The sequence below is a fragment of the Microcebus murinus genome, chromosome X, assembly GCF_040939455.1.
Source record: "Microcebus murinus isolate Inina chromosome X, M.murinus_Inina_mat1.0, whole genome shotgun sequence".
NCBI classification, from domain to species: Eukaryota; Metazoa; Chordata; class Mammalia; order Primates; family Cheirogaleidae; genus Microcebus; species Microcebus murinus.
The window spans coordinates 7,316,069-7,460,247 of record NC_134136.1 but is presented as its reverse complement, the minus strand read 5'-3'; the positions used below and the strand labels follow the sequence as shown (position 1 = coordinate 7,460,247).

The following is a 144,179-nucleotide window of genomic DNA, read 5'->3' as shown; positions in this document are numbered from 1 at the left end:
AAGCTTTCTATCAGTTTGTAAATAACCTGAGTGAAGAAGATTATAGGCTTATGAGAGATAACAATTTGCTAGGCACCCCAGGTATGCTACATGTAATTTAAAGATTTATATATGTAAATTGCTGGGGTTTTTAATTTAAAAAAAAGTTAACCTGTTTTAAAAATCTGCTTCTTTAGTCATTATGAATATGGTTTATTTGATATAAGGGATATAGAATGATATTTACTGCTATACTTACTACCTGATTCTATTCATTTATATTTGGAATTATATCAGATTTTTAAAGTTATATTATGAATTTTTAGTGAACTGAATTGAAAAGAATGGAGTTGGACAACCTTTTTGTTCTTAGTTAACTTTATTTAACTTACTAGATAGGGAGCCAAGTGTAGAATAGCTAATGGGAACTTTGTTCCTAGGACAGACTTATTCAACTCTGATTTTCTGAGTATGTCCCAGTTGTAATCTTCCAGAGCTAGCCTTAGGTAAAATAGCAATTAGAACTTTGTGCTTAGTTATTCTCTTTTACCCCACTAAGTTCTGTTTGATCCTAGTTAAAATTCAGTATCTGTTGTCTTCTTCATTTTTGTTTAATTCTGCCAACCTTTGGGTGATTGCTTAAATTTTAAAAGGTAAGTTTTTAACATGACTTTTAAGAAAGGGAGTAGCTTGAGAGCGAACAGTGCCAGACTTGAATCAGAATGCCTTAGTTGGAGTTTTGGCCCTCCTGTTAATCAGTGTGGTTTCTGGTAAGTCAGTCTCTTACTCAGTCTGTTTTCTCTAAAACGCAGATAACAATATCTACCTCCCAGAGTTGCAGTTTTTAAAAATTAGATATTATATACAAAAGTACTTTGTAAACTGGAAAGACCCTTGTAAAAATATAAGTTGTAATATTTATGTTCCCAAAGTGAATTTTTCTCACGTTCCTACTCCTTGGTTTTCATCTCAGAGGGTTAAGTGTTACTGGTTTTCTTTTTCTTTTTTTAATTTTAGTTTAAAAAATTTCGTCTCTTAACTATTCTAAAAATATAATTTCTGGTCATTTTGTATCAGATCAGATAAAGTATTTGGTTGTCATATCCTTTAATCTCATCTTTGCCCTGTGGTGCGTGCTTGTCACTGATTTTCCTTTGTAATTTGGCAAACATTTTTAAACTTTCAGGGTTATGTTCACTTCATAAAATGTGTTGGGGAGAATTCTATCCTTCTCGATGTTGTGGAATAATTTCTGCAGGATAGGCACCAGTTCTTCTTTGTAGGTGTGGTAAAATTCGGGTGTGAAACCATCTGGTCCAGGACTTTTCTTTTTAGGAAGGTTTTTTTATTGCTGTTTCAATTTAAACTTTCAGGTGAAAGTACTGAGGAAGAGTTGCTGCGAAGACTACAACAAATTAAAGAGGGCCCACCACCACAAAACTCAGATGAAAGTAGAGGTACATTTTGCTTTGGGGGTGGGGGTCGGTAGAGAATGGAATGGTAAGAACTTTGTAATACTAAATGTCAGCCAAAGATTATCCAGAAATGGCACAAATTAATTTGGTGCTAAGTAACTGCTCATACAAAGAGCACTGGCATTTTCTTGATATTTGGTAAGAATGTCAACATGTTTTTTTCTGCCTCACCTTTGGGTTGTTTGTGTTAATTGGGACACAGTGAGAGGTGGCCTATGTTAAATGTGATTTTTTTTTCTTGGTTTTTCATCTCCATTGAAATTTCCTCCTACTTAAGTCCTTCTTTATAAACATGTGACTTCTTCAGAAGCAAAAAGAAATGCTGCATTCTGTAACCCAGTGGTTCCTAATGGAGTGTGATTTTACACCCCCTCCCAGGGACATTGGCAATGTGTGAGACATTTTTGGTTGACACAACTGGGGGTTTGCTACTGGCATCTGGTGTGTAGAGGATAGGGATGCTGTTAAACATCCCATAATGCACAGCACAACCTCTACGCCAAAGAATTAACTTTCAAAATGTCAGTAGTGCCACTGTTGAGAATTCCTGCTCTAACCTCAAGTCTGGTGTTTCTCTCCCAGTGTGAAGTATGAATTATGGCTGTGTAACCTAAGGTTAGAATAATAGTTTGGCTTGTGAACTGGCCATTACATGTGCTATGCAAGGTTGAGGCTATTTATTTAATCTGATCTTCAATTTCATGCCAATTTAAAATCTTGGTGACATTAAGATATATTTAAATACTTTCAAACTTATAAACTTTGTTTATGTTTTTGTTATGGCTACACAGTCCTGTATTTTAAAACAACCTCATGTGTTATCAAAGGCGCATAATAGCCTAAAGTAATGTTGTAAACAAACGAACATTTGAACAGAAATACTAGTACTATACCTTAACTAGTGTTTGTTTACCTGGTTTGATTACATTAGTGTTTTGGCGGTGGGCCAAAACGTACCGTCTTCTGATAGTTCCACAGTGGTATGTTAGGCTCTGTATATGATGAAATATCAAAAATAGACATCTTCTAGATCCCCTTTAAAAATAAAATAATTCTCCAAATTTCTCTAGGATTGGCTTGCTCTTTTCAAATGAAATTACAATTTTCTTACCTTTACTTAAAAATCTGTGCTGGGTAGTTTGCAAAAATCGGTAAATGTGAAATATGTTCAGAATTTTAAAGTTCTTTAATGCAAAGCTTCAGAACACTATTATATGATTGTCCTAATTTTAGTAGTTCCTTTTTCTCCCTCATCCCCTCCTTTGTTTTAAACAGGTGGAGACTCCTCAGATGATGTGTCTAATGGTGACTCTATAATAGACTGGCTTAACTCTGTCAGACAAACTGGAAATACAACAAGAAGTGGACAAAGAGGAAACCAATCTTGGAGAGCAGTGAGCCGGACTAATCCAAACAGTGGTGATTTCAGATTCAGTTTAGAGATAAATGTTAACCGTAATAATGGGAGCCAAAACCCAGAGAATGAAAATGAGCCATCTGCAAGACGTTCTAGTGGAGAAAATGTAGAAAACAATAGCCAAAGGCAAGTGGAAAATCCACGATCTGAATCTACATCTACAAGGCCATCTAGATTGGAACGAAGTTCAACTGAAGCATTAACCGGAGAAGTCCCACCTACCAGAGGTCAGAGGAGGGCAAGAAGCAGGAGTCCGGACTATCGGAGAACCAGAGCGAGAGCTGAAAGAAGTAGGTCGCCTCTGCATCCAGCAACGAGTGAAGTTCCACGAAGATCTCATCAGAGTACCTCATCTCAGACTATTGAGCATTCTTTGTTAAATGAGACTGAGGGAAGTTCTAGAACCCGGCACCACGTGACATTGAGACAGCAAATATCTGGGCCTGAGTTGCTAAGCAGAGGTCTTTTTGCAGCTTCTGGAACAAGAAATGCCTCTCCAGGAGCAGGTTCTTCAGACACAGCTGGGAATGGTGAATCCACAGGATCAGGCCAGAGACCTCCAACCATAGTCCTTGATCTTCAAGTAAGAAGAGTTCGTCCTGGAGAATATCGGCAGAGAGATAGCATAGCTAGCAGAACTCGGTCTAGGTCTCAGACACCAAACAACACTGTCACTTACGAAAGTGAACGAGGAGGTTTTAGACGTACGTTTTCACGTTCTGAACGGGCAGGTGTGAGAACCTATGTCAGTACCATCAGAATTCCCATTCGTAGAATCTTAAATACTGGTTTAAGTGAGACCACATCTGTTGCAATTCAGACCATGTTAAGGCAGATAATGACAGGTTTTGGTGAGTTAAGCTACTTTATGTATAGTGATAGCGACTCGGAGCCTAGCGGCTCGGTCCCGAGTCGAAATACAGAAAGGGCAGAATCACGGAATGGAAGAGGAGGTACTGGTGGTGGTAGTAGCTCTAGTTCAAGTTCGAGTTCCAGTTCCAGTTCCAGTTCCAGTCCTAGTTCCAGTTCCAGTGGTGAAAGTTCAGAATCTGGCTCAGAGGTGTTTGAAGGTAGTAATGAAGGAAGTTCATCAGCGGGCTCACCAGGTGCCAGGCGAGAGGGTCGACATAGGGCTCCGGTCACGTTTGATGAAAGTGGTTCTTTGCCCTTCCTTAGTCTGGCTCAGTTTTTCCTCTTAAATGAGGATGATGATGACCAACCTAGAGGACTCACCAAAGAACAGATTGACAACTTGGCAATGAGAAGTTTTGGTGAAAACGATGCATTAAAAACCTGTAGTGTTTGCATTACAGAATATACAGAAGGCAACAAACTTCGTAAACTACCTTGTTCCCATGAGTACCATGTTCATTGCATCGATCGCTGGTTATCTGAGAATTCTACCTGTCCTATTTGTCGCAGAGCAGTCTTAGCTTCTGGTAACAGAGAAAGTGTTGTGTAATTAAGATCTGAACTCTCAGCTATGTAGCTGGTATAGTGATGGGCAAACAGGAATCACTTGCTTTTATGTCCGCTTTTTGAGTGGTGCCTAAATGTAAAGTAACAACCTGAATTGAGTCATTGCTTTCTGAAAGAATCATTATCCTTTCTCCAGTTTCTGTTCCAGAATAAAAGGAAATATTCAAAAAGCAACATTTTAGGATCTAAAACTCTGATGTCAGTACCAGGTGAATTGGTAGCAGCTCTGTTACTGATAATTTATCATATACCTTGTCAGTTTCTCCTTTGTTATCTTAAAAGATCTGCCTTAGCAATGGCTCCTGTCTGTTTCATGTTGATCTTTAAAGTTTCCCACGCCATAGGAGAGAGGGGCGGAGGAAATTCCCAGTTTAGACTAAGTTACAGTCTGTGTTTCTTAAGTGATTACTTAAAGCTGTATCATTCCCAGTTATTAGTTGACACAAATTCAGCCACATTCTGAATATTGTTTGTTCACCTTTCAGACTAGGTGATACTGGACATGTCAGTGTAAATAACACTAAGGTTAGGATCTTCTAAGTGTATAATTGTCTCCTAAGCCCATCACTGTGGCACACTGTAGAGTGAGCTTATAGTTTAATTGAGATATTTATCTTGTGGAAATATTAAAAAAGCCTATGCTTGTGTAAGTGAAAAAAAATCACATTCATTTGTTTAAAAATGTAAAGCTATTTTGTAGAGGCTCAGTACTTTTCCAATGCACTGTTGTATTAATGCATTAAAAACTGTAAAGTACCATGCTTAGAAATGAGAAAACTGCTTTTTGTGAGCCAACATAGTAAAAAAACACACCAAACAAAGTACAAAGCTGCTTTTGTAAGTGTGTAGATGTCAAGAGCAGAACATATCTATAATATTTAATGTATGTGAACAGCTACTGTGACATGCAAAAGAAAGGACAGTGCAGAATCAAACTGCATTAAAAAAAACCAATGAAAATTGTGTATTGTAACTTGGATTTAGGCAGGAAGTGAAAGATAGGATGTAAAGAAAACTGCTCTGAAGAATTTAAAGTTTTCATGAAGATAGTGATAATGCAGACATGAACTGGTTTCATATGGTGAGAGCAGCAGCAGCAGCTTGAACTGCTATTCTACCTGAGTAGATGAAGCAGATTGGCAAATTTGGCAGAGCTTTGGTTTAAGAAAAACAAACCACTACCACCTGGCACAAGTTAAATTGATGTTTTTATAAGTCTGCTCCTCAAAAAAAACAAAAAGGTGGAGGAAAGAGACTATAAACCACTTTTAGCATACGAATTGCAGTTGGTACAGATGTGTGTGCTAATAGGAAAGTCTCGAATTTGTATTGTTTTCGAGATTTATCATTTAAGGTACCAGTGCACACTTGTTAATATTTCATTACTATCTAACACCCAACATCTCACGTTTAAAGATCAGTGGAAGATTAAGGCATTTTTATCCTTTGTTTAAAATGAATCATGTTGGGTTATTGGAAATTCAAATTTTAATTGTGCTGCCCATATTTGAAGATGAGACTGCTGACTCACTATGGACATGCACTTTATGTTGTTTTCTTAGTAGTAAGAATAGCTTCGTGATAACTCTAGTACTCTTGCCTAATTTCTCTTTTGAGGCTGGTTGGGGTTAGGATTAGTCTGATTGTGGAGCAGATATTTGTTTTTCTGGGAAAAGCTAACAGGCCAGAAGAGGGATTGAACACGTCCTTGGCCTTTAACAAAGCAAGCTAACTACCCAGACGTGGTGGTCAGATACTCTACAAAAGAAACAAGTCTGCTTTAGGAATTACCTGGCTACCTTCACTGTTACCAACTTAGCTGTAAAGATTATTTCAAAGCTCGTTCTATCATGTTTTCTTCTGGCTTTCGAATCCTACCTAAGTATCAAGGAAATTGTAAATATGGTAGTTGTTTACTAAGGATATGTACTGCTCTTGCGAGGAAATAATGTCCAAACAAAGCTTCACTTATTTTTTTTAATATAAGCAGATTTCACTGTTTATGGCGCTTATGTAATACATTTTATCTTTTTAAAAAATTGTCCATGTAAAAGTCAGGATTCCTTTATATTTGTGAGCCTCCTTGTCTCCTTTCCTAAGGGTGTAATCTATGTTTTTCAGATCTGCAAGGTAGTCCTGATTGGCTAGAAACAAATCCATTTTCTTGACATAAAATGTTCTATTATTATAGGGTGTTCATTTTAAATAGTTTAAAAACTGCAGCACATTCTAAGCATAAAAGTTATTGACAACAGGTACCTCCCTAACCTCCCAAAATGTATTACTCATTTGTGAAGTATTAAAGTTAAGAGGTAACTCAAGCAGAATGCTGGTTATGAATGTAGATACTAAAGCTGTTCATAAACACTGGAAGTAGAATTTTAAGCTTTTAGCCTTCAGTAGAATGCACATATTGGACATGTGCATGTGGACACCTTTTTCAATAGCACTCGTTAATTTCCATTGGATGGTGTAAAATGAATACAAGTATTTCAGTGGAATTTGCTACTTAATTTTTTATTTTGTGAGGTCCATGACTGATATATACTTACTATTGTTGTGGACATTGAAGACAAGGTCATTTATAGGTGTCAGATGTACAATGGAGAACAAAAATCTTTTTTCCTCACCAGCATCCAAACACCTATTCTTGAGGGAGCATTTTCTTGCAAAAGACTTTACATTTCATTTTGTATCTTTGCACTTTTTCTTTATTACAGAAAGGTTCTGTCCTTAAGACCTAGTTTGAACTTCATGCAGTAATAGGAACAACAAAAAACAATGTTGGGAGTTTACATTATTCAAAGCATAGGGAAAAGTACTAAAACCTGAATTTTCTTGACTATTTCAGATGTTACTAGTCTTAAAATGTTTGAAGTGATTTGCTGTTTAACTCCAAGCAGCTGCAGACAAGATTGAGATTTGTTAGTACCACTGGAAACAAAATTGAACAAGTTAGGTTAAAAGTTTGCAGACTTTATCTGTGGCAGCACTAGAAGATGAGCCGTGTTGTTAATTTGGAATATTTGCTCTAAAAAGAACACATTAGTTATACCTCAGTGGTAGTGGAGGTGGGGATCGAGAAGAGTGTCCACATTAGTGTTGGAATGTAGGTAATAATTGTACAGATCATAGGAAAACCTTTAGCACCAGGAGATATATGTGTGTGTGTGTATGTATATATACATACACACACACACACACACACACACACACACACACACGGTCTTTAAGAACATGGTTATTGAAGTTCATGCAGACTTTAAGATTAGGAAACTGGTTAGCTGTGTTACCTCAAGTAATGTTCCACTCCGGCCCCCACCCCTGGGAAAACATTGCTTCCGTGCCAAGTATTCTCTCCTATTGTCAGTGTCTCAGATTATATTTATGAGGGGTTATCACTTAATATGCTTTGTATTTAACCACCTACTTCCCAAGTGTCCACCACATGAAACGGGCCAAGCATCAGCCATGACTTTGAGTTAATTCCCAAAATACCCTTGTGACAGGGAGATAAATGTTGCAACATGCCTCTTAAAAGGCCATTTTTACAGCTTGCTAGGATACAGTGGCACCTTGTGGTTGTTAATATTTTTCTTTTAAAGATGGAGGGTATTTTTATTCTCCCTTTTCTCCTTTGTTCTTTTGTGAACGAAAAGAATTCGTAATCTGCCTTATATTTGATTTTTTAAAGTTGTAACTTACTGGCTTCCCTGTGAAATGTTTTACCAATATTAAGTACATAGAAGCCATGTTTGCAGGGCACTTTTGTTTTTTCCTAGTCTTATAAGACTATGCTAATTGCTACTTTCTGAAGTATTCTGTACCTTAGTAATGTAAGAGATTGATAAGGCACATGTTAAAGTGTCAGGTGTGTTTTTTTTTCCCTTAAGTATATAATTCTTCAGTATGTTTAATATTCAATAACAGTGTTGTAATTCATTGAGTTAACTGGTAAATTGTGTGCTTTTGAAAAATTTGAAAATGGAAATGAACATAAATGCTTCATTTGGAAAGTTAAAAGTGCAAGGTCCAAGGAACTAGTATTTCACTTATTTTTAAATCAGATTTTTAATAAGCAACTAAAAACAGCTGTGAGTTCAGTACCTGCCCTTTAAAATTTTAACTTTCTGAAATTAAGGATTTTTCTTAACTGAAACAGTTCTAAAATATTATCTAGTATCCCACCAAGTGAGTGATCTCATTTAAGTCACCCTTACAGCATCCAGTAGAGCTGTTATTGGGGTGTTAAAATTCTCAAGTGATAATTACAGAAACAATTTGTATCAGTTTTATGATTCTTTTCATGTCTTGGTTTAGATCTGAAGGAAATAGGCACACCCTCCACTCTAAAAATTACAGTGAGATAATTGTTTTTGATTAAGATTTGTTTACTAAAGTTCCACAAGCTGCTTTATAGTGGATTAGCAGTTATCTTAAAGACATGCAGTGCAAGTGAACCCTATCCTACCACCGTGCCTCTTTTTTTCAAGGCTTCCATCAGTCCCTCATCTTGCAGATTTATTCCAATACCAAGGTATGGTTGAACCAGCTGCCCAGCCTTAACTCTATTTAGTGCCCCATTACTAACATTCTTTTAACTGATTTGTATGTGTTTTAACTGTCCAATGTTTGGATTTTACCTCTTGATAGCTCCATTTGTCCCTGGTACGCAGTTGGCCTGGTTATGTATCTGTGCCTGTTTTATCTTCTCCCAGGAAGAGCTGCTTTGGTATAGATGTTTACTTGGATTCATACAAAGAACCAGGCAGCAATCTTGGAAAGCTTTCTGAAACCTATAAGAACTCGAAGGTTTGGAGGGGGAACGGTAACAAAGGCTGCCTTTATGTCTTTGAACACGAAGCACATAAATGTATGTTCTGTAAAGACTTAAGTGATTGTTATACCAGGGCTTCCTGACCTCCGGGAGAGACTCAAAAAGCAGAGAGGAGCACAAAGTGAAGTGAATTTGGTTGGCTTGCTTTATCTGGTTTCTCATTTTCTTTCAATTTAAACCTGAACATAACAACCTTCTCCAATATCTATCCAGCAGACTCCTGGTTGGGAAGCCCTGTATTAAACTTTGAGAATGTACCCAGTTTTCTTTTTTTTGTACAGTGCTTAAACTTGCTGAAAATAACTTGTTTAATGCAAAACAAGACCTTGAGAGGTCAGTCATATTAAAGCTGGTTTGATTATTAATAGTTATCTTTTAGGAAGAAGCTTTTTCCCTATGTAAGATGTCATACTGCAGATTTAAAATATAGACTATCAATAAAATGCATGAAGTGATCATTTGTGCTTGATCATCTCTCCTTGGGTTTTTCTTTAAAAGGGGGAATCTTCTAAAGGTTCTGTTGCTTCAAACCAATGTCAATAGACTTGATTTTTAGAATCAAGCGGAATTACAGTGCAATCTTGATTTAGATTCCCCTCACTGCTGAGTGGGTGTGGGCAGGTACTGGTTTATGTGATATAACTTCGGTTTTATCTGTGTTCTGTAGTTAAATGGCTTAATCTTTGGTAAAATAAAAGATTAAAGTATATTCCGATACAAGAATCCTGGAAAGATTTATGTAAGTGACATTTTAAGTAGGTGCATCTTTGCTATTCTCACCATTGCCCTGCCACCCCCTTGCCTGACCTCTATATATACACAAAAACTTTTGTAGATGTACGTGCATGGGGCTCATGCAGCTCTGTCTTCCATCCCTACCTCCAACCTCGTTTTTAAACATGTTGTTTAAGCCATTAAGATATCCTTGTTTCAAGCAGATCATCACATTCTGCCACCTGGATGAGACTTCCCCTTGGTATTAATTCCACTGGTGGTGAATTTTATCATAACTTCATTTCCTCTGGCTAGCTCTCATTGGCATTGTAACTTAGTTCTTGAGGATAGTTTTGGTGTGGTCAGCTCTTCACCTCATGGTCTTCCCAGGGTTTTCATTTTAGTATCATTCATGATTCTGTTATTTGCAACTCAACACCACCACTGAAAAACTTTGTGCTCTAGAAAATAAATGGAAGCCAATATACCAGGACCCAGATACCTGGAACAAAGGATTTAGTAAATCTGGGTGGATTATAAACTGCACTCTTTTGGTTTTGTTTGCTTTTGTTTTGTTTTTAAAGACGGAATCATTCTGTCACCCGGGCTGGAGTACAGTGGCATCACCACACCTCGATGTACCCTCAAGCTCCTGGGCTCAAGCGATCCTCCTGCCACAGCCTCCTGAGTAGCTGGGACTACAGGTGCACGCCACCACGCCTGGCTACATAAACTGCATTCTTAATGGTCATTTTTAAAAATGTGAAAGCTAGAGTTCGGTTTCTTTGAGGTCTTTGAATTTAGACGATTTAAATTGAAGACCTTGCAAATGGATTATATTAATAATAGCTATATTCAAAATAGCTACACTTTCCTGGTTGCTGCCAGGCCTTGTATTAAGTATTCCATATAATTTCTTTAATCCTCACAGTGACTGAGATGCAAGTATTACCACCCGTTTTAAAGGTGATGCAGCTGAGATACAGACATTTGGTAATTTGCCCAGGGTCATAGTAAATTGTAGCATATCTCCACTCAGATCTTTAATTCCAGAGTTTATCTTCCCTGTGTTCCTAATCCTGCTGCTATATGACCTCTAATTTGTTTTTAAATATTTATCCCAAACCCTAAACTAGGTACTTATGAGGTATGATTTCTTAAACACTAGTTTTGGCTAGTTTGCCAAGAAAAAGAGCAAATCATTCCTTCTGAGGAAGATTAATGGTCATATATTGTAAATTCAGAAAATCACTTGGGCATTACCAAGTAACACCTGAGCGCTATGAGTAAGGCGAGCCTTCATTTTAGCAGGTTAAGTGTAATCGGCACTAGGTCAAAAGGTATCAAGATGTTTCATTTTCGAAAGTCTGCATGTAGGCCGGAATAATAATAATTTGGGAAATCTTAGTGTTTAATAGTCATCTGGGCCCCTTATTACCAATAAGGTGCTCTTGGCCCCAATTATGACTTGATTTGAAATATGAAATGACTAGAAAGAATTGCAGCTGGCTTTTTAAAAAGTATTCCAGCCAGCTTATTGGCACCCAAGTAAATACCTTTTAACGTTAGTTGCCTTGGGCAGCCATAGGCATTCTAAGAATGTTATCATTGCTCAGAAGATACCTGGAATTTGTTTAAATAGCTTTTAGAAACAACTTTATGAGCCACTGAGAGAAGCAGCCCTATTCTGTTTGTTCACTGTATTTGCCACCCTTGAAATGAATCTTTGCTGTTTCCAAGGATTATCTTTTTCGTGCTGGAGATTTGCCGCTCTTTAAGCAGGTTTAGGAATGCACTCGGAATGCAATCACAAACAAGTCATTTTCAAATAATAGGTGCAGTAGTATTTAGAATAAGTAAATGGCTGCCGAGGCGAGTACTTCGAAAAGACTGCCACATTGTCAACATTTGGAGCACAGGGAGAAAGAGACAATCCCCACCCTTAAGGAGCCAGTATTTCCTTGAGAACGTGTAAGCAGATAATAAAATACTACTGAAACCTTAAGAGATGTGCATACTATGATTATCCATCTCCACATATGTCATAACTACCGTGTTTCCCCGAAAATAAGACAGGGTCTTAGATTTATTTTTCCTCAAGAAGACACCCTAGGGCTTATTTTCAGGGGATGTGTCATTTTTTTTTTTAATTGCGGTACAACAATCTACATTTATTCAAATACAGTTAAGTCGTCTTCTTCTGGAACATCATCATGACTCTCCAAACCCCAAATTCCATCCTGAATTTCTTGCGACTCTATTTCCTTTAGAACCATGGGCCCCGATCTCTCATGCCGAGCACTAGAGCTCTCCTGGGGCAGATGAGAAGGGCTGCTCGTCGTCTTTCCCACTCTGCGACAAAATGCACGGGCTGTGCAGATGCGCTGCGTAGCCTCGCCCGTCACTAGGGCTGATTTTCGGGGTGGGGCTTCTATTGCACAAATGCTTAGAAATCCTGCTAGGGCTGATTTTATGGGTAGGTCTTATTTTCGGGGAAACACGGTACTAGAGTTAGTATGACATTTGAAGGGAGCAGTAAGTGGTAGTGGGGGGAACAAGAAGGGCTCCTCGGAATTTCAAGTTTGTTTCCTCAATTAATAGGAGATAAATGTGTATTATGCTCCTACTATATATGTCCTAGGCATTGTGCTGGTCTGAGGTTTCTCTTCCCTTTGTTTTTGGTAGGATGGGGACTTTGAAGCCTCTGAAATATTGCTGAGTTTCTCAATGGCCAGTGTTGGTAACTGTGGTGTAGCTACTTTAAAAAAAATTCACAACTGGTCCTCTATATTCTTCAAAGGTTCTAAAATAGTGCTGTGCAGTAGAAATATAATGCAAGTCACCATATGTAATTGTAAGTTTTCCAGCAGCCACATTACAAAAAGTAACGTGTAAAATAAATTTTGGCTGCATGGGCCGGACGTGGTGGCTCACGCCTGTAATCCTAACACTCTGGGAGGCCGAGGCAGGCGGATTGCTCGAGGTCAGGAGTTCGTAACCAGCCTGAGCAAGAGCGAGACCCCGTCTCTACTATAAACAAAGAAATTAATTGGCCAACTAATATATATAGAAAAAATTAGCCGGGCATGGTGGCGCATGCCTGTAGTCCCAGCTACTCAGGAGGCTGAGGCAGGAGGATGGCTTGAGCCCAGGAGTTTGAGGTTGCTGTGAGCTAGACTGACGCCACGGCACTCACTCTAGCCTGGGCAACAAAGTGAGACTCTGTCTCAAAAAAAAAAAAATTTTTTTTTGGCTGTGTGTGTTGTTTCACACCTGTTTTCCCAGAACTTTGGGAGGCTGAGGCAGGAGGATCGCTTGAGGCCAAGAGTTTGAGAACAGCTTGGGCAACATAGCCAGACCCTGTGTCAAAAAAGTTTTTTATTTTTATTTATTTATTTTTTTTTATTTTGGGCATATTATGGGGGTATAGATTTTAAGGTTTCAATAAATGCCCATTTCCCCCCCTCCCCCCAAAAGTCTGAGTCTCCATCATGACCATCCCCCAGATGGTGCACATCTCACTCATTATGTATGTATATACCCGCCCCCCTCCCCCCTCCCACCTGCCCAATACCCTATTACTGTAGTACCTATGTGACCACTTAGGTGCTACTCAGTTAATACCAGTGTGCTGGAGAATATATCTGGTGCTTGTTTTTCCATTCTTGGGATACTTCACTTAAGTTTTTTATTTTTTGATGATTTTATTTAACCTAGTAAATATTTCAATATGTAGTCAATATAAAAACTATTACATATTTACTTTGTTTTTTTCATACTGAGTTTTCAAAATTGGTATTGTATACTTACAGTACATATCAATTTAGACAAGGCACATTCTAAACCAATAACCACAGGTGGCTAGCGGCTACCATATAGGACAGTGCAGCTCTAAAACAATACAGAGGGGGGATTAAAGGTGGCATAATGTAAATGGGAATGAGGTTTTTTTGTTTTGTTTTGTTTTGTTTGAGACAGAGTCTCGCTTTGTTGCCCAGGCTAGAGTGAGTGCCATGGCGTCAGCCTAGCTCACAGCAACCTCAAACTCCTGGGCTCAAGCGATCCTCCTGCCTCAGCCTCCCGAGTAGCTGGGACTACAGGCATGCGCCACCATGCCCGGCTAATTTTGTATATATATGTATATTAGTTGGCCAATTAATTTCTGTCTATTTTTATAGTAGAGACGGGGCCTCGCTCAGGCTGGTTTTGAACTCCTGACCTTGAGCAATCTGCCCGCCTCGGCCTCCCAGAGTGCTAGGATTACAGGCGTGAGCTACCGCGCCCGGCCTGGTGATGAGTTTTAAAAGTTCATCTATGGCTATAGTTAAGTACATCTTACCTCCAATACACCAGAGATAAATGAGCCTCATTTTTTAAAATTGTGCATCAAAGCTGTGGCTTAGAGCAGGGGTCGCCAACCTTTTTGGCACCAGGGACTGGTTTCATGGAAGACAGTTTTTGCACGGATGGGGGCAGTGTGTGTGTGTGGCCCAGGTGATATTTGAGTGATGGGGAGCAGCTGTAAATACAGATGAAGCTTCGCGCTCTCCCGCTGTCTTGCTGCTGTGCAATGCACAGCTAAGTTTCGTGGAAGACAATTATTCCATGGATGGTGGGAGTGGGGGTCGGGGGGTCGGGGGGTGGCAGAGCTCAGCCAGTGATGCGGGGCCAGGTTCCTAATAGTCCACTCTCTGCTACTGGACCACAGCCGGGGGGTTGGGGACCACAGGCTTAATGTGTCCAGGCTTACAAAACTACCATCTTTCTCTTCCCCTTCTTCTGAGGTTAAAAGAACATGCTCCCTACCAAAGCTTGAAATCTATTAAGAATTAACAAAAGACCTTAGCTGGCTGAGGATCCTGTGATCAAAAGCTTGGGACGCCCATCCCAACTGCAGTGTTGTGTAGCAGCCAATAAATAATGGTGGTTATTTTTATTTATTGCAGGAATGAACACCCAGATTTTACATGGAGCTTCTCTTAATTCAGGTTTCCACTTTGTAGTTAGATAGTAAGTGATAATATAAATGTTTAAGTGAGTTTCCTGGTGTGGAAGGGGAAAAGTTGACAACAAGAGCATAAAGTCTACCAGATCAGACTTTAGCCCCAATGAAAGCAAGTATTTCCCAACACCAAGTCTCTCTGATACCATTGCTGAAAGTTTGTTTTGTTTTGTTTGGCAACATAGAGTGAAATATTAACAGTTCTGGGACGAAAGAGCCCTTGGAGTTGAAGTTTTGGAGAAAACGGATTCATTTTGCTTGGCTTGTATTTTCTGTGTGAATATAACAACATTTTCTGTGGCCTTTTTAATTTAAGAATCTGAAAACCAATTTAGTAGTAGAGGATGGATGTTGATTTCTAGCCTGGTTAACTCTAACCTATCTCCAGCACATGAATCCGACCACTTATTTGTAATATGCCAGAGGAGCACGTCACCCAGCTTAAAAAAAAAATTTTTTTTTAAAGAATCTTGGTGGTAAACCTCTAGATTAAAGGTACAGATTCAGGAAAAACTCATTCTCTTTTGCCTTGGCCCTACTACCCTTTCCTGGGAGAAGGTGAGCTCTTCCTCTGTCCTTTTTTTTCTTTTCTTTTCTTTTTAAAGACCAAGATCAAAACCATCTGGAAAAAAAATCAGTTCATCCTATTGGTATGTTTGATTGTGAATACCTTAAAAGTTAACTGTCCAATATATGTTAACTAGGCCTGGCCTAGGCTTTATAACCTGTTTGAAAATGCCAGTTTATAAACCACAGCCTAGAAACTCAAGTGGGTGTTTGATGCTCATAACAATTGGGGTCAATTGGATATTGCATTTTATAAGGGAAATAGAATCAGAAATTAAATGACATGTTCTAGGTCCCCACTGCCACCATCGACCATTCAGAAAATATTTCTTAGCCGGGCGCGGTGGCTCACGCCTGTAATCCTAGCACTCTGGGAGGCCAAGGCAGGAGGATCGCTCAAGGTCAGGAGTTCGAAACCAGCCTGAGCAAGAGCGAGACCCCGTCTCTACCATAAATAGAAATAAATTAATTGCCCAACTAAAAATATATAGAAAAAATTAGTCGGGCATGGTGGCGCACGCCTGTAGTCCCAGCTACTCGGGAGGCTGAGGCAGGAGGATTGCTTGAGCCCAGGAGTTTGAGGTTGCTGTGAGTTAGGCTGATGCCACGGCACTCTAGCCTGGGCAACAGAGTGAGACTCTGTCTCAAAAATAAAAAAAATTCTTGGAATCTATGTCTGAAGCACTGTTCCACATTGCAGGGGATAGATACCGTGGTCAACAAGACAAAGATCTCTGCCTTCATGGAGTTTCCATTGTTTTTTGTTGTTGGTTTTAAGAGATAGGGTCTTGCTCACCCAGGCTGGAGTGCAGTAGCATGATCATAGCTCACTGAGGCCTCCAACTCCTGGGCTCAAGCGACCCTCCTGCCTCACCCTCCTGAGTAGTTGGGACCATAGGCATGCGCCACCAAGCCCTGCCGGAGGTTGCGTTCTACTAGACAGAGTCAGATATTATACCTGTAAATACAAATTCCGATAGTGATTAAATGCTAGGAAGAAATGATAATGCGACAATGTGATTGACTGAGACAGGGTAGGGTGGTTTGAGAAGACCTGAGGAGGTGATACAAGCTGAGAGCTGAATGAATAAAAGGAGGTAGAACCTTCCAACCCCAGGGAATGAGTTCAGCTCATTATTTGGAAGCAGGAAAGGGGACAGTATTGAAGGGGGAGAGCAATAAGAGAGAAAGCAGGGGCCAATTCATGAAGGTTGTGTAGCCCAAGGGGAGACAGGATTTTATTCTAAGATGCGAAGATGTTGAGGAATCTTAATCATGGGAAGGAAGTGCTGACTTCAATAACTCCTAAGTAACAAAATCAGGGCTAAAAGATAGATATGACTAGGGTCACCGCATCATGCCACAGCAGAAGGACACTCCCTTACCTGCCCTTTTCCCAAGTGGAAGTGTAGGGTTGCTGGGTCCACAGTTCCCTGGAGCTGGCTCTGCAGTGCACCAGGGTTTTGACTTCCCTTTCCAAGTTTCCTTGCCTTCATAAGAAACTTGGTTTGTGGGATTCATATAAACAGTGATACCGGCTCTTTGTTATTTTAGTCTATAATCTGGTTCGAATGACCTTTTTCTGTCATCACTGAGAAAATTCTCAGATAATAGGACCCAATACTACAAATGAAACAAGCTTCTCACTGACGACCAGGCCAGCATTGCTCTGGTTTTTTCTTCGCTAATACCTATAGGGGGCAGGGTTGCTCAGATAATGAACTAAAGCTACCGCTGAGTTTTTAATTTTCTAAAGAAAGAGCTAGTTGATTACACAAATCCTTTTAATTGGATGCCTCTTGGTGACTTCTTTACTTGATAGTGATTTTGCTGATGGGTAACCTAAATTCAACAAGTAAATTTCACATACATTTATAGATTAGCTAATATGCCCTGGCATTGTAGGACTGACAATCACCCAATCCAGCTGCTTGCATCCAGGCAGGTGAGAGAACTGGTAGCAGAAAAATGGGAGACTCAGTTATTAAGGGGATATGGGGCCCTAACCTAGCCATGAGGATAGGGGCCCCAGCCTTGGTGTCCAGGGTCTTAGTTCCTCTTCTGGGTTTCAGATACAGGTGCAAAAGTACAGGGGCAGCTATGGGGCTAAAAGAAAGGCAGTTGCAGGCTACAGCATAGAGTTATGGCCAAGCTACATGGAAATTGGCTCCTTTTCTGTTTAAGACATACATTGCTTCTCTAGTCTAGATAAGTAGGTACATCTTGCAGTCCTAGCTCATCTCTCTGCCATGCCACTGCTAACTGTTGGGGTGGATCTCATGGTGATTTCATAGCCACATTTCCTCTGGATTGCAGCAAAGTCCAGGGATTTTTCAGGACTGCAGGTGCATGCCTGTGGAGCCTCACTTATCAACAGAGGTGTCTTCCCAGGCTAAATTATAAGTTTTGGGAAGAGGCCCTAGTTCAGTGGGTATGGAAAGGGCTACTGGTTCTAACCTTGCTTCCTGGGTTGCTGTGACAAAGAGATCTGTACAGCATATTTGATACGGAGCTTAGCCCTGCGTAAGACACTCGACCAGGAAAGTTAACTTCTAGGGGGTTCCTCCCCCCCTACCACTACCAAACTTAACTTCTATCTTTGCTCCTTCAAAAAAATCTATTCAACTAGAGATCCAACTGAATGAATCCATAATTCATTAGAATTATGTCTAGACAAGGACACATGGCCCCAGGAACTTTGTTTAAGAGGCAATATAGGGGCCCAGGGCCCAGTAAGGAGCAACAATGATTCTATTGAGCAAATGGTTCATGGAGAGGTGAAATGAGGACCTAAAAGTGTAGTGAAAAGAAAAAGGTTTATGAGCCAGTCAGACCTACATTCATATTCCTTTTTATAAGCTGTATGGTTTTAGATAAGACACTTATCCTTTCTGAGTCTTGATTTTCCTTACTGCAAGGTGGGGATAGTGATGCCTACTTTGTTGGGAGGTGTTGAGACCACATATGTAAATTTCCTAGCCCTTTAATAGTTGAGACATTTTATTGAGCTATTATTAATGAAGTAGGAAATCAGTACTGCCTGGCATGGGAGGAGGTCTGGGCCAAGCTCCAATGGCTGTGAAGTCTGTGCATCTGATTTTGAGGCATTTAAAAATTCTGAATGTGTGGTCTGGGATATCAGCTTCAGTAAAGATGAATACATCTGGCCAATATTCTTTGGATTCCCAAGGAAGTCTACTAGGCTTTTGTGAAGATCACAGTCAGGGAGACAGACACAGTTGCTCTAGTCTAGAATAATACCTGTCTGTTGTGAGACAGTAGGAAAAAAATGTAAAATTCCCATGTAACAGTATGCTAGGTATACTAGGATTACCCCTAATTGCCTGCGAAGCAACAAATCAATGGCTGGACATTTGTTGCTATGGCAACCATTTTTGCTCAGCATCTAGCCATTATTTAGAGATTACAACAGGAACTGGATGGGCGAATAACTAGATGTACTAGGTGCAAAACAAAACAAAAAACAGAAAACTCATAAATAACCAAAATTCTGCTGGCGAAATGGGATAATTGGCAAAAGCATCTTATAACAGTTCTTTTAAAACTTGCATGTGTCTCAACAAAGATTCCATACACATCGAATGATGCTAAAAAAGAATTCTTTGACACAGCTGGAAAAGATTAAGAAGGGAAAAAAAATGTGAAAAGTATAGATCTTAGGCCCAAGGAAATCTCTTGTTGGAAACCAGGGCCACCCAGAATCTTACCTAGAATTTTTCCTCTTTCCTCTCCTAAAATTTAGAGGTCCTCTTTGCTAGGAATAGCAGCCCCTAGTTATTCTTTATCAACCTTTTAGACACAATCTAGGAACCTTTTATTTGTAATCAGCATCCCCAGGTCTGAGTTGAACTAAGATTTTCCTTTGTTCTTCTAAAAGGAGTAAAGCTACTACTCCTAGGTCAGAGACAGCCTGCAAAAACTGCTGGTGTAATTCATTCAGAGTGACCCTCTCACGTCACTTCATCCACCACACACAGCCCTGGTAACTTGCCTTAACATGCCCAGATTGTTCAAGGCTTCACCCATCAGAGATCGTAGCTGAGAAAAAAGAAAAGCACTATTAGACCCTTCATTATTCTCTTTCTAGTTAACACTGTTCCACTTTACCTGCCCCCGTAATGTTGTTCTTTTATGTAGAATTGTTTATCTTTTGATTACAGAAGAAATTTCCCCATGGTTTTTACTATTCCCATACCCCAGTAACTCATAAATCTATAACTCTGGATTTGACCCCTTCCTGGAGATTTAGATGCTTTTTTTTTTTTTTACCTGGTTGTTTGCTGAACATCTCAACCTGAATATTCTGCAGACACTTTGTTTTTTTTTTTATTTTTTTACTTCACCATCTGCTTACTTGTGAGACTTTATTCTTTTAGAGCTATCATTTTTTTTCTTCTACAACAAAAGAAACTTTATTTAAAAACACTTTTTACAGACATGGGTACCTGAAAAAGCTCTTTAGTTAACTGTGCAGACACTTTAGATTCATGGAATATTCTCCTCCTATCTCAATAGGTGGTACTATATAGTGTTCAGCAGTAGACTTGACCTGCTAGGCCTAGATAAAAAGCAAGCTGTTTCTCAACAGAGAAGATCATGAAGTAGGTAAGAAGCTTCTATGAAATCTTGAACATGACTGAGCCAGAACTTAAAGCTTACTGTAAAGAGTTAGGAGCTGATGCTAGAAAATCTACCCTAGTAATATATATTTAAGTGTATAGCTACTGAAAAAAGGGTAAGCCATCTAGAGGGGCAAAATTTAGTAGGGAGGAGAGACTCTCGGGGAAAATCTGACAAGCAAGAAGAACTAGAAGAACTGTGGTATAAGGGAATGTGATGGAAGTGTGGGCAAAAATGACACTGGAAAATACACTGGTGAAAGTTAGAGTTTTGAGAGCCCCAGAGGAGTTTAGATCTTAGACTTAGGACATTGATGAAGATTACAAGGTCTCAGTGCTACCCTAACAGTTGTGTAACATTGGCTCAGTCACCTACCCTTTTGCCATCTCAGTATCCCTAATCTGTGAAATAAGAGATTTGGATTAATTTTTTCCAGCTAATTCAATCTTTAATTTTTTTGTGGTAATTATAAATTCACAGGAAATTAGAAAGCCATTAATAGTAAAGAGAGTCGCTCAGTTTCCCTCAATAGGCACATCTTATGTAACTCTAGTACAATATCATAACTAGGAAATTGATATTGGCACAAAATGTGTGTGTAGTTCTATGCCATTTTATCACATGTGTAGATTTATATAGTCACCACAGCTATCAAGATACAGAACTATCCAAAGATAGTTCTGTTCTATTCTATCACCCCCAAAGATCTCCCTAATGCTACCCATTTATATTCACACTCATACCTGCTTACTCTACCACCACCCACCAACCAAACCCTAGTAATCACTAAATCTTTTCTCTATCTCTATCATTTTCTCATTCTGAGAATGTCATATAAATGGAATCACACACTATGTGATTTTTGAGATTGGCTTTTGTCATTTGGTATGATGCTCTTGAGATCCATCCAAGTTGTTGCATGTATGAGTAGTTTGTTCCTTTTTAATTGCCAAGTAGTATTCCATTGTATGGTTGTACCAATATGTTTAACCATTCGCCTATTGCAGGACATTTTGGTTGCTTCCAGATTTGGGGTATTACAAATAATTGCACAATCATGTAAAGGTTTTATATGAATATAGGTTGTTTTTTGTTTGCTTATTGGTTTGTTTTTGAGTCAGAGTCTTACTCTGTTGCCTGGGCTAGAGTGCTGTGGCATCAGCCTAGCTCACAGCAACCTCAAACTCCTGGGCTCAAGCAATCCTCCTGCCTCAGCCTCCCGAGTAGCTGGGACTACAGGCATGTGCCACCATGCCCAGCTAATTTTTTCTATATATATTAGTTGGCCAATTAATTTCTTTCTATTTATAGTAGAGACGGAGTCTCGCTCTTGCTCAGGTTGGTCTCGAACTCCTAACCTGGAGCAATCCGCCTGCCTCGGCCTCCCAGAGTGCTAGGATTACAGGCGTGAGCCACCGCGCCCGGCCAGTTTGTTAATTTTTTCAATCTATTTTTTTTCCTCTTGTTCAGATTAGATAATTCCTACTGCTCTATCATCAAGTCCCCTGATTCTTCTATCCTCTTCATTCTGCTGTGGGGTCTATCTATTGATGCTTTCTTTTTTTGGTTATTGCATTTTTTAGTTCTAAACTTTCCATTTGGTCTTCTATTTATTTACTAAAACTTTCCAATTTTCCAATTATTTCGAGCATGTTCATAAATATTCATTGAAGCATTTTTATGATGGCAGCTTTAAGTTCCTTGTCAGGAAATTCTAACATCTTTGTCATCTCATGTATTGGCATCAGTCGTATTCTTTCAGTCGAGAACCAATATCTGGTTCTGGCACGGTGTCTTGGTATGATGATTTTTTGATTGAACCTTGGACATTTTGAGTAGTAAGTAATAAAACTATGGATCTTATTTAAATCTTTTGTTTTAGCAGGCCTTCTCTGACAGCATGCCGGTGGGGGAAGGGGTGCACTGCCTCATTACTGCCAAGTCAAGGTGAAAGCCAAGGCTCCCCACCGGGCCTCTGTTGACGCAGAGGTCGTGAGGGGTTCTCCATGACTGCTCTGTGAGGGTGAGAGTTCAGGCACCCCACTAATAAGCCTTCGCTGATAACACCTAGGCTGCTGAGAGAAACAGAGATGCCTAGTTACTGGCTGGAATAGAAAGTCTAGGCTCCCTATATGGCCTTCTGTGATGCCAGCCTGGTTATAGGAAGGAGGGGTCCTTTGTTACAGGAAGAGGAAAGTGGAAATCTAGGCTCTCTATTGTACCTCTGCTGAGTGGGCTGGGAGTGGAACCCCAGTTTTTTTCCTTGGTGTTTGACTGGAGTAGAGTGGTTATTGTGTAAAAGTTTTGTTTTGTTTCGTTGAGACGGAGTCTCGCTTTGTAGCTCAGGGTACAGTGAGTGCCGTGGCGTCAGCCTAGCTCACAGCAACCTCAAACTCCTGGGCTCAAGCGATCCTCCTGCCTCAGCCTCCCGAGTAGCTGGGACTACAGGCATGCGCCACCATGCCCGGCTAATTTTTTCTATATATATTAGTTGGCCAATTAATTTCTTTCTATTTATAGTAGAGACGGGGTCTGGCTCTTGCTCAGGCTGGTCTCGAACTCCTGACCTCGAGCAATCCGCCCGCCTCAGCCTCCCAGAGTGCTAGGATTACAGGTGTGAGCCACCGTGCCGGGCCTGTGTAAAAGTGTTTTGTCTTGCTAGGCTGCCCCTTTTCTGGTTCTTTGGCTAGAGAAAGCAAGATTTTATTGGGCTTTTTATGTCTGTGCCCATTGGTGTCTCTGAGTTGCTGGCTTCTCCAGCACCAAGTCTGAGATATATGAGGGGGAAAAAGCCCTGGGGCACTTACCTCAGGTGAGTCACTTCTCAAGTTCTGAGATCCCTACCTTTCTTCTCTCCACCTTTCAGAATCTTCTTAGGTTTGTTTTATATATAATATTCAGCATTTTTAGCTGTTCTTCATGGGAGGAATAAGGGAAAATACATATAATTAGTCTTTCCAGAAGCTTAAGTCTTTTGTTTTTTTGAGACAAAGCCTCACTTTGTTGCCTAGTCTAGAGTGAGTGCCGTGGTGTCAGCCTAGCTCACAGCAACCTCCAACTCCTGGGCTCAAGCGATCCTCCTGCCTCAGCCTCCCAAGTAGCTGGGACTACAGACATGCGCCACCATGCCCGGCTAATTTTTTCTCTATATATTTTTAGTTGGTCGATTAATTTCTTTCTATTTATAGTAGAGACGGGTCTCGCTCTTGCTCAGGCTGGTTTCGAACTCCTGACCTCAAGGGATCCGCCCGACTCGGCCTCCCACAGTGCTGGGATTACAGGCGTGAGCCACCCTGCCCGGCCTGGAAGCATAAGTCTTGATTTGAAATAACTATTGAAAAAATTGTTTTAAAATTTAAAGAGAAGGATCTCTCTTTTTTTTTTTTCAATGTTAAAAGCAGTATTCTGATTGAAGGGAAGGGAGAGAGGCCCAGCACTTCACAATCTGCCGTCTTCCCTGGTATTCAGTGAACCTTAAGGTACTTCTGTGAATCCTCCAGATTCAGAGAGAACAGTTCGAAAATTACTAGACCTGAAGCTCTCCACCATGTCAACTGTGACCTTCTTTGGGTTTTGATTTCCCCCTGGTAGGATAGTGTTAAGTCCTTCACCAAGGACCGTGAAGAAGTGAGTTGGACAGACAGAGATGATTACGTTTGTTTGAGGCCACTGTGCCTTGTCAACGAAATGCTAAAGTGCTTCTGGAGTTCGCTAGTCACAAGTATTTACGGAACTACTGAACTGGGCTTAGCTTTGCATGGAACTTGAGTTTCCCTGAAACTTGGCTCTCCCTGCTTTCCAGGCCCGGCCATTGTGGTTGGCAGGTGACTCTTGACCTTGGGGGTACTGGGTGGGACCTTGGAGGGACCTTGGAGGGCTCGGGCGCTTGAAGCTATTCGCGCTGAAGGAAAGGCTTAGGCTAGGACTTATTTTGGGATCTAGGAATTTAAAGCCCACTAAAAACGTGATTTGAGACAGACTCTCACTTTGTTGCCCAGGCTAGAGTGAGTGCCGTGGCGTCAGCCTAGCTCACAGCAACCTCAAACTCCTGGTCTCAAGTGATCCTTCTGCCTCAGCCTCCCGAGTAGCTGGCACTACAGGCATGCGCCACCATGCCCGGCTAATTTTTTCTATATATATTAGTTGGCCAATTAATTTCTTTCTATTTATAGTAGAGACAGGATCTCGCTCTTGCTCAGGCTGGTTTCGAACTCCTGACCTCAAGCAAACCACCTGCTCCAGCCTCCTAGAGTGCTAGGATTACAGGCGTGAGCCACCGCGCCCAGCTAAAAATGTGATTTTGAGGGGTGAGGGCAGCTAGACAACACCAAACTCCCCTGTGGTTATAAAGAATCTCTCAGGCCGGGCGCGGTGGCTCACGCCTGTAATCCTAGCACTCTGGGAGCCCGAGGCAGGCGGATAACTCAAGGTCAGGAGTTCGAAACCAGCCTGAGCAAGAGCAAGACCCCGTCTCTACTATAAATAGAAAGAAATTAATTGGTCAACTAATACATATAGAAAAAACCAGCCGGGCATGGTGGCGCATGCCTGTAGTCCCAGCTACTCAGGAGGCTGAGGCAGGAGGATCGCTTGAGCCCAGGAGTCTGAGGTTGCTGTGAGCTAGGCTGACGCCACGGCACTCACTCTAGCCTAGGCAAGAAAGTGAGACTCTGTCTCAAAAAAAAAAAAAAAAGAATCTCTGAGCTAGGGCCAGGAAAGTTGGGAAGAAAGATAATGGACACGGTTGTTGGGAAGGCGTGTATAGGACAAGTGCGTCTCACTGAGGTATGTGGGCAGGGGTTTAGGCATGTTCTCTCCTTTTCCCTTCCCCACCTGCCACCTTGGGAGCTCCCTTATGCTTCATTGCATGATATTTGCTGTTCTTACCGCCCCTCTCTGGAGCTTGGTACAGTGCTGGAGGTCTAGGGGAAAAGGGAGCCCCTGAGATAGCTGTGTGGCCTGTTCGATTCCCATCCTTTCCCATGAACGCAGGGAAATAATCAGGCCAGAAAAGGCATACTTTCGAGATCTATGGACATGAAGCAAGGCCCTGAAAATTCTCGCTCAGCAATGATAATTTTGTTGAATAATGAGAGAAGGACTGCGGGAGCAAGGCGGCGCAGGAAAGCTCATTTTGGAGTTTTACGTCCATTTGGAGGGACAGGGGAATCCAGAAGACAATGACCTGTGCTCTCAGACAAAGGCAGATCCGAGACGGCTGCGTCCTCCTCCCCACTCCCTCCATGGGGCGGCTGGGGCTGCACAAGGACTCTGCTGCCCTCCATGCCTCCATCTTGGGGCCAGGGTGCCACTTCGGAGCCAGAACCTTCACGAAGGGACGGCGTGACATGAGCAGAGCAGTTGTTGACTCCAGGAGCGGCAAGCAGGCTTTCTGAAAGTCCAGGGAAAAGAGAGTTTGCTCACTTCCCTGCTTCCAGGAAAGGGGCTTTGAGAAGGGGTTCAAACTGGGCATTCAGGCCGGGCGTGGTGGCTCACGCCTGTCATCCTAGCACTCTGGGAGGCTGAGGCAGGAGGATTGCTTGAGGCCAGGAGTTCGAGACCAGCAGGAGCAAGAATGAGACCCCATCTCTACTAAAAATAGAAAAATTAGCCTGGTGTGGTGGCACATGCCTGTAGTCCCAGCCTAAGGCAAGAGGATTGCTTGAGGCCAGGAGTTCGAGACCAGCCTGAGCAAGAGCAAGACCCCATCTCTACTAAAACTAGAAAAGTAGAAAAATTACCTGGTGTGGTGCATGCGTTGTAGTCCCAGCTACTCGGGAGGCTGAGGCAGGAGAATTGCTTGTGCCAGGGAGTCTGGGGCTGTAGTGAGCTATGAAGATGTCACTTCACTGTAGCCCAGACAACAGAGTGAGACCCTGTCTCAAAAGTGCACATATAGTCATGTGACATTCATCGGGTGTCTGGTAGGTGGGAGGTGGGGAGGGGACGGGTACACTCCCACCTAATGGGTGCGGTGCTCCCCGTCTGGGGGTGGACACGCTTGAAGCTCTGACTGGGGTGGGGAAAAGGCAATATATGTCACCTACACATTTGTACCTGCAATATGCTGAAATAAAAAGAACAATAAAGGCAGAAACAGAAACACCAAAACTGGGCGTTCCGTTCCCCTGTCGGGCTTCCATCCCCACCGGTGTAACCGGCAGAAGGGCCGCGCCCTCCAGGGCCGGAGGAGGCCGAGCAGGCTGAGGGGACGGAAGCGCCCGTGGGCTGTCACCTGCCCACCCACAGGGTTTTGGAGGGGGTTCTGAAGGGCTTTGAGGGGGCCTCTGTGTCCAGACATGCTGGGGCAGGGATGGAGGGGTGTGGGTGCGTGTGTCCGGGGCTGGGGGAGGCGGCAGATGAGGGGACAGGCGGCAGGAGGAGCCCGGACTGACAGGAGGGAACTCGGGCCTCCGTGCGGCCTTCAGCAGGAAGATCCGCAAGGCTGTCCCCACCCCGACCCCGTCCCCGAGCCCGACCCCCCTGCACCCGGGAGGAGGGAGGATGGAGGGATGTGGTGGGGGGAGTGCAGGTGGTTGCCCGCCCCCCCCAGGCCCGCGCTGAGGGCGGCAGGGGGGCGGGGAGGAGGGCGCAGGTGGGCTGGGAGGAGGGCGGCAGGGGGGCGGGGAGGAGGGCGCAGGTGGGCTGGGAGGAGGGCGGCAGGGGGGCGGGGAGGAGGGCGCAGGTGGGCTGGGAGGAGGGCGGCAGGGGGGCGGGGAGGAGGGCGCAGGGGGGCTGGGAGGAGGGCGGCAGGGGGGCGGGGAGGAGGGCGCAGGGGGGCGGGGAGGAGGGCGGCAGGGGGGCGGGGAGGAGGGCGCAGGTGGGCTGGGAGGAGGGCGGCAGGGGGCGGGGAGGAGGGCGCAGGTGGGCTGGGAGGAGGGCGGCAGGGGGACGGGGAGGGGGGCGCAGGGGGGCGGGGAGAGGGAGGGGAGCCGCCGAGGGGGCAGCTCTGGGGTCAGCCTGGTGCTCCCAGCCCTCCCGCGGCTCCGTCGGGTCTGGAGGGCTCCCACGCCTCGCGAGTCCCGGAGTCCCGCTCGTTGGCCGGGTGGCCCGGGGCGGCGGGCGGGCTCACGTGGGCCGCAGGCGGGACGCGGGGGGCTGCGCGTGGGGCCGGGCGTGCGGCGGGCGCTCCCGCGGGCGTGGCGGACCCCGAGTCTGCAGTGGTCTGTATGCGGGCCGGGCGGGGAGGACGCCCGTCGCTGTGCCAAGCAGCCCTGCGGGCCCACCGCGCGGGAAGGCGGCCCGCAGGGCAGGGCAGGGCAGGGCAGGGCAGGGCAGGACAGGGCAGGGCAGGGCAGGGCAGGGCAGGTCGGAGGGGGCGGAGGGGGCGGCTGTCCCGGGAGGGAGCGCTTCCCGGGGCGGTCCCTGCCCTCCGTCAGCCGCCGCCTGGTCCCCGAGCGCCCGGAGCCTGGATTCCTTTAGGTCCCCGCCAGCAGGGCCGGATCCCGCCCCTGGACGATGGCGTCGGGCTGGGGGGGGGGGGTCGGGGGAGGAGGGGAGGCGGCGCGGGTTGGGTGGCAGGGGATCCCGGCCATGGACGTTGGGGACGGGCTTGGGGGGGGGGTGTCGGGGGAGGAGGGGAGGCGGCGCCGGTTGGGTGGCAGGGGATCCAGGCCCTGGACGTTGGGGACGGGCTGCTGGGGTCGGGGGAGGAGGGGGGGCGGCGGGGGTTGGGTGGCAGGGGATCCCACCCCTGGACGTTGGGGACCGGCTGCTGGGGGGGGAGGGGAGGCGGCGCGGGTTGGGTGGCAGGGGATCCCGGCCCTGGACGTTGGGGACCGGCTGGGGGGGGGGAGGGGAGGCGGCGCGGGTTGGGTGGCAGGGGATCTCGCCCCTGGACGTTGGGGACGGGCTGCTGGCAGGGGAGGGGAGGAGGGGCGGCGGGTTGCGTGGCAGGGGATCCTGCCCCTGGACGTTGGGGACCGGCTGCTGGAGGGGGAGGGGAGGAGGGACTGCCCGGGTTGGGTGGTAGGGGATCCCGCCCCTGGAGGTTGGGGACGGGCTGCTGGGGGGGGAGGGGAGGAGGGGCGGGTTGTTGGCAGGGGATCCGGCCCCTGGACGTTGGGGACGGGCTGCTGTGGGGGGAGGAGAGGCAGCGCGGGTTGGGTGGCAGGGGATCCCGCCCGTGGACGTTAGGGACCGGCTGCTGGCAGAGGAGGGGAGGAGGGGCGGCGCGGGTTGGGTGGCAGGGGATCCTGCCCCTGGACGTTGGGGACCGGCTGCTGGCAGGGTGACGGGAGGATGGGCGGAGCGGGTTGGGTGGCAGGGGATCCGGCCCCTGGACGTTGGGGACGGGCTCCTGGGCGGGGGGGAGGAGAGGTGGCGCGGGTTGGGTGGCAGGGGATCCCGGCCCTGGACGTTGGGGACGGGCTGGGGCGGGGTGGGGGGAGGAGAGGCGGCGGGGGTTGCATGGCAGGTGTCTCCACCGACCAGCGGGGACGTCTTCTGGGCTCGCGGGGAGCAGGGACGGGCGTGGTGGCCGCTGCAGCCCCTGGCAGGGCGCAAGGGCGGCGGTGAAGAGGGGCTGAGCCTGCACCCACTGCAGCTGCTGTCCGTCGGTCTGACTGCCAGACAGCTGGCCAGGCTCAGCTCCACCCTCCCCTTCCCCCACGCTGGACACGGGCTCTGACACTTGTCACTGTGAGCAATGGGCTAATTTTATCCCGCTGGGGCTCCGCAGGAAACCAATGCTGAGGCGCGAGTAGCTCTTCCGGGCCAGTCTGGAGGAGAGGAAGGGGGTGGGATGGGGAATGCTGCCGCCTCTGTTCTGCTGGTGGCCGTGGTGGCCCTGGGTCCTGCCCCAGAGAGGACAGAGTTGGGGCACGGAGGAGGTCGGTACGCTGCGGGCACTGGAGCCCAGAGAAGAAAAAGGTAATTTGAGAAGAAGATAGTACACACAACTTCTTGCGTTGTTCTCTTTGTCTCCTCTACTTCTGTTCCTTTCATTCCTGAAGTCCCTGGGTTCTAGCACAGTGCCTTGACACACAGCAGGCCTCTAGAACATACTGCTGAAATGACTTGAAAACCAAGCATGGAGCTTTCCTTCTGGTGACCACTAGAGAGAGCTGAAAGGCAGGAATCGAAGGGCCCTTTTTACGGCCAGGCTTTCTCCACCCCTGCAGGAGTTGACTGCCTAATCCCTTCCTCTGCACCTCGGCTGTCTCTGTTTCATTTCAGTTTATTCAAATTTCCGAACTCGCTTCAAGGGCTCTTGGTCTACCTGTCACTTACCCCATCAGGCGCCAGCTGTGAGACACCCGGGATTTGTAATCTTTGTCAGCTGGCCTGCTCTGCTACTGTGGATTAAGTGGCAGGAAACTGCTGGCTGCCTTTTCAGACATGAAAAGGCCCTGGAGGAGAGAGCATGTGCTCAGAACAATTATGGGATTCCATCACTTTGAAATCTAATGATCCTGAGTGATCAAACACAGACTGAGCCTTGGGGCTGCTGAGGGAGGGACTGAGGGGGCAGCAGACCTTGGGTGGCAAAGTGAGGGCCTGGCAGCAGGACTGAGTAATTAGCCTCAGTGGGAGGAGGTGAGGAGCCTGTAGCCCCAGGATGTCTGCGCTGAGTCAGGGGAGAATGGACAATAGCCAAGAGCTGGGTGATAAACCACCCCCTCCCAAAGTAAACCAGTCCCTTCTCTTTGCCCCTGCCCTGCCCAGTATATGGTCATAAGGAGGTGGACTTTATTTGTACCTCTTGAGTTGCTGGGGCTGGAGGGGCAGCAGATGAAACTAGGCCTCCAAGGTCAAGGCCGTATGAAGGTCTGTAGACTGCCTGGGAGTTAGAGTACCAAAAGTATGTTGGTTGTGGGTGAGGGTAATGGTGAAGAGATGGGGTATGGTAAAAGTCAGACTTTGTCATTTTTGCTCAGAGCTAGTCCTGCTGACGCCATTTTGGAATGGGCTTGCTACATCATAATTGTTGAATGAAGGTGCAAGTCACTTTCCCCTGTGTGACCCTGTGGCGGTCCCTTCCTACCTCTAGGCTTCAGTTTCCCCACTTAAATTTAATGCAGAGTATGGACAAGGGGGACTCTAAGGTTACTCCCAGCTTTGTCATTCTTATAGGTCTCTTCCCTGCATCACCCTCAATTCCAGGCTTTGTCACTGCCGGTCTGTGTCACCCAACTCCACCAGTCCCTTCAGGTTCCTCGTCAATAACATAAAAGAGGTGGAAGAAGGGTTGGATCGGATTATTGCTAAGGTCTTGGCTCATTTTCAACATGGCACGTTTGTAACAAGGTGGTGGCCTTGGTGGGGCCTCCATTCCAACTCAGCCAGTAATCATGTTCTCATTTTGTAAAGCGGGTGTCCTCAAACTATGGCCCGTGGGCCACATGTGGGTGATTTGGCCCATTTGTTTTTTTACTTCAAAATAAGATGTGTGCAGTGTGCATAGGAATTTGTTCATAGTTTTTTTTAAACTATAGTCCGGCCCTCCAACGGTCTGAGGGACAGTGAACTGGCCCCTGTTTAAAAAGTTTGAGGACCCCTGTTCAAGTAACCACTTTTCCAATTCAGAGCTCCCTTCAAAATCAAGCTCAAACAGTCCACGCAACTCCAAATCTCTATATAGCTCCTTTTCTAGTCTCCACACTCAGAGAGCACAGACCCTGGCAGAGCTTTGATTTGAAAATGAGATGTCAGTTCTGAAGCCAAACTTCCTGCTGTTAACCAGGCAACATACATACCAAAACCAAATTTTTAGATCTGTTTATTTTGTTCCAAACCCCTTGAGGATTTAAATGTCCCATGTCTCAAGCTCTGACATTTTTGTTCGTTCTCCTAGATTGAATGGTGGTGCATAAGAGGCTGCATCCTACTCTAAATATTAATACTGTGCTGCTTTTGCCAACAAACGTTCTCTCCAAAAGCACACGAGCTCATGCATGCGCGTCCACATGTGTGGAAGAAGTAAATTGACACCCCACGATGTTGTGTGAGACCTGGATGGGCAGATTTGGGACCTGTGAATGTCTTCCCTTCATCTGGAGAGAAGTCAGTGGCAGCCTGATTCTTAAGAGCTACCTGGCCATGAGCAACAAATGAGGCCCTGCAGAATCGCCCTCCGCTGACTCAGTGGGGTGGGGTAGGGAGGAATGGAAGCAGGGACAGCATTGCTCCAGTTTTTTCAGTGGTCTCTCCTGGGAGTTACAGGGCTCCTGGGGCCCAGCTTCTCCTGTCCCACTGCTGTTCCAGCTGACAGGATAGTAACTCGGCCCCCCCTTTCTGCTCGCAGAGCCAAGAACCAGTGGGTTTTCCTTTGGGGAGTTGATAAGAGCTGGACTGGGACCAGCGGAGGGGGCTCAGGACTTAGGCCTTGAAAGAAACCATCAGAGGCCAACCATGCCCCAGCTGCCTGTTTGTAACGGAAAACTTATGGGTGGGGACCGTCGTCTTCTTTGGAGCCCCTCAGGGCAACCTCATCCTTCTGGCCCTGGGGTGACCCTGGGTTGGGGTGGCAAGTTACTGTTGGCTCCAAGTGACAGCCAGGAATGCCTGGCAAAGAAAGATGTTGAAAGGGTGGGTGACAGGAATATAATAGACAAAGGCCCAGAGAGTGGAAAAAGAGACACAAAGAGGCGGAGTGAGGAGAAAGGCTGAGCTGCTAATGAGGTGAGCTGTGCTAGCTGGACGCAGCCTGGCAGTGCCCTGTGCTCCGAGCCAAGGGCACTGGGAATGCTCTTCAGTAAGACTGTTGCCCAGAGCCTGGGCATAGGGAACATCTGGGACCTACTTCAGAGACGTGAAGGTGGTCCAGAGTCTACCTTTCATGGCACCTTTAATGCCCACTAAGCAGAGTGGTCTAGGATGCCCAGCATGGCGGACAGATTGAGTGGTAAAAGCTAGGATGGCTTCCCTTTCCTAAATGAAGTTGTCCAACCCTATGTGCAGCTGCTGCCTGTACCTTTTTGGGGTCCAGGTTAGGAATGGAACAGCCCTATTCTGGCCTGGCCCAGGTGAAAATATTGACCTATTATGAAAACTGAGACATGGAGGAGTTGGTCCTTTACCATGTCAATAGGCACTGCTGCTACTCCCACCATGCCAGCTCTCTGTCATCTGTCCTCCTCTGCCTGCTGAGATGAAAGGGGTTTCTTCACATTTTGACAGGTAGATATGAGGATGGGGGAGCTGGGAGGGTCTCCAGATAAATGCATTGGCCTGGGAAATCTGTAAAAATCAGCGAGTGGAACATGGAACTCTGTAGTATTTAAGGTCCCTTCCCTATTTGGTATTCTACTTTTCCAGTCTAGGATTATATCAGCTGGAGCCAAAACGTGAGATGTGGCTCAGCCTGAGATGAGTGGCATTAGGCTAGCGTTAGGGGTGGACGGGGCCAAGGTGAGGCTGATTTGCCCAAGCTCTGGGTTGGGTCCTTCCTTTCTCCCAGGACCCATGTGTTTTGACAGTCATAGAAAGAAATAGAGGGGAAGAGAAGAGAGAGAAGACAGTAGAGCGAAAAAGAAGGAAGGGAAGAGGGGAGCAGACTGTTAACCAACCATATTTTGGGGATACTGCCTGTACACAGCTCTTGGGAAGCCAGAGCCTTTGGAAACTCTAAGGCTAAACAAAGCTCCTTGTCTCATTTTGCCTTTCTGCTCCCCCCATGGGCTCCCAAAAAATGGATGGCAATGAACTCCTCAGCAAACAGAGGCTTGGGTATCCCCCACTAGGCTCTTGGGGACACAGTAGCACCTTTGGCGGTTGATTTTCGTGGGTGACTAACCAGCTGGGGCCAAGAGATCACATCCTCCTCCTCTCCCAGGGCTTAGAAACTATATGGAGAGGTTCCAAAGGCCAGAAGATGATCCCACGCCTTCCCAGATCCCTGGGAAGAGAAGGGCCCTGGCAAGTTTAAAGGCATTCATGGGGAGAATTTGGTTAATGAGTTTGGAACACCTGGAGCTTTAGCTCCAAGGGGGTTATCAGGTGGCTGAAACGCTGTGTGCACAGGTTTGGGAACAAGTGTGCTGGTGGCAAACATGTAAATGCTGAGCAGGGTGGGAAGAAGGGGAAGGGCTGGGGAGGAGCACACAATGGCAAGAAAAAGGCGTTAGATTGGTTCCTCAGGGATGGGGGAGCCTGGCAGTAGCTCCCCATTGGGGTCCGGGTCGGGGGCCAACATCTTATCCTTGCTGGAATCTCTCTGCTCTTTCTTGAACATCCTTTGATGCATCAGAGGGACGAAGAAGAGGATTATAGCCCCGATGATAGGGGGCACACCGGCAAAGTAGAAGGCCACGTGGTAGTCCCCCAAACAGTTGCGGAGGAGGCCTGAAATAGTCAAGAGAGAGAAGTCAAGCTCAGCTTTGCCCTATCGCCCAAAGGTGCTCTCTACTGCTTCTAAGGGGCTAAAACAATGCCTATCTATCCAGAGAATCTTGGTCTGTATTGCCTTGACTTAGGAGCTCCCTAAACGTCAAGGGCAGGCAGCTCATCCCTGAGGTCCTGGGGTTGCAGGCCCTTGAGGTGAATGAATGCTCATTATGAAAGGAGCTAATGAAGCTTCTCTTAAAGTATCTCCATTTGTGCCTTTCATCGAGCTACAGCTATCTAGTTGTATGGAGTTAGGAAGAAACCTAGTCTAGAAGAACTGCAGAAGATGGCCAAGCCTTGCTTGCCTTGGTTCACAGTAATACTCCCCATCCCCCTACTCCCCCCAAATTGTTCTTGTGGACCAATTCAGCTGAGTTCCTATTTGTCTTTTCTCTGAAGTGTCCTTTCTTGGAATTCCATTTGCCCTAGGAGTAATTCGTATGTGTATATCTTCCTTTCTGTTATAGATATGGATAGCCCCTCTGGGTTCCTCTGAGCTGCCATTACTATGGATATGTTTAGCATGGGATGCAAGGCCTCCCCTGTTCACCTCCAAAAGATAACGTGAGGTACCTGAGAGTATTAATACCTCAGAGCCCAGAAACAATATTCAGGAAAGGCAAGAAGGCCCTTGGGTCTGTAATTACTCAGAAGTTAAGCCAAATGGAAAGAGATGTGGGTTCTGGGGCACTCTAAGAATCAGGGGCTGGGTAGAGGTTCTGCTTCCCCAGTGGGCAGTGTGGCTGTTGCACAAAAAGCCTAAATGGAAGCTTTTGCCCCATCCCATGGTACCCTCACAATGCCTTGCATATAATTCGTTTTCAAGGAGTATTTGTTGAAATAGCCCATCTGACTAGCTTAGGAGAGACTAACCCATGAGTCAGTGTTTGCAATAAATCCTATAGAAAGGAAATGCAGGTCTCTTTTCATTCGTTTTATGTTCCCTGAGATACCCACAATCCCTTTCTGGGAGAGTGGAAGGAGAAACTAGGAGTGCTGAAAGATGGCAAGTCAACACTTTTGCCTACAACTTACTGAAGGGGAGCCTTATTGGCTTAATTCTTGGGTGTTACCTTAATCAAATCTCTTCTACAGGCTTAGTTCAGAAGCCAGCAGAGGAGGAGAAGGGTGTCTCTAGCTTTTAATAAAACCAGGGCCCACTTTCTCTTCTCTTCCTACCCAACTACCTTGCAAATAATCGCTTGCCCATGGAGAGAGAGGATATTGGATCAATAGAATGATCAAGAAGGCCAAACTCGGCTGGGTGAGGTGGCTCATGCCTGTAATCATAGCACTCTCGGAGGCCAAGGCTGGAGGATCGCTCAAGGTCAGGAGTTTGAAACCAGCCTGAGCAAGAGTGAGACCCCATCTCTACTAAAAATAGAAAGAAATTATATGGACAACTAAAAATATATAGAAAAAAATGAACCAGGCATGGTAGTGCACGCCTGTAGTCCCAGCTATTCGGGAGGCTGAGACAGGAGGATCGCTGGAGCCCAGGAGTTTGAGGTTGCTGTGAGCTAGGCTAATGCCATGACATTCCAGCCTGGGCAACAGAGCAAGACTCAAGAAAAGAAAGAAAGAAAGAAAGAAAGAAAGAAAGAAAGAAAGAAAGAAAGAAAGAAAGAAAGAAAGAAAGAAAGAAAGAAAGAAAGAAAGAAAGAAAGAAAGAAAGAAAGAAAGAAAGAAAGAAAGGAGGGAGGGAGGGAGGGAGGGAGGGAGGGAGGGAGGGAGGGAGGGAGGGAGGGAGGGAGGGAGGGAGGGAGGGAGGGAGAGAGAGAGAAGGAAGGAAGGAAGGAAAGAAGAAAGGGAGGGAGGGAGGGAGGGGGAGAGAGAGAGAGAAGGAAGGAAGGAAGGAAGGAAGGAAGGAAGGAAGGAAGGAAGGAAGGAAGGAAGGAAGGAAGGAAGGAAGGAAGGAAGGAAGAAAGGGAGGGAGGGAGGGAGGGGGAGAGAGAGAGAGAAGGAAGGAAGGAAGGAAGAAAGGGAGGGAGGGAGGGAGGGGGAGAGAGAGAGAGAAGGAAGGAAGGAAGGAAGGAAGGAAGGAAGGAAGGAAGGAAGGAAGGAAGGAAAGAAGAAAGGGAGGGAGGGAGGGAGGGAGGGGGAGAGAGAGAGAGAAGGAAGGAAGGAAGGAAGGAAGGAAGGAAGGAAGGAAGGAAGGAAGGAAGGAAGGAAGGAAGGAAGGAAGGAAGGAAGGGAGGGAGGGAGGGGAGAGAGAGAGAGAAGGAAGGAAGGAAGGAAGGAAGAAAGGGAGGGAGGGAGGGAGGGGGAGAGAGAGAGAGAGAAGGAAGGAAGGAAGGAAGGAAGGAAGGAAGGAAGGAAGGAAGGAAGGAAGGGAGGGAAAGAAAGAAAGAAAGAAAGAAAGAAAGAAAGAAAGAAAGAAAGAAAGAAAGAAAGAAAGAAAGAAAGAAAGAAAGAAAGAAAGGGAAAGGGAAAGGAAAGGAAAGGAAAGGAAAGGAAAGGAAAGGAAAGGAAAGGAAAGGAAAGGAAAGGAAAGGAAAGGAAAGGAAAGGAAAAGAAAAAAGAAAAAAGAAAAGAAAAGAAAAGAAAGCCACACTCATTTTTCTCTTCATCCTCCTGGAAGAAGCCATACTGTCTACAATAAAACCTCATAGAAACAGATATACAGCCATGGAAAATCCCTCAAAATGTATCATGCATATGTACTATGTTTAATTTCTTTCACCAACAGTGAGTGACAAGGGGTACCATGCACTCTGACAAGGCTGCTGAAACAGAGAATGAGAGGAAAGGGGGCCGCAAGCAGAGGTGCTCAGGGTATCTAATGCCCAGAGGAAACGGGACTCCCTGATTCATGCCCTCCGTAGAGTATCAGCCTCACCTGCAATGGGGGGCCCAGCAATCATCGGCAGGGCCATCATGCCCAGTAGGTAGCCAATGGCTTGTGAGGCCTGCATTGGTCCCACCAGCTCAAATGCGATGGGGGCCATGATGGTGATGAAGAAGCCATCGCAAAGGCCCAGGAAGAGGCAGACGACGATGAGGCCCGCGAAGTCTCGGCACAAAGGAATCATCATGGACATCAGGCCCAGGAGCAGGAAGGAGAGTACCTAGAGAGGAACAAGGGCCCGAGGTAGTCATGTTGTGTTGGCCAGCCAAGACCACATAGCAAATCACATGTCCTCTCTCAAGTCTTCGCTTCTACCATCTATAAAATGGGGCGGGGCGGGGGGAGGGTGTCAACAGGGAGGGCAGTTGGACTAAATAGTTACTTACGACCCTTCTAAGTCCTGTATAGAGGGATTCAAAGTCTTTAAGAGAGCCCCTGGCCGGGCGCGGTGGCTCACGCCTGTAATCCTAGCTCTCTGGGAGGCCGAGGCAGGCGGATTGCTCGAGGTCAGGAGTTCGAAACCAGCCTGAACAAGAGCGAGACCCCATCTCTACTATAAAAAGAAAGAAATTAATTGGCCAACTAATATATATAGAAAAAGTTAGCCGGGCGTGGTGGCGCATGCCTGTAGTCCCGGCTACTCGAGATGCTGAGGCAGGAGGATCGCTTGAGCCCAGGAGATTGAGGTTGCTGTGAGCTAGGTGGATGCCACGGCACTCACTCTAGCCTGGGCGACAAAGCGAGATTCCGTCTCAAAAAAAAAAAAAAAAAGAGAGCCCCTACTTAACTGTGATTCTGTCTGGATTAAAAAAAAAAGGTGGGGGGGAGGGGGGGTTGGACTTGGCCTCTGGCCTCAAGAAGTTTGTCTTTGCACTGGACCCTGAGATAAAGGGAATTGTTGTTTCTACTTTCTGAGCTTATTTGGCTGCCCCAGGGATTAGGGTCTGGGATCAGGCAGTGTTGGTGTTCTCAGATCTAAGGAAAGTATGGGAAGAGGGAAGGGAGGAAGGGAGAGTGGCTTGCATTAATGACTATGGGACTGGAATGGAAGGCACAGCTTCCTGAAATGGGGAAGGAGCTAGTTTCCATTTGGCAGGGGACTGATTTTAAAAAATACCTTGGCATGGAGACCATTGGAAAGTTCACCCAGGTTCCTTATGTTTTAGGACATGGGCCACACTACCCATCTCAGATATTTCAGACATAGTTCTGGGGGTGTCTGGGCTTTGCTGGGGTACCCCGAAAAGGCAAGAAAGGGGCCTTTCAGAGGAATTAAGCCATTAGGAGGGCGTGTAGGGAGCCTGAAGGGAGCCCAGGAGCACTGACCAACTACTGGGCTTTCTTTGGGCTGGGTAAAATAACTCCAAAGCAAAGTAACTGCCTTTCTAGAGGCTGGTTTTCCCCTGTCCACAGAGACAAGGGCCACTGTAAGCATAGCTGGTCTTTTGATTAAGATCATTTGCAACCTGTGTCAGTGAGCCACACTGAAGAGCTGAGCTGCAGGCAGAGAAAGGACCCCCTCCCCACCACTGCCAACCCCCTGCAGCCAACGGAGCCAGGTCATCTTAGAGCCAGGGCTAAAACCTGATCTGCTTACCAAGGCCATAACAAGCCCAAGGGTTTTCCAATGGTTCACACAGGCAGGCCAACTTACCTAGGAACACATGGAAGGAGTGGGGGTGAAGGCTGTTTCATGCCCTAAAGATTTTCTGTGTTGTGGCTGGTAGTGGGTTTGTTGGGTTGATTGGTTGATTTGGGTAGAGGATACTGCCATCTGAGGACAACTCTTTGTTGGAGTACCTTTGAACTTTGCCCAGGCTACTCTGAGGCAGCTAGGCAGAAGCTAGGAAAAAAACCCCAGATACTCCTGCCTCTCCTCTAGGAGAGTCAGACACAACTATGAGATAAAACAGACCCACCTATCGATCAAGCCCATTATCACAACTAAGAATAAATACTGCTGGGCGCAGTGGCTCACGCCTGTAACCCTAGCACTCTGGGAGGCCGAGGCAGGCGGATTGCTCGAGGTCAGGAGTTCGAAACCAGCCTGAGCAAGAGCGAGACCCCATCTCTACTATAAATAGAAAGAAATTAATTGGCCAGCTAATATATATAGAAAAAATTAGCCAGGCATGGTGGCACATGCCTGTAGTCCCAGCTACTTGGGAGGCTGAGGCAGGAGGATCACTTGAGCCCAGGAGTTGGAGGTTGCTGTGAGCGAGGCTGACGCCACGGCACTCACTCTAGCCTGGGCAACAGAGTGAGACTCTGTCTCAAAAAAAAAGAAAAAAGAATAAATACCATTATATAGCACATAGGACCCTATTAACTGATTTTAATAAGCTCTAATTACTACCTTTTATATCTAGATATGTCTTCACATCCTCCATGAGGCCTTGCTAAGGTTCAGAAATTAAAAACCCCTCTCAGAATTGAGACTCAGACTTCACGAATTGACCCAAAGTGAGGCTATCCCGAATATTGTCACCATTTCCTTTCCAACAGATTGTCCAGGGGCTTGATACCAGACACATAAGCCTGTCTTCACCAATAGTAGGGCCCACAGGGTCTAGAGCAGGGGTCCTCAAACTTTTTAAACAGGAGGCCAGTTCACTGTCCCTCAGACCGTTGGAGAGTGCGCACTGTGGGCCCGGGACCAGTCGGCTGCTAAGCAGGACAGGCAGCGGCGGCAAAAACACCCAGAGGGCCGGATAAATGTGCTAGGTGGCCCGCATGTGGTCCATGGGCCGTAGTTTGAGGACGCCTGCTCTAGAGGATGGCTCTTTAGAACCTGAAGCTGTGTACACTCCTTCTGCTCCCCAAGGCTTAGATTCCTGCATCTGACCCAGAGAGAAAAGGAGTCCAATTCCTGTGATGGAATATCTTGAGAAACTCAAGAGAAAGGAGAAGTTCATACATTGTCTTATGCTCTCAGTCTGAGACATGCAATTTGTACAATGAGGGAGTTAGACTACAAGTTGATAAAGATATGTTTCATCTATTATGTTCTAAGATTATTTTATATTATTCTAAGTGATAAAACTAGGCCAAATGAAAGTAAGGAAAAGGGGCAGGAGCAATGGGTGGGGGAAATGGTCAGCAGAAACTCTGGGTCCTAAACCTATCTCGGCCTTTAATTGGCTAATGCCTCCCCTCCCTGGAACTCCTGCTGCATAACAGAAAACAAAAGTTGCTTGGGCCCTACCTCTTTCCTAGGGCTGTGCTGATGATCACATTAACTATATGGCTAGGCTACTGTTTCTCCTCAAGATAAAGTCCTGGCCCAGTGTCAGATTACCCTGATTTCTAGAACCCTTTGGCACCTTGGAGCTGCTAATACTGGCTGGGAAGACCCACAGGAGTGGCATGTAGGAGAGGCTGGGAAAGCCACAATTACTCCTATGCAAAAAGTCACCCACATAAAGCACTTGCTGATATTTGCACAGCAATTCAAAATTTCATAATTGGTTTATCTCAATCACAAGATAATCCCTTGGTTTGACCTTGATCCAGTCACTTATCTCTGAGACGTGGTGCTGCCATCCGTCACTTAGGGCAAAGTGGAATATAAGAAGAGAGCTGCATAGGAGTTAATTCCTGCTGCTACTGTCTGTGTGAGTCTTTCCCTCAGTTTGTCCATCAGTGTAATGAGAGGTTGGACTGGATGGACAATAGTAGCAACCCTAGCTCCGACAAAGCAGATTCACCAGCTCTTGCAAAGTAACACAGAGTTAAACTCAACAGGGAAAGTTAATCATATTCTCATCCAAGGCATCTCAGGGTATTTAGGAAAGCACTCAGGGCTATCAGAGACATAAATCCCTACGGTGAGTGTAGTCGAGGGTCCCCTGACAGTGCTTTTAGGGTTTTCCCAGGAGATAAATGAGTCAGAGCTCAACCACCTTCCTGATGGATTCTTTGCAACTACTTCTTTTCTGGAGCTGCCTTTGCCCTTCCACAGGGTTCCACACTTGGGTGCCTCTCCATAAGCCCACTGCAGGAGCAAAAAGCATGAGCCAGGTCAGAAAGGCAATATGGCTGCCAGGTAGGCAAAGACTGACAACTTGAGCAGTAACCTGAACTCAGACCAGAGCCCGGCTCACAAAGAAAGTGGCCTCTGGAGTCTCCATGTTGGTACTGTCCACAATATGAGGACATCTGTGTCCCTGTCAGAAGGATTAAAACCTTGCATGGCCATGACATTTTCTACTTGCCAAGCCTGGTCATACCTATATTTGTTTTGATCCTCACCTGTGAGGTAAGATAGCAAAGGCAAGGATTATTCTAATGAAGAAAGTGAGGCCTAGAGAGGAAAAGTGAAGTCCGGCCTTTGCTGGCACTTTTTTGTGTCCAGGGATAGGATGACATTTGAGAACCAGTGCTTGATGCCAAGTAGCTCTGGAATGGACCTGGGCCTGGGCCTAGAGGAGAGACACTGGGCCACAGAATGCTACAGATGCTCAAGACTCTCCAAGAGTATGTTGGGTAGCAATGAGATCAGTTCTTACCGGGGGGCAACATCTAACTCCTGGCCTCAGTTTCCCCCTTTCAGATGGAGAGCCTAAGTTATTGATAAAAAGAAAAAAAACCTTCCTTTACAAGTGTTCTAATAGGTTCCATATACACGGCTCTCACTGGATCCTCATTCCATCTTGGTAAAGGAGGCAGAAGAAGGATGATGGCCTTTGTGTGCAATGCAGAGGAGACAGAGGCTCAGAGAATTTCGGTGACTTTCCCGTGTTGCACAACAAGCTTCAAGCCTATGTCAGAGCCGGGGCTCAGGGCGCTGCAGTAGCACGCCCTACCGTCCTATGCCAAAGGCCGGAGACAACTGTAGCATCTCTAGTAGGCTCTTCCTCCCCACAGTTGTCAGGTGGTCCCACTCACCTGTAAGTAGATCTTCTTAAGTCCAGGAATAGAGTCACTGATGTGGCCCGACACGAGACGTCCAAGGCCTGAGGTAGCCCCAATACACACCAAGAGCACCCAGGTCTCCTTGATTTCCAAGAACTCCTCTTCCACGTATTTCATCTGAAAAGAATAGCACCGGGGCCACCAGAACAAGATGAGGGAGAGGAGCTGACTGGTTAAGTGTTGGAATATTCAGGACCCTCTCCTACTTATTTCTCTGGACCAGGGTAAAGAACCCACTCTCCTGTAGCCCTCTCCCCTGTTGCACTAGCTCTAGCACAAGCTCTTGGGCTACTTCGAGCAGCCTAAGAGGCTGCTTAGCCCTTGGCTTTCTGGATTCTGGACTTCTGAGCAACAGCCAAGGTGGGTAGGTGTCTCTAAGCCTCTTTTAAGCTCTAGCAGGACAGAAATGGCCTTTAAAAAACCGAGAAAATCCAAGGGTTCCTCCATAATCTCATTTCCTGACCCCAAACTGATAGCCTGGGGCAACAGCAGGTTACTAGAGGAGGACGATCCACCAACTTCCAGGCAACTCTTCCAAAGCAGGTTTTCAGAAGCATGAGGTCTATGGAGGATAACAGCTGGCCTATAACCACGAGGTCTGTGGCCGTATAAGTTTGGTGGCTGCTGGGTTAAACAAAGCCAAATGGATTTCTCTCCTGCAGGAAGTTTTAGTACCTTTAACAGATTATTACACATGATGAAGCTCGAAGAGATCCAGCATATGTTATTTCCTAAATAAAGTAAGTTGACCACAATGACCAGCATTCCACAGAACACAGTTTCAGAAAACCCTGTCTTGGGCCACATGGGCCAGTCACCTCAGCAGTGCTTGTTTCCTCCTCAAAATCTCTCTAAATTGGCTGCGCAGTGGCTCATGCCTGTAATCCTAGCACTCTGGGAGGCTGAGGCGGGCGGATAACTCAAGGTCAGGAGTTCGAAACCAGCCTGAGCAAGAACAAGACCCCGTCTCTACTAAAAATAGAAAGAAATTAATCGGTCGCCTAAAAGTATATAGAAAAAATTAGCCAGGCATGGTGGCGCATGCCTGTAGTCCCAGCTACTCGGGAGGCTGAGGCAGGAGGATCGCTTGAGCCCAGGAGATTGAGGTTGCTGTGAGTTAGGCTGACCCCACGGCACTCTAGCTTCGGCAACAGAGTAAGACTCTGTCTCAAAGAAGAAAAAAAAATCTCGGCTGGGCGCCATGGCTCACGCCTGTAATCCTAGCACTCTGGGAGGCCGAGGCGGGAGGATCACTCAAGGTCAGGAGTTCGAAACCAGCCTGAACAAGAGCGAGACCCTGTCACTACTATAAATAGAAATAAATTAATTGGCCAACTAATATATATAGGAAAACATTAGCCGGGCATGGTGGCCCATGCCTGTAGTCCCAGCTACTTGGGAGGCTGAGGCAGGAGGATTGCTTGAGCCCAGGAGATTGAGGTTGCTGTGAGCTAGGCTGACGCCACGGCACTCACTCTAGCCTGGGCAACAGAGTGAGACTCTGTCTCAAAAAAAAAAAATCTCTCTAAATTTTTTCTGTGGGGGAAGCCCAGGTCCATGAGATTTCTCCCAAGGAACTCCTCCCATTTTCCACTGAGGTCTTCCCTCAACCTGTGCTTTTCCCCCTCTCTTTCCTCTGCTTGGCCTTATGAACCACTATTTTTTTTTTCTTTTTCTAAAGTTCCCAGCTCTATCCTTTCGGTGTCCTCCACCCCCACCCTCTGGACTCCAGGCGGGTTGAGGGGAGCTTCTGGGGCCAGGTGGGGTGGGCCCACCCTGGTATTCCTCACCAGGTGTACATAGGGAACGAAGTAGCCAAGGGCAGCAGCAGCGATCCCGAAGGCCCAGATGCGGTAGGTGCGTTGGCGGAACACTCGCATGTTGAAGTACTTCCGAAGCTGAGCCAGAAAGCGCTGGTGCAGGGTGCGGACACCTCTCTTGCTTGGGGTGTCCTGGGAGCTGGGCAGGAGGGGCCGGTAGGTGAGTGAAAGCAGCATAAGGACAAACATGAAGGTACTTAGCACCTGGAAGGTTTGGGCCAGCTTGATCTTATCCCCCAGCATTTTGATGAGGAAGGGGAAGGACATGGAGAAGACGCTACTCCCAGCGGACACCACGCCATTGGCCAAACCCAGGCGGCGTTGGAAGTAGTGGCCCAGGATGACGAGGGACGGCTGAAAGGCGAAGGAACAGCCACAACCAAAGAGAATCCCGTAGGTGAAGTAGCGCAGGCTTAGGGAGCTGTGGGAAAAACAGAGAGAGCTGTCCTCAGCAGCCTGACCAGCAATCTATCTGCCCTCCCCCGTCAGCCTCCCGAGACCTCCATTCCTCCTCCCTTAATGCACAGCCCCACTTGCCACTGATCCTCAGAACAAGGTCTTCTCATCCCCATGTTGTAGATGGGGAAGCAGAAACTCAGAGGTAAAGTAGTATGCCCAAGGTCACATGGCTTGGACTTAGATCCAGGTCTGTGTGACTCTAGCACGAATCATAGCACCCTATCGAAGAGGACTGTTCAAGAGAAAGCCAGAACCACCCTATGCAAAGGCTGGGTGAGGGGCTACAGGCAGTAAGTCAGTGCCTTAGAGAGAACAGTTTCACCTTTCTGCTTACCTAGACACCATGGATAGGCTGGTGGCCAAAGCTTTATCCCATGTGACAACAAACGTCTACAAGGAGCCAAGATCCTGGAAGGTTGAGACCTTCCATAGGACTCCTCAGTGGCTTTCTCCATGCTCAGGGCCCTTAATATTTCAGAGAATGGGTGATGATCTCCTGACAGACACCTTCTCCCCAGTCGCCCAAGGTCTGGATATCCCAAGGCCCTTTACCCTAGGCCATGGATAATCTCCATGAGAATCCTGGCGTAAGGAGTCCCTTTAACTTCCTGTCCCTGTTGCTGCATATGGTATGGATTTGTTCTCCAGACTAGCCTGGCTCTTTGACAGGAAGTAGACCCTCAAAGAAGTTGTGGGCCTCGCCAAGTAAGACAAATCCTGGCACAAAACTCTTAGGCCCTTCTGCGGCCATAAGCCTCGGTCACAGAAGATAAAGTGTCAGAAGGGAAAAGGCCATAGGAAGGTCAGTTTGGCCAGCCATGTGTCCCAGACAATATTGTCATGACCTAATGAAGAATTTTGTTTTCTTTTTGATGCTCCCATATATTTTGCTAACAGTTCCTATCTGGCTACTTAATTACCTAACACTCTTCTTGGTTAAGCAATTCTTCCCAAGAGATAGACTCTGTTCTCATGCTAAAGGTCTGGGCCTATGCTGCAGTGACAATGTGGTGCTAGCACCAATGGTTCCAAGAGAGCAATCACCACCGTTGGTTTCCATTTGCTTGTATTCACTAAATGTGAGCAAGGGTTTTGGTTTCAAAATAATTGTCTCTACTTGGAACACATAGTGAAGCCAACTGCTCCTCTTCTATCAGGTTTCTTGGAGCCTGCTCCCATTAGATTCTAGGTACTCTATGGGATTGTCCTTAGCTGGGGGCATTGTCTAAGGTAGAGGAGTTGGACCTTCAGGGAGAAGGCAGGTGGAAGCAAAACATGGGATTCAGCTCAGGGTGCTCTGTGGTGGATCTGTTTCTAGCTAGGGTCTCCGGGACAGGAAGCCCCTGAATTGAGCTTTCCAAAACCCCACCAGCCCTGCCTGCACTTTGCCCCATTTCACACCATCCAAAGGAACTTAGAGCCCTGATTGAGACAACAGGAAGGATGACTTAAAACTGTAGCCACAAGCAGAACCATTTTTCCTTGGATTTGAAGCCATGCAGAAAGTTTCTTGGCTCCGAAGATGTTCTTACAGAAAGAGCAAAAGGGGTGGGGGAGGAGCTCAGGGGCTGGAGAACAGAATGCCTACTCCAATGTGCATAAAGAAGCATGCCAGAAGAAAACACCACATCTGAGCTCCTTCCCCTCCTGTAACTGAGCCCATGTGGATGGGAAGGGAAATGGGATCCGTATGTTGCTAATTTGTTTACACTTTGCTCTGCTTGGCTTTATAAAATAGACCTCTGCTGTGTCATGCTGAGACTGGGGCTGCTTCTGAGGCCTAGCTGCCCCTAAGAAGGAGCCAGGCACCAGCTTGTTGGTGACAAATGAGGCCGACCACCAGACAGGTCCTGAAAAGGTTTACAGCTGCTGCACTGGGATGGCTGAGCAGGTTCTGGGCAGGACTCATTGGTTTTCCCTTTTCTGTCTCAGTTGGATCGGATAAAGCCAAGAAACCACTGCAGACCAAATCCAAGCTCTGCTGGAGGGTGTGCTGGGCAGCCAGAAATGCTAAAGTCATAAAGAAAGCTGGCTCACCCTCACGGGTCCCAGTTGAGGTGGAACACAATTGTCATTCTCCACTGAGAATGGAACCTTAGGCCTAGAGAGCCATGGCCCTTCTCTGGAGAACCACGCTCAGAAAGCAAGTCTCTGACACCTTAGTTCTCTCCTCATTCCAGACATGTTGCTGTGGCCATTTCTGTATTTCTAGTCTGGCATTATCCTACATCAGCCCAGACAGATTGGAAGTAGGAGGTACCATAACTTCCAAAGTGTCTTTAGCAGAAAGTCATTAGAGTTCTTTAGGAATTCCATATTCCTCAAGCTGTGGTATAAGGTCTTTATTCCCTCCTCTCTACACATATGCTTCTGCAGGGCTGGCAGAAAAGAAAGCAGAAAATGAACTTGTAGCTGCTCCTTGCCTGACACTACCAAATTTTGACAGCAGGACCAGTGGGACTAAGGTTTGAGTTTGGTCTAGGTCCAACTGAGGAGCTGGGTTCTGGGTCTGTACCTCAGTGAGAGATGCTGCTAAACATCCTTCTCATACCTAAGACATGAATCTATCTGTCCCAAATCATCCCATAGGTGTCAGCAGCTACAGATACCTGGAAAAGAGCCAGACATGCTAAACATCCTTTGGCTCAGCTGACCTCTCTTTCACCATAAGATTCCTTTGGGAATCCTGGCAGGCTAGGTGTTCACATGTGCTCACTCAAGAAGCTCATTCTTGAGAGGGAGGGAGAGGTCAAGAGTTGTGTGGCACATACATTGAAGGGGAATAGAATAGCAGAGCTGGAAGAGACCTAAAATGACCATCTGATCTAATCCCCTCATGTTATAAAAACAGAAAGGCCCAGAGAGGGAAATGGTACTCATCAATTGTTCCATAGCCATTCAGTCACCAAAATTGGACTTGGGCCCAGCTTTATGAACTATCAGGCTTAGGCTCCTCCCACCACTCTGGAACTCTTAGATTCTCTTTGAGGACATTCCCTTACCAATGCATTTTGGGAACCCTACCTAGATGACTTCCATTGAATTATGAACCCTGGCAGCAGAGTCTTTGAAGGCCTTATATGGCCATGGCCACAGGGATTCTACAATGAGAAGAGTATCCCTAGCTGAAGCCCAGAAAGAAGCCAACCCTCAGCTTTGGGGAAATGGCCAGCAACCCTTAGCCTTACCTGGTGAAGGAGCTGGTATGGAGACCGATGAAAGCAACAGCAGCCCCCGCAGTTGCTGTGATTCGGCAGCCTAAACGGTCAGTGAATATACTTACAATGGGAGAACAGAAGAAGATCATACCCATCGCAAGGGCTCCTACCCATGCTGTAGAGAAAAGAAGCACAAAGACACTTTAGATTAATGTCACACCTGGTGGTGTTGCTGGTATCTCAGTTCTTTCTGGCCTTTCAAAGTGGCCATTGGGTTAGTCTGTACTGCCAGCTTTCTGGTCTGTGATGGTTAGAGAGGTATTCAAGCAGAGGCTAGATATATTAGTAAAATAGGAGATTCCAGCACTGGAGTCAGATTCAGACTAGCCAACATTTCAGGACCTTCCATGGACACTAAGCCAGATGTATATAGCCTTAGGAACTTGGCCATTTGACTTCAGGAGCAAGGAGCATGGGGGATGAGGTTTAAAGAGCTGAGGTTAAGCTTGTCTCAGTCATTGGAACAACCCTGTGAAGATGCTAAGACTAAGGAACAGTGAAGGCCCCAGCCTTCTGGAAATGTACTAGGATACAGGGCAGGTTCAGGGGCCACCCAAAAATTTATAAAGACACTGTGCAAGAGGGTCATGTGGCCCTCATACTGAAATCCTTCATCAGAGCCCATGTTAGGCAAATTCCTTATTCCAAACTCAAGAAGAGTTTATTCTGTTTTCAAAGGCTCTTAAGTGTCTGTAACAATCCTCACTAGGGAGGAAGAAATTTGCCCTTTTACTTAGATTCTTCCAGCCCATTTCCCCTCGCTCAGCTCTCAGAAGAAAAGCCCAAGCTTTTTTTGTTTAAAAGCTGTTATCAAGTTTCATCTTAAGACTCTCTTTTCTAGGATAAATAATCTTGGTTCCCCTAACTTTTTCTCTTAGCATTAATTTCAACTCTCTAATTACTTTCAGAGCTTTCCTCTGAACACATTCCGACTCTTCTTCATCATCATCATCATCAAAAAGCATTCACTGAGTGTCACCTGAGCAGGGTGCTGGGCCAGCTTTTGTCTCTCTTCAATTGTGGAGCCCCAAGTGGGCCAGAGGAGTGCAGTCTCAGTGAGGTCAGGGCTAGTCTACTTCCTGTGTCCCTTAAGTGCCAAATAGGTTGCTCAGATCCACATTGATAATCTTTGCTTTGCTTGGGCCCCATCCTGAGCCCTCCTCACTTCCTGGCTCTAAAAATACTAGCCTAGGACACCAGGAGACCTGGACTTTTATCACAATTTCACCTCTTACCTTACAATTGCATCTCTTATCAGCTGTGAGACCTTGAGAAGTCGCACAGCACTTCCCTAATCTTCAATTTTCTCATCTGTAAAATGGGAATTAAAAGAAAAACTGGTACCTATCCTTTTGAAAGTATTCCATAACATTGAGAAGGAGGGAATCCTCCTTAACTCATTTTATAAAACCCTGATACCGAAGCCAGGAAAGGACACAACAACAACAACAATAACAACCAAGAAAACTGTAAACCAATATTCCTGATGAACATAGATGTAAAAATCCCCAACAAAATACTATCAAACTGAATCTAACAACACATCAAAAATATAATTTACCATGATCAAGTGGATTTCATCCTAGGGATGCAAGGATGGTTCAACATAGTCAATAAATGTGATTCACCACACAGACAGAATTAAAAATCAAAAACCATATGATCATCTCAATAGATGCAGAAAAAGTATTTGATAAAATCCAGCACCCCTTCATGATAAAAACCCTTAACAAACTAAGCATAGAAGGACCATACCTCAAAATAATAAAAGCCATGTATGACAAATTCACAGCCAACATCATACTGAATGGGGTAAAATTGAAAGCATTCCTCCTAATAACTGGAACAAGACACGTATGCCTGCTTTCACCACTTCTATTTTACATGATACTGGAAGTCCTAGCCAGAGCAATCAGGCAGGAGAATGAAATAAAGGCATCCAAATTGGAAAAGAGGAGGTCAAACTATCCCTATTTGCTGATGATATGATCTTATATCTAGAAAATCCTAAAGACTCCTCGAAGAGACTCCTAAAATAGATAAATTCAGTAAAGTCTCAGGTTATATAAAATTAATGTATAGAAATAAGTTGCATTTCTATATACTAATAACAGCCAAGCTGAAAATCAAATCAAGAACTCAATCTCATTTACAATAGCAACAAATAAAATAAAATACCTGGGAATATACTTAACCAAGGAGTAGAAAGATCTCTACAAGGAGAATTACCATGTTTCCCGGAAAATAAGACCTACTCATAAAATAAGCCCTAGCAAAAAATAAATAAATAAATAAAAAATAAGCCCTAGCAGGATTTCTAAGCATTTGTGCAATATAAGCCCTACCCCGAAAATAAGACCTAGTGATGGGCGTGGCTATGCAGCATATCTGCACAACCCATACATTTCATTGCGGAGTGGTAAAGAAGAGAAGCAGCCATTCTCATCTGCCCCATTGTGACAGCTACTATCCCAGAGGTGACCAGAAAGGTGTGGGCAGCCCCACTAACAAGATCGGCTCCCCCTGTCAGGTCCCAGCCAATGGTTTTAAAGGAAATAGAGTTGCAAGAAATTCAGGATGGAATTTGGGGTTTGGAGAATTATGATGATGTTCCAGAAGAAGACGACTTAACTATATTTGAATAAATGTAGATTGTTGTGCCATAATTTAAAAAAATGACACATCTCCTGAAAATAAGCCCTAGGGTGTCTTCTTGAGGAAAAATAAATATAAGACCCTGTCTTATTTTGGGGGAAACACGGTACAAAACACCAGTGAAAGAAATTGTTGATGACACGAATAAATGGAAAAGTATCCCGTGCTCACGGATGAGAAGAATCAATATTGTTACAATGTCCATGCTGCCCAAAGTGATTTACAGATTCAATGCAATTTCTATCAAAATACCAATATCATTTTTCACAGAATTAGGAAAAATAATCCTAAATTTCATATATAATCAAAAAGAGCACAAATAGACAAAACGATCCTAAGTAAAAAGAACAAACCTGGAGGCATCACATTACCCGATTTCAAATTATACTACAAGTCTATAGTAACGAAAACAGCATGGTATTGGTATAAAAATAGATACATAGTTCAATGGGACAGAATAGAGAACCCAGAAATAAAACTATCCACCTACAACCACCTGATCTTTGACAAAGAAGACAAAAACATACATTGGGGAAAGGACACACTACTCAACAAATGTGCTGGGAAAATTATACAGCCACATGTAGAAGAATAAAACTGGATCCCTGTCATCATACACATAAATTAATTCAAGATGGATTAAAGAGGTAAATGTGAGACCTGACACCATAAAATTTCTAGCAGAAAACTTAGTGGCTCACGCCTGTAATCCTAGCACTCTGGGAGGCGGAGGCGGATGGATTGCTCGAGGTCAAGAGTTCGAAACCAGCCTGAGCAAGAGCAAGACCCCATCTCTACTATAAATAGAAAGAAATTAATTGCCCAACTAATATATATAGAAAAAATTAGCCGAGCATGGTGGTACGTGCCTGTAGTCCCAGCTACTATGGAGGCTGAGGCAGGAGGATCGCTTGAGCCCAGGAGTTTGAGGTTGCTGTGAGTTAGGCTGCCACCACAGCACTCACTCTAGCCTGGGCAACAAAGCTAGACTCTGTCTCAAAAACAAAAAAAGTTTTCTTGACATTGGCCTAGGCAAAGGATTTATGACTAAGTCCCCCAAAGCAAATAAAACAAAAACAAAAATAAATAAGTGGGACTTAAACTAAAAAGCTTCTGCACAGGAAAAGAAATGCCTAAAAGAGCAAATAGACAACCTGGACTCTAGGGTTTTAGGTCCTAGGGAATGGAAGGAAATATTCACAAAGTATACATCCACCAAAGGACTAATATTCAGAATCTATAAGGCACTCAAACAAATCAGCAAGAAAAAATCAGTTTAATAGTGAGTACATGTGGTGTTTGTATTTCCATTCTTGCCATACTTCACTTAAATTGGAACTAACTAACTGATCAGCACTCCTGTGTATGATGGATGTAAAACTCAACGGAAATCATGCAGGTAGGAGGGGGGAGGAGGAGATGGGTGAAATCATACCTAACAGGTACAATGTACACTATCTGGGTGATGGGTACACTTATAACGTTGACTCAAGCAGTACAAAAGCAATCCATGTAACCAAAAGATTTGTACCTCTGTAATATTCAGAAATAAAAAAGAAAGAAAAGAAAAAACAGATAACCCCATTAAAAATGGGCAACAGACAAAAACACATTTTTCTTTTTTTTTTTTTTTTTTTTTTTTTTTTTTTTTTTTTTTTTTGAGACAGAGTCTCGCTTTGTTGTCCAGGCTAGAGTGAGTGCCGTGGCGTCAGCCTAGCTCACAGCAACCTCAAACTCCTGGGCTCGAGCGATCCTTCTGCCTCAGCCTCCCGAGTAGCTGGGACTACAGGCATGCGCCACCATGCCCGGCTAATTTTTTATATATATATCAGTTGGCCAATTAATTTCTTTCTATTTATAGTAGAGACGGGGTCTCGCTCTTGCTCAGGCTGGTTTTGAACTCCTGACCTCGAGCAATCCGCCCGCCTCGGCCTCCCAGAGAGCTAGGATTACAGGCGTGAGCCACCGCGCCCGGCCAAAAACACATTTTTCAAAAGAAGAGATACAAATAGCCACCAGATATATGAAAAAATGCTCAACATCACTAATCATCAGGGAAATGAAAATTAATACCACAGTAAGATACCGCCTTACACCTGTCAGAATGGCCATTAAAAAGTCAAAAAACAATAGATGTTGGTGCAGGTGTGGTGAAAAGGGAACACTTATTCGCTGTTAGTGGGAATGTAAATTAGTATAACCTCTGTGAAAAACAGTGTGGAGATTGCTCTAAGAACTGAAAGGAGACCTGTCATTCAATCTAGCAATCCCACTACTGAGTATCTAACCACAGGAAAAAAGTCATTATTTCAAAAAGACATATGCACTCATATGTTTATCATAGCACAATTTACAATTACAAAGATATGTAATCAACCTATGTGCCCACCAACTGATGAGTGGATAAAGAAAATGTGATATATATACATATATATATATATATATTACACACACACACACCATAAAATAGTACTCAGCCTTAAAAAGGAATGTAATAATATCTTTCACAGCAACTCGAATGGAACTGGAACACATAAACCTAAGTATCTCAGGAATGGAAACACTAATACTTCATGTACTCGCTTATAAATGGGAGTTGAATCATGAGTATATATGGTCACACAGAGTGTTATAAGGGACTTTGGAGACTCAGAAAAAGGGTATAGGGGAGGAGGGTGAGGGATCAAAACTACCTATTGAGCACAATGTATACTATTTGGGTGATGGGTACACTAGAAGCCCTGACTTTATCACCATACAATTCATCCATGTAACAAAAAACAACTTGTACTCCTAAATCTATTGAAATAAAAAAAAAAAAGCTCAGTTGTGTTGCCAGAAAGAAAAAATACTTAAATTCAGTAAATCATTTTACCAGCATTCTATAACTTGAACTCACCAATACTTGGCCTTTCTGAATATCTATAATACAATGAAAACTGGTGATTAGGCTTGAAAGATATGTTTTGTACAGTCAAAGAGAGTTTAAATTATATTTTATGTAGCTTTAAAAAATTAATCTATTTGGGTTTTTAAAAAAATTTTCATTTTAAAATAATTATAGATTCACAGGAGATAGTCTAGTGGGTCCCATAAATTCTTCATCCAGTTTTCCCTTATGTAATTATAATATAATATCAAAACCAAAAAATTGGGAAAGGTACAGTGTGTGCATTTAGTTCTATGCCATTGTATCATGTGTAATTTCCTGCAATCACCATGACAATGAAAATACAGAACTATTCTATTACCACAAAGATCTTTGTGTTATCACTTTATAGTAATACATGGCCACTCCCCCACCATCCCTAAATCCTAGCAATCACAAATTTGTTTTCCATCTCTATAATATTTGTATTTAAAGAAAGGTATATATAAATGGAGTCAGACAGTATGTGACCTTTTGAAATTGGCTTTTATTTAAACCCAGCATAATTCCCTAGAAACACATGTTTGAAATGAGCTTCTTATAGAGAGAATATTGTTGGGCATGATTTTTTTCTATCCCACTCTGCCAATCTCTTTTAATTCATGTTTTTAGACCATTTACATTTGATGTAATCATTGACATATTAGGGCCATTTTATTTTTGTTTCCTCGTTGTTCTGTTTTTCCTTTCTTTGTTTTCTTTTTCCTATCTTCCTGTGATTTATTTTTAAAATGTTTAGAATTCTGTTTTAATTTATTTTTAGTGCTTTTGAGTATATCCTTTTGCATACCTCTTTTAGTGGACACTAAAAAAATACTCAAAGAAATCATATTGTATGCATATAATGGTATCATATTATATGTAGGTAACATCACAGTTTACTGGTGTTGACATTTTAGTAGTTTGAGTGAAGTATAGAAACCTAACCTCCCCTGTGTCTCTTAACACTCCTCCACTTGTAATAAAATTTTCTTAAATATTTCCTCTATATACATTGGTAACTACATCAGGCATCATTATAATTTTTCTTCAACAATTGAGCATAATTTAGAAAACACAAAAGGAGGAGAAATCTATTATAGTCTAATAAATTTGTTATATTCTAATATCTATTATATTTATGCATAATTTTACTCTTTCCACTGATATGTCTTTTTTTCCTAATGTTCCAAGATTCTTCCTTTTATTGTTTCTTTTTTCTGGTTAAAGAAATTCCTTGAGCCATTCTTTTAGGGTAGGACTGTTGGTGACAAATTCTCTTAGTTTTCCTTCATCTAAGAATGCTTTGATTTTCTCCTTCATTCCTGAAGGATATTGTCACTGGATATACAATTCTGGGTTGATAGATCTGTTATTTCAGCACTTGAAAAATTTTGTACCACTTTTTCCTTTTGCCCTCCATGGTTTCTGATGAGAAATTGCTATCATTCATATTGTTTTTCCCCTAGACTTAAGGTGTCATTTCTTTCTCATTGTTTTCAAGATTGTGTGTGTGTGTGTGTATGTTTAGATTTCATAAGTTTGACCATGATGTGTCTTGACATAGATTTCTTTGAGTTCATCATCTTTGGGATTTACTCAGGTTCATGAAACTATAGATTTGTGTCTTTTGCCAGATTTGGGAAGTTTTCAGCAAATATTTCTGAGTACCTTTTCATCCCCACCTTTTCTCTTCTTCTGGGACTCCTCTGATGACAGGAATGTTAAATCTTTTGTTATAGCCTCACAGGCTCCTGAGGCTCTGTTCACTTTTTCAATATTTTCTCTCTGTTGTTCAGATTCGATAATTTTTATTGCTCTGCCGTCAATTTCACTAATTCTTTCTTCTGTCCTCTCTATTCTGCTGTCGGGCCCATCCAGTAAGGTTTATTTTATTTTGCTCATTATATTTTTCAGTTCCAAAAATTTCCATTTGTTTTGTATCTTCTATTTATTTGGTGAGACTTAGTATTTTTTCATTTGTTTCAAGTATGATTGTGATGGCTTATTGAAGCATTTTAATGATAGCTGCTTCAAAATCCTTGCCAAATAATTCTGACATTTGTGTCATCTCAGTGTTGGCATCTGTTGACGGTCTTTTCTCATTGAAGTCAAGATTTTCCTGGGCCTTGGTATGATGAGTGATTCTCTATTGTATCCTGGGCATTTTGGATATTATGTTATGAGATTCTGGATCTTATTTAAATCTTTGTTTTAGTGTCAGAGGAATCTGACATTGTGTCAGTGAGGCACCACTTCATCACTGCCAGATGTGGGCAGAAGTCCAGGCTCCCTGCTCAGTCTCCCTTGACGCTCTGGGGGAGGAAGGGTGTCTTGTTATTGCTGGGCTGGTAGGTGTTCAAGATTTTCACCAGCCTTCTTATGATATCTTCCTGGTTGGGAGAGGTAAAGGGTCCTTTGTTACTCTTTCCCATGTGACCTCAACTGACACTACAGTTGAGTGATGGTAAGAGTCCCAGTTTTCTACTTGGCCTTCAGTGATACCACCTTGGCATCTCCCCAGGGGCGGGAGGGGTGTATGGAGGTTATAGTCTGGCAAGGGTGAAAATCCAGGCTCCCTACATGGTCTCCACTGACACCATGGGGGAGGGGTAGGTCTTGTTACCACTGAGAAGGAAGGAAATTCCTGGCTTCATACTCAGGTTCGTCTGACACCATCTCAGTATGGCAGGGGGGCAGGTTGGGACACTTTGTTACAGCTGGGTGAGTGTAAAAGTCTAGGCTCCCCACTAGGCCTTTGCTAATAAAGGCTGCGTGGGGGGCATTTTTTTTTCCATGGTGTTTGGCTGGAGTAGAGGGGTTATTGTCTAAAGGCATTCTGTCTTGCTAGGCTGCCCTTTTTTCTGGTCCTTTGGCTGGACAAATCAGGCCTTTCTTGGGGCTTTTTGTGTGCTCCCATTGGCATCTGGGTTGCCAGCTTCTTTAGCTCCAGGCCCAAGATATATGAAACAAAAGGATAACTCAGGTTTTCTGCCATGTTCTTCCCTGGGTCCCAATGCCCTTGGCTTATGTGCCTTTTTCTCTCCACCTTTCAGTCTTCTCATATTCATGTTATATATAATGTCCAGCATTTTTAGCTGTACTTCATGGGAGGAATAGGGAAAAGTACTTTGATATATTTTTAATAATAAATACATATTTTAAAATGAAGTCATCCATATATGATATCAACTTATTCAACAGTTATATGACATTCTCTCTGGCCTGAATACATGGCTATCCCACACTGAGGATGCTAAGTGAGTGATATATGGTACTTGACTTCAAAGATCTCACAGTAGAGTAGGGAAAATACTTTTGTTAAATAGGGCAATAAAATTCATGGATTCCATAGTTCATGACCAGAATAAATTTTTCTATTTAAAGATTTTCAGACAGGTCAGACACTCCAAGTGAAAGAAAATGTGCCATATTAAGGGAGAGAAAGATATTCTAATAGCCAGACTAATTAGTGAAAAACAGCATGATATAAGAGAAAGGACTTAAGGGATTGTTAGCAGGATAGATTATCAAAGAAAATTTAGTAAGAAAAAAATAATAAAGCAATGACTATGTGAAAAAAGAAGTACCAATAGTGATAATAACACTGATGATAATTATAACCATATTGATAATAAATGAGTATTATTGGCTTTCCATTACCTTTCTTGCACTCAGTTTCCTGTTTTGGAAAATACAAGGAGTGGGTAGAGGTTTTCTATAACTCTAACAATACTTGGACTCAAAGCCAGGAAGTTTCTGTTGTTCTCCATAATTACTCCCATTCTCATATGAGAAAGACAAAGATATTTCAGTGAAGCAGTTGAGATGTGGCAGAGTTGGGAAGGGTAAAATGTACATTGCAACAGGAGATGTACAGAGACATCTTTCTAAACAGACTTGGAAAAATCGTAGGTGGAATCCCATAAATTTCCATCAGGCAAAAAGCATTATTTTCAACCTACAGCTACACTAGTTGCTAAGCAAGTACTTAATTCATGACTAATTTTCTGTCTAACAAAGCCCTGGACTTTGAGAATAAACTATATATAAACTAACCATCCATGCCTTTCATCCAGTGGTTAAGAGAGTCTTTTCAACATCAACTATTACTTCCAGGTGAGTGAGAGAGTTAGCTCCAAGAGGCCTGTACCTGAAGTGAAGACATGTCTGTATTCAGCATGCACCCCCTCCTTTTCTCCTTTAAGTACCCATAGCCAGCTGGGCTTCTGTTGGGCCTGGGCAGTACAAGGTCAGACCCTGGCTTTTCCAGCTCTATTCTGGACCTATTGGCTCTCAAGAGTCCTCATCCTCAAAGTCTTTTCACTCAAATACTCAATTATTGCCTTGGCTCCTTACTGAGGCACTCAGTCTTTGAAGTACAGGGAGACTGCTCAGAAAAGAACTCAAATGTGAGACCAGATTCCTCATTCCTTGGCTGCCAAAATCCAAGCTCTCTGAGCTCTCCCCCTGAGTTGAAAGGAGAGAGGGTACTCCAAGAGCCAAACTCTCCAAATAAATTACAGGCTTTCACAAATTCCTGTTATTGTGGGAAATTAACAAAAGCTCAAATGAGGGAATGATGGAACAAAGCCAAAGGGCCAAAGCTGGGTAAGATGTAGATGGGAGAGAGAGAGGTAATGGGGGGTGACATGGAGGCAGAGATGGCTCTATTCAAGAACCCCTGCTTCCTGATGAGGTACACAGTACAATGAAAGAATAGCAAATAGGATTAAGAGGTCGTGTTCTAAGGCTTAGCTATCCACCTGCTATACCTAATGTTAAGTGGAGAGAATGTCACCATGAATTAGAGTCTGTGTTGCCAAAACTATTCCCCTGCTTCTGCCCCATCTCTACACCTCTTCAGAGTTCCCATAACCTGGTAAAGAGTCTAAATCTAGTTATGTTTAGAACTCTATTCCAGACTTGTATTAAATAGCAAGTTAAAAAGTCCAAAAAGTACTTTCATATTTGTCCTGGCATTTGGTCCTCCCAATGTTTTATTTTTTTTTTTCTTCATTAGAATGTGGTGGTGTTTTTCTGAGGTGGCACAGCAATACTGGAAAACATTCTTTTCCAAGCATTCAACATCTAAACAAACCCCATTTGTAACTTTCCACACTTTGTCTCAACACATGCCAATTTTGATGAGCTACCTACTTTTGAGTTTCAAAACCTTTAAAGCCAAATAGTCACTGAAAAGATAAGTCATCTTATTACCCCCATATTAGGTCATTTGGATTCTTTCCCTCTGCTGCTATTGTTTATTTACTTCCACTTCTAGAGTCAGAAAATCTAGAGGTCCAGTTCTGAATTTTATGGATAGTTAGACTGAGACCCAGAGAGACCCACACTTATGAGTACTCATGCCGAGAATGAAAATGCAGGTGTTTTAACACTTTCCCCAGTCCTTCAGGAATAGCTGAGTTGTACTTAATAGCCTATGGCCCACTGATTGGCACCCACTGATTTTAGACAATGTTTCATTATCTGCTCTAGTAGGTGAGGCAGATTACAGGTGGTTCTTTGACCAAAACCCACTAGTGCTGGGAGAAAGTGAATTGAAAATTTCCTTATCTTTCTCTGAGGGGGCTGGCCCAGTACCTACATACTCAGATATTCACCTGATAGAGGGTATGGGAAAGAAGCATGAGGCAGTGACAGACAAGAAATAAGGAATTAGGAGAGACACATGTATCTAAAACAGAAAGATGGATCACAAGGGCCTTATTAGAACTGCAGAATATTGAAGATGAAAGGACCCTTAAGAATCATTGAGGGGCTGACCAATATGGCTTTACTGGTGAATTCCAAACATTTAAGGAAGAGTGAATACCAATTCTACACAAACTCTTCCAAAAATAGGAGAGAAAACCACTTTCCAACTCATTCTATGAAGCCAGTATTACTCTGATACCAAAACAAGACAAAGACATTACAAGAAAAGAAAACTACTAATGAAGATTCCTCATAAACCCAGTTTCAAAACCTTTAACAACATTTCAGCAAATTGAATCCAACAATACATAAAAAGAATAACATGATAACATATCATGTTATATACATAACATGATAACATAACATATCATGATAACATATCATGACCAAGTAGGATGCTCTCACATTTCTATTTTACATTCTAGTTGACATTTTTAGCTAGTGCAATAGAACAATAAGAGGAAATAGAAGACATACAGATTGGAAATGAAGAAGTAAAACTCTCTGTATTCAAAGATAACATGATCACCTACCTAGAGAATTCAAAAGAATCTACAAAAAAGCTACTAGAATTAATAAGTGAGCTAAGAAAGATCCCAGGACACAAAGTCAACATACACAACAAATTGTATTTATATATACCAGCAATGAATACTTAAAAATCGATATAAAAATACCATTTGCATCTAAAAAAATATCATTTGAAATGTCATCAAAATTTGAAATATTTATGGATAAATTAGGTTTTAAAATGTCAGACCTCTACAGTAAAAATTACAAAATGTTGCTGAAAGAAATTAAAGACTTAAATAAATGGCAAGATACACCTTGTTCATGGCTCAGATGTCAATTCTCTCCAAGTTGTTCTATAGATACAATGTAACCCTAATTAAAATCCCAGCAAGAATATTTTTTGTAGAATTTGGCAAGCTGATTTTCAAATTAATGTGTAAATGAAAAGAACATACAATTGATAAAATAATCTTGGCAAAGAACAAAGGTGGAATACTTATATTACCTGATTTCAAGACTTACTATAAAGTTACAGCAATCAAGACAATGTGGTATTAGCATAAATACAGACCTATAGATCAATGGAACAGAACAGAGAGTCCAGAAATGGGCCCACACATACACGGCTAGTTGATTTTTGACAAAAGTACCAAAGCAATTAAAAAAAAAATAGACTTTTTCAACAGCAGGTGCTGGGTCAACTGGATATCCACATGGAAAAGAGTAAAGCTGAATCTCTACTTCACATCATATTCTAAAATTAAATCAAAATGGTTCATAGACCTAAATGTAAGAGCTTAAAACTATAAAACTTCTAGAAAATAGAGGAGACAAATGCTGGTAAGGATGTGGAGAAAAGGGAACTCATACACTGTTGGTGGGAAAGTAAATTAGTGCAGCTACTAGGGAAAACAGTATGGAAGTTTCTAAAAAAATATGGTAGTTCTAAAAATGGAACTACCATGTGATCCAGCAATCCCACTACTGGGTATTTATCCAAATAGAAGGAAATCAGTATATCAAAGGAATACCTGCACTCTCGTATTTATTGCAGCACTATTCACAACAAGTGTCCATCAATAAATGAATGAATAAATAAAATGTGGTATATATACACAGTGAAATACTATTTAGCCATAAAAAATGAAATTCTGTCATTTGCAGCAGCATGGATGGAACTGGAGGTCATTATATTAAGTGAAATAAGCCAGGCACAGAAAGACAAATATTGTATATTCTTATTCATATGTGGGAGCTAAAAAATTTCATCTTATGGGAGTAGAGAATAGAATGATAGATACCTGAGGCTGAGAAAAGTGTGGAGGGAGTGAAGGGAGATTGGTTAATTGGTACAAACATACACTTAGATAGAAAGAATATGTTCCAGTGTTTATTTTTTTAATTTTTTTTATTTCAGCATATCACGGGGGTACAAATGTTTAGGTTACGTATATTGCCCTTACCTCATTCGAGTCAGAGCTTCAAGCGTGTCCATCCCCCAGACGGTGCGCACTACATCCATTAGGTGTGTATATACCCATCCCCCCTCCCCCCTCCCATCTGCCCAACACTTAATGAGTGTTACTACTATATGTGCACTTAAGTGTTGGTCAGTTAATACCAATTTGATGGTGAGTATATGTTTTTCCATTCTTGGGATACTTCACTTAATAGAATGGGCTACAGCTCTATCCAGAATAACACAAGAGGTGCTATATCACCATTGTTTTTTGTGGCTGAGTAGAACTCCATGGTATATATATATACCATATTTTATTAATCCACTCATATATTGATGGGCACTTGGGTTGTCTCTACATCTTTGCAATTGTGAATTGTGCTGCTATAAACATTCTAGTACAGATACCTTTTTTATAGAATGTCTTTTGTTCTTTTGGGTAGATGCCCAGTAATGGGATTGCTGGAGCCAATGGTAGTTCTACTTGTATCTCTTTAAGGTATCTCCATATTGCCTTCCACAGAGGTTGTACTAGTTTGCAGTCCCACCAACAGTGTAGGAGTGTTCCTATCTCTCCACAGCCACACCAACATTTATTGTTTTGGGACTTTTTGATAAAGGCCATTTTCACTGGGGATAAATAATATTTCATTGTGGTTTTAATTTGCATTTCCCTTTTGATTAGAGATTTTGAGCATTTTTTCATATGTTTGTTAGCCATTAATCTATCTTCTTTTGAAAAGTTTCTGTTCACATCCTTTGCCCACTTGTTGATAGGGTCGTTTGATATTTTTTCTTGCTGCTTTTCCTGAGTTCTATGTAGATTCTAGTTATCAGCCCTTTATCAGATGTGTAACATATGAATGTTTTCTCCCATTCTGTAGGTTGTCTATTTGCTCTCATGATAGTTCCCTTGGCTGTACAGAAGCTTTTTAATTTGATCAGGTCCCATTTATTTATTTTTGTTGCTGCTGTGATTGCCTTTGGGGTCTTCCTCATAAATTCTTTGCCTAGGCCAATCTCTATAAGAGTTTTTCCAACATTTTCTTCTAGAATTCTTATACTTTCACGCCTTAGGTTTAAGTCTGTTATCCACCATGAGTTAATTTTTGTGAGAGGTGAAAGGTGTGGATCCTGTTTCAGTCTTCTACATGTGACTATCCAGTTTCCCCAGCACCATTTATTGAATAAGGATTATTTTCCTCAGTGTATGTTTTTGTCTGCTTTGTCAAAGATTAGATGGCTATATGAGGATGGATTTATATCTGAGTTCCCAGTTCTTCTCCATTGGTCTATGTCTCTGTTCTTGTTCCAGGACCATGTTGTTTTAGTTGCCATAGCCTTGTGGTATAGCTTGAAGTCTGGTAAATCAATGCCTCCCAATTTTTTCTTTTTGCTTAAGATTGCTATACAGGGTCCTCTCTGGTTCTATATGAAACATAGAATTATTTTTTCTAGATCTGTAAAAAATGATGTTGGTATTTTAATAGGGATTGCATTGAATCTGTAGATCACTTTGGGTAGTACAGACATTTTAACAATGTTGATTCTGCCAATCCATGGGCATGGTATGGTTTTTCACCTGTTTACATCCTCTGTTGTTTCCTTCTTAAGTGTGTCATGGTTCTCCCTGAAGAGGTCTTTTACCTCCTTAGTTAAATATATTCCTAGGTTTTTTACTTCCTTTGTTGCTATTGTGAAGGGTATTGAGCCTTTGATTTAGTTCTCAGTTTGACTGTTGTTGGTGTATAACACTACTGATTTCTGTACATTGATTTCGTAACCTGAGACTTTGCTGAATTTGTATATCAATTCCAGTAGTCTCATGGCAGAATCTTTGGGGTTTTCTAGTATAAGATCAATATCATCAGCAAAGAGTGATAGCTTGACCTCCTTTGTCATGTCTCCTTTATCATTTAGTTCAGAGACTCTTTTGATTTCCATCTTGATTTCCTCCTTAACCAAATAATCATTCAGCAGAAGGTCGTTTAGTTTCAATGACTTTGTGTAGAGATGAGAGTTTCTACTGGAGTTGATTTCTAATTTTATTCCACTGTGTTCTGAGAAGATGCATGGTATAATTTCTATTTTTTAAAATGTTCTGAGACATGCTTTGTGGGCTAGGATATGGTCAATCTTAGAGAATGTCCCATGAGCTGATGAGAAAAACATATTGTCAGTGGATTTTGGGTAAATGTTCTGTAACAGTTAGTCAGGCTCATTTGTTCTAGAGCTCTGTATAAGTCAATTGTTTCTTTGTTTATTTTTTGTTTGGAGGATCTGTCCAATCAACTTTTGTTGATTTGAAGACTAAGTTGTCTGAAATCAGAACTGCCACACCAGCTTTCTTTTGGCTTCTGCTAGCTTGAAATATTGTTTTCCATCCCTTCACCTTGAGTCTGAATGCCTCCTTGTAGGTTATATGTGTTTCCTGAAGACAGCAGATACTTGGCTTGTGTATTTATCCATTCGCCCAGCCTATGTCTCTTTAGTGGGAAGTTCAAGCCATTCACATTTATTCAGAGAACTGATAAGTGGGGTTATAAGATTTCTGTTCATCCTGTTGAGTTGAACTTTGTTGCTTTGTTTCTCTCTTGAGCCATCATAGCATCTGGCTTTTGACCTACAGATTTTGGATGATTTTACATTCGTGAGTGGTTTATTGTGCTGATCTGTGTGTAATACTGTTTTGAGAACTTCCTGGAGGGCAGGTCTTGTCTTAATGAATTATCCCAGCCTTTGCTTGTCTGAGAAGGTCTTTATTTCTCCTTCATATACAAAACTTAGTTTTGTGTGGTACAAGATTCTAGGCTGGGTATTATTCTGTTTGAGAAGAGTGAGAATGGGGCCCCAGTCTTTTCTTGCTTGTAATGTCTCAGTTGAGAAATGTGCCGTTATTCAGATGGGTTTTCCTTTGTAGGTTACCTGCTTCTTTTGCCTTACAGCTTGTAGGAGTGCCTCTTTGTTTGTTATTTTGGTCAGTCTTATAACTGTATGTCATGGTGTCTTGTTTGTGATGAATCTCCCAAGAGTTCTTTGAGCTTCTTGTACCTGCGATATCTAGCTTTTTAGCAAGACCAGGGAAATTTTCCTCTATTATATCCTCAAATAGCTTATCCAACCCTTGTGTATTTTCTTCTTCACCGTCAGGGATGCCTATGATTCTCACGTTAGGCCTCTTCACATAATACCACATTTCTTGTAGGCTTTGCTCTTTTCTCTTATTTCTCTGCTCAATCTCTGTGACTGACTTATTTAATTGAAAGATGTTATCTTCAATACCTGAGATTCTTTCTTCTGTTTCATTTGCCCTGTTCTTGAGGCTTTCCACTGTGTTTTGTAACTCCTTGAATAAATTCTTCATTTTCAGAGGTTTGTTTGATTTTTTTTTTTTTTTTGAGACAGAGTCTCGCTTTCTTGCTTAGGCTAGAGTGAGTGCCGTGGCGTCAGCCTAGCTCACAGCAACCTCAAACTCCTGGGCTCAAGCAATCCTCCTGCCTCAGCCTCCCGAGTAGCTGGGACTACAGGCACAAGCCACCATGCCTGGCTGATTTTTATATATATATATATTAGTTGGCCAATTAATTTCTTTCTATTTTTATGGTAGAGACGGGGTCTTGCTCAGGCTGGTTTTGAACTCCTGACCTTGAGCAATCCGCCCGCCTCGGCCTCCCAGAGTGCTAGGATTACAGGCGTGAGCCACCGCGCCCGGCTGATTTTTCTTTAATATTTCAATTTCTTTAGTGAATTTTTCTTCCAATTCCTGGATTTTGTGTGTGTGTGGTTTCTTTGTGTTGATTATCCATTTTTTCTTTCATATCATTGAGTTTTCTTATAATCCATGTTCAAAATTCTTCTGTCATTTTAGTGTTTCAAATTTGGTTGATGTCCATTACTAGAGAGCTAGTGTTCCCCTTTTGGGGTGTGCTTTCCATTTCATTCTTCATACTTCCAGAGTTCTTTTGTTGATTCCTTCCCATCTGGATCAGCTGTTGCTTCTTACCTTTAGGTTTCATTTGAATAATGACACACCCGGTTTAGTGCCTAAGCCAGTAGGTGGTGTTTGTGGGTGATATTCTACCACACCCTGTATGATGAGTCAGTAGATGCACTTAAAGGGTGTGAAGAATGACCTCCCTGTTAGTAGGTGGTGCTTGCTGGGAGGAGCAGGCTGTAGTATTGTTTTTGGGTCCTCTAATCAGCTCTTGTTTCTCTGAAGAGGCACTCTAGTGCCTCAGGTGGTTGGTGGGGCCCTGGGACTTCCAGGAGTGTCCTTATTCTCCATCTCAGTAGGGGCAGGTGGGAGAGTGAGTCTGGGCAGAGGTGGGTTGGGTGAGCCTGCCTTCAAGCACCACAAATGGTGTTAGCAGGAGTCAAAATTCTGTTCCCCTCAGTCCATTGTAGGGCCCCAAAAGGAAAGGTCCCATTCCCTGCAAATGCCTCCGGGTGGTAGCTAAATTGTCTCTCTTGGCAGTCGAGGCTAGGGAAGAGGAAGGGGAGAATGAAGCAATATGGCGCCTGCTGATCCACTCGGGTCTGTGGGCTGGGAGGTGCCCCAAGGGAGCTGGAGGCCTGGTGCCCTGTCCGCAAGAGGCTCACTGCTCACTGGCAGCAGCCATCTCTGGCTGATGTTGGCAGGTCTCTCCAACCACTCGGGGGTCCACCAGCAGTTCAAGGTGCAAGGGGGAGGATTGGACTGCTCTACCTACCCTTGTCACTGGTCTCCAAGCCTCTTGGGGGCCTTTCTCCTTCCAGTTCTCCTCCACAACTTCTTCCCATGGAGTCTCCTGTATTTTCAGGCACCCTTCCTTCTGACCCTCATCCGATCTGTGTTTGTCTGCCTATTTATTATTTTTACTTTCTTTTAAAATCTGTCTTTCTTACAGAGACACTCTGGCTGGTGGTTTTTCCCATCCACCATCTTCAAGTTCTAGTGTTTAATAGCACAGTAGAGTAACTATAGTTAACAACAATATATTGTGTATTCAAAATAGGTGGAAATCTCACAGCCACTTTAGGTCTAAAAAAATAAAAATAAAAAAAAATAAAAAAAAAATAAAAAAAATAGGTGGAAGATATGAAATGTTCTCAACACAAAGAATGATAAATGTTCGAGGGAATGGATATCCTAAATACTCTGATTTGATCATTACACATCCTATACATTTATTAAAGTGCCAGATGTACTCCATAAATATGGACAAATATTATTTATCAAGAAAAAATAATAGGCTGGGTGTGGTGGCTCACACCTGTAATCCTAGCACTCTGGGAGGCCGAGGCAGGGAGACCAGCCTGAGCAAGAGCGAGACCCCATCTCTACTAAAAATAGAAAGAAATTAATTGTTCAACTAAAATATATATAGAAAAAAAATTAGCTGGGCGTGGTGGTGCATGCCTGTAGTCCCAGCTACTCGGGAGGCTGAGGCAGAAGGATTGCTTGAGCCCAGGAGTTTGAGGTTGCTGTGAGCTAGGCTGATGCCATGGCACTCTTGCCAGGGCAACAGAGTGAGACTGTCTCAAAAAAAAAAAAAAAAAGAAGAAGAAGAAGAAAAGAAAAGAATGATAAAGGAAGCTGTTGAAAGGGGATGGGTACTCTTTATATTTTATGCACTATTTTTCTATAAACCCAAAACTGTTCCAAAAATAAAGCCTATTTAAAGAAGCATAGGAGAATATCATGGTGACCTTGGGTTAGGCAAAGATTTCTTAAAGAGGATGCAAAGAGCATAAAATACAAAAATACCTAAAATTGACTTTATCAAAATTTTTAACTTTACTCTTCAGATATACTTTTTTTTTTTTTACAATTATCTGTAGGATAAAATCTTCAGATATACTTTTAAGAGAATTAAAACACAAGCCACAGACTGGGAGAAAATATTTGCCAATTACATATTTGATAAAGCACAAATCATATGTGTATGCATGTACACATTTGTACTCTCAAATCTCAAAAATAAGAAAATAAAGAGCCCAAGTAAAAATGGACATAAGATTTGAACTGACACTTCAACAAAGAAGATATGTATAGATGGTAAACAAATACAAGAAAATATGTTCAACATCATTAGTCATTAGTGAAATGCAAGTTAAAGTCCAATAGGATGTCGCTGCACACCTATTAGAACATCTAAAATTTTTAAAAACAAACCATACCAATCGTTGAGAGGATTTGGAGCAACTAGAACTCTCAGATTCATTTTCATGGCTGCTAGTAAGCTACTTTGTAAAACAACTTGAAAGTTCCTCAAATGGTTAAATATGGAGTTACCATGATCCAGTAACCCCCTCAAAATGAAAGCATATGTCCACATCAAGACTTGTACATAAATGTTGACAGCAACTATCACAGTCAAAAACTAGAAACAACTCAAACATCCATCAACATGTAAATAGATAAAAAATTGTGGTACACCCATACCAAGAAATACTACTCAGCAACAAAAAAGAATGAACTGTTGATACACGCAACAACTTGGATGAATCTCAAAACCATTATTGAGTGAAAGAAGCCAGACTAAAAAAAGTGCCTACTTTGCATTCGATGCAGATAAAATTCTAGAAAATACAAACTAATCTGTGACAGAAAGAAGGGTAGTGGTTTCCTGTGGATGGGGAGAGGACTTTTTTTTGAGGGAGTGATGGATATGCTCATTGTTCTGAACATTATCATGATGGCTTCACGATACATACATATATCAAAAATTGTCATATTCTGTACTTTAAAAATATGGGCCATTTATTGTATGTTAATTATATCTCAATAAAACTGCTTTTAAAAAATAGTAACATTTTCCTACTTATTAAAAGAGCTATATATTTTCGCAATTGAAAAATTAGGAAACACAGAGAAGCAAGGCAAAAAAATCCACAATTTCAATCACTTGTAGACAAATATGTTAACCTTGGTATGTATTCTTCCAGGTTCTTCTTTTCTTTTTTCCTTTCCAGATCCCCCTTAAAGGAATCTTCCAGATTTTTCTATATATATGTAGATCTTTATAGTTTTGTCAAAGACAGTATAAATGGTACACACCACTTATATTAATAATCTGCTTTTAAATTTTACCCATGTTTTAGAGACCTTTCCATGTTAATAAAACTCAACATCACCTCCCAGGAAGGAAGGAAGGAAGGAAGGAAGGAAGGAAGGAAGGAAGGAAGGAAGGAAGGAAGGAAGGAAGGAAGGAAGGAAGGAAGGAAGGAAGGAAGGAAGGAAGAAAGGAAAGTATTGATACATGCAACAACATGGATGAATATCAAAATAATCATGTTGAGTGAAAGAAGTTGGACTCTGCCAAAAAATACATGCTGCATGATTCCATATGTAAAACTGAGAAATACAGACTAATCTATAGTGACAGAAAGCACATCAGTGGTTTTCTGTGGGTGGGGAGGGGCAGGGAGTGGGGTGGGAGGGAAGAATTACAAAGAGACATGAGGAAACTTTTGGAGGTGATGTATATATATACCCATTATCTTGATTGTGGTGATGGTTTTCTGAGTGTGTACATATGTCAAAATATGTCATATACATTTCAATTATATGTGGTTTACTGGATGTGAATTGCTCTTCAATAAAGCTTTGGGGAAAAAAAAACCAAAAAAAAATCACAGATGAAGAAATTGAGGCTCAGTGATGACATGCAGCAAGTCCATTGCTGAGCCAGGACTAAAACCCCCATTTTGGGATTCCTAATCTAGTGCCCCTTCCACAGCACCATGATGGCTGACAGACCCAGTCTGGTAAGACTTCTCTCCCTATATCTCCTCTCCCATTTCCCTCATCCTTCTGAGTCTCTCTGCCCTGGGGCTCCATAGGAAAGTGTCTGAGATTCCATCTTCCCCTCCCCCAGACTTGCTTTTCTTTGTCTGCTCACTGAGCCATTTACTTTGACCTCTCTCAATCTCTTTAGACATTAATGAAATCCCAAGTTTTCTCTTAGCCAAGCTTGCTTGCCTCTGGGGTGCCCTACCAGTGCTCAGTTAGGCAATGGCTCTATGGACTTGGCACTCCTGGATCCACCTCTACAATCCTACTCCCAAGCTCTCTGCCCTATATCACCGAGAGGCATTAAACAAAGGCTGATCAATGATCCTCCTGTTGTTTTGCAGATGAAGCATCCATGCCTTTGTAGAGCCAAAACAAGACACAGATACCAAAATGATGAGCCCCTTTCTACCTTGAGACTGAAACTGGCTAAGGTCCTGCCTGCAGCTTTGAGGACACTTTTGAGCTAAGGAGGCAGCCAGTTTGGGCAACTGTTTCCAGCAGGCACCCCAAGGGAACAGGTAATCACTGGGTTTCCAGAAGCAGCTCACCCCACACTGTAGTTCAGCATTAGGAAGGAAACCTGGGATGATCTTCCTGGGGTAGATGACAAGGTAATCAATCCAGAGAAGACTGGCTGCCAGGATCAATATGGCTTTGATTCTCAGAGCTGTGTTAATAACTAATGTTGACTCCACAGTTAGGGTCCTGCTGCTACAACTTCACAAAGCATCAAAGTCCAGAGTAAATTTCAAGAGGCCACTTAGGCCATGTTCCTGTCTCTGAGCAGGAATCTGCTGAAAATCCCTAGCATCCTTGGATTCTTTGTCAGAGCAGAGGGGAAAGAGGGCAGAGGGACTGGGAAAATATGAGCAGAGCTCATTTTTTCAATCTAAAATGCTTTTTCCAGGGATAGTGCCTCTTTATGTTGTATTTTCTGAGAGAGATGAGGAAATGAAGGAAAGAGCAGAGGAGGGAAATCAAAAGTCCCTTCAAACCAGAGGATATTACAGTGGTTGGCAACCTGCTTTCCAGCTGGGAAATTTCCTTAAGCCTCAGCTTGGCCATCCTGAAACCAAGCTGGGACCTGTACCATTACAAGAAAGTTCCAGGATGGATTTCTTTTTCTATAATGTTTCTATCATGTAAAGGACACAGCCTCTGGAGTCAGACAGACATGGGTTTAAGAACAAGACCTACTTACTTGCTGTTTGACCTTGAGTGACTTACTTCATATCTCTAAGCCTCAGTTTCCCCATCTGGAAAATGGGCCTTATAAAAGTTCCAACTAAATGTTTGTTTGGTGAAGATTAAGTGAGGTAATATAAGAAACCTGGCATGTAGGAATTAAATATTGCCCTGGGGGGAGCAGATGAGGACAGCCACTCCTCTCAGGCTGCTTCTGAAGGGAACTCTTTCCCCCCACATATATACCTCTCTTTGAGCTGGCTCAGGTAGGTAGAAGGCTGTTATGCAACAGTGTGTCTTTGTGTACAGAAGTTAATGATTGTCCAGAACAGTGGGGCCTCATCCTCACAGTACAGCATGGGCTCCAACATACCCCCAAACCTGAAATGCAGCAGAAGAAAGCCTGACCACTGGAGCTAGGAGCCAGGCCCTTACTAAAGCAAATGCAAAGTGAAATCTCATTCTGGGCTGGGCACTGGCTATTTATCTGAGAGGTGCCTCTGCGGTAGGGGTGGGAGTGACAGAGTTGGCAGAAGGTTGGAAGTCAAAGATTCTATTCCTTTCCTTCAATTCGATCTGCCAAGAGGAGCAAATCATCATGATGGCAAGATAGGTGGGTGGGAGAAGGCAATGGCCACTCATTCCAACACTGAACAAACCGGAGTCCATAGACTGAAGATCCACCTCTTGGCAGTGAGGTGCCAACATGTTTGTAATTTAACATCAATCCCACCTCACCTTTGAAGAGTCTTTTTTATCTTCCAAAACCCCTTTCTAGCACTTATCTCATTAGATCCTCATAGCAACTGTCTAAGATAAATTGGCTAACAAATACTCTTTATATACATCTTCCTTTTCTTCATAGTAGCAACAGTAGTAAGTAGTAGTAGTAATAGTTAACACTTATATAGCACTTACTATGCGACAGGTAGTATGTCAAATTCTTTACCTATATTAGCTATATTATCTTTTTTATTTAAATTTTTAAATTATTTAATATTTAAAATTTCTTTTCTTTTTCTTTTTTTACTAAGGCTTTTCATTGAGACTTTGATATATTATCATATTAATATTGAATTCTCATAACCTGATAAGGTAGATATTAGTGTTTCATTTTTCTTACCTTCAAGTAAATAAACAGACCAAGAAAGATTTGGTGAGTACACTAGATCACACAGCTAGTAAGTGGTAGAGTGGGACTCCAATCCAGGTATGTCTGCCTTTAAAGTCTTTGATCCTAGCTACTATGCTGTATGTGCCCTGTTTTGCAAAGGAATATATTGAAGCCAAAGAGTTTGAGTGGCTTGCCCAAGGATATAAAGCAAGCTAGTACCAGAAGTAGGCCTAACTTTGATTCTTCGGACCCTTTGTCTAATGTTCTCTTTCTCATTCCCAACTGCATTATCAGTGGCATGCCTTCCCACCCATTGGTACTATGCTCCAGGAGCCCTGTGGTCGCCATGAGCTTGGAAAGCCAGGGATCAGGCAAGCATGCCATCTTCCAGCAAGGTTATAGTTTAATCTTTCATTATTTATGATACCTGCTCTGTAGAGGAGGTAACCAAGGTGCATAGAAAGCAAACAGCTTACCCCAGGCTCCCTGCTGTACCAGGAGCAGAGAAATTCCTCGAAGTTCTTAACTCTAAGTCTGGCCTTGTTTCGCTGGAATACCTATGTATGTGCCCACAGGGCAGCAAAGAAAGCAGTGTGGGTCAAAAGAAAATCAGACCAAGGACACCCAGTCTATTCCTTGTCTCCATTTTAACTGTCTGTGGAGGCCTCGTGGCAGGAACACAGAAGTGAGGTGGCTGAAGAACAGGTCAGGCATACGAATAGGACAAGAGAAGTTTGAACAATCATATAATTTGGATAGAGATAGAGGGAAGGTAATGTCAGAGTCTTAAAGGCTTGGAGTGCCTTCTTGGAGAGGTTCTGTGATGTCCCTGGAGGGTGTGGGGAGAGGGCAGGAGCACAGGCAGAGTTGTAAACACATTTCCACCCTGGCCCTCAGCCATGAAGCCAACACTAAGAACCTGCCAAGATTTTGGCCTAGTGCTAGGGCTGCAATGGCTATAGAGCAATGCATGCCAAAGGTCTGGCCAGTACAAGCAAGACACTAACACACATGTAAAGGAAGGTCGTTCAGTGACCCCAAATGCCAGCCTGTGGACCATGCTTGGCTGGCTGCAGCTATAACACCTGGGTAATTCAAGAGCACTGCCAGATTTGGGAAGTACTGGATTGGATCAAGTAGTATTGCCCATTGTCGGGGAATGGGGAGAGCAGAGTAGGAGGTCAGAAGGACCATTTGAGGCCGGGCGCGGTGGCTCACGCCTGTAATCCTCACACTCTGGGAGGCCAAGCCAGGCGGATCACTCAAGGTCAGGAGTTCAAAACCAGCCAGAGCAAGAGTGAAACCCCGTCTCTACTAAAAATAGAAAGAAATTAATTGGCCGACTGATATATATAGAAAAAATTAGCCGGGCATGGTGGTGCATGCCTGTAGTCCCAGCTACTCGGGAGGCTGAGGCAGGAGGATTGCTTGAGCCCAGGAGTTTGAGGTTGCTGTGAGCTAGGCTGACCCCACAGCACTCTAGCCCGGGCAACACAGTGAGACTCTGTCTCAAAAAAACAGAAGAAGCCTAGCTTCACCGTTTACTTTGTATATTCCTTCAGGCAAGTAACTTAACCTCTTCAAACTTATTTTCCTACTCCGTAAAATGGGGGAAATAGAAATATTATAGGATTATTATAAAAACTATATAAAATAATATAAATGAAGAAAAATGAATGGCACATAGGGGGAACACATAATTCATCACCTAAACCATGCCAGTTTTGAGAGGGAATTTTATTTTTTTTTTAATTTTTTTATTTTATTTTTTTGAGACAGAGTCTCGCTTTGTTGCCCACGCTAGAGTGAGTGCCGTGGTGTCAGCCTAGCTCACAGCAACCTCAAACTCCTGGGCTCAAGCAATCCTCCTGCCTCAGCCTCCCGAGTAGCTGGGACTACAGGCATGCACCACCATGCCCGGCTAATTTTTTCTATATATATCAGTTGGCCAATTAATTTCTTTCTATTTTTAGTAGAGACGGGGTCTCGCTCTTGCTCAGGCTGGTTTTGAACTCCTGACCTCGAGCAATCCGCCCGCCTCGGCCTCCCAGAGTGCTAGGATTACAGGCCTGAGCCACCACGCCCTACCGGGAATTTTAATTTTAATAATTAGTTTGGGACAATGTTCATAAACTGAAACATCTTATCATAATATTTATGAAGGACACACATTATTAAGAAAACCGGAGTTTTGAGCTGTGCAATTGAATGATGTTGGAACTATGTACAAATGTCCTCTGTTCTCTAGAATCCATTTGTCCATCTATGAAACAAAGTAAATAAAGGTGTGAGGGGGGGGTGCAGAATTTCACTGAGGTTGATAATTGTCTCTTAGAGATTAATCAGGAATTATGCATATTATTCCAGCATATAACCCTGCAATACCCACTGTTTTACATTACTAATAACGGAAAATAGCGGTTTCTAGCTTTCTGGTCCCTGGAACAAGGGTAAGGGCCCTGTGTTCTCTGATCTTCAATTCCCAGCTCTGAGAAAGAAGGGGCTGGATGCCACCGGGCCTGTGGTTTCTCCCTCATTAAAAGTCTGGAGCTTGAGTGGAGCTTGGCTTAGGGGAGAGAAGGGAGGCGAAACCCCAGGGCGCCAAAGACTGGAGACCTACCGCACCCCTGTGTTCCGTGGGCGCAGGCCCCCAGCAGGGCAAGTAGCCAAGAGGGAGCACCCTCAGATGCATGGAGAGTCGGGGCGGGAGGCGGCTCATGCTGGGGGCCAGAGGGCCCGTCCCTTCTCTTCCAAGAAAGCATGCAGCTCCTCAGTAGCTCAGGGTTTACAAGCCAGTCTGGGCAACAAGAAGGCTCAGACAATACAGAATGCACAGGACATTTTCCATGCCGTCCCCCCTTCCGCCCAGTGTCGTCCCTCGCCCCATGCCGAGGAGAGGAGCAGCAGGGATGTACGGAAGGGGCAGCCTTGCTCAGGGACCTGTATGTTAATTGTCAAGGTCCTGGAACATAAATCACTGACACAGGATTGAGGAAGGAAACAAGCTGGAGCTCTGCATCAGCAGGAGAAAGAACAAAACTTTTTTCAGATCAGCAAAACGTTTACTAATTTTTGAGGCTCCACAGCCCAGACTTTACATCCCACAGGCAGCAAGAGAGAGGGCTCCCAGTTCACACGCAACTTCTGCTTGGAAAAGCCACTGAAACCTCAACTGTGAGCTGTGGGGTCCCAACCCACTACCTCAAGACCCCTTGGGGCCGGGCGTGGTGGCTCACCCCTGTAATCCTAGCACTCTGGGAGGCCGAAGTGGGTGGATCATTTGAGCTCAGAAGTTCGAGACCAGCCTGAGCAAGAGCGAGACCCGTCTCTACTAAAAATAGAAAGAAATTAATTGGCCAACTAATATATATAGAAAAAAATGGCTGGGCATGGTGGTGCATGCCTGTAGTCCCAGCTACTAGGGAGGCTGAGGCAGGAGGATGGCTTGAGCCCAGGAGTGTGAGGTTGCTGTGAGCTAGGCTGACGCCATGGCACTCTTGCCCAGGCAACAGAGTGAGACTCTGTCTCAAAATAAATAAATAAATACCCTTGGTCTAAAAAAGTGGGGGGAGCCTCACCTCTCCTCCAAGCCCCAGAAGGTGCCCAGTTCTCACTGAGAAGAAAATGCCTGAAGGTCATCCACACCCTCCCCCTTGTCTGGCCTGAAGACAGGGGACCCATTGCTGTCCAAGCCTACCTTCTGCGACCAGCCGGAACTGACTACTCCAGAAATGAGCAAAGCCGGGACAATGCCTGCAGCACAGGATGATCCCTGACCCCTGAGATGGGCTCTTCCGGGTCCCCACAGTGCTCCGGGTCCCCACAGTCCTCCGGGTCCCCACAGTCCTCTGGCTTACTTTAGCTGGCGGGGGCGGGGCACCCCAGGTGGGCGTCTCCTCTTGAGCATCTGCCTCCCTAGCGAGGCCGCAAGCTCCCACAGGGCTGGGACCAGTCCCTCCTGTTCACTGTGGGAAACCCCGTGACTCAGTCACTGTCTGTGGCATAAGAAGCTGCCAGGAGACTCAGTGGCCCTGGGTGGGGTGGTCAAGTTAGAGCCCCAGCTCAGGCACCTGGCAGTCAGACGTGCTTGTGACCTCGTGTCTGTGGGACGTGCGTGTGTCCACTGTGTCCCCCGGGAGGACCCAGGAGCTCCCTGAGGATGGGTTTCCCAAAGTGGTTTTGGTTCACGCCCCAACTCTGCTCCTTAGGTGACAGGCTCTCCTCTTCACCATCCCCACCCCTGCCCAGGAGATGTCCCCCCAGAGGGTGACCCCAGCCGCTCCCTGGCCCAGGCTCCTCCCGGCCCAGCTCTGGTTCACCTGGGGCGAGTTCCCGTCTCCTCGTCTGCAGGATGGGAGCCGGGAGGACGGGGGCCGGGAGGACGGGGGCCGGGCGGACGGGGGCCGGGAGGACGGGGGCCGGGCGGACGGGGGCCGGGCGGACGGGGGCCGGGCGGACGGGGGCCGGGCGGACGGGGGCCGGGAGGACGGGGGCCGGGCGGACGGGGGCCGGGCGGACGGGGGCCGGGAGGACGGGGGCCGGGCGGACGGGGGCCGGGCGGACGGGGGCCGGGAGGACGGGGGCCGGGCGGACGGGGGCCGGGAGGACGGGGGCCGGGAGGACGGGGGCCGGGAGGACGGGAGCCGGGAGGACGGGGGCCGGGAGGACGGGGGCCGGGCGGACGGGGGCCGGGAGGACGGGAGCCGGGAGCCGGGAGGACGGGGGCCGGGAGGACGGGGGCCGGGAGGACGGGGGCCGGGAGGACGGGGGCCGGGCGCACGGGGGCCGGGAGGACGGGAGCCGGGAGCCGGGAGGACGGGGGCCGGGAGGACGGGGGCCGGGAGGACGGGGGCCGGGCGGGTTGAAGGGCAGGGAGCCCGTCTGCCCACGTCACTCATCTGCCTGTCGCCTGAACACTGCCGCCTCCCGGGCACCTTGGGGACCAGGGGCAGGGCCTTGGGGGGTCGAGCCGCCACTCTCCCACCGCCGTCACTAGAGTCGTGGTGGCGGAAATGCCTGTTGCCCACCCAGGCGCTTCTGGGACAGTCAGCTTCTGGAACAATCTACACAGGGGCCTGGGCCGCAGGAAACGAGGCTGGGGACAGAAGGAAACAGGCAGGAAGACTTCCCGGCCAGTAAAGATAATTCAGACCGGGAGCCGTTGACCAGGGAGTGCGCGGGGCTCCTTTTCCTGCAGATTATGGAAACCGGGACACTGATGGGCCCCGAGAGATCCTCTGGTCCAGCCCCTTCACCGACTAGATGAGGAAACTGAGACCCCCGGAGAGGAAGCGGCCCGCCCGGGTCACAGCGCCGCGGCACGTAAGAGCAGAGAGCCAGGCGGCGGCTGGCGCTCCGGCCACAGCAGCTCCCGCGACTCCAGGCTGAGCGGCCGCTTCTCTCGAGTGTTCTCCGGGTGCACGCCAGCACTGCCTGTGGCCCCCAGAGGGCAAGTGCTCTACGGGAGGGAGGGGCGAGGCCGACGCCCCTGTCCTCTGGATGCCCCGGCCCGGGCTGTTCCCTGGACACTCCCCTGCCTCCTCTTGGGGACAAGAGGTAGCACTGTCACTCTGGAGTGTGTGATGGCGGGCTCCTGCCTGGGGTCCAGCAACTCTCCCCAAAGGCTGCCTGTCCTTCCAGCGCCCTCTCTTTGCTCCACCAGAAGGCCCCTCCCTCAGGCAGAGAGTCAGCTGGCCCCGGGGGCAGTCACGGGGGAGGACAGACCTGGGCCTGAGGGCCGTCACCTGGGAGTACATACCTAGGCCCCACGGCAGTCACGTGGGAGGACAGACGTGGGTGGGAGGACATACCTGGGCCCGAGGGCAGTCACGTGGGAGGACATATCTGGGCCCGAGGGCAGTCACGCGGGAGGACACACCTGGGCCCGAGGGCAGTCACGTGGGAGGACATACCTGGGCCCCGAGGGCAGTCACGTGGGAGGACATACCTGGGCCCGAGGGCAGTCACGTGGGAGGACACACCTGGGCCCGAGGGCAGTCACGTGGGAGGACAGACCTGGGCCCCGAGGGCAGTCACGTGGGAGGACAGACCTGGGCCCGAGGGCAGTCACGTGGGAGGACATACCTGGGCCCCCCCGAGGGCAGTCACGTGGGAGGACATACCAGGGCCCGAGGGCAGTCACGTGGGAGGACATACCTGGGCCTGAGGGCAGTCACGTGGGAGGACATACCTGGGCCCCCAAGGGCAGTCACGTGGGAGGACAGACCTGAGCGTGAGGGCAGTCACGTGGGAGGACATACCTGGGCCTGAGGGCAGTCACGTGGGAGGACATACCTGGGCCCCCAAGGGCAGTCACGTGGGAGGACAGACCTGAGCGTGAGGGCAGTCACGTGGGAGGACATACCTGGGCCCGAGGGCAGTCACGTGGGAGGACAGACCTGGGCCCGAGGGCAGTCACGTGGGAGGACAGACCTGGGCCCCGAGGGCAGTCACGTGGGAGGACACACCTGGGCGGGGCAGCCGGAAGAGAGGGGATGGCGCTGTCTGGACGGATGCCGGGTGCGAGCTAGACTACCGCGGAGGTGGGAGTGGGGTGGCGGGAGCCCTCCCTGCCCTTTTCCTAAAGGCGTCCCTCACCCTTCTGGAGCAAGGCAGGTCGGGGTGTCACACTGCGGTCAGGGGGGAACACACAGTCGGGACTCCCGATATGAGTTAACAAGCTGGCCCATTCCCTCAGGAGGCGTGTGACGCTGAGCTCCTCGTTTCACTGCTTCGACTCTGTCCACTCTCAAAATCCGAGAAGCAGTAATGCCTTCTGTCGCTCAAGGCCATGGCCAAAGAGGTCTCGGGAAGAACCTGCTGGTCAGTGGTTTTGGGGACAATCCTAGTTCCTTGTAACTTCAGTACATTCGGGAGGGGACCCACAGATTAATGTGTGGGCTTCATGTAGATCCTGAACGCCATAACACGGAAAACACACAGAAACGAAACGCTCCATGACATTGAGGAGACAAGAGACATTTGAAGTTTGGACACTGGCCGGGTATTCGATGACATTACGGAATGATTGTTCATTATCTTAGGTGCCACAGTGACCCTGTAGTTACACTGTAAAGGGCTCTTCTCTTTCAGGCCGGGCACGGTGGCTCACGCCTGTAATCCCAGCACCGTGGGAGGCCGAGGCAGGAGGATTGCTCAAGGTCAGGAGTTAGAAACCAGCCTGAGCAAGAGCGAGACCCTGTCTCTACTATAAATAGAAAGAAACTAATTGGCCAACTAATAGATATAGAAAAAATTAGCCAGGCATGGTGGCGCATGCCTGTAGTCCCAGCTACTCGGGAGGCTGAGGCAGGAGGATCCGCTTGAGCCCAGGAGTCTGAGGTTGCTGTGAGCTAGGCTGACGCCACGGCACTCACTCTAGCCTGGGCAACAAAGCGAGACTCTGTCTCAAAAAAATAAATAGAAAATACAGGGGCTCTTCTCTCTCAGAGCTGCATAGTGAGGTACTTCTGCACGTTACCCTGTGCTGTCTGGTCACGAGCTGACCGTCGCAGAAGCCGGGTGACATGTACAGGAGGCTCACTACGCTTTCCCCCTGGTGTGTAGGCCTGGAATTTTCCATAACAACCAGCTTTAAATATGAAACAGAGAAGGGGGAACACGAACGTGTTTACTCAGATGTGGCGTGTCTGCCTGCCTTCGGGAGACTTGTCACACTGCGACAGCACTGGCAAGTGTGAGGACAGCCTTGTGTCTGATTTGGGAGCACCCATGGCTTTGCGGAACGGCTGGTGGCTGCAGACAGACAGCCCCGGCGCCCCCTCGGTGCAGCCCCTCCTTAGGCAGCAGCGGCGCCCCCTCGGTGCAGCCCCTCCTTAGGCAGCAGCGTCTACACTGCGCCCCTCAGCCCCGGTGCGGGACTGGCTGCCAGGCCCGAAGCCCTTTCCCGGGGAGGGAGCAGGGGCGGGGGGAGGGGAGAAAGAGCTCACAGGGGAGGCCTGTCCCTGCCTCAGAGCCTGGGCCAGGGGAGCCAGCGACGGGCCTGGGGTCGCGTGGGGTCCCTGGTTGATGCGGGTTCTCTGGGTCCCGTTTCCGTGTGTCACTCCCCGGGGGCAGCTCCACGGTCACAGCTGGAAGCCGCAGGCAGGGTGGGGGCGCAGCCACGCGCACCTCCTGAGAAGGCCAGCAGGTCTGTGATTCAGGAAGATGCCAACTAGCGCCTGCCCGCAAAGGAACAATTCCGGACAGGCCAGTGAACTCTTACCTCCTTAAAAAAAACTCTAGGAAAGCCGCTCGTCACGTGGCAACTCTGCTCTGGTGACCGGCCTGAGCTGGGGCGGCCTCAGGAGGCCAGAGGGCAGGGGCTTCTTGGTGGGGTGGGCTGGGGTGGGGTGGGCTGGGGTGGGGAAACGTGTCCTCCCCGCTGTTGGGGGAGGGGAGGCGGACGCCGTGGCGCTGCGCGGTGGCCCGGCAGTTACTCTCATGGGTGCTGAGCGTGTGGGGCGCCCACAGGGTCCGGTGATGCTTGAGCTGTCACTGAAAGGCTGGGTGGCCTGAGCCTGTCCTGACTCCCAGAATCCTCATCTCCAGGGGGCAGCTGCCCTATAAGGTCCCTCGCCCCTTCAGGCTGCCATGGGCTGGATGACAATGCACCCTTCCTCCTGCACCCGGGACAGGAATTACTCTCACCCAGGGTGAAAGGAGCCCGGCCCACCCCACTGTCACCCACCAGGCCAGCCTGGAGGAACCAACACGGCCAGGGACCCCTGCACCTCTTCACACGGGGCACTTCCTCAAGCTACCCTGTTGCTGTTGGCAGCTGCTTCCCACTGGCCTGGGAGGTGACATTCGGAAGGGCTCCGGGCAGGCAGGATGGCGTGAGGTCAGGCAGTGTCCCAGAGATCGTACTCTCGAGACCCAACCTCTGAGACAAGGTGTCTGTGTTTGAGGAGAAAGGCATGGGGGGAGGCCGCTAGTCAGTAGCTGAGCAAGAGCACGGCCCACACAGCCCCCGCTTTGTGCAGCATCTTTGTGGCTCCTGGTTGCTAGGAGCAGGTGCTTCTGTTGCTAAGCAATGGGAGCCTGGTGGATTAAAACCAATTTCCTGAGTTCACTGGAAGGGGGAGGGAGAGAAGGTGGAATGCAGATGCTCTGTGGAAGCTGATCCCCGCCTGGAAGCTTAGCTGGTACATGTGGGTGGAGGGTGAATAAGCACCAGGCACTGAGTATAAAGTCCTAGAGTAAGACTGGCAATTAAAATGCTGATTAGAGTAGTAATGAATGGTAATGCTGTTTCTTCGTGAAACCCCAAGAAAGGCCTGCAGTCTCTGCGACGTTTCTGAGCCACCTGACTGGGCCAGACAGGGACTGGGCAAAGTTTGTCCTCCAAAGACAGAGGATCAGAGCATTTTAGGGTTAATGGGGACAGTAGAAGAATGACAGCGTCCTCTTCCCTTTGCTTGGATAATAGTGCAGTGATGACAGGGAGCTCCCTCTTCCTGAGACATACCTTTCTGTACTCTACCCCTAGATAGTACTTTGTTCTGTGAAACCCAAGTCATGAGTCGTTTTAAAGGATGGGTCACTCGGGTAGTCAAATTTGCCAAGAGTGTCTGAGAACAAGTTCCTGCCCCAGATTCCAGGCTTCTCCTACTGAGCTGCTTAGGTGAGGACCTCCTGGCCCAGAGCAGGGTCTTTGGGTTACAGGGAGAGAAGAAATCTACAGGGTGGGGGAAGTTTACAAACTTAACAGAGAGGGTTCTAGTTCCAGAATAGGGTGTGAGGATCCCTGTGGACCCTAGAGAAACAACCACAAGTGGTAAAATTTATTTTTAAATTAAGCATTTAAGCTCTCTAGAAGTTGTCCTAATTGCCTACAACAACTAGAGCAACATTTATTTAAGAAATTATAGTAAATCTTGGTAAGAATAATAAGAGTTTATGGCAGTTCAGCCATAACCTGCTCCTATCCCTAATGCCCAGCTTAGTGTGATGAAAGTTGTATTATGGTTGGGTGTGGCCAATAACATGGAACTCTCTCTTCTTCCAGCTCCTAGTACAGGGCAACAGTTTGACCTCAGGAGGGGTGGGCTGCTGAAATCTCTCATCCTTTTCCCCAAGCTCCATGTAGCAGAAACCTTATTCCCCTCAGTTTGGGCCAAGAGGACTGGGGAACCCTTCCCCAACTCAGCTCCCATTGGTAGGGTACTCTCTACTTCAGGCATGATAGGCCAATAATATTGTATGTCTGATAACCTCTGCCCCAGCTCACTCATAGGGTGAAGGTTCCATGCCAGGAAAGACAAGTGGAGAAAAGCTGCTCTCCCTACCAGTGTAATAGAGCAGAGATTCTGCCCAAAAGGAGAGACAAGTTTAAGAGTGGAGAGCTCCTTAGCTCCCCCTAAGGGAACTGCCTTTATTTGTAAAAAAAAGAGTGGAGAAATTTTTGCCTAAAGGGTATTGTCAGGAACAATGACATTCTTGGTGGTATGTAATCAAGAGGGGACTGGGAACTCTATGATTCTAGTGGCAACTGCAGAATGGTAGACCTGCTAGAAATTTAACAGAAAGAAACAGGGAAGAAACTAAGAAGAACCCTTTTAGAGTCTGAGCAAGCCTCAAAGACTGGTAACACCCTGCCCCCTGCAAAGGGCCCAACTTTAATTGGATCAGATTGTGGAATAATTTATACCCCAGGGCATTGTTAAAAAACAATAGCACAATTAAGAAGCAATTAGTGGAGGTTAATAGCTGGGTGTGATATCACTAAAGATAGATCATTCAGAAGCTAAAAAGGGATCTCAGGGAAAAAGACAAAGAACCCCACTAAAACTACAGTAATCATTGCTTATAGATATTGTGTAAATGTCCAAGACTGTCACCTCTGAAGAGCAACATGGAAGCTATCTACTGCAGGGAAATAGACTTCATTGAACTAGTCCAGCTAAGTCAGTAACAGTATTTAGTCACTATAATATATTACCTGAAACGTGCAACATTGTTATGTGTAATATATTACCTGAAATGTGCAGTTTCCAACAAATTATGAGACATGCCAAGAAACATGAAAGTGTGGGCCATTAACAGGAAAAAAAGTGGGCAATAGAATTTGCCTTGAGGAGGCCAGATGTTGGACTTAGAAGACAAAGCAGCTATTATGAGTATGTTCAAAGAACTCAAGGAAATTATGCTTAAAGAACTAAAACAATGCATGATGACAATGTTTCATAAAATAGAAAATATCAACAAAGACATATAAATTATAAAAAAAAGAACCAAATGGAAATTCTGGTGTTCTGAAATAGAAAAATTGATAGAAGGGCTTAATAGTAGATTTGGAGTGGCAGAAAAAAAAATCAGCAAACTTGAAGATAGATCAATGCATACTATGCAAATGGAAGCTGACTGAGAACACTGAATGAAAAAAAAAATGAACACAGCCTCATAGAAATGTGACACACCATTAAGCACACCAATACACATGCACTGGGATTTCAGAAAGAGAGAGGAAAGGGACAGCAGAAAACATTCAAAAATAATTAAAACTACCCAAATTTGAAGAAAAACATTAAACTATACATCTAAGAAACTCTATAAATAACATGTAGAAGGAACACAAGGAGAGACACTGCACACACATCACAGTCAAAATGTTGAAAGTCGGATACTCTGGCCATGTGATGCCTTCCGCCATGTTATGATGCAGCAAGAAGACCCTCACCAGATGCAGACCCTCAATCTTGGATTTCCCAGCCCCTCCAACTTGGCAATATAAATGACCAGAGACACCAGCTACCAGAATGTCTCAGTAAGAAGAAGTTTTATTTATTTTTTTTTTATTTATTTTTTAACATTAGGCATACAAGCTAATGGAAGAAGTTTTAGATGAAAGAGAATAAACGAACAGACAGACAGACATAGATTGGGTCTGAAGGAAGGGTGCCAGAGCTCTCAGGAGACTCCAGGGAAAGAAGTTGTGCTGCAGAACAAGAAGAAGCAGGGTATTCGCAAAGATCAACCCCCGAGAGGATTAGAGTCCAGCGAGAAGGGTAGGTGGAGTGGTTTGATTCTTCCTCTCTTGCATCTCTGACAGTCAGTGGGTTCCTGAGCTGCTGGAAAGACTTCCTGCCCACATGATCCCAGAGACTGCCGCTGCCAGTGAGCTGGGAACTACTTGTGGACAAGGCACCAGCCTCCCAGCGCCCCTAGGATGCTTCCCACCCCCACAGACCCAAGCCAGGACAGCAGGCGCCATATTGCTTCTCCACCCACAGTGCACTTTTGTCCTCCCCAGAGGGCCTCAAATCCTCAGGCTTTGTCCTGCTCATTCCCACACAGACATTTCCCAACACTGGCCCAGACTGCGGGAGCCACAGGGGTCCAGCGGGTCCTGGGTGATACGTGTGACTCCGGAGCCTGGGCATTCTGGGTAGACTGCCTCTCCAGAGTGCTAGCGTTCCTCCATACAGATTCTATTCCTCCCCCCCCCAACCACAACTGCCCTGAGAGACAACTGAGCCACGACACTGAGGCTTCCACAGAGACTGGGGCTCAGGCCTTTCCTCTTGGGGTCCTTCAGTGGACTGAAGGTTGCTCAGACTGTAAGCTCCCTGCTTACTGACCCTCCCTGGTGCTGCTTGCCCAGGGGCTCCATCAGAGCAGGGCATGCCCTGAGGTGGAGGGACATTGGTCCTGCTCGGGCACCCCGTGGGTGACTCGGGACCAGCGTGCTTCTCCCTGGCATGGTCAAGAATTGATCGTCAGTCGGGCGTGGTGGCTCACGCCTGTAATCCTAGCACCCTGGGAGGCCGAGGCGGGAGGATCGCTCAAGGTCAGGAGTTCGAAACCAGCCTGAGCAAGAGCGAGACCCCGTCTCTACTAAAAAAAAAAAAATTAACTGACCAACTTAAAACAAAAATGTGTATATATATATATATATATATATATATATATACAAAAAAAAATTATCCAGGCATGGTGACATGTGCCTGTAGTCCAGCTGCTTTGGAGGCTGAGGCAGGAGGATCGCTTGAGCCCAGAAGTTTGAGGTTGCTGTGAGCTAGACTGACGCCACGGCACTCACTCTAGCCTGGACAACAAAGTGAGACTCTGTCTCAAAAAAAAAAAAATTGATCTTCTTCGTCTTGGGAGGTGAGGGAGCCCATGTGGGCAGATTTAGAGGGAGAGTGCAGTGTGGGTCCTAGCTGTGGTGTGCTTGTGGGGCACCCCCTCCCCCACAGAAAGGCCACAGTCTCAGCTCAGGCCGGGATCCAGGCCTAGCACCCCAGGTACCAAACAAGAGGCTAAATGAGAAGGAATCAGTGAAAGAAATCCAGAAACATGAAAAATCACAGCAAAAGGATACCCCCAAAAGAACACAACTCCTTCCTAAGGGATGTGAGCCAAAATGAAAAGATTGAAATGATAAAGAATTTCAAATATTGGCCGGGCGCGGTGGCTCACGCCTGTAATCCTAGCTCTCTGGGAGGCCGAGGCGGGCGGATTGCTCCAGGTCAGGAGTTCGAAACCAGCCTGAGCAAGAGCGAGACCCCGTCTCTACTATAAATACAAAGAAATTAATTGGCCAACTAATACATATAGAAAAAATTAGCCGGGCATGGTGGCACATGCCTGTAGTCCCAGCTACTCGGGAGGCTGAGGCAGCAGGATTGCTTGAGCCCAGGAGTTTGAGGTTGCTGTGAGCTAGGCAGATGCCACGACACTCACTCTAGCCTGGGCGACAAAGCAAGACTCTGTCTCAAAAAAAAAAAAAGAATTTCAAATATTGTTCAGCCAGAAAATTGAAAGTTAATAAAAAAGGAAAAAGAAACAAACAAAAAAAAGAAATAAAATATAAAAAAAAAGAAAAGAAAAGAAAAAGAATTTCAAATATGTCACGCCTGTACTCCTAGCACTCTGGGAGGCTGAGGCGGGAGGATCGATCAAGGTCAGGAGTTCAAAACCAGCCTGAGCAAGAGCGAGACCCTGTCTCTACTAAAAAAATAGAAAGCATTAGCTGAACAACTAAAAATAGAAACAAAAATAGCCGGGTGTAGTGGTGACCACCTGTAGTTCCAGCTACTTGGGAAGCTGAAGCAGGAGGATCACTTGAGCCCAGGAGTTTGAGGTTGCTGTGAGCTAGGCTGACGCCAGGGCACTGTAGCCCAGGCAACAGAGTGAGACTCTCTCAAAAAAAAAAAAAAAAAAAAGTGTTAAAGGTCAAAAACAAAGGTAAATCTTGAAAGCAGCAAGTGAAAGTTTTGACTCATCATGTACAAGAGAAATTCCAAGAAGATTAACAGATGACTTTTATCAGAAAGAATAGAAGGCATAAAGTGATGACATATTCAAAACAATGAAAGGGAAAAAACCACTCAACCAAAAATCTTTTATATGAAATGTCCAAAATAAGTAAATTCATTGAGAAAGAAAGTAGATTACTAGTCACCAGGAGCTGGGGGCTGGGAGTTTAGGAGAGAGACTGTTTATTAGGTATAAGATTTATTTTGAGAGTTATGAAAATGTTCTGGAAGTAGATAATGGTAATGGTTGCAAAACATTGGAAATATATTTAAAAGACTGAATTGTACACTTTAAAAGGATGAATTTTATGGTCTGAGAATTTTATCTCAATAAAAAATTTAAAAAGAGCTTCCTTTTGCTCTCCCTTTGCTGTGACAGTGGGTCTAGTTGTCATCTGTGGCATGTGTCATACTCGGTAACCTGTGTCTTGCTTTTGCTCTGTAATCCTGTCTTTTTTCTCAATAAACCTCATTTTCATGCTTGCCTTAAAAAAATTTAAAAGAAAGATCTCAAATCAATGACCTAACTTTCCACCTAAAGAAACTAGAAAAAGAGCAGACTAAACCTGAAGAAAGCAGAAGGAAGGCAATAATAAAGATTAGAACAGAAATAAATAAAATAGATAATAAAAACCAATAGAGAAAATCCATGAAACATCAAATATTATAGGTTTTTTGAAAAGGTCTACAAAACTGACTAACATTGAACTAGACTTACCAAGAAAAATAGAGAGAAGACTCAAATTAGTAAAATTAAGAATAAAGAGGGGACATCAATACTGACTTTGAAGAAATAAAAGGAACATAAGGAAATACTGTGAACAATTGTAAGCCTCTTAGATGAAAAAGAAAAATTTCTATAAAGCCGCAAACTACCAAAATTTATACAAGAAAAAGAAAACCTATGCCGGGCACAGTGGCTCACGCCTGTAATCCTAGCACTCTGGGAGGCCGAGGCGGGCGGGTTGCTCGAGGTCGGGAGTTCAAAACCAGCCTGAGCAAGACCCCGTCTCTACTAAAAATAGAAAGAAATGAATTGACCAACTAAAATATATATATACAAAAAATTAGCCGGGCATGGTGGTGCATGCCTGTAGTCCCAGCTACTTGGGAGGCTGAGGCAGGAGGATCGCTTGAGCCCAGGAGTTGGAGGTTGCTGTGAGCTAGGCTGATGCCACGGCACTCACTGTAGCCTGGGCAACAGAGTGAGACTCTGTCTCAAAAAAAAAAAAAAAAAAAAAAGAAAAGAAAAAAGAAAACCTGGATAGCCTTATAGCAAATAAAAAGATAGACTTAGTAATTAACACACTATGTCCCACCCCTACCCAACTGAAATGCCTTCATTGGTGAGTTTTACCAAACATTTAAAAAAGAGTTAATACCAACTCTTCACAAATTCTGCCAGAACAGGAGGGAACATTTCCCAACTCATTTCTGTGAAACCAGTATTACCCTGATACCAAAACCAGCCAAAGATATCACAGGAAAAGAAAACTACAGACCAATATCTCTTAAGAAAATTATCCTAGACAACATAACGAGACCCTGTCTCTACAAAAAAAATAAAAATAAATAAGAATTAAAATTTAAAAAACCTCAAACTCCTGGGCTTAAGTGATCCTCCTGCCTCAGCCTCTTGAGTAGCTGGAACTACAGGTGCACACCACCATGTCCAGCTAGTTTTTCCTATTTTTGGTAGAGATAGAGTCTCACTCTTGCTCAGCCTGGTGTCAAACTCCTGACCTCAAATGATCCTCCCGCCTCAGCCTCCCAGAGTGCTAGCATTACAAGCGTGAGCCACTGCACCCAACCTCCTACCAAACATTTAAGGAAGAAATTAAACCAATTCTCTACACTTTTTTCAAGAAGATGGAAGCAGAGGGAATACTTCCTAACTGATTCTATGAGGCCAGCATTACCTTAATATCAAAACCAGATAAGGATATAAGAAGAAAAAAGAACTATAGACCAATATCTCTCATGAACATACATGCAAAAGCCCTCAACAAAATATTGGGAAATTGAATCCAACATTGTATAAAAAAGAATTATATGCCATGACCAAGTGGAGTTTATCCCAGGTATATGAGGCTGGTTCAACATTCAAACATCAATTAATGTAATCCATTACATTAACAGGCTAAAGAAGAAAAAACACATGACATAATTATATCAATACATACAGAACAAGCATTTGACAAAATTCAACACCTTCTCCTGATAAAAACTCTGAGCAAACTAGGAATAGGAGGTAACTTCCTCTACTTGATGAAGAACATCTACCAAAATATCTGTAGCTAACATCATACTTAATGGTGAGAAACTAGATGCTTTTCCACTAAGATCAAGAATAAGGAAAGAATGTCCCCTCTCACCACTTTTAATATTGTTCTGGAAATCCTAACTAATACCATAGGACAAGATAATAAAATAAAAGGTATAATTGATTAAGAACAAAGACATAAAACTGTCACTTTTTTCCCCACAGATGATAGCATTATCTATGTAGAATACCTAGAAGAATAGACCACCCCAAAAAAGCCCCTCCTGGAACTAATAAGCAATTATAGCAAGGTTACAGGATACAAAGTTAATATATAAAAGTCAATCATTTTCCTATATACTGGCGATGAACAAGTGGAATTCAAAATTAAAAACATAATATCATTTACATCACACCCCCAAAACTAAAATACTTAGGTAAATATATGTAAGATTTATATGAGGAAAACTACAAACTGATTCTAAAATTTATATGGAGAGGGAAAAGACACAGAATAGACAATACAATATTGAAGGAGAAGAACAAAGTTAAAAGACTTACACTACTTGACTTTAAGACTTCCTATTAAGCTATAGTAATTAAGACAGTGTGGTATTGTTGAAAGGATAAACAAATAGATCAATGGAACAGAATAGAGAGCCCCAAATTAGACCCACATAAATATAGTCAACTGATCTTTGACAAAGAAGCAAAGGCAATACAATAGAGCAAAAATAGTCTTTTCAATAAATGATGCTGGAACAACCAGACATCCACATGCAAATAAAAAAATGAATCTAGACACAGACTTTATACCCTTCACATATATTCACTCAAAATTAATCATAGACCTCAATGTAAAATATAAAACTCAAACTCCTAGAAGATAATATAGGGGGAAATCCAGATGACCTTGGGTGATGACTTTTTATATACAACACCAAAGGCACAATCCATAAAAGAAAAAATTGGTAAACTGGACTTTATTAATATTAAGGACTTTTGCTCTGTGAAAAACACTATCAAGTGACTGAGAAAAGAAGACACAGACTGAGAGAAAATATTAGCAAATGATATATCTGATAAAGGACTGTTGACTAAAATATACAAAGAACTCTTAATACTCAACAAAAAAGAAAAGAAACAACTGGATTTTTAAAAAGGCAAAATATCTGAACAAATACTTCACCAAAGGACATACACAGATGGCAAATAAGCATATGAAAAGATGCTTAACATCATATGTCATTAGAAAATTGCAAATGAAAACAAAGAGATACTACTACACACCTGTTAGAATGGCCCAAATCCAAAACACTGGTAACACCAAATGCTGGTGGGGATATGAAGCAACAGTAACTCTCTTTTTCTTTTTCTTTTTTTAGTCAGAGAAAGACAACTGGAAACAGTAACTCTCATTCATTGCTGGTGTGAATGCAAAATAGTACAGCAACTTTGGAAGACAGTTTGACACTTTCTTACAAAACTAAACACACTATTACTATATGATCCAGCAATTATGCTTGTTGGTATTTACCCAAGTGAGTTGAAAACCTATGTCCACACAAAAACCTGCACATGATTGTTTATAGCAGCTTTATTCATAATTGCCCAAACTTGGAAAGAGCCAAAATGTCTTTCAATAGGCAAATGGATAAATAAAATATAATACATCCAGACAACGGATTATTATTCAGCACTGAAAAGAAATGATCTATCAGGCCATGAAGAGACATGGAAGAATCTTAAGTCCATATGACTAAGTGAAAGAAGCCAATCTGAAAAGGCTACATACTGTGTGATTCCAAGTATAGAACATTCTGGAAAAGGTAAAAGTATAGAGACAGTAAAAGGATAAGTGGTTGCTGGGGGATTAGGAGGAGGGAGAGATGAATAGGTAGAACACAGGGGATTTTTAGGGAAGTGAAAATGTTCTGTGTGATACTATAATGGTGGACACATGTCATTATATATTTGCCAAAACTTATACAATATACAATGCCAAGAGTGAACGCCAATGTAAACTATGGACTTTGGGTGATAATGATGTGTCAATGTAGGTTTATCAATTGTAACGAAGGTACCACTCTGGTGCAGGATGTTAACAGTGAGGCATGGCTATGAATGGGGTAGGGGGTATGTGGAAAATGTGTGTACCTTCTGCTCAACTTTGCTGTGAACCTAAAACTGCCTTAAAAAGTAGTCTTTGAAAAAAAAATTTTTGTAGAGATGGGGAGTCTTGTTATGTTGCCCAGGTTGGTCTCAAACTCCTGGCCTCAAGCAATCCTCCTGCCTCAGCCTTCCAAAGTGCTGGGATTACAGGCATGAGCCTCCATGCCTGGCCAAAAATAGTCTTTAAAAAAAAAAACAAAACAGGCCAAGGGTTTGAATAGAAATTTTTCCAAAGAAGATATATAAATGGCCAAAGAGCACATGAAAAGATGCCTAACATCTTTAATCATTAAGAAACTGTAAATCAAAACCAAAATGAGATACCACTTCACACTCCACTAGAATAGCTATTTAAAAAATACAAAAAAAATAACAAGTGTTGGTGAGGAGGTACAGAAATTGAAATCCTCATATGTTGCTGGTAGGAATATAAAATGGTTCAGCCATTTTGAAAAACATCTTGGTAGTTCCTTAAAATGTTAAACATAGAGTTACCATATAAACCAACAATTCTACTCCTAGGTATATACCCAAGACAAATAAAAATATATATCTATTAAAAAACTTGTACATGGCCGGGCGTGGTGGCTCACGCCTGTAATCCTAGCTCTCTGGGAGGCCGAGGTGGGCGGATTGCTCAAGGTCAGGAGTTCAAAACCAGCCTGAGCAAGAGCGAGACCCCGTCTCTACTATAAATAGAAAGAAATTAATTGGCCAACTGATATGTATATAAAAAATTAGCCGGGCATGGTGGCACATGCCTGTAGTCCCAGCTACTCGGGAGGCTGAGGCAGAAGGATCGCTCGAGCCCAGGAGTTTGAGGTTGCTGTGAGCTAGCCTGACGCCACGGCACTCACTCTAGCCTGGACAACAAAGCGAGACTCTGTCTCAAAAAAAAAAAAAAAAAAAAACTTGTACATGAATGTTTATAGCAGCATTATTCATAATAATCAAAAAGTGGAAACAAACCAAATGTCCATGAATTGATAAAATATGGTATGGTATATCCATATAATGGGCATTATTCAGCCATAAAAAGGGATTAATTACTAATGCATACTATCACATAAAAGAACTTTGAAAACATTTTGATAAGTGAAAGAAGCCAGTCAATAAAGATCATATATTGCATGATTCCATTTATATGAAATATCCAGAATATGCACATTTATAGAGACAGAAAGTAGATTAGCACTTGCTAAGGTCTGGAAGGGGGCAATGGAGAGATTGGGGTGGTGGTGGCTAAAGGGTATGGGTTTATTTTGGGGGGATGACAATGTTCTAAAATTAATTGTGGTGATGGCTGCACAATTCCATGAATTTACTAAAAACGATTGAATTGTACAGTTTAAATGGGTCAATTACATTGCAGATGAATTTTGTCTCAATAAGGCTGTTATTTTTTAAAAAGGAAAAAGCTTAATAGAACAGAAAGTGATCTTTGAATTGAACCCTTAAGGACAATTAAATAATCAAGAAGTAGAGAAAGGTATTCCAAGCTGATGGACCAGCATGAACAACGGTTTGGAGGCACGAAATGTGAATGATATGGTGTGAATGAAGAAAGTATGTGTGAGTGGTTTAGGTAGGGGTTGGGTGGAAGAAGGAGAACCTGGGAAAGTCACCTAGGAACTTGAACGGCATGCTTAGGAGTTTGGATCTAATCTCACTGAGTCTACAGGGATTCATGAGTGGTTTCTGGGCTGGGGACTGAGAAAATCAGATTTCCATGGAGCACGCCCAACAACAATCAGTCTGTAGACTATATGGAAGTAAGCAAGAATACCTTTTGTAAACTGGCAGACTTTTATGTAGTATGTAGTCTACAAAGGCTACCCCTGGGGCCTTTCTTAATTGTCTTCTCTGAGTTGCCTCCCTCGGGGCCTCTTCTGAGCCTTGTTCCCACAGGACCTTGCCTATACTAGGATTTTATTTTTGGAAAATTAAGTGTGCACAGCATTCAAGCTCCAAAACAATTACCTAGAGGTAGCATTTCTGTTTCTGAGACATACTTTGGATGCAAGTGCCAGGAGCAAACCAGGTAATGTTCAAATCAACTCTAGATGTAGCCACAAAGTCCAGGTTATGGGTCTTGATGTGCTTTCTGCATGTCCCTCCCCCTCCCTCCAAACACATATTAACTTAGGATATTCTCTTTGTTTTGAAAGCTCCCCTTTCACCCTTAGCCCTAGACCCCAGTTCCCAGCTCTACCACTAATCCACTGTGTGGTCTAGGTCAAGTTTTTTACTCTTCTGGGTCTTGGTTTCTCTGTCTATATCATGGGGAATTCTGAAAAGATTATCTCTAAGGTCCCTTACCACTTTCCAGCTTAGCTTTCTCTAGATGTAGCTAAGCCTTAGTGGGCAGTGGAGGAGCAGAAAGATGGAAAAAGAAAGGAATATGGAGGAGAGGAGCAGGCCCTTAAAGGACCTTATACCTCTCTCTCTGGCTGAGAGCTATCTCTGTATATGGTGACCTAGTTCAGCCTGCGAAGGGCAGGGGCTGTACCCAAGCCAAACATGCTCACCTTAACCTGCCATCTGACCCTGGGAATTTCCACATTCAAATCCAAAATGCACTTCATATTTCCCAATGTTTTCTGTGTCCCCAAATCTCAGGGAAACATATTATTTCCCAGAAGAGCATATCATTTTGAGTAAGATAGGAACCCATAGGAAGCATGTCTTTCATTAATACCATGAACAGTCTACTGGAAAATGGCAGGAAGACAAAAAGTGTGTTGGAGCTTGGGCTTGACTGAACTATAGTGAAGATCCTTGCCCTGGTCCTTTCCATCTAACTTTAAGGGGTTTTTGGGTTCCCATCCAAACTTCACCGAGGCCCTATTACTGGAGAGAAATGACCCAGAAAAGAAGGCCTACCACTTCCACAAAGGAGCCATGGCTTGAAATGTTGGTATGGCAGTGCCAAAGAAACTGGGAAGCCAGGTTTGGAGGCAGCAAGTGAGGTGGTGCTGGCCAAGGGACAAGGGATTTCCTGGGGCACCCATAGGGCTGATGGGAGAACAATGGCCATCTACGTTAGCAACTTTACTATCATGTAGTAAAGTGGGAGCGGAGGAAAGGAGAGAAGTCTTTGAGTGAATCCAAAACCCTCAAAAAAATTCTAGGTTGACCCAGGATAAGGGTCAAGGTGGTAAAAATTTACTAAATTGCAAAAGTTTCTGTTTGGCTATATTATCTTTTACTAACCAGAAGTTCTGACTGGCAGTTATGCCTTTGGCTAGTAAGGTGAGGAAATGAATTATCATGTACTCAATGTATTTTTTGATAAACAAAATCTTGCAAAATACATAGCTCAGGAGGGAAAATATTTTGAAGAGTGAAACATTTGAGAACTTCTGACGGGACCCAAACATTTAATCTTCTTAACATTTATGAGGAAACTGAGATCCAAGAAGGAGAAGTAACTTGTCTGATGTCACATGGTGAGTAGTCCCACCAGACTTTCTTTTTTCCTTTTATTCTTTTTTTTCTTTTTCTTTTTCTTTTTTTTTTTTTTTTTTTTTGAGACAGAGTCTCTCTTTGTTGTCCAGGCTAGAGTGAGTGCCGTGGCGTCAGCCTAGCTCACGGCAACCTCAAACTCCTGGGCTCGAGTGATCCTTCTGCCTCAGCCTCCCGAGTAGCTGGGACTACAGGCATGTGCCACCATGCCCGGCTAATTTTTTATATATATATCGGTTGGCCAATTAATTTCTTTCTACTTATAGTAGAGACGGGGTCTCGCTCTTGCTCAGGCTGGTTTTGAACTCCTGACCTTGAGCAATCCGCCCGCCTCGGCCTCCCAAGAGCTAGGATTACAGGCGTGAGCCACCGCGCCCGGCCTCTTTTTTCTTTTTTTAATAATAAATTCATCCAGAAGTCTCTAAACATTTGGCAATCCCACCAGACTTGAAGCCCAGGTCCCTTAACCACCAGCCAGAACCCTTTTTCCTCTACTCCATGTGACTCCAGGACTGCCTGTTCCCCCACTCTGGAAAAGTTCATTGAATTGAACAAAACTCGCTCACCAGTTTTGCCAGGAAAGTGTCTGGCTATACTGGTTCCCTAGTTATAAAGTGATCTGGGTTGGCAGAACAGAACCTGGGCTTAAATGACTAAAATCCTCCCAAGGCCATGTCACAAATTATTGAATATCGTGACAAACCCATGGGTTTCCAGACCACACAAAACCCATAGCAATCCTAACTTAGATTAGGACAACGTCATGGTCTCAACCCAAACCACAGGTTCCAGGGCTCCCAGACCCCTCTTACCAGGTACGTGTTTTATCGTGCCCCTGAGGTTACTGAAATGGTGCTCAGAGTAGCTGTGGCTGGGGTGAAGCTTGGTGAATAAATTTAGGGAAGGGCAACTTTGTTTTTACCACATACAAGAAGGTAACTGCTCTGTGGCAAGGAGAGGCACTGAGAATGAGATCCCTCAAAGAGGCATGGGTTTGCAGCCAATTCCAGACAAAATACTGTTGGTCTTCCCTATCTGTGGGTTCTGCATCTGTGGATTCAACCAACCTCAGACGAAAGTTTTGGGGAAAAAAATGGATGGTTGCATCTGTACTGAACATGTACAGATGGTTTTCTCGTCATTACACCCTAAACAATACAGTATAGCAACTATTTGCATGGCATTTACATTTATTAAGCACTATAAGTAATCTGGAGATCATTTAAAGTATATGGGAGGATGTACATAGTTTATATGGAAATATGACACCATTTTATATAAGGAATCGAGCATGTGTGGATTTCGGTATCTGCAGGGGTCGTGGAACTAATCTCCCACAGATACCGAGGGATGGCTGTATATGGCTGTAGGGAGTCAGGGAAGAGGGTGGAGAATGCTGTGATCTGATCAGATGTTTGGCTTTCAAAGCTTTTTAGAAGCTAGGTCTAGAAAAAGCTTGTAAAGACAATACCAGTAAAAAAAATTCATACCAGCCACAAGAACCAGGGCTTTGAAGCATTGGTGGGAGAGTATGGAATCTGAATCCACCGCCCATCCGGACTCCTGAAACCGTGGGGGGCCTTGGATGGAACATTCCCCCTTATTCCTAGGCTTTCCCCAAGAATGGTGCTACCTGCTGGGTTTGCAGTTCTCTTGGTTCCCTTCTCTTCTCTCCTTGGAGGTGGTATTCACCAGCCCTCTTCCACCAGATAAGGACATCTTGTTCTTCCTGATCTAGGAGAGCAAAACAGTTCACATTCCCCCGGGGCTGGGAGGGCCAGAGAGGGGAAGTTCTGATGTTTGTGAGCAGACCAGTCAGCGCCTGGGAGCCCCAGGGACTCCTGGTCCCCATATCCTCCACCACCTCCTCGCTCCGTCCCCTCCCCATCTTTATCCTGCTCCCTCACAAGGCCATTCATCGCCTAGAGACTAGCAGTAAGCAAAGAACAATGCATCCTACTTCCCTGGAATTATCCCCCCAATATGAGGGCTCGCTGGGAAAGAAAATTGCAATGTGCTTCTCACTGGGCCTCCCTCCAACCCTCTCTCCAGCCCTTTCCTGCCTTCCAGCGGGGACTGCCCATGTTCACAAATGCTGTCTCCAACCTACAAAATGGGCTGGGCACCACCCCAGCCTTGTGGCAGCCCAGAAAAGTGAAATATTGTTCAAGCCGGCCTCGAGGCCTAGGGGAAGAGTGCGAAGGGTGGGCAAGGGCAGCAAGAACATGTGGGACTGCAGCCGCTGATGGGGCCAAGGCTTTCCAAAGAGTTCTACTCTTGCCTTTCTCTGCAGTAGTTAATTCTCAAGGACATGTGCAGGGACTTCAGAGTCCAGGGCAAAGTTTTTGTGCTTGGATCCCCCATTCCAGGCTGTCCCTTTCCATACTGTGGCCAAATCTCTTCAAGCCATACTCTCCTCATGGCCTGAAGAGTCACCCTTGGTTTCTAGATAGCTCCATGGGGTCATTTTAAATTTTATTAATGAAATATAAAGTAAGAGTGAAATAAAAGTATGGCCATTTCCTTGGGGAGGCCTGGAAGGAAGACATGAGATGAATCTCATATCCTGTTCTATTATTAATAACAGTTTTACACCATGCAATTTCTCTCTGGACCCCTTTCCTAAAACAACGGCTGTTTGCTGGCCACAGGCCAGCCCAGCCCTGGAAACCAGAATCCACAGATCTGAAACTGATTATTTTAGGATAGTGTCCCTTGTCCACTCATGGACTTCTAGTCTCCACTAACTGGGTGAAGACCCTAGCCTTTGTCTAGACCAGTGGGTTTAAAAAGAAATTAATACCATCTTTAGTTGATATTATATTTATTGGTTTGTTTTAGTAAATATAGAATATTTACGAGGGCTTTTGTCTCTCTGTTTCCCCCAAGAGCACTTTTTATATATAAAGTCTTAACATTTTTCAACTGAAATTCTGAATGGCTTCAGAAACCCTTTCATGGTGCTTGGGAAGGTGCAACTGTAGGATCCGCAATGTATAATAACATCAAAGGATATGAAACATCAACAACAACAAAAACTGCCCAAAATAGCCTTGAGTACAAAAGAGAAATACAAATGCAACATTTGCCAAGTCAGTTTCTGCTGAGAACATTTTGAAAATGAAAGGCATCAGTTAAATTTTAAAAACCTTGTAAACGACTTATATATAAATGTTCAGAACAGCTTTATTTGTGACAGCCCCAAACTGTAAACAACCCAAATGTCCATCAACAGGTAAATAGGTAAAACAAACTGTGATATGGCAACACAATGGAATATTACTTAGCAATACAAAGGAATAAAATATCCATACGTGCCTTATTCTGAATCTCCAAATAATAATGCCGAGTAAAGAATTTCTAGACAAAGAGTAAATGCTATATAATTCCACTTATATAAAATTCTAAATTAATTTCAATTAATCTATAGGTACAGAGAGCAGATCAGTGGTTATCTGGGAATGGCAGTACAGGGAGGGATGAACTACAAAAGAGTAGGAATAAACTTTTGGGGGTGGTGGATATATTCATTCTCTAGATTATTGTAATGATTTCATGAGTATATATATTTGTCAAAATTTACCAAATTATATACTTTAAATATGCATAGTTTATTGTACATCAATTATACCTTAATAAGCTATAAAATATAAGATTGAGAACAAAAATATTAAGTGTAGTAGTAGATGCTGTTGAACTAACTCAATATCCATTTCTAACCCTCTTCCCTATTTCTGCCACCATTACAGAAGTTACAAAAACTAAACGCTTACTTTTCCAGATTCACTTACAGCTGGATGTTAGAAAGTTAAAACTTTTCTAATCCATGGAACCCTTTTTCCTTTCCAATTGCAATCTTACACTGAAGAGCATTGTATAAATTATACAAAAGCAGGAATGCTCTGATGTGATGTAGGTACTTGTCAGCCTATTGGAATCTCCACTGAGATTTTTTCTCATTTCTTTTCTCCCCACCCATCCTCTCCCTCTGCAGTAGTCCCTGCGGAGTTCCGAATAATGTATAGAGTTACGAAGATCTCTTCTTTCCCAGGCTAGCTACGATCTCACTATCCTAAAAGGTGGGACCTAAACGGTCCAATCCGTCATTTTATAGGTGGGTAAACTGAGTCACAAAGCGATTAAGGGGACCTGTATGTGGTCTCACAAGATACAAGCAGAAGTTGGTGGCCTAAGCGTTTTGGGTATCCCAGACCAGATTCCGTTGTTGACCTTGTGGGTCGTGCTTATTTTTTTTTTTAATTTATTTTATTTTTTTATTTTTTTGGCTCTTGGATAGCCATATTTTTTTTTATTTCGGCATATTATGGGGGTACAGATTTTAAGGTTTCAATAAATGCCCTTTCTCCCCCTCCCCCCACAAGTCTGAGTTTCCAGCATGACCATCCCTCAGATGGTGCGCATCTCACTCATTATGTGGGTCGTGCTTTTGAAAGGCTTTTATTTTGGATGGGATTTTAGCTTCAGTTTCCTAACAGATGTCTTGAGCCCCTAATGAATTCCTGCTACACTAGTCCTAAAGCACAACTACTTCCCTGTCCCCCGTTCAGTCTTGTTTCTCTTTGGTCATGGTCTTCCAGGCCTGTAAACGTTTTCCCTTCCTTCTGGAGAAGCCCATTCTCCATGAGTGTATAGCAGGCTCAGCATAGAAGTTGTGAGGTTCTGGGACAAGAACACCAAAACGGAACCAAAAACTCCGGGTAAAACACTAGCAGTCAGGAGGCTACCAAGGCAGCAAATACCTCAGACCTACTTCAAATGAAGAGAACCTCAAGCCTCTAAAGGAGCTGGGGAACGAGAAAGTACAAACAGCTTGATCCCCAGTCATTCTCTGGATGCCTGAACCCAGAGGGGCATCTCAGGACCCTCTTTAAAGACACTGGGTCAACAGAGGTGGAGTTTCCGCCACTAGAGGGAAGAGAAGGCAGGAAGAGGGAGCTGGGGGGGGGGAGGGGTAGCTATTAAAGGAGCACGCCTGGCCTGCGCTGAAAGCTTCCGGAGTCCTCACTCCACTGAAGTAGGAAAGAGTGGAGGCCATTGCAGGGGACAGGGTTAGCTTTAGGGGAGTCAGGGGTTTGGGACAAAGTATCCTGGCCTCTCCAGATGGGGCTGGAGATGGGATTAAGCCAGAATCCCTCCTAGGAGGTACAGTAAGTGATTAAGTTTCAAATCTCGGGGTGGGGGGGGTTTCAATCAACACAAAGCTCAGAGCTGGAATGCCCTTGCAAGCTTACAATTTCTTTAATTTGGTGATGATACCAGAGCCACAGATCCTCCGTTCCTCCGTATCTGTTGTTTAGTAGCAGGCCCATCCCAGACGAAGAAGCAAGGTAAAGAAGACTGTAACTCCAAAGAGCCTTCTTGCAAAAGTAGGTCACCATGTGTGTTGCCTAGCACTGCGTGTGAGGGAACCGCCAAGCAAAGCTGGAAACAAGCTACCCGAGATGTCTCACTTCCACGCTCTCTCTCCCTCTCCTTCTAGCTCTCTCTCCCACTCCCCCTCCGTCCCCCCACTTTTTATTACAAACACGCATGTGCGCACACACACACACACACACACACACTCCTTCTCTAACACATTCTTCTTTTAGAAGAACTCGAACACTACAAGTTCTGAAGAATGGAACTGAAGAAACAGAGAAAAGGTACAGTCACAGAAAATAAGAGCTGAGGCTCAGAAAGGGAAGGTCATAGAAAGTATCCGGATTTGTCTAACAGTTTGTTCTCTTTGTCAGTGGCAAACCTGGAGCTAGATTTCTCTGACTCTCAGTTCCAAAATGGAGAATAAGAGGAAACCAATGCCTCTTAGGCAATACTACAGTATCATTAGACTAAGGAAAGATCGCCTTCCAGAAGAAGGCACGTAAGACACTAAGTTGGAATATTAAAAATAAAGAAACTTATTTGTCTGAGATATTGATTTGGAGTAAAGCAGGGCAATACATTTGAATAATTCACAAAGTCTCTCCAAACCTTAGGGATACTTCTCCAATGTTTAGAAATCTGCCAAAAACAAGCACCACATATACTCACCAGCAAATTGGTATTAACTGAACAGCACCTAAGTGGTCACATAGGTACTACAGTAATAGGGTATTGGGCAGGTGGGAGGGGGGAGGGGGGAGGGGGGCGGGTATATACATATATAATGAGTGAGATGTGCACCATCTGGGGGATGGTCATGATGGAGACTCAGACTTGTCGGGGGAGGGGGGGAAATGGGCATTTATTGAAACCTTAAAATCTGTACCCCCATAATATGCCGAAATAAAAAAAAAATCTCCTTAGAAGGAAACTCAAAATTCAATAAAACAACTATTTTGACAATAAAAAAAAATCTGCCGACTATTTTCTTTTTTTAATTTTTTTTATATATTTTTTAAATTTTATTCTTTTTATTTAAAATAATTTAAATCAAGCCTGATTTTTCTCTACTGCCGACTATTTTCTAAAGGTGTTCTGAGGCTTCTCATTACACAGGATCCTGGGGACAAGTCCAGACTCCAGGCCAATACATTTGATTTCACAATGGTCAGAATTTGTGTTAGTCTGGGACCTCAAGAAAGCTGACAATAAAATGGGATTAAATGTGCAAGGATTGATTAAGGGAAATGAGAGCAGATGGTGGGGAAGTCTGGGAAGGTTAGGAGGGCTGTGAGACTGTGATGTAAATGTGACCCTGAGTGGGGGAGAAAGGGAGGAAGGTTGAATGGAAGCTTCCTAGTCTGCCCTCCACTCTAAGGAAGGCTTGGCCAGTCCATCAGGGATTCCTGAAGCCCAGGTCAGTTAGCAGTAAGAGGAGTTCCATGCTTCCCAAGAATGGGCCTATCTTAGTATCTCTGCTGTGTAGCAGGAGTGACCTTGTTGCTAACGCTGGGACAGATTTCAGAGTGCAGCAGCCAAGGCCTTTGGTCAGTTATGCTCCCTAGAGTTGGAGATCTGCAAGGTGCATTCTCATGGGTGCCACAGAACTCCACCTAGTGTACCTCTTCTTTGCCCAGCTGTTGCTGTCTTCCCCACACCCACAGGCCCAGCTGGAGCTCTGAGTCTTTAGAGAGAACAAACAGAAGAGGACAGGCATCAGCAAGCTTCTTTCTGAAATCTTGGCTCTTTCCTTTGATGGCCCTGTCATCTCAGTGCTTGCTCTGCTGTGTGCTAATGTGCTCATACCACCCACACTAGTTGCAATCAAAGCCATTCAACTCCAATAGCTCTTCCAGGTACCCTGAATGTATAGACCCTGATCTGCTCCAGACACTCCTTACCATCCTATCTTCCTAATCATCTGGGTTGGAGAACACAAAGCAAAATGGAGAATGGCCAGGACGTGGGGTAGGAATTAAAGACAGTGTTAGATGCAACTGTTTTCTTCCAACAATGGGCGTGACTGTTGGGACCAGGATACAGAAAGGTTAGGAAACTAACATTGTTTTTTACCCCCCTTCCACTTTTATATACTTAACTTGCTTTACTCCACACAACTGCACTGATACCCATATGTCCTCTTTGGAAATATGTCTATCAAGTTCCTTTGCCCAGTTTTTAATTGGGTTATTATATTACATTGGTATAGCATTCAAAACAGTATGGTACTGGCATGAAAATAGATACTTAGACCAATAGAGCTGAATAGAGAACCCAGAAATAAACCCAAGCATATATGGTCAACTAATCTTTGACAAGGGTGCCAAGAACATACAATGGGGAAAGGATGGTCTCTTCAATAAATGGTGTTGGAAAAACTGGATGTACACATGCAATAGAATGAAATTGGACCCTTATGTTACGTCATACACAAAAATTAACTTGAAATGGATTAATGGATTTTTTTTTGCTATTAAGTTGTAGGGGTTCCTTATATATTTGGAATATTAACCCTTTCCAGATAAATGGTTTGCAAATATTTTATTGCACCTGCTTCACAGATGAGAAAACTGAGAATGCATGTAAGCCACTTGCCCACAGTCACACAGCTTTAAGTGGCAGAACCCCAAAATTCACAATGACCTAGAGCCCCAGTGGTGGTGGGGACTCAAACTTTGCCTTTCAGTGAGTGTTTCCTCTTGCAAAACCCCAGGGACTGGCAAGGGTGCAGCCCTCTCTACAAGCTGTTTCCACTAGAGGCCACCACTAGTCAGCATTTCTGTCTGCAGACTTCCATGACTTCAACGCAGCTCCAGCCCCCACAGGGCCACTGCCTCTGCCTCTCCTTCCCTGGGTACCTCTCAGCCTCTCACCTTGATAGGAGGCAGGAAAAACTTCGGAACAAGACCAGGTTATACACTCTGGGAGGCCGAGGTGGGAGGATCGCTCGAGGTCAGGAGTTCGAAACCAGCCTGAGCAAGAGCGAGACCCCGTCTCTACTAAAAATAGAAACAAATTAATTGGCCAACTAAAAATATATAGAAAAAAATTAGCCAGGCATGGTGGCGCATGCCTGTAGTCCCAGCTACTCGGGAGGCTGAGGCAGGAGGATCACTTGAGCCCAGGAGTTGGAAGTTGCTGTGAGCTAGGCTGACACCACGGCACTCTAGCCCGGGCAACAGAGTGAGACTCTTGGCTCCAAAAAAAAAAAAAGACCAGGTTATACACACACCCAGTGGGTGTGGTGCGCACCATCTGAGGGATGGGCACGCTTGAAGCTCTGACTTGGGTGGGACAAGGGCAATATACGTAACCTAAACATTTGTACCCCCATAATATGCTGAAATAAAAAAGAAAAAAAAAAAAAAGACCAGTTCAGGGCTCAGTAACAGGTAGAAGCCGAAGCAGAATTTTATAACTGGCTTCAAGAGATCCAGGCAGGGCTCTGGTGAGCCAGCTGAGCTTTCTGGGCACTCCAGTCCACCCATCACGAATGGCGCTGAACACAATAAGCGATTCTCCCACAACACTGGCCCAAAGCAATTTCTTTATTGCTCTAGTTTTGATTTTACATTTAAAAAGCCCACACAACACCAGTCCGGGAGATTTAACAAGCAAATTCCTGGGCACTGAGTCATACGTGAAGGGAGGTGGAGGAAGGAGCAGAAATCTAACCAAGGGAGGGCATAAAAAGACTAAAATTGCAATAGTATCAAAAATAATAAAATACTTAATTTAACCAAGGAGGTGAGAGATCTGTACATTGAAAACTATAAGACATTGATGAAAGAAACTGAAGAAGACACAAATAAATGGAAAGATGCCCTATGTTCATGGATCAGAAGAATTAATATTGTTAAAATGGCCATATTACCCAAAGTGTTTTACAGATTCAATGAAATTCCTATCAAAATTCCAATGGTTAGGCCAGGCGCAGTGGCTCATGCCTGTAATCCTAGCTCTCTGGGAGGCCGAGGTGGGCGGATTGCTCAAGGTCAGGAGTTCAAAACCAGCCTGAGCAAGAGCGAGACCCCGTCTCTACTATAAATAGAAATAAATTAATTGGCCAACTGATATATATATATAAAAAATTAGCCGGGCATGGTGGCGCATGCCTGTAGTCCCAGCTACTCAGGAGGCTGAGGCAGAAGGATCGCTTGAGCCCAGGAGTTTGAGGTTGCTGTGAGCTAGGCTGATGCCATGGCACTCACTCTAGCCTGGATAACAGAGTGAGACTCTGTCTCAAAAAAAAAAAAAAAAAAAAAAATTCCAATGGCATTTGTCACAGAAATAGAAAAAAATCCTAAAGTTTGTATGTGACCACAAAAGACCGAATAGCCAAAGCAATATTGAGAAAGAACAAAACTGAAGACATCACATTTCCTGATTTTAAATTATATTACATTGGTATAGCATTCAAAACAGTATGGTACAGGCATGAAAATAGATACTTAGACCAATAGAGCAGAATAGAAAACCCAGTAGGACATGCTTGATGTTTTGGTAAGGCGGAGGGGGAGGGGCGTGGGGAGGAATGGCAGGGGCAATATATGTAACCCTAACAATATTTGTACCCCCATAATATGAAAAAATAAAAAATTTAAAAAATAACCAAAAAAACCCCAAGCATATATGGTCAACTAATCTTTGACAAGGGTGCCAAGAACATACAATGGGGAAAGGATGGTCTCTTCAATAAATGGTGTTGGAAAAACTGGATGTACACATGCAATAGAATGAAATTGGACCCTTACCTTACGTCATACACAAAAATTAACTTGAAATGGATTAAAGACTTAAATGTAAGACCTGAAACCATAAAACTCCTAGAAGCAAACATAGGGAAAAAAACTCCTTGACATTGGTCTTTGCAATGATATTTGGATATAACACCAAAAGCATAGGCAACAAAAGCTAAAATAAACAATTACACAAAACATGTAGTTTTAAGACTACATAAAATTGAAAAGCTTCTGCTCAGCTTGATCAACAAAATCATAATCAAGGCCAGGCGTGGTGGCTCACGCTTGTAATCCTAGCACTCTGGGAGGCCGAGGCGGGCGGATTGCTCAAGGTCAGGAGTTCAAAACCAGCCTGAGCGAGACCCTGTCTCTACTATAAAAATAGAAAGAAATTAATCGGCCAACTAATATATATATATAAAATTAGCTGGGCATGGTGGCGCGTGCCTGTAGTCCCAGCTACTCGGGAGGCTGAGGCAGAAGGATCGCTTGAGCCCAGGAGTTTGAGGTTGCTGTGAGCTAGGCTGACGCCATGGCACTCACTATAGCCTGGGCAACAAGCGAGACTCTGTCTCAAAAAAAAAAAAAAAAAAAAAAAATCATAATCAAAATTAAAAACAAAATCAAAATCAGTTTGATCAACAAAATCATAAGGCAACCAACGTATATGGAGTGGGAAAAAATATTTGCAAACCATTTATCTGGAAAGGGTTAATATTCAAAATATATAAAGAACCCCTACAACTTAATAGCAAAACAAAACAAAACAAAAAAACCCTCAAATAACCCAATTAAAAATGGGCAAAGGAACTTACTAGACATATTTCCAAAGAGGACACACAAATGGCCAACAGGTATATGAAAAGGTGTTTAACATCACTAATCATCAGGGAAATGCAAATTAAAATCACAACGAGATATCACCTCATACCTGTTAGGATGGCTATCATCAAAAAGACAAGAGATAATAAGTATTGGCAAGGTTGTGGAGAAGAGGGAACCCTTGTACACTGTTGGTGGGAATGTAAATTACTACAGCCTTTATGGAAAACAATATGGAGCTTCCTGAAACAATTAAAAATAACAAAACTATCATATGATCCAGTAATTCCACTTCTGAGTATACACCCAAAGGAATTAAAATTTGTATCTCAAAGATATATCTGCACTTCCCATGTTCATTGAACCATGATTCATAATAGCCATGATATGACCTCATTAGTATAGTGGTGAGAAAAAAAAAAACAGACAATAGCCATGATATGGAAACAACCTAAGTGTCTGTTGGATGAATGGATAAAGAAATGTTGGCCGGGCGCTGTGGCTCACGCCTGTAATCCTAGCTCTTGGGAGGCCGAGGCGGGCGGATTGCTCAAGGTCAGGAGTTCAAAACCAGCCTGAGCAAGAGCGAGACCCCGTCTCTACTATAAATAGAAAGAAATTAATTGGCCAACTGATATATATATAAAAAATTAGCCGGGCATGGTGGCGCATGCCTGTAGTCCCAGCTACCTGGGAGGCTGAGGCAGAAGGATCACTCGAGCCCAGGAGTTTGAGGTTGCTGTGAGCTAGGCTGACGCCACGGCACTCACTCTAGCCTGGGCAACAAAGTGAGACTCTGTCTCAAAAAAAAAAAAAAAAAAAAAAAAAAAAAAAAAAAGAAATGTGATACACACACACACACACACACACACACACACACACACACTGGAATATTATTCAGCCTTAAAAACCAAAGGAAATCCTACCATTTGTGACAACATATATGAACCTGAAGGACATTATGCTGAGTGAAATAAGTCAGACAGGGAAAGACAAATACTGTATGATCTCACTTATATGTGAAATCTAAAACAGTTGAACTCAGAAGCAGAGAGTAGAAGAGTGGTTACCGGAGGCTGAGGGTTGTCGAGAATGGGGAGATGTTTGTCAAAGGGTACAAACTTTCAGTGATAAGAGAAATAAATTCTGCAGATCTAATGTGCAGCATGGTGACTACAGTTAGTCCTATATTATTATATATATTTGAAATTTGCTAGGGGTATAGATCTTAAGTGTTCTTACCACAAAAATACATAGTAACTATGTGAGGTGATGGATGTGTTCGTTAACTTGATTGTGGTAAACTTTACAATGTATACGTGTATAAAATCACCCATGTTGCACATCTTAAATATATACAATTTTTATTTGTCAATTATGCCTCAATAAAGCTGGAGGGGAGAAGACCACTTAAAAAACAAAGTGACTATATGTTGCCAAACATTACCGATAATCCCTTCCAGGCTGATTATGATGATAGGCTTATGTAATGTGCTGAAGAGGATGTTTTATTTAGTATTACTAATGTTTAATTTTGTGTAATATTTCAATAAATCTTATTTTCTAAAAAAAGAAAGACCACTTGGTGGTATAGAGAAAGAAATACATCTCTACTTACTTATCCCTGGGTGATTCAAGCTTATTCATAACGATGGGCCTAGAGCCAGCAAGACAACAGGCAAAGAGCTAAATGTGTATTGGGGGTCCCAGTGCCCAATGTCTCCCTTCTCCCTGTTCTGCTTTGGCTTTCCCTAAAATTCTGGTGCTTAGGAAGCAAGTTCAGTGGGAATGGCAAGCAGATGGGAGGGGGTGCTGGTAGGTGGTTCTAGATACTCAGCCCCCTTGGAAGGAGCCAGAGAATAGACATGCCTCAGTTGGAGCCTCAAAAAAAAATCAGAAACTGAAGCAAATTGTTTATGTGATTCCCATTGGAGGCAGGTGGTCTTCTTACAGGCCTTCGTGATGAGCAAAGAAAGAGTAAGACTGGAAGTCAAATACTACTGAGCTGGGACGAGGGGAAAGGCAATGACAAGAGGGTCAATGTGGCTCAGAACAGTATCAGTGACCTTGAAACTCATACTTCGACTCCTAGGCCCTTTGACTCCTAGGCCTTCCACATACCAGGGTTGGGGGACTTGCTGAGGTGGAGGGTAGCCTAGAGTCAGTGGAGCAGTGGCTGGGAAGTCTGCTTCATTGGGAGTAGGCCCTTCAGGCCTCCTCACATATATGACACTTGTTTTCCACAGAGCAGTGATTTTTTAAATTTTTTTTTATTTTAGCATATTATGGGGGTACAAGTGTTAAGGTTACATATATTTCCCATGCTCCCCCTCCCCCCTCAAGTAAGAGCTTCGAGATTGTCCATCCCCCAAACGTTGCACATCTTACTCGTTATGGTTGTATATATCCATCCCCTCTTCCCCCTCCCACCCTCCCAACACCCGATAAATGTTACTCCTATATGTCCACTTAGGTGTTGATCCGTTAATGCCAATTTGCTGGTGAGTACATGTGGTGCTGGTTTTTCCATTCTTGAGATACTTCACTTAGTAGAATGGGTTCCAGCTCCATCCAGGAATATACAAGAGAGAGCAGTGATTTTTTATATTCAGTGCATCTTGTCGGGCAGGTGGGAGCGAGGAGGAGGGCATGGGTATACACACACCTAATGGGTGTGGTGCACACTGTCTGGGGGATGGACATGCTTGAAGCTCTGACTTGGATGGGGCAAAGGCAATATATGTAACCTAAACATTTGTACCCCCACAATATTCAGAAATGTATATATACAAAAGAATCACCTAGGGAGCTTTGAAAAATATCACTCCATACCTTATATGTGATGATGATTCAATTGGTTTAGGATAAGGCCAGGACATTAGTATTTTTTTAAAGCTCCCCAGGGGATTTTGATAGGTTGCTGGGGTTGAGAACTACTGCTCTAGAGGAAGTTCATAAGCTCAGTCTGAGGCCAGCTTGGTCAAGTGATTAGAAGTTGGTGGAGGCAGAGGGATAGGAAGTAGGGAGAGATGGATGCTGTGGGAAGTGCACATGGGCCTATGAGCCAGGAGACCTGGGTTAGGACCATTTCTGCCACTGCTTTACTGTGTGATTCTGGTCAAGTCCCTGTTTCTCTCTGAGCCCCCATGCTTCTACCAGTACAATGAAGGAGTCAGACTTGATGGTTCCTAAGGGTCCTTCCAAATTCTTCAACATTCTTCTTATAGGCAGAAGGGAGTCAGTGGCTTTGCCACCACTTCTTGGAAAAGGTTTGGCCTGCAGGAGAGTGCAAAAGAGCACTGCTAACCCAGCCCGCTGAGAAGGTCTGGTCCCAGGGAATTATCTACCCATGGCCCAGATTGGAAGGCATGGAAACAGTCTTTAGTATCCTCAATTTTGAGCCCACTAGGCAAGGGCAGTGCCCAAGTGTAGGCTCTTCAGAATGATCATTGGTAGCACCACACGTGTTTCTTCTTCTTCTTCCTCCTCCTTCCTCCTTCTTTCCCCTCCTTCCCCCTCCTTCCCCTCTTTCTTCTTCTTCTTCTTCCTTCTTCTTCCTTCTTCTTCCTTCTTCCTTCTTCTTCCTCCTTCCTCCTCCTTCCCCCTCCTTCTCCCTCCTTCCCCCTCCTTCCTCCTCTTTCTTCTTCTTCTTTTTCTTCTTCTTCTTCTTCCTTCTTCTTCTTCCTTCATAGTAGTAGTAGTAGTGGTGGTGGTGGTGGTAATGGTAGTACAGTGATAACTATCTTAATTTGACATCCGGCTTTCCCATCCCATGATAATGATGGCTCAAATGTGTCTGCAGCAGCATCCCAAGGAGCTGAAATAATCTCAACTACTCTTTCCTTCATTCCAATTATCACCTACTGGGCAGATGAAGGCCCAGGGAGCTGAGGTAGAAGTGTACATGGTAACTCATATTTCAATTCACCACCTTCCAAACTCAGGCCTGGCCAAGAATCTTGGCCCACACATTGAACTCTAAGGCTGGCCTTCTGCCCAGTTGGGAAGGAAGAAAAGTGCCTTCTTTCCCCTCCAATCTAACTCCTAACCTCCCTTCTCTGCACTTTCTTCCCCAGCCAGTGCCCTCCCACCACCTGGCAGTTTCTTCATCCACTTCTTGCCTCTTTCCCACAGCCCTACTTATGAATTACAGAACACAATCTATTAAATAACAACTTCACCATTCAACAAGCACAACTGACACATAATCAGTTATAGTACATTATCTAGATTGGAAGCTCCTTGGGGAAGAGACCTTGCTTCTTCCTTCTGTCAGTCCTCCACAGCCTAACACAGAACTGAGACAACAATGAGTGCTTTTCAAATAGATCAGCTGGCTTATCTGATAATCTTGCCAGGACGAATCAATCAAGAATTGTAAGAGCCCGATGCAGTAGTCAGATATTCATGGATTTTGTGAGTAGGTATTTTGGAACAAAAGTCAAAGTCTTGTCTTGCCACTGTAGGCTCTTCTCCTCCCTCTCTCACATACATACTACCGTGCTTCCCCGAAAATAAGACAGGGTCTTATATTTATTTTTCCTCAAGAAGACACCCTAGGGCTTATTTTCAGGGGGTGTGTTATTTTTTTTAAGTACAGAACAACAATCTACATTTATTCAAATATAGTTAAGTCGTCTTCTTCTGGAACATCATCATAACTCTCCAAACCCCAAATTCCATCCTGAATTTCTTGCAACTCTATTTCCTTTAGAACCATGGGCCCCGATCTCTCAGGTCGAGCCACAGAGCTCTCATGGGGCAGATGAGAAGGGCTGCTCGTCTTCTTTCCTGCTCTGCGACAAAATGCATGGGTTGTGCAGATGAGCTATGTAGCCACGCTCATCTCTAGGGCTGATTTTCGGGGTAGGGCTTCTATTGTGCGAATGCTTAGAAATCCTGCTAGGCCTTATTTTATGGGTAGGTCTTATTTTCAGGGAAACACGGTATCCTCCTGCCCATGCTATAGAATTACCTCTGGCTGCTCCCACATGGCTGCTATGCCCTACTGTCTCCTCTTCAGGTCCCTTCTCCTCTTGCTTCTGACCATGCCCTCTATACCAGAAGTAAAATGTAGGAGGAGCCACACCCCACCTCTTCCACCACCCCTCACCCTCGTGGACCCTCTCTGCCCGGAATGGCCAGGCAGACACTTGTCAAGGCAAATCCTATCCTAAGCCTTCTTCATTGCTTCCTCTTACCATCAGCGAGCTTCCCCTCCTCTCCTCACCCAGAACAGCTTCTAAATTCCCGGGGACCTTTTCCTTCCCCCTCTCATGGCCCTTGGCATCTTCTATTCTACTTTATAGTTAATCTCCCAATAACCCTCAGACAGCCCACTCGTTGTACGATGTATGTTGTATGACAAGTCACTTTACCTCTTAAGCTGTAGCTTCTCATCTGTCAAACAGGGACTCCCAGATCAAATAAGATGGAGTATATGAAAGTATATAGTATATAATCATAATGAAAGTTAATATTCTTTGAGCGCGCTTATATGTGCCAGGCACTGTTAAGTACACCATATATATAAATTCACTTAAACCACCAAGCAACGCCATGCAATACCTACTGTTACTATCCTGATTTTGAGGAAATAAGACAAGCAGAAAGATTAAGTAATTTGCACAAGGATATACAACTAGCAAATTATAGAACTGTAGAATTGGATTTGAACCCAGATAGTCTAGCTTTGAAGTGCCCACTTGTACGACTCAGCCATGCACTTCTAATGTAGATAATAGGACTTATATAAAATTATGAAGCAAAATACAAGAAATGCTATAGAAATGTAGAAATTCAGAGGATAGATTAATATGATCTAGAGCTGCTGAATAAAGCATCATGGAAGGTGTAATGACTTGAATTGGGCCATGAAATATGGATTATGGCAAGGAAGGTAGCATTAGTGAGGGCTTAGTGTAGTCAAAAGCCCAGAGGCAGGCCGGGCGCGGTGGCTCACGCCTGTAATCCTAGCACTCTGGGAGGCCGAGGCGGGCGGATTGCTCAAGGTCAGGAGTTCAAAACCAGCCTGAGCAAGAGCAAGACCCCGTCTCTACTATAAATAGAAAGAAATTAATTGGCCAACTGATATATATATAAAAAATTAGCCGGGCATGGTGGCTCATGCCTGTAGTCCCAGCTACTCGGGAGGCTGAGGCAGAAGGATTGCTTGAGCCCAGGAGTTTGAGGTTGCTGTGAGCTAGGCTGATGCCACGGCACTCACTCTAGCCTGGGCAACAAAGCGAGACTCTGTCTCAAAAAAAAAAAAAAAAAGCCCAGAGGCAGAAGTACATCTGGGGTACAGAGAGAAAAATAGTGAGGATATCAGCTTGGCTGGGATGGGAGCATAATGGTAGTCAGACAGAGGAAGAATAGATGAGCAATAAAAGGAATGGTCTGCCCCCCAACACAAAGAAATGATAAATTTTGAGGTGATGGATATCCTAATTATCCTGATTTGATCATTACACATTATATGCATGTATCAAAATATCACATGTACCCCATAAATATGTACAATTGTTGTGTGTCAATTACAAAATATTAGTTAAAAGCTTGGCACAGTGACACCTGTAGTCCCACCTACTAGGGAGGCTGAGGTGGGATCACTTGAGCACAGGAGTTCGAGGCCATAGTACATTATGATCATGCCTGTGAATAATCACTGCATTCCAGCCTGGGCAACATAGTGAGACCCCATCTCTAAATGAATGAATGAATAAACAAATAGTGTTTTTTTTAAAAATAAGGAATGATCTGGAAAAAAATAAATATGACCTGCTGAGCAAGGGCTATGTGAGCCAATAAAACCAGATTTAAATATGAATGAGGATGGTCATAGATAGGATGTGTACGTGGATTAAAAAAAGGTAAGTCAAGATGAAAGGTAAACTATGACAGAAATACATGACAGTTTCTATACTAGTATTAAAAAGCAACCTGCACAGCAGTAGGATAAGGGAGCCAGACTTTAGCAGAGACATGTGTGAGAGATACCTAGGAGTTTTAGGCAACTGTAAGTTCAATAGATACCAAGTTGTGAGGTGCTACCCTATTGGAAATCTTGAACTGAGCCGTCCAAAATGTACTGGTCAGAACAAAGCAGATAGTTGTGTTTTCCTCTACTCTGGGCAGACTACACCTGGGAGGCTGCTGTAGTTCTGGGCCCCATACTTTAGAACCAACTGGAGGATGTCCAGAGGAGAGTGGACTGTAGACTGAGGACACTTGAAATCATGTCACTTGAGCATTAGTAAAGGAAGACCTGTGTATATTTATATATCTATATATTTTATATATCTAATAATATATATGGATTTATCACATATGTGCCATAATATAAAATGTACATATATAACTGATATGTTTTAAACTATATGTGTGATATTTATATATAATTCAAACAAATTTCACAAAACAGTAATGATCTCTACTCTGCATGACAAACTGACATTTTCTAATGCATTTTATTTTTTAAATGCAGACTGTAAGCTTCTAAATTAATTTCATGGGTTACAATGCACACTTTGAAAAACATTGCACTAGGCAACCTTTGAGGTCCTCACATGCCTTCACCTTTCTGTGTTGCTCATTGCTCGCTCCCTTATTCAAAATGGTACCTGAGCTATAGACACGTGTGTACTCCTCTTTCCTAGAATGGGGGCTGATAAGACTGGCCCCAGCAGGACAAGAGGGAAAGCCTGCCACCCACCAGGCCAGCTCCCAAATCCACCCTGCTGAGAATGGGTGGTATTGCTCCAGGGAAGAGAGCACACGGGCAGTTGGAATGGTGGTGGGCTGGCCCAGCCTCAATGCGTGTCCAGTCTGGAGGGCGCCTGGGGGACTTGCCAGCTCTATTCTGGTCATTTCACTGTTATCCAAGGGGGTCAAGGACCAACCTGCTAATAGTCACTTAGCTCAAATTATACTCTGACAGTGGAGAGGGACATCAAACTTTTCTCTTCTTGAAATAGAGGGCCTCCTTTGGCCCTTTTCCCAACTATGGGATCCTCCAAGCTCCTTAGACATGGTAGCACATCCCTTCTCTTTCTGACAGCATGACACATTTGAATCCAGGCTCATTCCCTCCTATTTATAACACCAGAAAGGCTCAAGTACGCCAAAGGCATTTGATCAGTGTAGCACATTTACTGTCACATTCTCCTATGAGACATTTGTCCCATGACAGGTGGGGGACCCCCAGGGTATGACATTTCAATGCCAATAGGCACATCAGTATAAGCAAGTCTCTTTATATACTTCTATACACTTCCTTCATGATCCATTCTTGATTTATGGGGCTCAGAGAATCTAAATGGTTCTCCCTACTTCATAACTCATGCACCATCACTAACTGTCAACCTTCCATGTCACTTTATGGCCAAGGCTATCAAGGTTTAGGCACTTTATAGTCATTTTTTCCTTACCTGGAATAGACATTGAAAGTAACCACAGGGGAGTCATTGGAAAAGTGCATTACAAGTCTGAATAATCTCATAGAGTCAGAGAGAAAACATCAGAACTGGAACAAACCTCAAAGACTATCTAGCTTACATCTGATGTTTGATCATGGAGTCTAATGGTTTGTGGGAGGGAGGGAGGGAGGGATAGGAGACCAGCTTTTCAAATTATTGAGTATACATTTTAGACTGCATACATTGTTTGTCTCATAAATATGTTTTGCCTTTCCTGAAACAGCAGCCTCTACCTCCCCTCTGAAACTCACCACACATGCTTACAGTCACTTCTCAACCCCAGCTCCAGCCTGACTCACACTAAAAGAACACACGTAAGACAAACCACCTTTCTACTGGTTACATATTTGGAATCAGAGAATCATATTAATAGATTTCCAGGATTGGAAGGTCTCTTAAAAATCATTTTAAATTTAAAAAAAAAAAACAAAAAACAACTTCAAGTTCCTGTGCTTCACCCACAGAGCCCCATGGAATCTCAATCCCTAGAGACAAAAAGGGAAAGGCCAATTAAGAGAGATTCCACCTTTTCTGGTTTTCTGCCTGATTCCTTGTCATTCCAGGCAGGTTTGCCTGTGTATATTTTTATGGTTGGATGAGACTTTCAAAATGAAGATCTACGTGCTTATAATAGCAGAAAGGGATTTTATTTTGCTGTGACCAGGACTTCCAGATCTCCAGGAGCCTACTGATTCCAACTATTACCAGACTCCAGGACATACTGTTTGCTCAACACACTTCTCATGGGACACCAAAGACAGGGTAGAGGAGGCGAAGATCAGGGAACCTTAAATGTGCATTTGAGTCACAGAGGTGAGACCCAATCAGCAATCCCTCCTAGCATGGTGGGGGACAGTGACTTCTCTGAAATTGGGTTGGTCCAAAACCCAGAGTTATGTTCGTTTTTTTTTTTTTTTTCATCAGCATGATCCCAATACTATCTGATGACGAGATGGAGGTTTCTTTTACTTCATGCTAGGGAGGAGAGTGGCAGAGTGGTATTTGGTACAGGAGTAGAGATTACAGAATTATGAACTACGAGGCATAGAAGATCCCCAAGGGATCACTGAGTTCAGCACAGAATTCTCCAGAGAGAGAGGCTTAGACCAGTGATAGGAAGTGACATGATCAAGGTTATAAGATGAGTTAGGGGCTGATCCAGGTCTCCTGACTCAGCTAGCATTATTTCCTTTGGCTTTTAGGTCTGTTTAGTCTTCAGTTGTTGAGTCATTATCCATTCAACAAATATTTATTGAGTATCTATTATGTACCAGCCAGGCCTTGTGCTAGGCCCTGGGGCATATAATGGGGGTAGGGGGGAAGGACCACAGTTTCTCAATAGGAAAGGCTTAGGGAAAGCAATTTGGTTGGAAGGAGGTGAGGAGAGGATTTGTCTTGATGCCTACTGGCATAGCAAATGCATGAGTTTTGCTAGATTATCTATTTATTAGTCATGGCTTTGGGGGATGCTAAGGTTCCCCAAGCTAGCCTTTGTTGCTGTCACTAGTGGCGCAGGAAGGGTGGACCTTCCTGGTAGTCTATAGTGCCCTGTTTCAAGACAAAGACCATCATCCCATTATCCTTAGGGGACAGGGTGGGGGGAGGGTGGGGTAGAGAAGGGAAAGAGGGTTGTTGGGAGGAGAAGGGTTAGGCAGGGGAGAAATCCCCAGAGCAAAACAGCTGCCAAATTTAGGAGTTCCTCACAACAGGATGAATCAAGGCCTTTCCAGTCAGAGAAACCACAGGCTGCTGGCACTGAGCCAGTGCCAGCAGGTGACCTAGTTAGAGGAGTGTGTGGCTAAGAGAGTCAATATGCTGAAAAGCCCCACAGATGTTGCAGAGCAAGGCAAGAGAGGACCATGGAGGGGACACTAAAAACCAGGGTTAGGCCGGGCGCGGTGGCTCACGCCTGTAATCCTAGCACTCTGGGAGGCCGAGGCGGGAGGATCGCTCGAGGTCAGGAGTTCGAAACCAGCCTGAGCAAGAGCAAGACCCCTTCTCTACTATAAATACAAAGAAATTAATTGGCCAACTAATATATACAGAAAAAATTAGCTGGGCATGGTGGCGCATGCCTGTAGTCCCAGCTACTCGGGAGGCTGAGGCAGGAGGATCGCTTGAGCCCAGGAGTTTGAGGTTGCTGTGAGCTAGGCTGATGCCATGGCACTCACTCTAGCCTGGGCAACAAAGCAAGACTCTGTATCAAAAAAAAAAAAAACAGAGTTAGCTACCTCTTCAGGCACCCACATCCAGTGGAAAAGCAGTCTTCAGTTGTATCTGGCTGCCTTCGAAAAGCTGAAATAGCTGGAGTGCAGAGGAGCCAGGCTGCACTAGACATTGCCAGCACTAAGCCAGCACAGAAGGGTGCAAACATATTATGCAAACTGCTTTTGGAAGTCATATGTTGAGCCTTTGGGGGTAATAACATATCTTCTCTAAGAATGGACTCAAGATATGGGATGAATAGGGCACCATGAGGGCAGGAATAAGTCTCACCCATTCGGTGCCCACCTCTGCCTCTACAGCTTGGCTCTTGCATCAGTATCCCTTGAACCGAACTGAAAGGCTCTGAGTCCAACCTTTTTCATGGCACAGGTGGGGAAACTGAGGCTTAGAGAGGTAAGGGCCTAGTCCACAGTCACACAGCAAATTAAAATGGCAATGGTGGCCGGGCGAGGTGGCTCACGCCTGTAATCCTAGCACTCTGGGAGGCCGAGGCGGGCGAATTGCTCAAGGTCAGGAGTTCAAAACCAGCCTGAGCAAGAGCGAGACCCCGTCTCTACTAGAAAAATAGAAAGAAATTAATTGGCCAACTAATATATATATAGAAAAAATTAGCCAGGCATGGCAGCATATGCCTGTAGTCCCAGCTACTCGGGAGGCTGAGGCAGGAGGATTGCTTGAGCCCAGGAGTTTGAGGTTGCTGTGAGCTAGGCTGACTCCACGGCACTCACCCTAGCCTGGGCAACAAAGCAAGACTCTGTCTCAAAATAAAATAAAATAAAATAAAATGGCAATGGTAAGGCTACAACCCAGGGTTCTAGGTAGACAGTCAGCGCTGCTTCTTCCATACTTCCCTCCCCAGCTTGGCAGTGAGATCATCTGAATGTACGAAAATGCAAACTACCAAACAGTCAGCCCTACCCTGCCTCCAACAGCCGTCTTTTTATTCTACTTCCTATCCTGGCCCCAAGAACAGCAGGCTGAGGCTCTGGGCAGCCCTACAAACTTAGGCAGGGTGAAACACAGTGCTATGAGAGTGATAAGCCAGCTAACGATGTGGACATGAAGGAACAACTCCCAGGGGTTGTCTCAATGCTGGGTAATTGACGTTTGGGGCATTTTTCAAAGCATGTCATTATCCTGCACTTCAGGCTGCTGCCAGTGATAGTGTGATGGGAATGAGGCCAAAATTCTTCGAGATAAACAAACAGACAGTCAGCCCCAGCCCAAGCTTCAGGTAACCTGCCACCACTAGACATTCTGGCTCTCTCAGCACGAGAACTAGCCTCCCAGCTTCCGCACAGCTCTGGACAGATCTCTGCCAGCATATACACTTGGAACTTTGCAGCCTGCCCTGCTTTTTGAAGGAAAGAGGGCACTGTGGCTCCTGCCCTAACCCTTTATCCCCGGAAAAAGACACACAGTGCCTAAGAACGTGCACCTGCCCAGCAAGTTGGGAGCCTGGCTTCAAGGATCAAGCTCAAGGACTTGGAGTCCTCAGAGATGGATGTGACATGGTCCCACCATCATAGTACTCACAGTTCTGGAGAAATGAAAGGACAAGTAATTGATCAAGCAGGATGACAGAATGTAATATGGGTGTTCTATGCAAAGAGGGGATGATGAGAAGTAAGGCGGAGGTGCTCTACCCTTATTTTCCTGTCTAGCCACTTTGATGTAGGCCCCCCTGCCTCTCTGAACTTCAGTTTCCTCGTCTGAAAAAAAAAATCAAAGGATTCAATTAGACAGGCCAGGCATGGTGGCTCCCGCCTGTAATCCTAGCACTCTGGGAGGCCGACACAGGAGGATCGCTCAAGGTCAGGAGTTCGAAACCAGCCTGAGCAAGAGCGAGACCCCATTTCTACTAAAAATAGAAACAAATTAATTGGCCAACTAAAACTATATAGAAAAAATTAGCCGGGCATGGTGGTGCATGCCTGTAGTCCCAGCTACTCGGGAGGCTGAGGCAGGAGGATAGCTTGAGCCCAGGAGTTTGAGGTTGCTATGAGCTAGGCTGATGCCACGGCACTCTAGCCCGGGTGACAGAGTGAGACTCTGTCTCAAAAATAAATAAAAAAGAAAAAAATTAGACAAATGGTTCTCAAACCTGTCCTACTGTCAGAATCACCTGATGGGATTATTTAAAATACATTCTTTGGAGTCTGATTCAGTAGATTTATCATGAGCCTCAGAGAAGCTGTATTTCTAACACACTCCCTAGATGGTTTTGGATAGCCAGGGTTGGGAACCACTGGACTGAATGACCGTTGAGGACTTTCGAGCTCTGACCTTCTATAAATCTAAGGCAAGTTTGGACCAAGTACTTTATCATGGTTATCAATGTCACCATCCAAAAAGCTTTTTATCATGCAACTACCTTCATATGACTTAGGTCTGGGCATTTCTTTCACACAGTGAGTTAAGGGACCTCTGTGAAAACTCACAAAGATTGAAATTGACCACATGCTCAGACCCAAAGGACATACCTAAGATTCCTTGAATATTGGACAACCTTTTATTTGAGTAAGTAAGTCACTAACTTAATACTCTTATTTAGGAAGAGAAGGGCAAAAGCCTATTGAGGGGTGGCAAAGGGAGAGGTTTTCAATTACATGTTGGGACAGGACAGGGTGGGGAGGAATGCATTCTCTGTTGCAAACAGTTAGGTAACTCTGTCATTCAGTCATCCTCATCTTCACCCAGGCCTTAGGCCAAAATCTGAACTTCCAAGAGTAAGAAAATAGACAGAGACCTTCATGTCTCTAGCATGACTAGAGGCAGAAGGCTGAGCCCAAAGAATTGGGGAGTATTGTATCTGTCATGGTGTCTTAGAATTCTATTTTTTTGAGACAGAGTCTCACTTTGTTGCCCAGGCTAGAGTGAGTGCCGTGGCGTCAGCCTAGCTCACAGCAACCTCAAACTCCTGGGCTCAAGCGATCCTCCTGCCTCAGCCTCCTGAGTAGCTGGGACTACAGGCACGCAGCACCATGCCCGGCTAACTTTTTTCTATATATTTTTAGTTGGCCAATTAATTTGTTTCTATTTTTAGTAGAGACGGGGTCTCGCTCTTGCTCAGGTTGGTTTTGAACTCCTGACCTCAAGCAATCCGCCCACCTTGGCCTGCCAGAGTGCTAGGATTACAGGCGTGAGCCACCGCGCCTGGCTGTATTCTAATTGAAAAGTTCTTTCTGCTAGCTTAATTTTCTTCTGCTGCCTTTCTTGTCCTCAATGCCTTTCCCCAAATATGTCCATGATCTCTCACCCCTTGTCCTCATTTCATTTAAATATACATTTATTGGGTACTTAACTACATACAGTGCATTGTGTTGGGTGCTGGAACCACTATATCTCTCCTTATAAAGTATTATACTCAGTTGTCAGCTCTTACTGTTATCTGTCATGGTCTCCCTTGATTCGAGCATGGTGTGTGTATATGTCTGTTCATACAGACATGGGACATACAGACATGAATCTTAGTTCTCTTTCTCCCCTTGACACTCTCCCATCATAGCAGCTAAAAAACTGTGCTATGCACAGTGAGTTGAAATGAGTCTTCTTGCAGGAGCCCAAGCCAAATAGAGAAGGAAACAGAAAAGTAGTGCAGGGGCCGGGCGCGGTGGCACACGCCTGTAATCCTAGCACTCTGGGAGGCTGAGGCGGGCAGATTGCTCGAGGTTAGGAGTTCCAAACCAGCCTGAGCAAGAGTGAGACCCCATCTCTACTATAAATACAAAGAAATTAATTGGCCAACTAATATATATAGAAAAAATTAGCCAGGCATGGTGGTGCATGCCTGTAGTCCCAGCTACTGGGGAGGCTGAGGCAAGAGGATTGCTTGAGCCCAGGAGTTTGAGGTTGCTGTGAGCTAGGCTGACGCCATGGCACTCACTGTAGCCTGGGCAACAAAGTGAGACTCTGTCTCAAAAACAAGAAAAGAAAAGTAGTGCACGGTTAGTATCTTTTTGGTCCACTGCCTAATTTTTATTAGGCTTGCTGCCTGGTTTTATTTGATTCCTGGAGACTGATGCTTATCTTAATAGCGAATCCAGATTCCTCACCTCTCATATGCTTCCAGATAAACTTCCTACCACCCACCTCAACACGCACACATGCATACACACACAGAGACAACTTAGAATCTGCCATTTATTATTGATGTGTCCTTTACGTCACCTCTCTGAGCTTTGGTTTCCTCGTCTGCAATAATGAGCTAATAATAACTTCTGAGCCAAGTCGCACCTTTCCAAATAAATCTCTCCTACTGGCTTGCATTGACTCGAGGTTGTCACTGCTCCTGTGAATGAGATGAGAAGGCCTTTCTGGGCAGAAAAGCCCAGCTAAGTTTGTCCATGGGAGAGGAAAGAGGACCTTATGGGAATCCTGCGATTCTCTGCCATAGACACAGAGGTTCCAGGAGCAGACGACCCAACAGTGATAGGGCATGGGACATTAGCCAAGCTGGGTAAATTTGAATTCTTATGTCTATGAAAGGGCAGCCAGGGAGCAAGGAATATTAACAATAGCAACTGCTCCTGTGTGAACAGTATTTTCTGGCTCACCAGGTATTTCTAGTTCGTCTCTCAAATGAGAGATCCTCAAAACAAGCAACAGAAATCTCCTAGATGTTTTTGGATATATATATTTTTTCATTTAAACCGTATGTCAAACCTTTAAAAAACAAGCTGTTTTTTTTTACAAATGAGGGAACTGAGGCTCAAGACAGTAAAGCACCTTGCCCAGAGTCACACAGGGAGATGGTGAAATTTGCAGATAGTGGTAGAAGCCATGTTTTCTGATTCCCTGTGGCACGTTCCCTCTCTTGTACAAAGTAACAAGGGTGGAGGAGTCAGAGTTAGGATATGGTGCCAGGACAACAAAGACTGAAGAGGTTTCATGTCTTCGTTATGCATAAAAAAAAAAAAAAAAAAAAAGACTGAAGAGGCAAACTCGTCTCCCTCAGGTATTGCTTCCACAAGCAACTTGGCTCATTCCAGACATTGGGTAGAACTCTGCTGGGACAGACTAATACCACCACCTCCCCCTGTCCCTGCCCCCAAACACACACACACACACACACACGTACACACACACGTACACACACACGTACACACGTGCATGCACACATTGGGCACCGGACTCTGTAAATATTGTTCTGTAAGCCAAACTGTCTTCCTCTTTTGCTCGAGGTACAGAAAGGGATGGAAAATCCATCAGTAGCTTCCAAGAAAAAAAGGTCTGATGGGGCGGAGAGGGAAGGAAATGTTCATCTCAGCCCACCAAGGAGGGCTGTGGACAATGCAGAATCAAGGTTGACCTCTGTTTGCAACTCCTCCCAGCTGTACCACGCACCCAGAGAAGCACAGACATGGGTACAATCACACAAGCCATGGAGGCAGTTTCCCCAGCCCCCCACCCTTTTTTTGTAGGCTTTTCTTGTTACCAATTTCTTGTTACCTTTTCTCCTTACCAAAATAAGGAGATATTTCCTGTTTTTCACAGTGGGAAAGACTTACAGGGCCCAGGCCTAGAGCCTGGAGAAGTTTCTGGATGATGTTACAGAAAGCACTGTATGTTACAGATGTTACAGAAATAATGTTACAGAAAGCACTCTAGCATTCTGGGGGCCAGGAATGGAGGGGCTGAGTCAGAGCCCCAGGCCAACTCAGCCTGAGCTGACTGGGGACCACTTGCCCACTCTCCTGTACCACACATGGAGATACTCTAAGGGGCAGGGGAGAATGGCAGGGGATCTCAGCCAAATGACCCAAGGCTCCTTGAGTACATAGGAAAGGATTGTCACAGAGACTTCTAGAATTTCAAAGTTGGAAGGGGCCTTAGGAATCATCTAGATACAGAATCACATATCCACAGAGGAGCAGGGAAGAGGCCACCCTAGGCTTGGGAATCACAGGCCTGTATTTGAATCCTGGATCTATTGTGAGTGCAGGCACTTGGCCTTGGATAATTTACCTAACATTTCTGCCCCTCAATACCTTTATGTGATTTTTTAAAAAGGGAGGAGTATCCTTTCATAGAGTTATTTTAAGGATTAAATGAGATAATCCATAGAAAACTTGTAGCATAGTAGTGCCTGGCATGAAGTAGGCTCTCAATAATTTATTTTAGGTGCCCAGCCTGAATAATCTCCACCTTAATACATGGCATCAGCCTAGCTCACAGCAACCTCCAACTCCTGAGCTCAAGTCATCCTGCTGCCTCAGCCTCCCGAGTAGCTGGGACTACAGGCGTGCACCACCATGACCGGCTAATTTTTTTTGTGTGTATATATATATATAGTTGGCCAATTAATTTCTTTTCTATTTTTAGTAGAGATAGGGTCTTGCTCTCGCTCAGGCTGGTTTCAAACTCCTGACCTCAAGCAATCCGCCCGCCTCGGCCCAGAGTGCTAGGATTACAGGCATGAGCCACCACGCCCGGCCAATATCACCTTTCTATCTTATGTATCTCTTATCTTTATGGATACTTGTATTTTATCGTTTAAAAACAATCAGTTGGCCGGGCCGGTGGCTCACACCTGTAATCCTAGCACTCTGGGAGGCCGAGACAGGAGGATCGTTAGAGCTCAGGAGTTCAAGACCAGCCTGAGCAAGAGTGAGATCCTGTCTCTACTAAAAATAGAAAAGAATTATCTGGATAACTAAAAATATGTATATAAAAAATTAGCCAGGCATGGTGGCGCATGCCTGTAGTCCCAGCTACTCGGGAGGCTGAGGCAGGAGGATCGCTTGAGCCCAGGAGTTTGAGGTTGCTGTGAGCTAGACCGACACCACAGTATTCTAGCCCGGGCAACAGAGTGAGACTCTGTCTCAAAATAAATAAATAAATAATTTCTTTTAGTCAAGCAGAGGTGTGGCTGAATGCTCACTCCCCCATTACTAGCTATTTTACCTTGAGCAAGCCATTTTACCTCTTAGAGCATCTTTTTTTTTCTATATATATATATTAGTTGGCCAATTAATTTCTTTCTATTTATAGTAGAGACGGGGTCTCGCTCTTGCTCAGGCTGGTCTCGAACTCCTGACCTGGAGCAATCCACCCACCTCGGCCTCTCAGAATGCTAGGATTACAGGTGTGAGCCACCGTGCCCGGCCATCTTAGAGTATCTTAATGGGACTAATCCTATTTCACGGGGCTCATGTGAAGATTCAGCAATATAATTAATACGTGTAAAAGTCTAGCATAATGTTAGGCACACAGTAAATTCTCAATAAATACTGGCTGAATCTGAACTGGCATATCGCTAGGATCATGAAACCCGGACTGTTTTCTCAGAGCTATGCTGTAACACCCCACACTCTTTTGCCTCATCCTTTTTGTGACTGGTCAGACAAATGGGTACAGCCTAAACAGAGGCTCAAACAATCTGTATTTGTTCAGATGAGGACTGAACCATGGTTTGGAGTTTGGGCTTCCTTAGCACTGGGATATCCTAACTTGCATAACCAATTCCTCAGCCACAGATGAAATAGGCCAAGGCTAGTGAGATAGCCATCCACCCTTCTCCTGGGGCAAAATTCCATTTTCAACAGCCAACCCTAACACTCTTGGGGCATCTCTAGCCATTTCACTTTTCCAGAACCCAAAGTGATGAGGGCACTGTCAGGAAGATCAGGGACTTGGGGGTCAGTAGGAGGCCCTCCTGTGTCTTATTGCCCAGTCTGGGGACACTTTCAACTTACGTCTGGCCTGCATCCTGCGAAGGCCTCTAGTAGATCTCTAAGGGAGAGAAGTGTAGAGATCTAGTGGATCTCTAAAGAGGTTTGTCTCCAAAGCAAACCATATCTGTAGGTTGTGGGGTGGGGGTAAAGGGGCTGAATGATATTCAAAGCCCGGGAAAGTTTCCACTGCTTGGCATGGCTTCCAGGCAGACAGGCCTATGGGAATGGCCATCTGTCAAATCTTCTCCTTGCGCTCAAGTCTAAGCCTTACAGACACCTCCACGCCTCAAGCTAACTCTTAGGCAGCTTCTTCCCAACCTTGCCAAGTACCTGTTGTTTGCAGAAACCTTAAAGACATAGCTGAGTTTATACTCCAGTGCATGGATTGGCAGCTAGTTCCTAATGAGGATTATCGTGACTGTTGCTAGTCCACATTCAACCATTGCTAAGCAAATAGTGTAAGTGTGTAGGTCTCATTAAACATACCTCAGTTTTCTCACATGTAAAATGAAGTGGCAGTCTACGTGATTGCTCTCTGGAAGTTAAGTAGTTCATAACTCAATGAACCAGGGGTCAGGCCTGGCTGTACCCTGCATGTGCTCATAGGTGCACATGCACGTGCACACACACACACACACACACGTCCCCTACACACATCCATATATACACATACATGCCCATAGTTATACACAGTTGGATATACTCACATTCCCATTCATAGTCATACCCACTTTCACAACTTCGACACAAACATAAACACAATGTACAAAGCCATCTCTAATGGAGAGAGGTTTAGAGATCTAGTGGATCTCTAACACACACAAGCATACACACACAAAGTCTCTTCTCTTCTGAAGCCGATCAGGAAATAAACACACTTAGGAAGGCACTCCATTATATATTTATGGACAGCAACAAGAAAAGGAATTCATATTCACAATAAAAAATCTCTAGACCCAAGGCTGAAAGGCTGAATCTTCCTTCCCTGTACTGCCCTGTACTACCACAACACAGACACACACACACAGTTTTCAAAGCATCTTGTGAGCAGCCCTTACAGTTTGCCCTTTTCCAGCAAGCTGGAGCAATATGCCCTAAACCTAGAATGAACACACAGCTTGGTTTGCCTGGGCCAATCCTAGTTAATGCCTGTTATCTCAGCAATATATTAATAGTGCCCCCTTTCACCCTCAAAACTATCCCAGTTTGGATAATAAATATGATAACCCTACCCCCTACCTAAATACCCCCTCACCCTGGGCCATGGCTAGGCTGCCTAGGATGGCGCCATTACATCAGGCCCAGGCTTTCTCCCTTCCTAGGAAACCATCTTGCTCTCTAACCATCCTTAACTCTTCAACTCTATAACTAGGGATTCTTTTTAGTGTTCCAACCTTGCAAATAAGCAAAACAATTTACCCACATACCAGTGATTGAGGGGAGGCTGGGGCAGTCTGCCATTTGGTTTGAGAAGTTATCCAGCCATCGAAATTCTAGTTGGCTTCGGAGTGTGCATTAACCCTCCTCCTTTTGGTTTCACCCCATTTAATTCCCCAGCTATGCTCCTCCTGCTTAGAATCCTCAATACCCTCACTTTTCTCTTCCTCTCTCCCTCCCAAAACAATAGTCTCTGATGACCCTGGCTCTCTCTGAAGCAAACACACTCCATGGTACCACCATCCACCCCAACCTAGGCTCAGATCCTTGTAATAAAAGAGAGTGGCAAAGAGAGAGAGGATTCAACTTCAACTGGGGGGCAGAGATTCAACTTCATTTAGGCTCTGTAACTAATTTTCATTAGGCCTGTTGCCTAATTTCATTTAGCTTCAGGGCATGTGGGCCAGTGACTATTTTTGTGACTGGATTAACTATGTTTTGAAAAAAATCTGAAAATGCTGTCAGCTCTTTGCAAACGTGGCTATAAATAATATTGTGCAGGACAGAGTCGTAGTGCTATTCACAGAGCAACTGGACAAGGATCTTTGTTTTCCAGACATGTGGCTAACACACACTGCAGCTTGAATTTTGGCAGCAGCTGTGCTAACCTGCAAACAAGATGTAGGCAGGGAAGAAGCCCCAGCCAGGGCAAAAGGGACATTATCAGTATGAAGTAGGGGACTTTGCAAACAGGACCTCTTCTCATACCCCTTAGAAAACTGGATAGTCTGGAGAGAAAATGAAAGGTATAGAATGCTCATTTGTGCAGCTATTAAGCTGTACATATATACACATATGCATGTACATATACACATAGATACATATACATGTGTCTGTGTGGGGGTGTGTGTATAGGAGAAAAAGAAATGTGTATGGGTGTGCACTTTTAATTGTCTATGTCATGAATTCAGGCTTAAGGACAAATGTATGTGTAGGATTTTGTACATTTCAAGTGGTTGTTTATACATGTGTGCATCATGGGTGACGTCTCAATCCAGCTATACCCAGGCATGAGCACATGTGCAGTCTTCTGTTAACAGAGAAAAAGGACCAAACTCTGTAAAATAATTTTTAAGAGATTTACTCTGAGCCAAATTTGGGGACCATGACCCAGAGCCACGCTCAAGAAGCCTTGAGCACGTGGACTGGCTGTGGCTGGGTCACCGCTTGGTTTTGTACATTTCAGGGAGACAGGGGTTACAGGTAAAGTCATCAATCAATACGTGGGAGGCATACATTGGTTTGGCCTGATTAGGTGGGCCATCTCGAAGGGGGGGGGGTGGCTTATAGGTTATATAGGTGGGTTTAAATATTCTTTGACTTGTAATTGGTTAAAAACATGAAGCTTTGTCTAGAGGCTTGGAATGTTTTAACATAAGGAGCTGTTAATCAGAGACAAGCCACCAGACATATTTGTTGTGTAAATTGAGGGCCTGCAGGTTTGTCTTGCATAGCCTTAGGCCTGTTAATGGGTTACAAAGGATGTCCCCAAGAAGGGAGGGGGGCATGATGAGGTATGTCTGACCTCCCTCCTCCTGGCAGGCAATTTAGTTTTAGGGTATCTCCTTGGCCAAGAGGGGGTCCATTCAGTCAGTAGGTGGGAGGTGAGCCTTAAGGTTTTATTTTAGTTCACACTTCACATAAACATAAGTACGTGGCAACCATGATGATAATCCATATGGAAGGCTCAAAGCTGTTTTCAAAGGACTGTCACAACCTTCTTCTCATCACAAGACTGTGAGGTAGGGTTTATGACCTTCCCGCTGCCACTTTTTTGCAGATAGGAAAAGTGAGCTCCGACTTGGCCAAGATTGCAGAGAAGGTAAATGGCAAAGCTGGGGCTCTAACACTGGTCTATCTGATGTGAGACCCTGTGCCTTACCCTGTACCACACAATGCATGGAGAAGTGAGGCAAAGAAGAGCTGAATTTGGGGGTCTTCTTTATGACCTCCCATTCCAAGGCCATCTTTTCCGTTAGTGCTAAAACAAATTCCATAAAAAGGAAGAAGGCTTCAAGGCCACCGCTAGTCTCTGTTGAGCCATGATCTAGAAAGTAGCTGTCAGGTTTCAGGTCCTGCCTGGAGATAATAGCCAGGTCCACTTATGGGACACAGATAAGCCACTGCTTCCTTGAGCAGGTGATATTCTGGAATCCTTGGGGGTGTTTCCTGGGGTTAGGAGCTGGAACAATAAGTTTGTTTCCTCCCTATTCTCTCCTCTGGCTGTCTGTTGATCTATCTTTCACTTCCTAAAAGCCACGGGCTCCCAACATCTGGTCTGACCGGTTCCCCCTGAGCCTTCCATGTTTGAGATATTTGGTGAGGACAGGTAGCACAGGCATGGCCGGGCCTGAATGTGAGTGGTGTTAACCCTGGACAAGGCAGCGAAGAAACTTGTCTGGGGTCCTGCTGACCTCCCATACACAGGTCACCAGGTCCCTTCAGCTGTTTGGCCAGTGGATCTAAGGAAAACTTGGTTTTGAGTAGTCTTTCCACAGGCAAAATCTTGGTTAAGGCCAAAAACACTTTGGCTCTTGGAACATACAATTATCCTGTTGTTTGTTCACCATTTAGATGGTTAGAACCTGGTCAAGCTGCAAAGATCAGTAGATATTGATAGTCACTCCAGGTTTCCCAGAATCACTGATTTGAATTCCTCGGGGGAGTCAGGGCTTGGTCTCCTGGAGGAGTCATCTGGAGGTGGAAGATCCTCACCATTCCCCTTCTCTATCATGACAATGTTCAGTCATCTCAACTTGTCACCAGAACTTTAACTTGCTAATGTTTACAGCTTCCTTCAGGGGGCTTTATTGGGACTTCCAGGCATTTGTCCTCTCCTTCCCCTGGCCCCACAAGATAAACCATCCTTCCAAGTAACAGGATGGGAGGTCCCAACTGGCAAGGAGGTCATGGGGCTTGGCAGGGAAAGTTCTCAGGAGCTAGGACACAGAGTACCCTGCTGTGGATAGAGCCGCTTGGGTTCAAAACCATTCTTTGTGGATCTATAGACCACACGCAGTCATTGGTTCCCTCCAGAACTTAGAGAGGAGCTTACAGGCTGGTGTGGTCATTGCAGAATTACCCAACAGCTGGACTAAGCATGAGCTTGGGTCACCAATGAAGCAAGGCCACCCCAAAATGAGAAAAATATAGATTTAATTGTTTTAGAAGTTGGCAGTCAGAGAAACAGTGCTTAGAACCTCTAAAGTTCTCAATCTGGTCCTGGGCATGGCCAACATCAGAAAAGCACAAATGGTACCTTGATAAAAGCACCTCTACTCCTCTGAATGGTTGATTGAGTAATGCTGAACTCCCCAGGGCTCACTTGGGGTTACACTTGCTCTCTGAAGCCCAGCTACATAGACTTATGAGCTATGGTCTATTAAGTAGATAATAAGAACAGGAAACATTTACACAGTACTTACCATGTGCCAGACACTGTTCTAACCTACCTAGCTAGCTAGAGATATTAATAGAAATACAGATATAGATATCTACCCACTTAACAACTTTATGTGGTAAGTACTCTTGATAGCCCCCTTTTACAAATGAGGAAATACAGGCACAGAGAGGTTAAGTGCCTTGCCCAAGGACACACAGATAGGGAACGATGGAGCCAGGATTTATCCGGTGAGTTTGACTCCAGGGTCAGTGCTCACTCAAGTGGGCTCCATGAGAGGAGGATTCTCAATAGTGTCCAAACCATAAGACACAAACCGCTTTTTAAAATTAAACCAAGGTCTTAGAAAGGTGATATTAAGGTGGAGATTACTCAGGCTGAGCGCGGTGGCTCATGCCTGTAATCCTAACACTCTAGGAGGTCGAGGCTGGCAGATCCTTTCAGCTCAGGAGTTCGAGACCAGCCTGAGCAAGAGTGAGACGCCATCTCTACTATAAATACAAAGAAATTAATTGGCCAACTAAAAATATATAGAAAAAATTAGCCGGGCATGGTGGCACATGCCTGTAGTCCCAGCTACTTGGGAGGCTGAGGCAGGAGGATCGCTTGAGCCCAGGAGATTGAGGTTGCTGTGAGCTAGGCTGATGCCATGGCACACTAGCCCGGGCAACAGAGTGAGACTCTGTCTCAAAACAACAACAAAAAAAGGCGAAGATTATTCAAGAGAGACTTCCAGGGATGTTGACTCAGCATAGCACAATCTGTCCCACCAAATCTTAGCTTTGCATTGAAGTGCTTGCTCACTTGCATACACATACTTTCTTTTTGCCTCTCTCACATGGAATTCTCCAAAGAGATAGCATAGAAACTATAGGATAATTATCCTTTCCAAAATTCATGTCTGCTCAAATTTCAGAGGATCCATTTTCCATTTTCACGACCTCCTTGGTTTACACAAACCATTGGTTCTAAGCACTACTAAGTCCTTGGGAGGTTCAACTTTTTCATTGCATAAGTGGAGAAATTTGAGGTCCAGAAAGGGGAAGGGACTTGGCAGGGTTACAAAGATAGCTAGTAACAGAGCCAGAACCAGAGCACAGGCCTCCTGACTCCCAGTCCAGTGCTCTTTCTTGATCCCAGCCAGCAGGCCTAAGCTATGCCCAGATACTTCTTTCTATCACCCCCGTTTCCATGCCCCTGTACTTTTTGACTCCCACTTCTTTGTTTGTTTCATTATACTATACTGATTCTTACTCACACATTTAAGCTTCAGGCTGCAACTAAGTTTGGGAAAAATTCTATTCCAGCTTTCAGGGAGCTCTGACATTTCTTTCACCATGGAATGTGGCCCTGGGAGGCCTGTGTTCCAGTCCCAGCTCTGCTAAATATTAATGTGTGACCTCAGGCCACTCGCTTGCCCTCAATCTGCTGTTCATTTTCTGCAATTGTAAAATAGGAATATGCATCTCTGTGTAGCCCTTCTCTGCAGTGAACTTTTCCCTAATACAAACCATGTTGGCTTTTCATTTTTCAGACCCCCCCCAACATAGCACTTAATGTGACCAAAGATGTTGGCGCACGTTGAGATTCAACTGGGTATTTTATTTCACAATTACCTCTGTTGCAAGGATCAACATAAACTAAGATGTAAACTACAGTGCGCCACACACAGAAGGGATTATTATCACTTAATAGCCTTCCCTCTCCTGGGGCTCACAGGATCTGGAGGCCTGGTTAGGACCCAGGGTGAGGGGCTGAGAGCTGCTGCTACTAATGCTCTTTTTCCCCTCGGATCTCTTAGAAAAAGTGCCTGAGCAGCTGATACAGAAGAGCAGGTGGTGTGGGCTGGGCGGGCTGGGCCACAGCCATTTGTAGGCACCTCATTCTTTGGCCTGATACCCAGACATGCCCCCTCCCCGTGCCCTTCTCTCCAAATGTTCCAAGTATTTTCCTCTCCTTACCCAACCCCACCTGCTGGGTAAGGCCTAATGGGGAACAGTGACTCACTGGGCTCCCAGAGGGCAAAGACCCAGAATCTGAGCAACAACTGAACTGTCCAATTCTCAACCCCCACCCGACCACTGCCCAATTCTCTACTTAGCTCAACCCCATTTCAAGTTCCAGTAAACCTTCCTTGATTCCTCTGGCCTTCACACTCATGTCCTCCTTTCCACATCACTGCACAAAAACTGCCTTCCTTTATTTTTTTATTTTTATTTTTATTTTGAGACAGAGTCTCACTTTGTTGCCCAGGCTAGAGTGAGTGCCGTGGCGTCAGCCTAGCTCACAGCAACCTCAAACTCCTGGGCTCAAGCAATCCTGCTGCCTCAGCCTCCCGAGTAGCTGGGACTACAGGCATGTGCCCACCTCGGCCTCCCAGAGTCACCTTACCTTTTATACTTCAAAATATATCTTGGCTATTGTTAACTATTAAGTCCTTAAAGTCCTCATTCTTTTTTATAACTGTACCATATTCTGTTATATGGGCATATCATAATTTATTTGATCAACACCTTACTGATGGACATTAAGGCTGTTACCCATCTTTGACTATGGGCTTTAGAGTCCAACAGTGCTAGATTCAGATTACTTACCATATGGCTACCCTTGACAAGATTTTTAAACTTCTTAGAGTCTGAATTTTCTCATAGGTAAAATAGGGATAATAATAGCAACTATTATTACTGGTGTGGAGATTAAATGAGATAAGGCATGCAAAACATCTAGCATGCAACCTGGCACACACTAAGTGTTCACTAAGTGTTACTTCTCTCCCTGCTCACAAGCCCTCCTCACACGGTCCACCTCCAATTCAATTAACCTTGGTTCAATTCAAGTCAATAGGTCTTTGTTATGTGCTAGTCTGGACCTTGGATGAGCCAGAGAAGGAAAAGGGTCCCTCAAGAAGTTTATAATTTCTTTGAGAAGATGTAAGATACAGATCACTGCTAAGTAGTAAAACATGTGTGTATATTAAAGGAAGGCAGGCTGGGTGTGGTGGCTCACGCCTGTAATCCTAGCACTCTGGGAGGCCGAGGTGGGCGGATTGCTCGAGGTCAGGAGTTCAAAACCAGCCTGAGCAAGAGTGAGACCCCGTCTCTACTATAAATAGAAAGAAATTAATTGCCCAACTAAAAATATATAGAAAAAATTAGCCGGGCATGGTGGCACATGCCTGTAGTCCCAGCTACTAGGGAGGCTGAGGCAGAAGGATCGCTTGAGCCCAGGAGTTTGAGGTTGCTGTGAGCTAGGCTGACACCACGGCACTCACTCTAGCCTGGGCAACAAAGCGAGACTCCGTCTCAAAAGAAAAAAAAAAGGTAACGTGAAAGATACTGTGGATGATAGGCTACCACTTGTACTTTAAAAGTAGGATACACAACACACACACACATACATACATACACACACACATAAATTGTTTATGCATATACAGAATATCTCTGGAAGGATGCACCAGATAACACTGTTGGCCTCTAAGGAGGAAAACAGGGTGGCTGGGAGACAGGAGCAGGAGAGAGGTTTTTCCCCATCATGCCTTTTAAATTTCCATCTCTTTTTATAAAGTAGGGCTTAGGAACTAACTTTGGAAAAGTTCAAGGAGAGAGGAAGAGGGCAGTATGCCAGTGATTGAGCTGGGGAATACCTGGCATGCCATCAGCCCACCTCTGTACCCAATACCCAACCCTCTTACAAACCCACCTTCACTATAAGCATCTACTGGCAATGCTGATTAGGGTCACATCTTTTCGGATGCCAGTTCTCTACCAGTAAGATGAGAACCAGAGGGAGTAAGGTTAGGCAATCTCTAAAATGCCTTCCAGTTCATTTAACTGAAAACCAAGATGGTGAGTCCTAGTATGTTTTGAAATCTTGGTCTCAAAGAAGGGCTTGGGGATTTTGTTTTGTTTTTGCAACAACAACATAAAAGAAATATTTCCATTCTTATTTGCCTGCTAGCTGGTATTAATGAAGACTCCCTAAGAGGCCATTGAAATGCTTGCTCAAAACTGCTATTGCAATCCTCCTTTGTGAAGGCCACAATCCTTCTGTGGCCTCTGTTCTCTGGGGCTATCCTGTTTAGAACACAAGGAAACCGACCCACTCCAAAGCTGAGTACAAAGGAGCAAGTCTCCTTCTATGCTTAATGTCCCCTGGCCCAGACCTTCTGACCCTAAATATCCCTTTCCTTCTTCCTCACTACCTGCAGGAGAACAGAGGCTCCGTGAGAGACCCTCGGGAGGAAGTGACACCCTAACTCCACCCCACCATCCGCCCCCCACCCCTAGCAACTTTTACTAAAAAAACTCAGACCTTGACTCGTAGGGAGGTTTGTGAGCTCTTGCCAAGGCTGTAAATATTTCAACTTGCCTTGTTTCCTTGAATGTATATGACCTGGAATCTGGCCCCTCCTCTCTCTCTGGGCTCTCAGAGAACTGAGGAACAAAGAAAATACAGCCAGTCCTTAGCTACAGGACACCCAGGTCAAATTGCAGAAGAACACAGAGGGGAGATGGGGAAGAGATGGAGTGGGGAGGTGGGGAGGAAACATTTAAAGAAACATTTAGAGAAAGGCATAGTGACTCCATTTCTAGGGGCTGGAAAAGGATAATAGTAATAATAGTAATAACAACAACCATTTCACAAGTTACAAAGATCTTTCACATACACACAATCTAATTTGATCCTGCATAGTCTTATCAAAGTCGATACTGTTTGTCTCATTTTGTAGATGAGAATACTAAAGCCCAGAAAGGTTAGCTAAACAACTAAGGAAGAGACAGTTTCTATGGCCCTTTTTGGACTCAAAGGATTATGACCCTTTGCGTACAGACTCTGGATAGACTGAGATAGGTAGTCAGAGGAATATCACAAGACTGTTGATCTTTTGTTTACTAAACCCCTTCTCGGTCATCTCTTTTTATCCCTTAGTCATAAGGATGCCCAAAGGCTACAGAAATGAAAAACCTCAGCAGTCTGCCTTGTTAGCTGCCCCCACATCTGTACTATGTATTAGGTGATGTCTAAAAGCAGGAGTTCTAGACTCAGACTGTCTTGGTCCAAATCCTGGCTCAGTTATTATTTGCTATGTGAGCTTGAGTAAGTTACTTAACTTCTGTGGCTCTCTTTATTACAAAATGGAGAAAATAATGGCACCTACCACATAAAGTGCTTAGTATAGTGCCTTGCATAGAGTTCATTACTAAATATAAAATGAATGTTGGCAATTACTACTACTATGATTATTGGGGTGCTTGGCAAAAGTAAGGAGCTAAATGTCAAAGGAACCCCACTGTGGAATGCAGCTGGAGCAGCCATCACTAGTGTGCACTTGGCATTTTTTCCCCAGTAGCAGGGAGGTCTTACAAGGAGTCATCTCCATTTTTCTACCCAGTCGCACTTGGGATCAGTGACAACCCCACATGAGGGGCAAGGGCCATGAACAGAGGGAGAGTTCTTTTCTTTGTGAGCAGCTCAGTGACCTGAACAAGTGACTGAACCTGTGACCTCAGTCTCATGGGCACCATGTTCTAGGCAACTGTGCTAATTGGCTTGGACAGACATGACACACGCAGCTACACACACGTACACACAAGTCTGGACACATGGGTACATGTGCATACCCTTCCAGCCTGGGTAAGAGGGTGTGGGGGGTGGGTGCAAATCCACAGGATTTGGCAAGAAGAAATATGCTGGGGGCCTCAAAATAGAACGAAACAGAATCCCTGAAGCTACCAAAAACCAATCAGAAATCTCTGGAGGTTCAGCTAGCCCAGGAGATGGGGAACAATGATGGTGAGGATTTGAAGAGAAAGGGGTGCAAGTGACCAGGATATTTGTTGAACACTATTAAGACCTTGTTACAGGCCGGGCGCTGTGGCTCACGCCTGTAATCCTAGCTCTTGGGAGGCCGAGGCGGGCGGATTGCTCAAGGTCAGGAGTTCAAAACCAACCTGAGCAAGAGCGAGACCCCGTCTCTACTATAAATAGAAAGAAATTAATTGGCCAACTGATATATATATAAAAAATTAGCCGGGCATGGTGGCGCATGCCTGTAGTCCCAGCTACTCGGGAGGCTGAGGCAGAAGGATCGCTCGAGCCCAGGAGTTTGAGGTTGCTGTGAGCTAGGCTGACGCCACGGCACTCACTCTAGCCTGGGCAACAAAGCGAGACTCTGTCTCAAAAAAAAAAAAAAAAGAAAAAAAAAAAAAAAAAAAAAAAAAAAAAAAAAAGACCTTGTTACAATATTATCTTCTGGGCTAGTGTCCTAGGGCTGTGAAAAGTGGAGGTGTGGAAATGACAAAAAAGGGGTTTCATAGCAGCTATCTTATTGCAAAAAATCCAGAGAGGATGGCTTCCACACTCCTGAGTGCTCCATGGAAAGTCTCCCCTTCACCCAGAAAGGGGAGAACAAGAGAGGAGAGAAAGGTAAAGGGGGAAGGCAGGCCTCTGTGGCATGCGTAGGGAGTGGGCCTGAGACCCTGGCTGGAGTTGGGCCTATACAACATCCTAAGTCCCATTTTCTCCTGTAACTGAGCAACAAAGAGAAAGAGAAGAGGCCGGGCGCAGTGGCTCACACCTGTAATCCTAGCACTCTGGGAGGCTGATGTGGGCGGATTGCTCGAGGTCAGGAGTTCGAGACCAGCCTGACCAAGAGCGAGACCCCGTCTCTACCAAAAATAGAAACAATTAGCTGGGCATGGTGACACATGCCTGTAGTCCCAGCTACTCAGGAGGCTGAGGCAGGAGGATCGCTTGAGCCCAGGAGTTTGAGGTTGCTGTGAGCTAGGCTGACGCCACAGCACTCTAGCCCAGGCAACAGAGCGAGACTCTGACTCAAAAAAAAAGAAAAGAAAAGAAAAGAAAAGAAAAGAAAAGAAAAGAAAAGAAAAGAAAAGAAAAGAAAAGAAAAGAAAAGAAAAGAAAAGAAAAGAGAAAGAACAATAGTGGGAGGAAAAGGGGTGGTACAACTAGCAAACGTGATAATAATGCACCATGAAAATAGAAGGAACTGAGAAAATATGTGGTTGAGACAGCCAATTTCATCCCATCCTCTTCTAACAACCCAGGGAAGTGGAGCAAAGTAGAGGATAGAAGAGGGAAAGATTGCCAGGGTGAAGAGGCTGCGCTTCCTCAAGCCACCCAAACAGGCCACATTCCCCACCCACAAGGAGGTACCAAGCGATATTACTTTAGCAACCATAGCGCCTGCCCATAGCAGGTGATTACATGTCCCGAGGCTTAGTCCTCTGCTCATCCCTGAAGCCAGAGAGGGCTGAGGTGGTCTAAACTTTCTTTCCAGTAACCTTTGAATACTGGGAGGGATGCAGGAGGATGAAGGCAGAAAACAATTTGTGATAATGTTTCCCAGTCCCACCACTGAGGAATTGCAATTGTATCCGGGTCAAGAGGTACAACCCAGGCTGGCCATGTTCTATCATCCTCACGTAGCAAGTTTTCCAGTCTGGGTTCTTTGTACTAGTCCCCGATAACCCCCACAGAAGCCTCTGGTACATTCAACCTGATTCCACAGACAGCCGGGAAAAGACTTCTTTCAGATGGAATATTCATAATCTGTGATTTGGTTTGCAGAGGGTGTGTGTGTGTGTGTGTGTGTGTGTTTATTATTTTTTTTTTCTGTGACAGTCTCTGCTGGATGTGTGTGTGTTTTTAAGAACGAAGCGTTTTCTTGAGAGTTTATTCATTCAATCGCAGGTGAAACAGTTCCTTTCAAGAAAGAAAATCTCACTCCATCGTTCACACAATCTGAAAGGAGTAAATGATTTTTTTTTTTCCATTTCAAAATGTAACAAAACAGGCCGGGCGCGGTGGCTCACGCCTGTAATCCTAGCACTCTGGGAGGCCAAGGTGGGAGGATTGCTCAAGGTCAGGAGTTCAAGACAAGCCTGAGCAAGAGAGAGAGACCCCATCTCTACTATAAATAGAAAGAAATTAACTGGCCAACTAATATATATATAGAGAGAGAAAAAAAATTAGCCGGGCATGGTGGCGCATGCCTGTAGTCCCAGCTACTTGGGAGGCTGAGGCAGGAGGATTGCTTGAGCCCAGGAGTTTGAGGTTGCCATGAGCGAGGCTGATGCCATGGCACTCGCTCTAGCGTGGGCAACAAGCAAGAGAAAGAAAAGAAAGAAAAGAAAGAAAGAAAGAAAGAAAGAAAGAAAGAAAGAAGAAAGAAAGAAAGAAAGAAAGAAAGAAAGAAAGAAAGAAAGAAAGAAAGAAAGAAAGAAAGAAAGAAAGAAAGAAAGAAAGATCTCACTCCATTGTTCACACAATCTGAAAGGAGTAAATGATTTTTTTTCCATTTCAAAATGTAACAAAACAAAAAACAACAACAACAACGATGCTGGCAGGAAAAGCAGTGCATCCTCCTGGGAAACCGGCCTGCTCAAAAGGTTGAGATGGCATCCTTTCCATATTTCTACAAATGTTGACAGTCTAGTGGCTTAGTCTATTCTTCATGGGACTGGAGGAAATGCTGCCCAAAACAAGAAAGTATAAACCAGTGGGCACACTCTCAGCTAAGCCCTGAGTGAAGCTGAAGTTGGCCAGGGATTGTGGACACCCGGCGGGGCCCTCCCCAGCGTCACAATCAGCAGCCCTCCCCCTAGCACAGTGACAACTGGGCAGCAGCCCTGAGCCAGCTATAAAGATGTCCTGTCGGAAACCCCCTGAAGGGAACCTCTGTATCGCATTTAGGAATTGCTTTCCTCTTCTAGCCTAAAGTAACAACAAACCAAGGTCACACTGACCACGCATTTCTGAGAAATGAGAGTGAGCTATGGGAAATGAAATTTCAGGAGAGGGGTCCAAACTGAGCCTTAAGGAAATACTTATAGTTTAATGCTTCTGAGGAACAGGCTCAAATGCTGGGAAACAGCAGCATATAGATTTTTTTACAGCAGGCCAAGTCCAGGGAGGTCTCGTGGAGGCCCAGTTTTATGCCAGGCAGGACATTCACAGGGTACAGCTGTACATCCGGAGTTGTCCTTATATACTAGGTCAAAAGGAATGGGTCCTTTTTACCACATCTGTACCCATGGGCAGCTCCATAGTCTTTTTTTTTTTTTTTCTGCTTTTCTTTTTCTTTTCTTTTCTTTTCTTTTTTTTTTTTTTTTTTTTTTTTTTTTGAGACAGAGTCTCACTTTGTTGCCCAGGCTAGAGTGAGTGCCGTGGCATCAGCCTAGCTCACAGCAACCTCAAACTCCTGGGCTCAAGCAATCCTCCTGCCTCAGCCTTCCGAGTAGCTGGGACTACAGGCATGTGCCAACATGCCCGGCTAATTTTATATATATATATATATATATATATTAGTTGGCCAATTAATTTCTTTCTATTTATATTAGAGAACGGGGTCTTGCTCAGGCTGGTTTCAAACTCCTGACCTCGAGCAATCTGCCCGCCTCGGCCTCCCAGAGTGTTAGGATTACAGGCATGAGCCACCGCGCCCAGCCTGCATAGTCTTTAAATATAAATGACTTAGGAAAATGATGTCTACATGGCTTTTCTTTGTTTTCTCAATCTCTTCCCAATCTGTCCTCACCGTATGATTTATGCAGCTTAATAAATTTTTATTTGCCTGGATGAGTTAAAAAGTATACCAAGTGAAAAGTAAAGAATAAGATAGCACATAATTCTAGAAGGATAGAATGGCAGAGCTGGAAAGTTCATGTAGTCAAACCATATCATTTTACAGGTAGATAAACTGAGGTATAGAGAGGTGAAGTGCCTACTCAAAGTCACAGAGCAAGTTAGGGGCACACGTTGTCAAACTCATAGTTATTACCTACCTGGTAGCACTGACATCACCAGTTTTTGGGAGCCTAGATGTGGCCTGGGGTCTTGCTTTTTTAGACTTAGAATGGGGACATGAAGTCAATGAATAGTGAACCAGGAATCCAGCCTCAACCAGCTACCCCAGCTCAAACAAGCACCCCCCTGGGTGGCCTCCAATTACCCCAACCTCTCATTCTCATCCCTTTCAGTATGAGTCACCATCACAGTTTGGGATCCAGTTGGGTTGGAGAGGAGGCAGGGAATGACTTGAAAGGTGCCTGGCCAATGGCTCTATGGCCTGAAGCTCCACACCAGGTACTGAGCCAACCTGATCGAGCTCTGCTGGACAGTAGGCAAAAGCCTTCAGCCAAAGTCAAGAGATTGGCAGATTTGCTCAAAAGATACTTTGCTCCCCAAATCAGCAATTTAGTGTTCTAGTCCAGTGAGACATTGAACCAAGCCATGAAAGCCCATAAAATGGGGAGGACAAAGACAGCCCACTCTGCCCTGACCCCACTCATCCTTGGGACTCTTGTTTCACTCAAAGGCAAAATGTACCATTCTTCCCCATGCCTAGAAAATTCTGTCTCCATCAGAGTGGCCCATCAGCCTGAACCATCTCAAACACAGTAGTGAAACTTCCTGCCTATTGTCCCTTTCCCTGATCATGAGAGCTACAGTCGCCACCAGTCACCACCCCCTCAGGAGCTCACAAGGGCTACGCTTCCAAAAACAACAGATGCTGGCATGGATGCAGAGAGAAAGGAATGCTTACCACTGTTGCTGGGACTGCAAAGTACTACAACCTCTATGGAAAACTGCACGGAGATTCAAAGAACTAAAAGTCAACCTACTATTTGATCCAGCAATCCCACTACCGGGTATTTATCCAAAGGAAAAGAAGTCATTTTATCAAAAAGACACTTGCACTTGGATGTTTACTGCAGCACAATTCACAATTGCAAAGATGCAGAATCAACCCAAATGCCCATTAATTCATGAGTGGATTAACAAAATGTGGTATATGTATACCATGGCATACTACCCGGCCACAAAGAAGGATGACTTAATGCCTTTTTGCAACAATTTGGATGGAACTGGAGACCATTAGCCTAAATGAAGTATGTAAAGAATGGAAAAATAAACACCATATGTACTCACTATTAAATTGGAACTAACCGATGAGCATACATGTGCACAGATGGAAGTAAAACTCAATGGAAATCAAGCAGAGGGGAGAGGGTGGAGGGGATGGGCAAAAACCTATCTAACAGGTACAATGAACACTATCTGAGCAATGAGCACACTTTAAACCCTGACTCAAGCATTACAAAACCAATACATGTATCCAGAAACATTTGTACCCCCCTGTAATACTTTGAAATTAAAAAAACAACAACACAGGCCATGCTTATAAACTGCCCAATAAAAATGCCTCTCATCATATTTTATGTCTCAGTGCTATACTGGCAGTGAAGGTGGAAAGTGCGGGGTGATCAGTTTACTTTGGAACACTTTGAAAAAGACTTGAGATTGGAGCCAATGTTAGCAACTCTGGTTTTTTTCTTTTTTTTTGGTTTTTTTTTTTGGTTTTTTTGCCTTGACCCCTGATTCCTCAACCCTAAGCCCACCCAAGGTTCAACTCACTTAGGGTTCCAATAGTGATCTGGAGCTGTAACCAATGCCACCTTGCTCCTTTTTTCCTTCTTTCTTCCAACAGGCTCCCCTCTCATCCCAGGAATCCATGCTAGGCCTATACTTTCCACAGAATTGTCTCATTGCCTCCTGTCTTGTCTGCTGCTTGGTCTGGGCTAGAAAACTCCCAAATTTCCCACAATGCCTGCAAAAAGTTTAGCTCATTTCTCTCCTGATCTCTTCCCTTTTTTCACTGAACCAGACCTTGGTCACTTGCTTCCCTATCAGAAACCTTTTGCCTGCCAGTTCCCCCAGGCCCAGGACCCAAGGAAAGTTGGCTTTCCTCCAAAACAGGTGAAGAGAAGGGACAAGATATACTGCCGGTGACATCGCAGAACGGTACATATCACAGACTCCATGAAGACTGTATATTTCATGCTCTAGTATGGCCTGAATTCCACTTCTCTTCTACCTCCTGTGGCTTTTCCCCATGCCCAGAGGCCCCCTGATGTGAAGCCACCCCTTAAACATCAAAACTACCTTTCTCTGGGGCTTCCTCACAGCAATCCAAATCATCTGAAGAACGTTTAACCCATTAAGCCAATCAGAACAGCTTTAGGGCTGAAGATATTAGGTCTAGCCATAGAGAATTTGGGTTGCAGGGTACTTCCAAATACTAAAATCAGGGCTCAGTATGGTGGCTCATGCCTGTAATCCTAGCACTCTGGGAGGCCAAGGAAGGAGGATTGCTCAAAGTCAGGAGTTCAAAACCAGCCTGAGCAAGAGTGAGACCCCCGTCTCTACTAAAAAATAGAAAGAAATTAATTGACCAACTAAAATATATAGAAAAAATTACCCAGGCATGGTGGCACATGCCTGTAGTCCCAACTACTCGGGAGGCTGAGGCAGGAGGATTGCTTGAGCCCAGGAGTTTGAGGTTGCTGTGAGCTAGGCTGATGCCATGGCACTCTAGCCCAGGCAACAGAGCAAGACTCTGTGTCAAAGGAAAAAAAATACTAAATTCATAGGCTTTTATTTATTTATTTTTAAATTCATAGGCTTTTAGAGATGCAAGTCATGTTAGATGTTAACAGAAACAGACAAATCACAATAATCGAAATGGATAATGTACCAACCTCCTTGAGTTAGGGGGTATATGTTTCCCATCTCCCAGAATGGCTATTGGGAAAATAATGGCTGATAAAGCTGAGAGTAAACCTTTACTAGCTTCTATCCCTTTGAGACACCAGAGCTGGGATACAGGTGGCCAGAAAATTTTGAGTAAACTGCAGAAAACATATGTAGGTACAGACACATTTGGAATCTCAGGATATGAATGGTTGCTTGGGAAAGCTGAGGGGCTCAGGAAAGGTAGTGCCGAGGCTGAGATTTTCTAGGCGCTCCAAAATGTGGTAGGGTGTTCTCGACTTTTCCAAAATAAAAACTGAGGTGTTCCTGAGAGCCTGCAGTCACAGACATTTTAGTGAGTTCAAGATATGCCACATCAAGAACCCAAGCCAAAGTCTTCTGAGACCCTGGGGACAGACCAAATTCCTTTCTGTCACTTTCTGACCTATACTTGTCATAATTTAAACCAGTAACCTCAGCCCCTCAGCAGACCTGGTCTATGTCAAGAATACACACCAGGCCACACCTTGGCACAGCCCACTGCAGCACCGCCCCCACCCCTCAGCTGCACTGTGAGGTCTTGACCGGAAAGTCCCAGCCAGCCCTCCCCCTGAGTCCCCTATGATCACCTACTTTGAAGTCTGTTCCTCAGCAGTGAGTCTCTTCCTGGTAAAATAGTGGTTTTTCCAAGTTTTATTACAGACTCCTAAGGCCCCAGCTCCAGGCCTGCTCATACCACATAAATGCCAGGGCCTAGCTTCAGCCTAGCTGCCACTGCTTTCCATTAACTTTCACCCAGACTTTGCCACTCGCTGATCCCAAAGGCCAACAGCCTGCCTTCAACCACAGGGCAACGCTCAGCAGGTGCTCTCTGAGGTAACCTAGGCAATAGCTTGAGGCCCTACCCTGGCTGCCTTCCCAGGAGCCCCTGAACTGCATCAAAGCAGGAAAAAGGGTGGCCCCAGAGTGAGTGTGGCAGCCACCTTCCCCCAGAAATTGTTCCACACAGTCCGGGGACCCCTCCACTCCAGCATCAGGTGGCCTGGGTAGTCGTGAGACTTCCCTTGACAACCAGTGAGGCACACTGGAGTTTTTTTTTCAAGCGGGGCTCGCACACAGCGACTGCACCAATGAGTCACAAGGTCTGAGGCACCAAGAGTCCCAAAGCCTCTTCTGCAGGGGCAGCCCAGCGAAGCTGCAAACTAAAACCCCGAATTCTTGGTTGAAAATGGATGGGAGAGGCTCTCCAAGGACCGAGAGAATCCACAGGTGGACACCCCAGAATTCAAGGTTTCTGTGTTCACTTAATAATCCCCACGTCCCCACAGATGGCAGCGTACGTGTTTGACGCTGGCCAGAGGAGGGAACCCCTCATTCCTAGGGCCACACTGTAAAAAGCCACATATTTATTCTGAGTTGCGAACTTGGGGCAGGTGACATGAGTGGAACTGTCCTGAGGAGCCACGAGAGGGAGCAAGCCTTGCGGGAGGGGGCATCTCAATCGCCTAGCTCCGTCGCGAGACCCCTCGCCAGGACTGCTGAGGGGGCTTCGCCGGCGGCTTTTCTGGAAAAGCGGGACGGCTCTTCTGCCTTCCCTGAGCTCACAGGCGGCCTCAACGCGAGGAGCGCGCACGCCTGGGGTCTTGCAGCCACCAGCCTGGAGAGCAGAGGCTGTGCCACCAACCCTGTTTGGCTTAGGGGAGGAGACCAAGTCAGCCTCAGGCGAGAGCGGGAGTGGCGGGGCCGGCATTCCGGCTTCAGGCCGGACTGGGCACCCCGCGGATAACGGAGAGGCGCGGGGTGCCGGGGAGGGCCGGGCCGAGGCTGGGGGCGGCGCAGACTTGGCTGCAGGGCCCTGCCTGCCTGTCGCCTCACGCCGCTCGCTCGGGCAGGACGCGGCGGAGACCGCCTCCTCGCCCGCTCTGGGGCTCGGCTCAGAGGGCGCCGAGATCCATTCGCTCCCCCAGGGCGACAGAGCGCGGCCCGGCCCGGCTGGGCCGTACCCACCGCGGGCGGAGACGCGCGCACACCCCCACACCACCTCCCTCCCTCCCTTTCTCTCCCGCAGACACACTCGCCCGCCATGTGTTCCACTATCCGCTCTGAGTCGCCAGGATTCCTAAAGTGTTTTTTGGCAGAAAACACCTCTGCTCCCCCGAAGGGACCGGGGCTGCCGCACAGATCGGCGGCACCGTGCTTCCCTCAGAGCCCGCCCCGCCTCCCAACTCTCTCCTCTCTTCGTGACTCTCCCCCCAGCGCCGCCAAAAAAACAATTCTGCAAATATTTTTCCCCGGCACACACGGGCAAAGTACTTGAAACAAATCCGAAAGGTGCGTCTGCATTTGTCCTGGGGCAAAAAAAAGTTCATTCCTCGCCAGAGATCAATGAATGTCCCAGTTCCCACCCCCGGGACGTCTTGCGCCCAGTCTCCGCAGCCGAGCCGGCTCAGAGCCCGGCAACCCGCACCCTGGCAGGGCCACGGGCTAGGGGACAGGGGAGGCGTCGGAGCAGCCGGGAGGTGTGGGGTCCGCGGCAGCGGGGAGCGTACACCCTTGCCCACAATGCCAGGTGGGGCGCGCGGGGCAACTCACCTGCTTGGAACTCCACTTGGCGATTTTTCTCTTTTTCCTCCTCTAGCATCATGGAGTAGAGGATCCCGACAGAGTTATGGATGCCGAAGATGGAGCCGTTGCACCAGGTGGCAGCGAACACCACCACCCAGCCGAAGCCACCTTCCGGAGGCTGGAAGCCGCGCGCGGTGCCGCGGGTCTCCACCTTGGGCGTGGGCTCGGGTTCGTGCACCGGCTCGGGCTCAAACTCCAGCTCCGGCAGGGGTGCGGGCTCCGCCAGGGGCTGGGGCTCCCCCTGGGGCTCGGGCGGGGGCACTGGCACAGGCTCCGGCTCCGGCTGTGGCTCTGGGCTACCCACTGGCTCCTGCTGTTCCTGGTCTGCCTCCTGACAGGGCCCCTTGGCTTCCTCGCTCGCCGGGCTTAGCAGCGCCATCGCGGCCGGGGGACTGTGGCTGCTCGGCCGGAGGAGCCGCGGTGTGGCTGGTACTTGTTTCTGCCGCTGCCGCCGCTCCAAGGGCTGCTGCTGCTGCTGCCTCCTCCTCCTCCAGGCTCCGCGCCCCAGCTGGCCAGCCCGTCCCGCAACAGACGGTCCCTCGAGCCCTCTCCTCCGCCTCCCTCGTCCAACCCCCCTCCTCCTCTCCCCATGTCATCTCTCTCTCCTCCCCCTCCTCCTCCCTCCCACCTCTTCCTCCCTCAACAGGCAGCCGCTACAGCCTCGCTTTTCTCCCCAGCCCTTCCTCCTCCTCTTATTCGCTTACCTAGCCTGGCCGCCGCTGCCTCCCCCAACTCCCTTTCCAAACTCCTGAATCCTGTCCTTGTCCAGATGTCCAGTACAGGGAGAGTTAAAATGGAAAAGAGAGAGAGAGACAGAGCACAAACTATCCTGCTCCCCTGCCCTGTCCTCCCGGCAGGCTCCAGAGCCGGCATTGATCAACCCCGAGTCTCCAGAGAAGCCCCCGCCTGTTCTTCTCTCCCATTCCCTTCTTCCTCACAAGCGGCTTGCTACTGGGGTGGCCCCGGGAACCCCAAGATGAGAGCTGACCCGTGAGGGACCCCACGCTCCCCTCGGGAGTCCCTATGTCCCCACCACCACCACCTTGCGCTTGAGGGGGGTGACCTGGAGGGCATAGCCTGGGCTTTGGACAGAGGGTGGGTGCAATCTTCTCGAGACCCGGGACTCGGGCCTCCACAATCCTGCGCACCCCCCCAGTCACCCCCTGCCCCCGCCCTTCCCGGCAAATCCCTGGCGGGCCCGAGAGGGGAGGAGGCGGCTCGGCTACGAGGCCCGCCTCTCCGGGCAGTCAATCAGGGCTTTGTTTGCGCCAACCTGGAGCCCAGACGAGCCGCAGAGGGCCGGGTCTGGGCCTGGCCTGGCCGAGTCTGGGCCGGGGGCCGGGCCAGGAAGGGAGGGAGGTGCAGTGGCACTAAAGGGGGCCGGGCCCAGGCCGGGGCGGGAGCCCGAGCTCAGTTCAAGCTCCTCCCGGCTCTCCGTCCCGGGTTGGGGAGCTAGGAGTCCGGGCGGGTCAAACCGGCAGTTTGGGCATGGGCTGCCCCGCCCCCGACATCCCGGCTGGGCTGGTCCCTTGGGCCTAGGCCACAGCTCTTTGCTTGCTCGGAACTCAGAAGAGCGGCAAGCGGAGGGATGTCTTCCCACCCCCCACCGCCCCCTCCCGCCCACCTCGGGCATGCAGCCGTGGGAGACCCACTGAATGCCCCAGACTCAGGCCCCCGCCCTGGCGAGGGTAAGAGAGAGTTTGCTCCCCACGGATCGCGCAGGTCCCGGGTGGGAGAAAGAGAGGACCTGCCCTGTGGGAGGCCGGGGGGCACGGCGGTGCCCAGCCTCCGTCCTCGGGGCGGGCCAGCGTTCCCAGGAAGCTCTGCCTCCCTTACTAAAGGTCTGCGTCTAGTGCCCTAATCATGAGGTCGCGGCGCTGGTTACTAAGCTACTCGGTTCCTCACCAGCCGGAGGGCAAGTGCCAGGACCTTTTTACCCAGCATCTCCACCCTCCTGCTAGGTGCAAGACTGCAGGGCCAGTGGAAATGCAACTCCAGGCTGCCTGGCTGTACTGAGTGCCAGCGAACAGACATTAAGCACACGAGGGCGGGCGGAGCTGGGTGGGAGGATGGGGGGAGGACAGAGGAATTCTGAGGGGCTTGAGGCACCATGAGAAGAACCAGCAAAACTCACAAATCACGGGGGCGTGCCAGTCAGCAGGGAAGGCATTGTGCAAGCGAATAGAGCTAGTCTTTTACTGCCCTAAGGTTAAGTATTATCACCTGCTTTTTTGCATGCATGAAAACTAAGGCTCTATGGGGTCGAGGCATTTATTAGCCTAAGGCCATGGGGAAAGCCAAGGACAAGCTAGAATTCAAGGCAGGTCTCCATACAGCCATGCTTCCATGCTTCACCACAGGAGTCTAAGATTTAGTGTTCCCCAGGGAGGGGGACTAGGAGGGAGGCAGGATCTGGCTGAGTTATCACAGTAGGTTTATGGAGGAGTTAGTGTCCAAGATGGGCCTTGAACGTTGAGTAGGATTTTAGCAGGCTAGAGGTTAGGGAGGGTGGTCCCCTGCCTCAGAACATGCCCTGAGCTCAAAAAGAAGGACTCTACTCATAGAAAAAGAGAAGGGAAAGCTAATCAGGCCAAAAAGTTAATATGTATGCTGCATCTCCCAGGAAACGTTTGCATTTTAATAAAAAT

General features: G+C 45.1%; 2 protein-coding genes across 5 annotated transcripts in view; one reads left to right on the top strand and one right to left on the bottom strand.

The window, feature by feature from the left end:
- RLIM (ring finger protein, LIM domain interacting) overlaps positions 1-9,645 on the top strand; it is a 26,157-nt gene extending 16,512 nt beyond the window's left edge. For all 4 annotated transcript variants that reach the window (XM_012750309.2, XM_012750308.2, XM_075999391.1 and 1 more), the window contains 3 exons: positions 1-81; positions 1,353-1,436; positions 2,730-9,645. The exon at positions 1-81 is cut by the window's left edge and continues 112 nt beyond it. In XM_012750309.2, coding sequence (XP_012605763.1) covers positions 1-81; positions 1,353-1,436; positions 2,730-4,333 — 1,769 coding nt within the window. In that variant the 3' untranslated portion in view covers positions 4,334-9,645. The remainder of the gene's footprint in view (positions 82-1,352; positions 1,437-2,729) is intronic.
- A 21,169-nt stretch (positions 9,646-30,814) lies between these two features.
- SLC16A2 (solute carrier family 16 member 2) lies at positions 30,815-142,080 on the bottom strand. Its single transcript, XM_020284930.2, has 6 exons — positions 141,499-142,080; positions 46,667-46,811; positions 42,990-43,440; positions 41,173-41,316; positions 36,277-36,505; positions 30,815-33,395 (listed from the first exon to the last, which is right to left on the bottom strand). Exons 1-6 carry the CDS (start codon positions 141,908-141,910, stop codon positions 33,175-33,177), a joined length of 1,602 nt encoding a protein of 533 aa, XP_020140519.1. The 5' UTR covers positions 141,911-142,080; the 3' UTR covers positions 30,815-33,174.
- Positions 142,081-144,179: the final 2,099 nt, after the last annotated feature.

What these genes read in the sequence shown, in the direction of transcription:
- SLC16A2 (XM_020284930.2), bottom strand. Translation starts at nt 141,910, where the DNA reads ATGGCGCTGCTAAGCCCGGCGAGCGAGGAAGCCAAGGGGCCCTGTCAG. An exon ending in CCAAGTGGAGTTCCAAGCAG is followed by an intron (nt 46,812 to 141,498) that starts GTGAGTTGCCCC and finishes TTTTCTCTACAG; the next exon opens with CATGGGTAGGAGCCCTTGCG. An exon ending in TGCTGGGCCCCCCATTGCAG is followed by an intron (nt 33,396 to 36,276) that starts GTGAGGCTGATA and finishes TGACTATTTCAG; the next exon opens with GCCTCCTCCGCAACTGTTTG.